Source organism: Barbus barbus, assembly GCF_936440315.1.
Source record: "Barbus barbus genome assembly, chromosome: 35".
In the NCBI taxonomy this organism is placed as follows: domain Eukaryota; kingdom Metazoa; phylum Chordata; class Actinopteri; order Cypriniformes; family Cyprinidae; genus Barbus; species Barbus barbus.
The window spans coordinates 11799522-11921417 of NC_136763.1; the positions used below are offsets into that span (position 1 = coordinate 11799522).

Genomic DNA, 121896 nt, shown 5'->3' on the forward strand with positions numbered 1-121896 from the left:
CTGTACTTGACCTTTTGTCCAATAATCTAATGTCTCAGATGAAATGAAATCAATTCCAGGCTTACCTTGATGCTGTCTGAAGATAAACATTAAAGCGGCAGGACTAAAACACTAGGGCCCAAAGACACAGCTCAGGTCTGCTGTTATGTGAGGCAACAGTGTTTGCCATCCTAATCACATTTCTTGAGGTTTCATCTTGATTCATAAAATGTTATTAGCTAAATTTTCTGTGATATAATGTGCACATGGGTAGTTGACTAATAAAAATTGGACTGTGTCTTATGGTGTGACAGCAAAAATATAGAAAAGTTTTTTGACCGTAGGCACGTTGCCACAGGTAATCACAGCATGCCGATATACAGCCATATCGCACTCCTATAAGTGTGATATTGCATTTATACAACAGTTTGACGGCACGAGTGTGTAAATACAGAATAAATAACAACCCCACAAACCCTCTTTTGTACAGAACTAATTCCTTCCGCCACGGATTCAAATCTGAAGTTGACAGTTTAACAGCTGAACCCAAGCCCTTGTTACTAATTCGAAAATGACACTTTAGAACTAATAACGAAGTAACGTTGAGTAGGGCTGCTTGATTATGGCAAAGATCATAATCACGATCATTTTGGCCAGTATTGTAATCACGATTATTTTGGCCAGTATTGTAATCACGATTATTTTGGCCAGTATTGTAATCACGATTATTTAACACACGTATTTTCATTCTCAACTGATTATGTTCACTTAAGATATAACTGGCGAGGGTTTACGTGAATAATCACCAAGCGCCGCATTTTGACACATTGAGATTTGAGGACTCGTTTTTCCTTGTTTTACCTGTCTTTGTTCCTGGTTTTCCATATTTGGTCATTTTCCTGTGTTCCCTGATTAGTTAATTCTGTTCCACCTGTGTCTGATTATCTTGTTGGTTTCCTATTATTTAAGCCCTGTGTTCCCCTGAGTTCCTTTGTCCTGTATTATCTTGAGTTGATGTGTTTGTGGTTGTTAGTCCTCCTGTTTATTCTCCTGTCTATTGAGTTTAAGTTTGAATTAAAGACTGTTGATTTGGCTCCTGCATCGTGCACTTATCTACAGCCGCATTGTTAAATTATTAATGAAAAACTTTTTGCATTTAGATCAGAGTTGAGCAGGAGGAATTGACAATGACAAGTGGGAGGACAAAAAATAAATTTGCACTCAATTTATTTTAGTGCTGTCAAATGATTAATCGCGATTTATCGCATCCAAAATAAGTTTTTGTTTACATAAAACATGTATATGTGCTGTGTATATTTATTAAGTATATATAAATACACAAATACACATACGGTGGCCGAGAGAGCTCAACGTGCTGCAAATAGAAAAAAACTCCTGCAAATTAAGAAAACAACTTCGTCAATTTGACAACACACGCACTGCAAATGCTCACAACACAACCAAAAAAAGAAACACGCTTTTTTATTTGGTTGTGTTGTAAGCATTTGCAGTGCGTTTCTTTATTTGTTTGTGTCGTGAGCATTTGCAGCACCTGTGGTCAAATTGATGAAGATGTTTTCTTGATTTGCTGGTGCTTTGTCTATTTGCATGTGTTTTCTGAAGTTGCAGCGCGTTGAGCTCTCTCGGCCACCATACAAACATGCGTGTATATAATTCAGAAAAATATGTTATGTTTATGTATTAAATATATTTATTTATAATATCAATTATATGAATATAAATCTAGACATGTAAATATTTTCAAAATATATACTGTATGTGTGTGTATTTATATACATAATAAATATACAGAGAACACACACATATATTATGCAAAAGAAAACTTATTTTGTATGCAATTAATCGTTTGAAAGCACTAATTTATATCAAGAATTAGGACAAATGGTTTGCTCCTTTTCTGACTAACTAGATATAAAAAACCCGTGGCAAGTTAAAACATTTTTTTTTTTATTATATTTTGGTGCAACATCTGTTTGTAAATCAGACCTACATCTTCCAGTTGATAAAATAATGAGATCGGTGTCAGCACAACCTCCACCCGTACAGGTTTGCTGCTCTGTCTGCGGTATGTCATTATATTGGATTGACAGCGACAAGCTTGATACTATAATTCACACACATGCTCAGCGTTTCTCCTATTGATTCAACTGATCATCCCTCACTTTCCACCTCTCCATTCTGCACAGATTCAGCTGTCAAACCGAGAGGGGAGTCAGTGAATGGGTCCCAAGAATGAGGATGGGTCGGTGCATGGTTCCCACTCGCTGGTAAAAGTGACAGGATGTGTTTAACTATCTATTTTAATTAAAGCCTATGGCCCCATCTCCCCATGAATGTAAATGCAGAACTCTTCAGGCTGCTTTGTTTGGTGAATTTCATTCCACCAGAATTCAAATCTATAAAACTTGCTTTGAAAAATATACCAGAGCCAGTCTGGTATGATGATCAGATGTTTTGATATTTGCATTATCGCCGTGACCAGCATGACAGCCCTGATCTCGAACTTTCTTGACTGTTCCTCAGAGGCCATGACATTTTCAGGAAGACTAGTTACCTTTTGGTTTTCTTGACTTTCAAAGAAAGGCCATAGCAAATGAAATCTTTAATCTATATGGCAACATTTGGGTGATTCTACATTCTAAATTCTGTGTCATTATTGCATTTGTCTTGTCAAGCAATTCATCAATTTGCTTGAAGTTACAGGAGATCTTTGCACCAGAAGCTTGGCATATAATCTCATGTTGGTTCTTGCTGCCTCTGTTTATTAGATCCCATAATCATCGAGGGTTGAGTGACATACAGTAATGCTGAGATATGAAATGTTATGGGAATTTTTCTGTCACAAATGACACATCAGTAATTTTTTCCCTCCCACTGCAGTCTCCTCACAAGGTGTTTCCGGAATGCGAGTTGATCATGCAATAAATAAGGCGTAAAATGCTATAAATCATGTAACACGCTAATATTTTTGGTGGCCCCAAGATTGATCACTTCTGGGAACAGGGAGGCTGCACTGAATCAGTCTTGCATGAACCAGAAGTGAAGGGAGGGTGATCATCACAAATATCCTTCGAGATACACACAAAGCAATTGACATTTATCATTAGTGACCGGCCCTTACAAGAGCAATAAATGATCTTCACATCGATATATTCTGCATTGGCTGCTTTTGATAAATGAGACAGTATGGGACAAAAAGGCTAAGGTGTAGATGTAGAACGTCTTGGTGCATTGTTATATAGACTGACATTTATATTTGTAGCTTATGTTCTCAGATTAACAGAAGCACAGAGGTGGCTAATTTCTGAGTTAGGGTGAGGAAAGCAAGTGCTAGACCTGCAGAGCTGCTCAGCATTTTTTTTGCTGTGCCCTCAGGGTCTGATTAGAATGCTGAGCCATACAAAGTCTGCAGACAGAGGGGAGCAAGGTGACTAAGACCGCTGGCAGTGTTACTCCCTCATTCCCATAGATTCTAGAGGAAATGGAAATCGTTTTAAAGGTGCTGTGAGTGATTTTAGCCATTTGGCTAATTCCCGCCTGAGTTAGACCACACTTGTCCTCACAACCACATATCCTTTATCTAAAACCCCACTCACAAACATCACCAAATCGGATGGCAGCAACTGACTTGTTTGTGCTGTTTACAGAGTCTAAAGCTTTCTCAGAATTATTTTTTACAGTTAGAAATTAGTATGGAAGCCGGTTTCCGCTATATTATAGAACAATAAAAAAGGTAATAGTGACTTTTTATCTCATAATTCAGACTTTTCTCATTAATATAAGTTTATATCTCTAAGAATTCAACAGATTTGGGGGATTTTTTTCTCTCAGAATTCTGAGTTTACATCTTGGAATGTTTTGACAGATTTGTAAGAAGAAAACTCAGAATTGTGAAATTAAGAAAAACATCATATGTATGTGTGTGTGCGTGTATGTATGTATGTGTGTGTATATATATATATATATATATATATATATATATGTATATGTTATATTTTATTTTTGATCAGCACAAGCTGTTTATCCTCATTGCAATTGAACGGTTAATGTAGTCTTGATTATATTTTTGTATAGTTTTATTAGTGGTCTTTTAAAGATGAGGGTTTGTTCATGGTGTCATTTCTATTTGTATATACAGTATATATATTTATATATATTACACTTGCAGAAATTGCACTTGCATAAATCAGAATCAGAATTAGCTTTATTGCCAGGTATGTTTGCACATACAAGGAATTTGTTTTAGTGACAGTAGCTCCACAGTGCGACAGAATGACAGTGACAGGACACAGATAATAAAAAAAATAATGTACAAATATACAAAATGGACAATATACAAAATAGCACAAACACAATATACAAAATAGACAATTCAGTATGTACAGGTATTTTAGGTGCAAATTTGAAATGTAATAAGTATGTGTGTTAAAAAATAAAAATAAAGTATGATAGTGTTGTGTGTTTCATGTTTATTGTTAAGAGTTCAAATGTTCATGAGATGGATTGCCTGTGGGAAGAAACTGTTCCTGTGTCTGGCCGTTCTGGTGCTCAGAGCTCTGTAGCGTCGACCAGACAGCAACAGTTAAAAGAGGGAGTGTGCTGGATGTGAGGGGTCCAGAGTGATTTTGTCAGCCCTTTTGCTCACTCTGGATAAGTACAGTTCTTGGAGAGTAGGGAGGGTTGTACCAGTGATTCGCTCAGGAGTCCAGACTACCCTCCGTAGTCTTCTGAGGTCAGATTTGGTAGCTGAACCAGACAGTTATTGAAGTGCAGAGGATGATTCAATGATGGCGGAGTAGAACTGTTTCAGCAGCTCCTGTGGCAGGTTGAACTTCCTCAGCTGGCAAAGGAAGTACAACCTCTGCTGGGCCTTTTTGACAATAGAATCAATGTGAATGTCCCACTTCAGGTCCTGAGAGATAGTGCTGCCCAGGAACCTGAATGACTCCACTGTTTTTACAGTGCTGTTCATGATGGTGAGTGGGGGGAGTGCAGGGGGCTTTCTCCTGAAGTCCACGATCATCTCCACAGTTTTGAGCGTGTTGAGCTCCAGGTTGTTAAGACTCCACCAGACAGCCAGCTCCTTAACCTACTGTCTGTAAGCAGACTCGTCACCGTCCTGGATGAGGCAGATCATTGTGGTGTTGTCTGCAACCTTCAGGAGTTTGACAGAGGGGTCTTTAGATTTGCAGTCGTTGGTGTAGAGGGAGAAGAGCAGTGGGGAGAGAACACAGCCCTGAGGATCTCCAGTGCTGATGGTGCAGGTGTTGGATGAGAATTTTCCCAGCCTCACTAGCTGTTGCCTGTCTGTCAGGAAGCTGTTGATCCACTGACAGACAGAGGTGGGGACGGAGAGCTGAGTTAGTTTGGGCAGGAGGAGGTTTGGAATGATAGTGTTAAAGGCCGAGCTGAAGTCCACAAACAGGATCCTCACATAAGTCCCTGGTCTGTTCAGGTGTTGCAGTATGTAATGCAGTCCCATGTTGACTACATCATCCACAGACCTGTTTGCTCTGTAGGCAAATTGCAGGGGGTCCAGTAAGGGTCCAGTGATGTCCTTCAGATAAGCCAAAACCAGTCTTTCAAATGACTTCATGACCACAGATGTTATAGCCACAGGTCTGTAGTCGTTAAGTCCTGTTATCTTGGGTTTCTTTGGGACTGGGATGATGGTGGAGCGTTTGAAGCATGAGAGGCCTTCACACAGCTTCAGTGATCTGTTGAAGATCTGTGTGAAGATGGGGGCCAGCTGGTCAGCACAGGATTTCAGACAGGCTGGTGTTACACCGTCTGGGCCTGGAGTCTTCCTTCTCTTGTTCTTTTTGAAGACCTGGCGCACATCATCTTCTCTTATCTGCAGTGCAGGTGTGGGGGAGAGGGGGGTTGCAGGAGGTGTGAATGGTGTTTTTTCAAACCTGCAGTAGAACTCATTCAGATCATCTGCCAGTTGTTGATTCTCCACAGTGCTGGGGGATGGTGTCTTGTAATTGGTGATGTCTTTCAGACCTTTCCACACTGAAGTTGTGTCTCTGGAAGAGAATTGGATCCTTAGCTTATCGGAATAATTCCTCCTTGCCACTCGGATCTCCTTTTCCAGTGTGTATTTGGCCTGTTTATACAAGACTCTGTCCCCATTCCTGTAAGCATCTTCTTTGGCCTGACGGAGCTGAGTTTTGCAGTGAACCATGGTTTGTCATTGTTATAAGTTAGATGAGTCCTGATAGGAATGCAAATATCCTCAAAGAAACTGATATAAGATGTTACAGTCTCTGTGAGCTCGTCCAGATCGTTTTCGGCAGCTTCAAAAACACTCCAATCAGTAAGGTCGAGACAGGCTTGTAAAACCCGCTCTCATTAGTCTTAGTCTATCTCTTTACAGTCCTTAATACATGTTTTGTTGATTTCAGTTTCTGCCTGTAGGTCGGAATAAGATGAATCAAACAGTGATCAGACAGTCCTAAAGCTTGTTCTGTGTCTGTGATCTGATCAGCGAGTTTCTGTAAAGCTGAGCTCACGTGCGCTTGCGGTGGAATGTAGACACTCACGAGAATGAACGAGCAGAACTTCCGCGGCGAGTAGAAAGGTTTACAGTTGATGAAAAGCGTTTCTAGATCAGAACAGGACATCTTCTTTAACACTATTACATCTGTACACCATCTTTCATTGATGTAGAAGCATGTCCTGCCGCTGCGCGATTTCCCCATTGATTCCGCGTCGCGATCTGCTCTGATCAGCGTGAAGTTAGGCAGATGTAAAGCGCTGTCCGGAATGGCGTCATTCAGCCAGGTATGACAACAGCGCTGTAGCTCCGCCGACTACTATATTCAGCAAAACATCCGAATAATCGAAAACTGGTTGGAGATTTTGTGGTGTGTTCTGCTGAATGTTCAGCAGCACTGATCGTGTTTGACAAAAAACAGGAAAAACTAACAAAAACACTAAAACAACTGGAGAGCCAAGCACAATGGCTGCCATTCGCGGCGCCATCTTATTACACTTCATAAATGAAAATATACACCTGTTATATTTTGAAAAGTGCATTGTTCAAATTGGACAGTAGTGGTCCTTAGCATTAGGAAAATTTGAAAAACCCCTGTAACACTGCTCATTTCACAAGCAAACAGGGCTTTTCTTAAAGACGGACACAATTGACCATTTAATTAGAGTTGAGAAAAGAGTGGAAAATATTCATGGGAAAATTTGTTTTCCTCTAAAACACTTTGTTAACATCATAACTTGACCTCAGGGAAAAAAATGTAATGAAATGAAAAATGTATGCTCTGTCAGACAACTTGATGCACTTGACTTAATGACTTCACTAGAAGTGACACCGTGAGGTGAATGTCCTTGCTCAAGTGTCATTCAAAGTGTCTGAATGGAGTTGTTTTTTCTCCTTTTGAGGCTCAGGTTCTTTGAGTTTCATCCAGCATGTTTTTAGCTCGAGTCTATAGACATTCTAGTGACTACTGACACTAGGCAGCATTTCTTTAGACATGCCTTGCAGTATTATGTAAGTAATAAAGCCTTCAGCCGCCCTCTCCCTTGCCTCCGTGTTAGAGCACACTGAGCCAGTCTCTTTGAGCAAGGTCTGTAATTGCATCCGCTCAAAGAGTGAGGAAATCAATTAGACATCACAGGCGGTGCTAAGGGGGGCAGCACTGACATGCACCGTCTGTGTCAACACCGTCACATTCCTCCTCCACGCCTCGTGCCGCCATGTGCCACACATCACTCGCTGTCTGTGTTAAACGGCAGCGTCCGTAGGGCTTCAAGCCAGTGATTGGTGGGAGGGAGCCACAACAAAGAGACCAAAACACAATCCTGATCCATGGAGTTATGACAACGTGTCCTCCCTCTAGGGCCTGGTGAGGGTATAATAAGAGCAGAAGGCCAGTAGGGGGCAGGGGAGAGAGGCAATGTGATGTTGAAGAGGAGAGAATACAGCAAAAAAGAATTAAGGCTGCAGCACTGGGCTACTCCCCCAGTTTTACTCACAGCTGCAGATCCACATTAGCTTTAGCTGCATTGCAGCCTTTTCCAGGTACACATGAATTACCTCATTGTGCTCCTAGTGCAAAAGCTGCAGGGAGTTTTTATGTGCTACCAAGCATATAAAAGCTGTTGTTATAGTCAATATAGAGAACAATATTATAAGAATGATAAATACAATACTATTTTTACAGTGGTTGCAAGGCACAGGATTGAACTTCTCTAAAATTCTGTTTAGGGATTTGTTGGGATCTTATCTATCTGTCTGTCTGTCGGTTTGTTGTTATATTGTTCTGTCATTCTATCTATCTGTATTGTTCTACAGTATCCATCACATCCATCCATTACATTTATATGACTCCTTGTTTTCAACTGGTGCACAACCCTGATGTTACATTTTCTACTTTGGGCTTGATGTCGTATTTAGGTAATGAATTCTTGTTGGTCTTCTTGCATATCCGTTTGCATAGTGAATTGCAATTGTATTTTATTATTTTTTAAATATTTTTACACTTAGTTTGTCATGTGTTGATTTTCCCGAAAAACAAGTCCACTAAGTGTCATGACAATAGAATCTAAAGCAGCATTTAATTTATACAGAATTGAAGCCTTAAGCCTGAGTTACCTAAAACTATAACACAATTATTTGCTTCCCTGCAAGCAATGGCATTTCCTTCAGGAAATGCAAATCTAGTTTAACTGCATCAAACTCAATTTTCTTTTCCTATGAACTCTGTCCTAATGCAGTGCTCGCAGTAGTCACATGTCATGCACTCCAGCCCTTTCAACTCATTGATCTTTTCGTACGCGTCGTTTGCTGTGAGCACAATTGAGCGGTAATGGGGCTATTTATTCACATGCCTAAATCGGAAAAGCAATACGTTTCAGAGGTAATGATTAGATCATCATTGCAATGGGGGACATGAACGTTCTCATTTCTCTAAATCATTATCCACAATCCCCCTTGAACACACACATTCCATTCATGCCCCGTTCGCCACCCCTACCGCTGCTTGCAAAACAATCTCATCGCTTCATAATCAAAATCACATTATTCAAGTTTCTGAATGTCGCAGCGGCCACAGGGCAAACAAGAAATCAAACAGATTTTGAACCATAAATGAGTTTTATTCATGCTCGCACTGCCCCCAAGCAACAGTATTAAAAGTTTTGAAAGCCCATCCTTTTCAATCCATTCGCTCTTTGTTAAAAAAAAAAACTTTTCATGTGTTAAGAACGAACCAAATAAGAGCGTTGAGACCTGCTTGTTTAAGTGTCTGTCAGAAAAAGGCAATTACTTGCAGCAGAGGCAGTAATAGCCATCTCTTCTTGCTTAGACCTGACAGTGAGAGGATAATGCCGACGACTCCATCATCTTTAAATTTCCCTATAGCCACCATAGCGTCATTATACTGTACCAGTCACCTGCATCTCATCTCCGGCTAAAGCCCGGTCATCGTCTGATTACATTTAAGTGGCGTGCCACAAATTCAAGCTAGACAGAAAGTTCTTGCTTACGTTTCCAAACATTTTAGCATTTTGACATGGATTCGCTTTTGATTTAATGGCTTGGCCCCTTCAAAGTCAAGCTAGCCAACAGGTTCAAGGTAGAGAAAACATTTCTTTCTTGTCACTCCTTTCCAAATCTCCCAGCCAAGTCTTATCGTAATCCCCATCGGAGCCCTCAGCATCTCAGCACCGCAACTCAGAGCGTGTGTTATCGCGGATGGAGTAATGGCACCGCTGTGTGAGGGTATTAGGCCACTATCTAGAACGCTGGTGGAAGTGGGAACTAGCACAGGAGTTGAACGTGGGAGCGGATGGTTCTATTGGATGGGCTTTGGCGAGGTATGGATTGTTATCTTGCTGTCAGACTCCCAGTTCTTATCTAAGTCAACATAGCCTGGCTTCATTTACGCTGGATTTATCTGTGTTTGAGCTGAAGTTGCCTTGCTCGGACATAGGGGGCTATACAATGCATCAATGGGTTTGTGATGTTGTTTGCTTGTGATATGGATCAGTTCCCTGCTGAAAAGAGCATAACTGATCACCAGTGTATGTTGTGTTTTGGTTGCTGGTGTGTTGAATCCCTACCATATTATTGCCTAGCCAGATTTTTTTTTCTTTTAGTTATTTTCCTTTATTACGATAGGACAGTGTAGAGCTGACAGGAAGCGAAGTGGGAGAGGGGGTGGGCGGGATCAGGAAAGGTCTTTGAGCCGGGATTCGTATTGGGGACCCCCATAGTGTAATGATGCTGTATGTCAGCGAACATATCACCACTGACCCTATCCAGACTTTTGACTTTTTGCTTAATATGTAGTCCTTGCAGCTTGTTTTGGCTTAGAATTACTCACGTAGACAGATGACATGAAAATGACAACAAAAATGGATTGTCATGGAAAAAGACACAGCAGTGTCAGTCCACAACTGGCTAGAGAGAATGCATTAGTAAAAATAGCATGAATATGTGTAGACTTTCTAATCAAATTTTATGTTGTCAGAAAGTTTTGAAAGTTTGAGGTCTATAATTTTATTTTATTTAATTTTTTGTAAAGAAGTCCCTTATGTAACCATAATCTTACATCAAAAATATTGTAAAAACAGTAATATTGTGAAATAATTTTTGCAATTTAAAATAATTATATTGAATTAATATATTTTTAAAGATTTTTATTTTTGGCGTTAATTGCCTTTTTGATGATAGGACATTTACATTTACATAAATGTCTCCCACTTGGACAGTGTAGAGGAGACCGGAAGTGAAGTGGGAGAGAGAGAGGAGGTGGGATCGGGAAAGGGTGGGACGCTCGTAATGCATTGGTGTCATATGTTGGCGCACTGCCCACTAGGCTATTGGCGTCAATGAATTAATATGTTTTAAAATGTAATTTATTCCATTGAAGACTGGAGAAATGGCTGCTGAAAATTTATCAGTGTCACATAATTCTTCATAAATCATTCTAAAATTCAGATTTTCTGCTCAAGAAACATTTACAGGTGCATCTAAGAAAATTCGAATATCATGAAAAAGTTTATTTTCTTTTGTACGTCATTTCAAAAGTTTTTTTGTTTTGTTTTAATTTTGATGATTAGAGCACAGCTCATGAAAGTCAAAAATCTATTATCTCAAAATATTCGAATATTTACATTTTGTGTTTCAATAAATGACCATCCCTACAGTATAAATTCCAGGTATCTTTAGTTCTTTGAAACCACAGTAATGGGGAAGACTGCTGACTTGACAATGGTCCAGAAGACAATCATTCACACCCTCCACAAAGGTAAGTCACAGAAGGTCATTACTGAAAGGTCTGGCTGTTCACAGAGTGCTGTATCAAAGCATATTAAATGCAAAGTTGACTGGAAGGAAGAAATTGAGTGGCAAAAGCTTGAGAATACTATCAAGCAAAGCCGATGCACACACTTGGGAGAGCTTCACAAGGAGTGGACTGAAGCTGGAGTCAGTGCATCAAGAGTCACCACGCTCAGACGTTTTCAGGAAAAGGGCTACCAAGCCACTTCTGAAACAGAAACAACGTCAGAAGCATCTTACCTGGGCTAAGGAGAAAAAGAACTGGACTGTTGCTCAGTGGTCCAAAGTCCTCTTTTCGGATAAAAGTAAATTTTGCATTTCATTTGGAAATCAAGGTCTGGAGTCAGGAGGAAGACTGGAGAGGCACAGAATCCAAGCTGCTTGAAGTTCAGTGTGAAGTTTCTGAAGTCAGTGATGATTTGGGGGCCGTGATGTCTGCTGATTGGTCCATTGTGTTACCTCCTTACCTGTATAAAAGACACCTGTCCACAGAAGCAATCAATCAATCAGATTCCAAACTCTCCAACATGGCCAAGACCAAAGAGTTGTCCAAGGATGTCAGGGACAAGATTGTAGACCTACGCAAGGCTGGAATAGGCTACAAGACCATCGCCAAGCAGCTTGGTGAGAAGGTGACAACAGTTGGTGCGAGTATTCACAAATGGAATAAACACAAAATAACTGTCAGTCTCCCTCGGTCTAGGACTCCATGCAAGATCTCACCTCGTGGAGTTTCAGTGATCATGAGAACGGTGAGGAATTACACGGAAGGATCTTGTCAATGATCTCAAGGCAGCTGGGACCATAGTCACCAAGAAAACAATTGGTAACACTACGCCGTGAAGGACTGAAATCCTGCAGTGCCCGCAAAGTTCCCCTGCTCAAGAGAGCACATGTACAGGCCCATCTGAAGTTTGCCAATGAACATCTGAATGATTCAGAGGAGAACTGGGTGAAAGTGTTGTGGTCAGATGAGACCAAAATTGAGCTCTTTGTCATCAACTCAACTCGCCGTGTTTGGAGGAGGAGGAATGCTGCCTATGGCCCCAAGAACACCATCCCCACCGTCAAACATGGAGGTGGAAACATTATGCTTTGGGGTTGTTTTTCTGCTAAGGGGACAGGACAACTACACCTCATCAAAGGGATTATGGACGGGGCCATGTACCGTCAGGGGCAGTGCATTGAAGCCACCCAGGGCATTGAAAATGGGTCATGGATGGGTATTCCAGCATGACAATGACCCAAAACACACGGCCAAGGCAACAAAGGAGCGGCTCAAGAAGAAGAACATTAAGGTCCTGGAGTGGCCTAGCCAGTCTCCAGACCTTAATCCCATAGAAAATCTGTGGAGGGAGCTGAAGGTTCGAGTTGCCAAAATTCAGCCTCAAAACCTCAGGAGAGGATCTGCAAAGAGGAGTGGGACAAAATCCCTCCTGAGATGTGTGAAAACCTGGTGGCCAACTACAAGAAATGTCTGACCTCTGTGATTGCCAACAAGGGTTTTGCCACCAAGTACTAAGTCATCTATCTATCTATCTATCTATCTATCTATCTATCTATCTATCTATCTATCTATCATGTAAGATTTGTGAGTAAACTACATTTGCAGCCACTCAAATCTGGCAAACTTTGCCAGTTCCCTGAGATTCCGTAAGGTTCGGAACTGGCAGTTTTCTGCTATCGCTTGCCAGCTTGTGTGCTATGTGGGCATGCTATTCTTGCCAGGTCTCATAACTAACTGAACTAGCATGACCTTGTTAGATCATGTTAGTTTCATCAACTGGTTTTGCTGGTGAACATCTTTGCTATAATTGTAAACTAGTTAGATCAGCCCAGGAAAATTTATATACATTTGACTGTATTGCAAAGATCCTTGTTCTCAGTGTTCACAAATTTCATTTATTATACAAGTTTATATGTTTTCTTTTTCGTTGCCTGGGAGATGAACTTGTTTATTTCCATGTTAATGTGGAGTGTTAACGGTTATAACAGCAGCAGAGAAGCAGCGGTTTAATGAGAAACAGCATGTTTCTTTCCCTGTGAGGCTATACATGTGTTGTGGGAGGTGTATGCTTGACTGGGTTTTGGGCCTAATTATTTGCACCTTAACTCTCCGACTCTGTTCTTTTATAATTTACACATCTTTTCAGCTTTCACAGGAGTTCTTTGGAGACCAGATCTTGCCCTGTTGCTGCCTATTAATAATGATGGATGTAGTAACTTGTTTGACTGATAAGTGGCAGGAGAGGGGGCTGCGACAGGGCTGTGCCAGGCCCTCGGGCTCTGTCATTGTTCTATATTTGATATTTTAGCAGTCAGCGCATTCATTCAGCCCAATAAGAGATGAAGAATGAGGGGCTGGCTTCCGCCTGCCGCCCCTGGCGCTGCTCTCCGTCAATGCCCCTCTGTCCCTTACAGTGATTGGGCCACCAAACCAAAGGCCAACCGCAGCGTTCTGCCAGTCTCTCTCACACACTCGCACTCACACTCACACACACACACACACAAACAAACGTGCTCCTGCACATGCACACACAGAAATATGTACTCTCATCTGCACAGTTATGACATTTACACACTCTCCCACAATGCACTAGCCTTATTATTTAGAGGTTTCGGTTCATTTTACTAAACACAGAGAGTTTCTTCTGCATGAGCAGGGAATGTGTCTCTGTAATTACAGTTTAAGTGACTGCCATTCTTATATGAGTGATTGGCTGCACAACTTGCAATTTTAGAAACTTTTTAAAGGCTTCAGAGACCTAGTTGCCAGAAACTGTTTTGAAATTACAAATGTTTCAGTACAAACGTCCTGGTGCATTCTTCTCGTGATTATTGTGGAATATGGGCTGAATTTACTGACTTCTCTCACATTTCTATAACTTATGTGTAAAATGTACCTTTTTTGTTTTGCCTATATAGATATATGGGAGCCCTTTTCCACCAAGGTAATTCTGAGATAATGTTTAAAATAAAGAAATAGAAATAAAAAGATACAGAGTCACATTGTGAGATATAAAGTTACAGTTGTCTTTTTATTTGTTTAAATTAGATTCTAGATACACTAGTTTAAAAGTTTGGGTCAGTAAGATTTAAAAAAAATATTCAGCAAGAATGCATTACATTGATCAAAAGTGACAGTTTTACATTGAGTTACAAATTATATTTTAAATAAAGTTTGTTCTTTTGAGGTTGTATTGCGGATTTCACAAAAATATTAAGCAGAACAACTGTTTTCAACATTAATAATAATAAGAGATGTTTCTTGAGATGCAGATTAGCATATTAGCATTTCTGATGGATTGTGGAGTAGCCGAAAATTCAGCTTTGCCATCTCAGGAATAAATTACATATTTAAATATATTAAAATATATTTATTTTGAATTGTAATAATATTTTACAATGTTACTGTTTTTACTATTTGTTTTTCAAACGCAACTTTGGTGAGCATAAAAGCATTCTTTAAAAACATTAAACAGTTACTGACCCTACCTTTGAACGGTACGGTTTAATATCATTATCTTTGATATGAACTACTTTTGGGAAGTTGATGTCCTGTGGAATGAGGTTTGTAGTACATCAGCTTTTTGTCTATTCTTTCATACTACTTTGTCGATTTGAACATTGTAACTGCAGTTAAAATTAAGATAAAATGATGTTTAAAAACGGTGAAAAAATAATCATGATGTTGGGAAAAAAGCTTTCATGCCAACTACCCATCAGTATACTGTATATCAGTTCTTAAATGGTCATTGATATTGTTCGTTCAGTTCTTCTTTCTCCCAAAAACAACAAATCTTCATCATCCGGACACCCACCCTGTAGGACAGAGTAAGGAAAGTACATAAGCTTAGCCTGTTCTTCATCAACAAGCTCAAGTCCTAACTCAGGAAATGATATTGCTCTTTTCTGTGGTTTTAGACACCCTGCTAGCACATAAATTCAGTGTTGTAAGAGTAGTCTGTGGGAAGAGCCCTTGACCTCACACATGCCCATGATCTCTCTGTACTCGGCCCTCTCACGCCCCCTCACACACACATTGACTCATGTGTGGAAACAGAGTTGGCAGTCGAAGGATTTTCACACAGCACCCTGATAAGAGCCTCATAAAAAGTTGGCTGTGCTCGCCAAACTCTCCTGCTCTCTTTGAGAACAAAACAGCAAATATTCCAGTTTACCTGGCACGAGTCGATATTCAATTAACCAGACCAGCCTCTTGTCGTGGCCGTTTATCAATACCTTGTTTTAAGTGCACTTGCTTAATCACATGCTATTCAAGGCTGCAACTAAACGAACGAATGAATAACAACTATTTGGAAAGTTTTTCAATAGAGAAGTAGACATACCAAGAGAGGAAATGCTGTTGTGTCCTCTCAGGGGATGTGCCAGCACTGAATAATCACTTGATGCCAGGTTATTATAGTTCAATTAGTTAGATTAGCCTGTCCTTACAACTTAGCTTTCATTCTGTAATAAGTTTAGGTTTTTATGTATTCTTCAGTTGGTTTGTTCTTCAGTTGGTTTAATCGTTTTGGATTTTTAGGGCTGCCAAGGTTAACATGCAATCTAAGAAAAAATCTTATGTTTGTTTGAAATTCCCATCTGGATTTGTAACGTAATATATGAATTGTGAATTTAATTAGCACTGAATTATAGCTGAAATATCATACACAAGCTGAACACACCGACATTTATGCATTCGTCTAATGACATTAGTAATGAGAGAAATGGAATATGGGGAAAACAGGTGATAATGTTTATAGTATATGACTTCAGCCTGATTCAGACGGTAATGTTTCTCATGGGGACGTAAGCTATTTTCAATTTTTACAGGGATTATTCTGTGAATTTATTGCCATCCAAATCCAGAATGCCGTGTTTTTCTCCCACCACCTGCGTAAAAAGTCATGGCCGAATCACCTACTGTTTTTTAACAAACACCAAGGTCGTGTGGTAATTTAATTGCCATCCAAATCCACATCTCGGAGTTTACAAGAGGGGATCAATTCAAAATTCACTGTTAAAGTCCTGTTTTACCACTGCCGAACATCGTTTGGTAACTGTTGCACTTTGCTGTAATTAGGGGTTCAAGCGCGTAGCGTACCCTATTGTAATTGTTAGAATGGTCACGGATCAGTGATCTCTATGTAAAACTGATCGTGCAGACCAAACCGTAAGTCATAGAGGCTACGTTCACACTGTCAGTTTTTGGGATTGACCACTGCATTTTCTTTATGGGTGTGAGTCTCGAAATGTCCTGTTCACACAGCAGCTTACATTTGCATTCGGAATTCTGTCTGAACGTGCAATGGGAGTCAAGCCCGTATTCCTTACCAGTAACCATAGAGACAGAGACCAAAGTAAAATCAAAGATGGCGACGTCCATAAGAGTGGAGCATTTGAGTCACACACAGAACACAAAACTATCAGGAGCGGCTCGGGTGGAAAACTGACGGGATCTAAAACTTCAGATGACACGCTGTTACTGTAAGTTACCGAAAACACATAACACACAGTAGACATGCGTTTGTGCGGTATGCATGACGTGACAGACAACTAGTTGTCTAGTCTTGTTCCGTTCGCACAGCACGTGTATTCCGAAAATGCGGTTGTGAGTCCTGAAAATGTACAGGTGTGACTTCGGTTACAGAATGCGGTTTTCATGCCCGTAAATAACCGAACTGTGTGTGAACGTAACCGTTTTAAGGACTCAAATACAGGATTGACAACCGTATTCTGCTGCTGTGTGAACGTGGCCAGTGCCTTGAAACTTGAAGGGATGGTAGTACTCACACCACCTACAACGTGACCAAGGCTCACCCCAAATCGGCCTGATGGGGGCGCTACAGCGATCAAAAGGATAAAATTGCTTATAACTCCTAAACCATCAGCCGCAGGCTCACGTGTCTTATATTATTGGAATCCTTGGAACCCACAAAAATAAATAAGAAAAAATTTAAATAAATAAAATACAAGAGAGATTAATAATAACAGTTATTCACTCTGTTATTTTTCAATGTTTCAAGTGATGCAGGTGCCCCCCCCCCCTGTACGTATTTTAAATTTAAAAAAGCATTAATTTTTAAATAATGTTTAATGCAATTATTTGGTAGTTTGATGTGGAATGGGGATTATTACTGAAATGCTGTAAAGTACAAGAACATTATTTCATAACTGCTCCACCACAGCGAGTGGGAGCTGTTAAGAACAATAAGAAAAGCACTAAATATTATGGCAGCAACAGGTATGCAATAAATCTTTAAAATATGTATTATATTATAGGCCTACAATTACATACATAAATATAAACTAAACAGTTTTATGTTTACCTTATAAATAATACATGTAAATAAGAGGTTGTATTAATTTATTTCTGCTAATCTCCACATTTTTAATGGCATTCATCATTTTGAGAGATAAAGTGCAAGACCAAACCACTCCAAATATAGTTTGTCTATTTTCCTATTTTTAAACAGATTTACATAATAAATAGGATATTATTAAATAGGAATTTATTCCAAGCATATGACATTTTATTTACAGCAGACAATTATGTGACTGACGACGTGAGCAGTGCATTCCCAGGTTTGTAGGATCACAGAACACGCTTCATACCATGAATAAATTGCCAGCCAAATGAGTTTTATCACTGAGGTGCCATGTAAATTTATTTTTATAGACATCCACATAAGAAACAATTACCATCCGAATAAGGCTTTTTACATCATTAAGAAGCTAAATGTAGTCCTAGTTCTCTGAACTTATGCAAAAATATCCAGTTTGTAGCTCATACCACTCACACACAGCGTTCACCCTGACAGCCCCAGTTCACCCTGAGTCCAGTTGAACTGCTGCACTAATGACTCTCAGAGCTGTGTGGATATTCCTGTGAACATTCTCTCCTTTATGATACTCATGGGTGTCAATTCCTCGGGAGTCCAATCTCATAAAATGTGTTGTAATGGTGGTTAAAATTGTAGCTTAGTGCCGAGACTTTCACATGGGTCTTTTTCTATACATTTCTGTCCTTTTTATGTTCAGTGCTATATAGTCTTATCGTGTTTAATTTACATGTTTAATGTCACATGTTTGTGGCCAACGGTTTAGACATTAATGGCTGTGTGTTGAGTTATTTTGACAGGACAGCAAATTTACACTGTTATACAAGCTGTACACTCACTACTTTACATTGTAGCAAAGTGTCATTTCTTCAGTGTTGTCACATGAAAAGATATAATAAAATATTTACAAAAATGTGAGGGATGTACTCACTTCTGTGAGACTGTGTACGTACACACACACACACACACCTTGCTAGTACCGGGTTGGACCCCCTTTTGCCTTCAGAAGTGCCTTAATTCTTCGTGGCATAGATTCAACAAGGTGTTGGAAACATTCCTCAGAGATTTTGGTCCATATTGACATGATAGCATCACGCAGTTGCTGCAGATTTGTCGGCTGCACATCCATGATGCGAATCTCCCGTTCCACCACATCCCAAAGGTGCTCTATTGGATTGAGATCTGGTGACTGTGGAGGCCATTTGAGTAAAGTGAACTCATTGTCATGTTCAACAAACCAGTCTGAGATGATTTGAGCTTTGTGACATGGTGCATTATCCTGCTGGATCAGAAGATGGGTACACTGTAGTCATAAAGGGATGGACATGGTCAGCAACAATACTCAGGTTGGCTGTGGCGTTTAAACGATGCTCAATTGGTACTAAGTGGCCCAAAGTGTGCCAAGAAAATATCCCCCACATCATTACACCACCACCACCAGCCTGAACCGTTGAGACAAGGCAGGATGGATCCATGCTTTCATGTTCTTTACACCAAATTCTGACCCTACCATCTGAATGTCGCAGCAGAAATCGAGACTCATCAGATCAGGCAACGTTTTTCCAATCTTCTATTGTCCAATTTTGGTGAGCCTGTGCGAATTGTAGCCTCCGTTTCCTGTTCTTAGCTGACAGGAGGAGCACCCGGTGTGGTCTTCTGCTGCTGTAGCCCATCTGCTTCAGGGTTCGACGTGTTGTGCGTTCAGAGATGGTATTCTGCATACCTTGGTTGTAACGAGTGGTTATTTGAGTTACTGTTGCCTTTCTATCATCTCTAACCAGTTTGCCCATTCTCCTCTGACATCAACAAGGCATTTTCGTCCACACAACTGCCGCTCACAGGATATTTTCTTTTTTTCGGACCATTCTCTGTAAACCCTAGAGATGGTTGTGCATGAAAATCCCAGTAGATCAGCAGTTTTTTAAATACTCAGACCAGCCCGTCTGGTGCCAACAACCATTCCAGGTTCAAAGTCACTTAACTCCCCTTTCTTCTCCATTCTGATGCTCGGTTTGAACTTCAGCAAGTCGTCTTCACCACATCTAGATGCCTAAATGCATTGAGTTGCTGCTATGTGATCGGCTGATTAGCAATTTGTGTTACCAAGCAATTGAACAGGTGTACCTAATAAAGTGGCCGGTGAGTGTGTGTGTATATATATATATATTAGGGGTGGAACGGTTCGCGGAAAAAAAATCGAACATTATAGTTCTCAATTTCCACACGTGGTTCGGCACGCGCTAGGACCGCGGTTACACTTAAATTTGACAACGCATCTGCAATGTGGTTTGTTAGAAGTAACACGTAAAAAAAAAAAAAACCGGGTTCGGCTAATGTATGTTTACAACAACAGCGATGAGGGAAAAAAAAAAAAAGTGGACAAACCATTCACTCTTGTTCAATGCGAGTGCCTTATGCTGGAACATAAGCATTTATTCTGTCATCGCCCGGGTGCTGATAGCGCGCGCGCACGCACGCACAGGTGAGACCTGAAAAGCACACGTTGATATCTGTGTTTAAACTAAACTCATGTAAGCTTTGCCAGTTGAAATATTTAAGAGCCAGAGGATGCGAGGTCGCGCACGCAGAAGATTTGTGCGTGCGCTCATCAGAAGCGCGCAAACCCGCGCCTCAGAACGCACGTAAATATTAAGCTCTCTGAAGTATTGTGTTTGAATGGACAAATTCACACAAAAATGGTCAAAATGCCTGTCTTGGTAAGTATCCTATAGCAGACATAGCCGGCTGAACGTACAGTATCAGTACACTGGATCAGTGCATTCTCTTAAAGTGACAGCACTTTCTTAATATTAATCAAACAGCAACAACAAAGAAATCAGTCACTGCTCTTGATTGAATCGCTTTTGCAACTTTAATAAAGATTAATCTTTAATTTATACAGTCAAATACGCAATGCTGTTTTACATTTTGATTACTTTATTCAATTTCTGTACCTAAAAACTAATGCTATATACCAGGGCTGTCCAAACTCGGTCCTGGAGGGCCAGTGTCCTGCAGAATTTAGCTCCAACTTCCCTCAACACACCTGCATGGAAGTGTCTAGTATGCCTAGTAAGAGCTTGATTAGCTGCTTCAGGTGTGTTTAATTAGGGTTGAAGCTAAACTCTGCAGGACACAGACTACCGAGTTTGGACAGCCCTGCTATAGACCTACCTGAAAAAACCCTGAAAATCACTGTTTATTTTATTTGTATCTTTACTCTATTGTGTGTGTGTGTGTGTATATATATATATTATTATTTTTTTTTTTTTTTTATTATTTAGAGATTGGGTGTTCTTGCCAATCAGAGCTGTCATTAAGTTATTTTACTTTTTGTTAGCAGATGTACATTACACTGACTGGATAACCATCATATTATAACCATCATAAAAAGAAACTGATGCAAAAGTGCGTAGCATTTTTGTAAATCAAACTTCTTTGCATTAGCAGTTCTGAGCGTTTTCTTAAAGAATTTAAGCAGCATGAATGCACTGTTGACTGCAGAGCTGACTCTGTTTGGCAAGCGGCCTATGCATATTATTGGCAAAAGGCAGGTGACAACAGCAAAGCCTGGGGAAAGGCCTTGTTGTAAACGCCATAGAACAACTGTTAGCTGTCCAGTTCCTGCCCTTTGTCTTTTCCCACTGACATTTCAGCATTGTTCACTCCGGGTCCTTTGTGCGGCCTGGTGTGCTCCAGTCAATGGAGGTGACTTTTAATAGGACTAAGATCTTTTCTCTGTCTTCTGCAGAATGGAAAATCCACAGAATATGAAACGCACTGGACTAGATTTTTTCAAACATGCTTCTTTTTCTTTCTCTCACCACCACTCCTTCTCGTTCTTTCTAACTCTCTCTCTCTCTCTCTCTCTCTCTCTCTCTCTCTCTCTCTCTCTCTCTCTCTTTCTTTTGAGCGACTATAGTGGTTTCGGGGCTAGTATTTGAAAACAAAGCACAGCCTTTTTCAGCTGCAGTCTGAATCTCATCATGAATGGTGTTAGCACCGTAGATGTGGTGCTCTTTCCAGCTCATTTCTGATGGACATCAATCAGTTTGGAACCTGCTAAAAAACTTTGCAACTTTCACATCTGAGCCATCTCTCAATCATGAGTGAGATGGATGCAAATGAAAATCCACAGACAGTAAAAACTTAGTTTGTTGTCATCTGTCGCATTTTATGCTTGTTTTTAGTGTGGATTCCTCTGTTGTGCCTAATTCATTTCTAGCATTGCTTGCTGTGAATACCAATGAGGATGTTTCTCAGTCAGAGCCGTGAAATGATAGGTGTTCACAATTTTTGGTGTGATGGTTCACCAGATTTGCTTCTCTCACTCACACCCCATCAATTTTCTCTAGGAATTGAGTGATTTTGCTCATTTCAGCAAATGTTTTGCTTGGGGAATGTAAAAGCCACTCCGATAAGAGCTGGTGTTGATTATAGTCATAAGCAGGGGTTAAATTCACCTGGAATGATGTTCTGCCACCCTTGATTCAAAATAGATGATTGGCAGTCAATCCGATTCACTTAGTATGTGCATACACCAGTCAAGTTTCTGTTGGTCTCCGCACATGCATTTGGTCTTCATTTAGTGAGTAAAATAAAGCTTTGATTTTGCTTTACCAGCTAATAGGTGATACAGGCATTCATCTGTTGGCTCTTTTCAGTTTAAAATGAAAGACCCATGAAATAGATCAATGACAACATATCAGCATAGCCAATGGGTTTTAGTTCATTAATCAATTTAGCCATTTCTAATCAAAGGCTGGCATTTTATTGAACATAAATTATTATTATTGAATCAATATAATGTGTAGCTTGCATACAGTGTTTTGGGTAAATAATTTTTACATTTTATTGTTATTTTTATTATTCTTACTATTATTTTCCCCAGTTGATGCATTAATTGATATAATAAAGATCTTGAATGCAGTGTAATTTACTTTGGATAAAAGCATCGCCCAAATGCATAAATAGTTTTTTACTTTTTATTTCATTATTACTTTTATTATTGTTACTCCAGTTTATACATGAATTGATGAAATGTAGACCATGAATGGAATTTAACTCACTTTAGATAAAAGCATCTGCCAAACACATTTTTTTTCTTTTTATTGTATTATTATTTTACCCCATTTAATGCATGAATTGATATAATGTAGACTTTGAATGCAATGAAAGTCATTTTGGATATAAGCGTAGATTTTATTTAATGCTTTACATTCATATTTTTTTTTAAAAATCTGTTATTTTTCTTTCTTTCTTTCTTGTATTTATCAATGCATGGATTGATTTAAATTGAACATTTGGATAATCTGTCAAATGCATAATTAAAAAAATTATTACATGTTATTGTTCCCCCTCTTCATGTTCAAAAGGCTAAATATTTGGGATAGATGATGCTGCATTTAAGGTTACGGATGACCTCAAGGTTTGTCAAAAAGTAATAGACCAGCTTCTCACTGAACAGCATGGGATCTTCTTTGATTCCCATACCTAAAGGACATAAGACTTTTCAATCTATTGCATAAGACTTCTGGGAAAGGTTAGAGGGCTTTTCAAAATCAGCCCAAACTTTTGACCCTGCGAGGAGATTGATTGCTTTCAGTGTAATTCTCTTCACTTCCTGTGTGCAGGGGGCCGGACTAATAGCTGTCCCTCGTGTCCAGTGCCGAGGTCTGCCCGGTTCCTCTCCCTCTGAGTTGAGTCGACCCACCCCCATCCGCAACCTCAAGAGTGGGGGAGCGTTTCCCAGGGACAAAAGAATGAATATGTAATGAAAAGAAAGGGAAAGGGGTGGGAGCGTGTTTGTCCAAGAGAATAGATGTATCCAGCTTGACAAGTGTATGTCGAGGGATCAAGGAAGTGCAAAAAGTGCTTATTTATTTTCCACCATAGCCACATAAGAACAGTTACTTTCTCATCGCAAACTGCTCTGATCGAGGAGGCTCTCTGAGGCAAAGCCTGCAGTTCACAGAGTTTCAGAAACATCGCACTGTAGCTCCCTCCCTCGCTCCCCCAGAAATCTGGTGCACATGGTATGTTCCGTTTAAAAAAAGAGCATGTCATTTCTCAATGCACTGTTCTCTCTGGTAGCAGCTGCTGGGAGCGTGATTTTTCAGCAGGAACTCTCTCTCACTCCTCTACCTGCTGTTTCGTTTGTCCGTTACGTTCTTTCACACGCTCAGCTGTCTTTCACACACTAACAGAAGACAGGTAGTGATTAGGTCTTTTCTGCTGGGATAAGGAGGAGGGGAGTCAGACTTGGGATTTTGTTTCCCTCTTCTCCAGCGTGTGTTTTGTATTTATGGTCTAAACTGTGGCAGCCGAGGAGGGTTAAAGGGGGACCCGTGGCTTGTTGTACCCCCTGACAAAGCCCTTGACACCATGCGCCTCTGTGTGGATTTGCTTCTCAGGGCAAAATCCTGAAAATGATGGAAGACAACAAGCAGCTGGCTCAGCGGATCGATGGGGCCATCCAGTCGGCCAGCCAGGAGGTGACCAACCTGCGCTCCGAGCTCTCCGCGACCAGCCGCAGACTGGCCGAGTTGGGGGCGTGCAACCCTGTCGGCTTGGAGAACAACCAGCAGAACCACCATCACCACCTCCACGGTAAGACGTGTATCAAGTTTTGCTTCGGTGTTTGGTCAGTTCAACTTGTTACTGTGGAGAAATAGTTATTTTTAAGGGGTTTGTGGGTTGGAATGAGCTTTTGTTGAGAGAAGAAAGTAAGGAGGGGAGGACGGGGGCAGCTGATCCCGTTCTTCACTGCCTCGTCCCGTTTCCCGGGTAGCCAATGGGACTGATTTCCATTGCAGCTGTGACATATCAGGCGGAGAGTGGCCAGAGAGAGAAGAAAAATGAAAGCTGGCATCGGGTTCAGTTGTTGTCATAACTCCACTCTCTGACTGATTCACAGGGAATAACATGAAACACGTGGTTCAGTTCTGATACTAAAACCTAGTTTAAGGTAAAGTGTGTCTTTTTTATGATGTTAAAACACTTTTTATCCTATCTTCTATAGCTTTAAGACAGCTATTAAGACAGGCTTTTTGTAGAATGATTTATCCAAAAAAATTACTTTTTTGACCATCCTGACAAGCCCAACATAGCAATACTGACTTAACCAATGGCATGAGTTTGGGGCAATACTGCCTGTTTGTCGACCAGTAGCAGACAGGATAGTGTTTAACACTACTAGTTTTTGGTACCACAGAAAATTCTCTTTTAAACTAGTGGTAACTGCCATTTTACAATGTGTAGCCATGTTAAAGAAATAGTTTACTCCAAAAATGAAACAGACACATTTCTCAAAATATCTTCTTTTATGTTCCACAGAAATAAAAAACTACATGTGGTTGTGTAAATGATGAAAATTATTTTTTAGGGGTGAGCTATCCCTTTAAGTTGAGATGACTATCATTAAAAGCACTTGATGACATCAGATGATCCGTGTTTGTCAAAAACTTTACAGCAACACAGTTTAACTAATAAACAGTATTTCTTTTTAAGATTTATTAATCTTAGTTTTATCACGTCAAGTTATATAAATCAAAATACATGACTGTTTTTGAAATGTTTTTTAAAGTGCTCAACAAGACTGCATTTATTAGATTAAAAATACATTAAAAACAGTAATATTGTGAAATAATATTATAATTTAAATTTACTGTTCAAATGTATTTTAAAATGTAACACACATTCCTTACACATCTGAATTTTCAGCAGTCATTACTTCAGTGTCACATGATCCTTCAGAAATCAAGAAGCATTTCCTCTAATTATCAATGTTAAAAACAATTGGCCTGCTTAATATTTTTGTAAAACCCGTGATGCTGATTTTTTTTCTGGATTATTTGATGAATATATAGTTCAGAAGGACAGCTCTGAAATTAGAATTAGATATATTTAGTCATTTTATAAATGTGTTTACTGTCACTTTTAATAAGTTAATGCATCACTGCTAAATATAAGTAATAATTTTTTTCAAAGTTTTCACTAAAATTTATTCATAATGAACAATAGTATATTCATAACAGTCACCTAGATTAATAACGGTGCTTGTTGTATAACTTTTGTTCAATGTTACCAAATGCATTAACTAATTTAACTATTGTAAAATGTTATTGTACAGCAGGGGTCGGCAAGTAAGTTAGGCATTGGGCCAAAAAAATAATAATTCCCCTCTAGATGGTGGGCCAGAACATAGTCAAAGGATAATTTAAGATATTAATTGATGACAAATGCAACCAGAATTGCCTGTGACAGACTGTTCCAGTGTATTTTGTAACTGGTAGTGAGCTGTTACTCTGTGTAAAAACCTGCGACAGTCATTAACAAAAAGCCACATTTGGTGTGGCGGTGTCCGATCAGAGTATGTGAGCGGAGTGGAGCATCAACAATTTCCCCTCCTGCGCTCCGAGCATTTAATAATCACTCCGCTCCCGCGCCACGCCGCACTCACTGATATCAGAAGCACCGCTCCGCATATAAAGTATTTCAGTAGGCTTTGTTTGAAATATCACAGTTCTATGGTTTCCGCCACCTGAGTAAAAAATAAAAAAAGGTTATTTATAGACTTTTTAACTCGCAATTCTGAGAAAAAAAGTCAGCTGTCAGCTGAAAATATTCAGAAGATACAAATAAATTCCTTGAGAAATATAACTTCCCGCTCATGTCCACTGCAGTCATCATAGCCTTCACATTCTTTCTGATTTGAGTGATCCTTTTCTATCTAACTAGCTAAATGTGTTTAACGTGAATTCTTGCTAAATATGCAGTTATATTACGGCCGGGTCATTGGCATGAATTGGAGCGGTGGTGGAGCGCTCTTGGAGCGAGTGAAAACCATGACGCTCCGACTTAAAAAAAAAAAAAAATCCGCTCCTCACTCAAAAATCACACCACTCCACTCTCACTCCACTCACATAGCCTACTCTGATTGTGAGTAACTGTTGCTGTCATGACAGATCTATTTCACAACCAGCCGCTATCAAAATAATCTGGCTATGGGCGCAGGCCAGATATTATTGCTGGCGGGCCACTTTTGGCCCCGCCTGTTGCCAACCACTGTTGTAAAGTGTCACATATCATTGTGTGTTATGTGACTCATCTTTTTTTTTTTGCTTGCCATCTCAACTTTCACTCCATGTTCTCTCTGAAACGGAAGTTAGGTGTGGTGAGATCCGTCCGGTTCTGTTGCAGAGATTTCATAGCCCAAGGCAGTTTTTTATTCCGGTTAGAGGTCGTGTTAAGCAGTTTGGACAGTGTCTGGGTGTGCGGGGTGAGGACCAACGTATTGATATTGTGTCAGGTTGATGATGTTATAGGGGTTACAGCATGCAGGGCAGCCCAGCGGTGGTCGGCCATCCCCCCGGTGGTCTTCTGCAGGCTGAGACTCTTTCAGACGGAGAGCGAGCAAGAGTGATAGACAGTGTTTGAACAGGTGTCATTAGCAGGACCCTTCTAAATGAATGAGATTGTATGAACAGCACTACTCCCCCTCTCTCTGTTTTTTCACATGGGTTTAAGGCATCTTACTGCAGTGAACCCACATTCCTCTTTACCAGAGCACTGATGTAATGCTTCTCCCTCTCTCTCGGCCCCCCTCAGTTGCTCTCTCTCTTTCTCTCTCTCAGTCAGGTGACTGTTTACATGGGAGAGCTGGAGGCTGAGCAGGCAGAATGTAATCAGATACACATTCCTCTGTCCTGCTGTATGAGGGAGTTGCTCTCGTAGTTTAAACACAAAGCCGCCCCCCTCCCGTTTCAAAAAACAGCATTCCTCTAATCAGGGTTCCGGGTTCATTTGTGTTCTGCTCACATCCTTCCGTCGTTATCGAGCAAAGGGCTAAGGCCACGAAAAGTCATGTTTGGTATAGGGCTGGATTTGAATTGGGTTCAATTTTGAAAAATTTTTTTTTTTGTCTACATTTTTCTACTATTCTGACCTTTTACAAGCCACACAACCATTTATTGCCACTAATAACTTTTTTCACTTGGTTACAAACACACAAAATGTTTACCCCGTGTTGCAGGCGGACTCGCTCTGAATATAAACTTGAAAGCAGGCCGGGGTTTAATGAGCTATGACAGCCTAATGGAGAGATGTGGCATCCAGTTGTGCTCTGGCTCTCCTCCATCTTCAGATGACAAGTAAAGTTTGTGTGATGACAGGATCTGAAGGCGAAAACTAGATTGATCTGAAGAATATGGCAGTTTACCACCACAATGTTGTGAGTATAGTATTATTATACGAGTATGCATTATTTATATGTATTATTATAGTAATAGTCCAGAAGCTTCAAGAACTGTGTTGTTATTGGGTGGGGGGGTATCATTTTATTTTACATTATGAATAGTATGCTTTTAAAAAAAATCTTAATAATAATAATATTACTTTTTACAGTATTATATAGTATCGTATATTAATGATAAATTAAATACATTGCTGTGACCATCCAGTTGGATTGTTTGCTAAGCTAATGGCTCACTTCTCAAAAAACAGTACAATTTGTGGTATAATTGGCATGGTGCAGGACAAATTATGCTGCAAAGTTTGATAATTAGACTTGTTTAAATCCCTAACCCGCAGTATGAGTGATTTAAATGATCATAGTTTTCTTTTACTTTAGTGAGCGCCACTAACAAGGCAAAAATTAAATCATTTTTAGTACAGGGATGTGATTAGGCTTATCAGATTGAGATTGAAGTTCAGACTCATCTGCAACCAATTATCTTAAGAATTTCAACAGATAAGAGCATCAGATGATATTTAGAAGGAATTGCATATGTGAACATGTAGTTGCACATGTAACCCAAACTGTATAGTCAGTCACCCTTTAAAAAATAGACCCAGAATTACCTTAATGTGGTATTTACTCAAACTTGTCGTTTTTGCATTTCTTAATTAAATTTTGAATTCCTTTTTATTTTATTTATTTACAAATGATCATAACATTACAATTTGGATAAAACTGAAGAACTTCAGAGTGTCTTTGGTTTCAGCAGAACTTAATTTGAGATGATACATTGCAGATGATACAACATGCAAACTGCTTCAGTAAAAGAACATCTGACCTTTTATACAAGGAGCTCACATGCTCAGTGTCACAAATGCAGAATGTTAACTATTTAGTATTAATTTTGTTCTAACTTTTTAGTTTTAACATCAACAGATGGCAATGTTCTGTTTATTATAAGCGCCACTACAGTTTTGTTAACTGACGGTTTAAATGCTCAGGCTGTCTAAAGTCAGGTAGATTGTAATCAGGCAGTAATATTTTTGTATCGTTCATAAGCTGAAAGTGATTCCAACAATAATATTTCTCTGCTGGGATCGGTATATCTGAGTTGTGGATTTGGACTTGAATGATTATTAAAATTGTATGGTTATACAGTAGTTATCATCTTCGGTGTGAATGGCCCTTAAGATCAACCACTGTTCTGAAGTGGAGAGCTTTCATCTTATCTGCACTGCCTTCTGCATATTATAAATATTTTCTCCCTAGTCAAGGGCAGATACGTCAATCATATCAGGCTTTGCATAATTCAGAGCCATATGGATGCTGTCTTTGCATTTTCATACAGTTTTCATACAATTTGCTTGTTCAAACAGTTTATTGGCAATAGTATGTTAAACTTTGGTTCATAAATGAATGGACTGTATTTCCATAATCAGATACACATTAAGTCTCAGGAGGGAAAAATAAATGTACACACACTATAAATTTGCCGATCTTTTAAAATGGAAACAGTTCTCAAAAAATCAATACTGCTAAGGCATAATACATTATTCACAATTCCAGCTGGTTGGTGCTCAGGTGTCAAATCTACATGAAAAAGTGAGGTATCACACTACAAAGTTCACTTCCTTGCTTGGTGAGTTCAAACAGATTACGCCTCTAAATGCAAGCGATCGAATGCGAAAAGTGTGAAAATGAAAAGTAGGCCTAGCAGAGCTCTTTCGCTCATCTCATGCTGAGAGAGTCGAGCCTCTGCGTCCCTAGAGATGAACACTTACACGACAAATGAGAAAAAAGTCTAATGCAATGACATCTGCACACTCTTGACTGCCTGATGGGAAGTCTGAGGTTGCAAATTGGTCAAGTCACCATACAGATTAAGTAATGCTTGAAATGTGCGATCTCAATGCCATATCATGCCAAACGAGCAGAATCACACCTAGCGTCTGAGACAGAATGATGATGGGAGGTAGTGAAAGGATGTAAAAAATATCATAATAGAGGTCCTGACTTCTGTATCGGCAAATGCAACCATAGTGAACCTTTAAGACAGTAAACCACACTTAAAAAAAAAAAAAAAAGAGTAAGCAAGATGGAGAGTGGGGGAGATGGGGTTAAGGTTGATGTGTTTACAGAAGAGAAAACATGCTAGCAAATCAATGGGCCATTTCTCTGTGACTGACAGACAGTAATAGTGCGAATGGGCCCCTGGCATTACTTCTGGCATGAGAGAGCTGCATGTCTCGTTGGCAGCTGTGGCTGTGAAGTCTGATGGTCCATAGACAAGAACAAGCAGTAAGCAAGATCATCAGAGAAGTCAAGCCAAACAAATCCTCAATGTGGTCTTAATCAGATGTAGTAACTGGCACTTTATTTATTTATTGCTTATTGACAGATAGAAATTGCATTTTGAGCCTCTAGGTTATATAATCTGATTTTGTGTGCGTATGTGTGTGTGTGTATTTTATATATATATATATATTATTACAAACTGAGATTATACACAACTGCTCAGAAGTTGGAGTCTGTAAGATTTTTTAAAGAAATTAATACTTTTATTCAGCAAGAATGTATTAAATTTATTAAAAAAAGTGATAGTAAAGATATAAATGCTGTTCGTTTGAAATTTCTATTCATCAAAGAATCCTGGAAAAATGTATCACGGTTTCCACAAAATTAAGCACAACAGTTTAACAACAATGATAATAAAAAAAAGTTTCTTGAGCACCAGATTTTTATCTTCCTGTCTGGACAGTTTTTTGGCCTGAATCAGCTGCTATGTGAACCAAACCTTATGCTGTTTAGTCAAAGGTCTGGCTATGTGATGTTAACTTCACTTAAGATAGACTAAATGAGCTGTGAGTAGATCTGAACATGTCAACCAGTCCGTCTTACCTATAAAAACAATAACAGTTTTTTCCTTAATGAGCTGTGCTGAAGAGAGTAACACTCATAATTGTAATTCCTCTGCCAGGTTGACACAAAGCAATGCTACATGATAATACTAAATTTAAACTGATAAAACAGATTGTGACAAGCCATTAAAGTAAAATTAGATGAGGCCGTTGGTAGCATCAGCGGCAGTAGCCGGAGGCTGTAGGCAGGGTGTTAAGGAGCCTGCGGTGGAGCTTATGGCTTTGCAGTGCCCTTGTGATTCATGCCAACACTAGTGGGACTCATGCAAGCCAGCATGCTAAACCCCCCACGACCCTGAGAGAGTGATAAGCTGAGAGAAATGCGATGGAGTGAACTCAATAAAGCGCCCACAGACGGAGGTGATGTTTTAAATTGCTTTTAAATCAGCCTTTGGGAGGTGTTGCGCCTCACTGATTTCGTGGGATTTTATTTTGTCTGAAACGTGGATGAATTTTTGAGGATTTGTTGAAAAGGTTAAGTAACGCTTGCTGGGGGTTTGGAACCCAGGGTGTTTTTTTTACCTATAGTTTTCTTGTCAGTTTTCTCTTGTTGGTTGTTACATATGTCCCTTTTTCACAGACAAGGTGCCGGTGCTGGTTGATGTTTCCACCTCTGAAAGGATGGTTCTGGGCCACCGCCGCACCAAAGTCTATATCCACATTTTGACCAATGCATCTTTTTCTGTCATTTGTGAATACTGAATAAAGATTTTTAGAGAGAGAGAGAGAGATGAGAGATTTGATTCACAAAGAGCATTTTCTTGCCAAAATGTTTTTAGAGAATATCTAGTTTTCAACAATGATAGTAAGAGATGTTACTTGAGCACAAAATCAGCATATTAGAATGATTTCTGAAGGATCATATGACACTGCAGACTGATAACTTTATTACAGAAAAAAACATTTTAAATTATATTCAAATAGAAAACAAGTATCTTAAATGGTAATAATAATTTTCAGTCTTACTGTTTTACTGTATATTTACTGTAAATAATTTTGTTGACAATAACCAACTTTTTACAGACCCAAAACTTTTAGTGGATGTCTCAAAAGATGTACATCTAGTGCATATTTACACAGGAAAACAATTAAAAAGCAGTGTAGTGGCACACAAGAACATCTGTGCAAATTGGCCCCTTAGTTCTTCACTCTCAAGTCACATGAAATGATGGTTCTGAGAGAGCGTCATAGATCTCCAGAGATGAGAACCAGCACCATGTCCATGGAAAAGAGGTAATATTAGCGTAATACTTTGCTCTGGTTAGCTGCACCAGTGCACTTGAGACGGATAGTACAGCTTTGTTTTCAAAGAAGAGGGAGTATTTCTTTCTCCTTATTCCCCCCATGGGATCTCCCAGTTTTCCGGTCTGCTCCCAGAGAGTGGGGAAAGCGTTCAGAGAGCCCCTTCTCCATTTCTCTCACCCCTCCCGTTTTTTCCTTCCCCTCCCGTCTCTAAACCGCAAGCGTGGCCTCCCTGAACCACGCCCTGTCTGTGACCAATGCAGCGTGAGGTGAACTGTGTCCAAACAATAGCCTCGAGGCAGGCCCTCACCGCAGGGGATGGGCAAATAACCCAGAAAACACGCGCACACACATTCTTCTCTGGAGACTTTATTACCAGCCATGAGTTTAGGCACATTCTGAGAAGGACAAATTCAGTTTGCCCTTTCGGAGGATTAGTTATAGATCACGCCCCCAAATATCTCCCCAATCTACACACACTGTACTTCTCCCAGAAGCAAAACCCTTCCAGGAATTACTAATTGGCCATTTTAGTGGTTAAATTGGTCTAGAATAAAGCATTCCTTGTGGGGATGCGACCTTGATTAACCTTAGCTGTTCAAGGGAATTTTAGAAAATACCGTTTTTTTTTTTTTTTTTGCTAGTCTCTGGTAGTTAATTTTTTTGGCGGGCTGTCACCAAGATTGAAAACGGGTTAAATTTTGACGGAACATTTTATGAGCAGTTGCTGAAAACTAGAGGTTATGCGGCAATTAATCATTATTTGTCAATCTGATGGACAGGACTGTAAAATGTTCATCTGTGTCGATCTTTACCAGTCATATTTAGTCTAAATTCCTCTGATATTGTACTGAAGTATGCCATTCCATTTGCTTACACAGATTAGCTACAGTATTAGCATTCTTAATTTTGTAGTCTTGATGTAGCCACTGTTAAAATTCTTGTGCAAATTGTCTCTTAATTTAGTAAGTAACTTAACTACTTACGTAGGGTATGTTGTTATTATTAAGGCTAAATTATTAAGATTGTCTTTTGTCCAAGTTTAAACTATATCAATCAACAATGTGAAAATTAATTTGAAAATGCAAACCATTGCATCGGTTTTACTTTTATTCGAAATTACAGAATTTTTATTCCAAGGCCATGCATTTTCCTTTCCATCTTTTCCATATTATATTTTATTTTATTTTAGTTTATTATTTCTAAAAACTAATTTTTATTTGGGGATAGAAATAAATTATTCATTAACGTTAAAGATGAAATGTGAAATTTCCATGTCATTAGCTTCATCTAATCTAAAAATAAGAATTGTTTTCAAACGAGTTTCCCAGGCAGTCTTCTACTGGCCATTACACAGATAGTGCTATGCCAGATTCACAACATTGGTTGAGCCAATGTTACTTACTAGTAGGGTTAGTCGGAATGCTTAAACAATTTAAAGTTTACACTTTGCAGGAAATCAGGCTACAAATGACTTATAACTGTCTCTGCTAATTAACGTGCAATAAATGTCACACATCACCTTTAAATGATGAATATGTCCAGGTAATGCGTCCCCTGTTGGGAACCCTGTTCAAATCTAATCATGTTTTGATAGTCTGCAGAGATTTTCCTGACTTTCACGTTGGAGCCGATAGTAGCAGGTGTTAATACAGACAGCTCTGTCAATCATCTGAAGGCTCTCCACCCTTCCTTGGGAGACTGCCCATCTCTGCAGCAGGTGACAACATCGCTGCTGGAATTGGCAGCAGATGCCCTGTCCTCCACGCTAGTCAAATGCAGAGGAAACTGGCCACAAATTTGCTCTCTTGTGGTGAACGCTTCACAGCAGTGGCCAAAGTGAAAACAAAACTAAAGAAATTATGATTTTTACTCTGCCTGAATGGTGTCATATTTTCCGTATATATAGCAGAGACAAGGTTTCGCTTAAATGGAGAGCGAGGAGTAGGCGGCGAATGCCATTTCACAAAATCTCTCTTTGACTTGATGTGACCCGTCTCTCGGTTTATTCTTCGGCTTGGTCATCTCTCAGCCACGGGTGTCTTGTGAGAGACATAATTCTTTATCTAAAGAGTGAATGATTGGCGAGGCAGAGCGCAGGGCCCTGTTTCATGCTCCTGTGCCGCACTGGCTGCAGGCCCTTCCCTTCTCCTCTCCTCATCTCTTCTCTTTCCTCCTTCCCTGGTTCCTTTTCTTCAATGCCTGCTGCGCGCTGTCTGTCTCTCAGCCTCCCTTGCTAGGCCCTCTCATCATAACACAATAATCTGTGACATGCCACATATTTTCTCAGCAGACCATAGTTACAGGGCTGGGGCTCAGGAAATGAGACATTATGCATCCTTCAAGTCGTTTATATCGCTTTGCGGGAACCTGAGGGTTATGAAGACCATATGTTAGCCACTGTAAGTTTCGTCCTATGTACTGGCAATTGAAATAGTGCTTCCTGTGCCCGCTTCGGATGGATATGTTGGATGTCTCATCCATCCTGATGCACATCTGGGAGTGAGATTTCCCACCGGGACTGCAGACTTGGAAGGGGGAATGCTGCTCAAGTGTGCAGGTGGGAGTTATGAAGAGATAAGAGAGGGTTTAAAAAGTTTTGGGCTTTTGACAACAGTATTATTTTAAAATGTAGTCATAATGTAGTTCAGGCAAATAATTTATTCCAATTTTAATTTTGAAAAGAACATTTTACTTGACTTGCAAAATCAAAGCAAATATAAAATAAAGGCCTTTAACACTAGCTTGCTCTATTCTTTTTATGTTCTATCGGTTTTCTTTTTATTTATTATATAATAATAAAAAAGACCTTGCTACGTGTACTGCGTGATCAGTCCCCGACTTGTGTCTAGGTAGCTTATGAAGTCCACAGATTGCCCCTTTTTATCCACAGCCATCTTGATGCTTTCTCCGCGGCATCCATGATGTTGCTGAAGATGAAATGACTGGCCGACAAATCCTCGGCAGCCAACCTCAATGGGGAGGCAGTGGGTCTTCCATCCCCTGTTACGGCATGCACCTGCCAACTCCTCATACTTGGCCCTCTTCCATTCAAATGCCTCTTCCATCCGGTCTTCTCAGGGCACAGTCAATTCCAGTAAAACCACCTGCCTTGATGATTCAGAAAATAGGACCATATCAGGCCTAATTGTGGTCGTGGCGATGGTTTCTGGGAATCTGAGCTGCCTTCCCAGGTCGACCTTTAGCTGCTAGTCATGAGCTGTTGCTAGAAGTCCCCCTGCTGAGTTCCTGCTCCCTTGTGGTTTCTCTCCCACCTTAACAAATGTGATTATGTGCTGTGATGGCTGCTGGTGCTCGCTGAGAGAGATTCCGGTGCTGATGGTTCCAGCAATTACCCTTAGCACCTAGTCATGGCATCACTGATAACGTCCCTCTCCCAGCGCCTTAGTGCAGCAGCTTAGTATGTGCTCCAGGGATCCTATTTTTTGGCACAGGAGACATGCAGGGGTGTCTTTCAGGCCCCATGAGAAGAGGTTGGTTGGACTAGGGAGTACATCGTAGGCTAATTGGATAAGGAACTGGATCTGGTATGGCACCGCTTTCCACAATTCAATCCACGAGATCTTTCGGTCCATTACTTGTTCCCATCGAGTCCACGCCCCTTGTTGTCGCATCCCCACCATCCTACTGATGCGTCTTTCCTCCACCCCTGCTTGGATTTCTTCCTGGACCAGTTGACGTCTTTCCTTTCCCCGGGCCTTATCATACCGAGGTTTCTGGTAAGCCCTGCACGTCCTGACGCCACTGTCCCCACCAGCACACTGTGCCGTAGCCGTGCTTCAGCCTGATCGACTGCCTCCTGGGCCCTCCACTTGCCACCCATCCTCACCTCGATGCCAGCTGAGGAAACTTTGGTGTCATTGGATTCTCTGTACAGCAGTACTTCTCTTGCTCGGGAAACCATGAACTCCTCCGACAGGCCACTGAAGGGGAGTTGTAGCTTGTTCTTCCTTCCGTATAGGGCTATGCTGGTGATACTGCACGGCAGACCCAACCATCTACGTAGAAAGTGGCTGATCTTCCTCTCAAAGCCCTCGATATTGGTTAGGGGGACGTCGTAGACCAGCAGTGGCCAGAGGAGTCGCGGCAGAATGCCATGCTGGTAAATCCAGGCTTTGAACTTTCCTGGCAGCCCTGACTTGTCCACTGCAACAATCCAGGTGTGCAACTCCTTCCCAGTTTCCTGGAGTGTGGCTGTATTCCTAAGTGTGCTGTTGAATACTTTTCCCAGGCTCTTAACTGGCTTCTCGGTGATTGATGGAATTTGCATTCCTCCGAGGGAGAAACGGAACTTATCGGTTACGTTTCCCTTCCTCACCACAAGGGATCGGGACTTGGCTGGCTTAAAGTCCTTCCGGGCCCAACTGATGAGGCGTTCGCACACCTGACCGGGTAAGTGGGCCTCTGCATTCCACCTCTGCTGACTTAACTAGCATATTCATAGCTAAGGCGAACAAGATCACTGAGATTGTGCACCCTGTAATTATTCCTTTCTCCAGCCTATGAAATGCAGATGTTATTGATCCAGAGGTGACTCTCAAATTAAAGCAGCTATAATGGTTCAAAATGAGGTCCCTGATTTTATCTGGAACATGATGTCGGATCAGTGAGGTTTCCACCAGCTTGTGCGGGATTGACCCGTAAGCGTTGGCAAGGTCGAACCACAGCACTGTCAGGTCCCCATCACCTTCTCGAGCCTCCCGGATTAACTGGGTGATAACTCCTGTGTGCTCCATATAGCCTGGCACTTTCGGGAATGTAATATAAATGTAAATATTCAAACATTTTTTATTTTTTTCGATGTTCTGACTAGCACTGGTGCATTCACATCATTTAGTGCGTAACCAAGATGTAATATTACATTTATGATTTTGTGATTAATCTCATGTTATTGACTGATTAAATTATTTAAACCACTAATCTCTCGTATTCTTTAATGGACTAATATCTTGCATATTTTCTCATATTTCATTGCCAATAAGTTTTAATTAAAAATTGCTTAATTATCAGCTCTAGTAAAAAAGTATTATATTTAAAATACATTTATTTCTTACCAAGTTCAAATCTATTATCATATTTACTTGAGACTTGCAGATATAAAAGCTATAATTAAACTTTATTTGGAGTTCTACTTGTGCACAGTGAACATTTCTTAATATTAAGCCTAAAAAGTGTTTTAATGTCACTATTGATGAGCATTGTATGATCTTTGAATAATATCTTATTTAAAGTGTACCTGAAGTATACTTGCAATGGTTCTACTTTAGCACAATCAAATGTACTTTAGTATATCTTTACTTGGACTTCAGCACTATTTCCGCACAATTAAAGTGCATTTAGTACAAATTAGTTGTTCCAGTTTAGCAGACTTTAAGTACATATACCAGTTTAGTAAACCAAAAGTACAATTGCAGGGTATTTGTATTTTTTTATATAGTATACTTAGCATGAAATAAATGTATTTCAAATATTGAAACATACATTTTAGTATATTAACTTTATGTAAATTTTTAGTAAAGGTTACAGCTTCCAAAAAACCTTTACTTAGCAAACATTTCAAGTCGCAATGTAACGAAAGTGGCAAAAGATCTTTTTCCTCCTTATTGTGATGTACATCCGAGTAAAACGGAAGGGGTTTAAGTGACTGAGAGATTGAAATTCAGCTGCATTCACCACCAGAGAGAAGTCAGTTTAAGTTGACATTTTGAGTTAGTATTACAAGGTAACAAAATAAGGGGGGAAAAACAAGTATGAATGAGTCATTCACAATAAGATCGCTAACATGCATTTAGATAATAGATTTTCCATTTGATTCTGACTTTAATCAGTAATTTCCAATGCTGTGGACAGATTGATATGCTCTTTCTTTGTAGGGTCAATGTGGTCTGACGTCACCTCTAAGCCATCATCTGTGATGTTGAAACATCTGGCCAGGGTTTGACCAAGAACTACTTGTGGGAAGGAATGTTATTGCTTCTTCTCGAAATGAACAGGGAGTAGCAAAGGGTTTCTAGTTCCACCAGAGCACCATTTGGCTGTATAAGCACACATAAATACTGAATACTTTTTTTCCTCACCACTCCCTTTCTCTTTTCTTGTATAGGAGGTGGAGATAATGATTCCAGTTTGGGAATCAATCTCCCATTTCATTTTTCTTCCTGCACAAATCCAACATTGAGTTTTCACTTTCAATCAACCAAATCTTGCTCAGGTCCAGACTTCAAATGACTGTGTAACTTTGTGTGGAAGTTTAAGAATGCTTGAGCACTCATTTGAAAAGTCCCAGCTCATCCCATTAAAACGCCTCATTGCTTTATCTGCGAGCAGAGACCTTCCTCTGGCAGTATGTATGCATTCAGTGACAGGCTCTGACAGATTGAAATGAAAAACTGGTTCACAGAGCTAGTTCATTTACTAGACACAAAATGTAAAGTGTAAACTGTAATACCTGGAGAAGAGCTATCCATTAGAATTCTCATTCATCTCAAAGGCAGTTGTGCAGTTAGTGCAGGATCTCATTGAAGAGAGTGATTTAGAATCAGTCATCTTTGCTCATGTGACCACGAAAGTTGCTTCTTTTGTAGTCAGTGAGCAACATTTACCTGAAAGGGCATGATAACCAGCCAAACTGTGTATTATTGCTAATTAAAACCATATTTCTGTGGAGGAGATTCTTTGGGTCTCCAAGAAAAGAAACTTTTTCCCCCTGATTAGTGGGGTAAAAACGCACTCAATATGAAATGTGATGGACATTTTACAGATCTAATTTGTTTCCAAAAGATGCTCCAAGCATGCTTGAGATGATCACGGCAAATAGTGTCTGTCTCTTCCTCTCTCAGAAGATGATTATGCTGAAATTAAGGTCCTCAGTTTGTTCAGCTGTCATATAATTTCCATTGCTCTGAGGCACGGCTGCATGATAACCAGCAAAAAATAAATAGCTTGAGTAAGATATTAAAACCAGACTTGATTTTGGTTTTATCACATTATCATACTCTATTTTCACCTTGTTTCAGTGGACAACTTGATTAGATAATTGCTAGTATTATATTGTTCTCCAAGCTGCCACATGCTTACCATATGCTATATGATGAGACCTCCTGGCACTGACAGTCGTAAAAAAAAAAAAAGACACCTCTGAACTTTATTTTAGGTTTAGCAGTCTTGTGCTCAGCTCCATAATGAAGGTCTTGTTCACATGTTGCCATTTCTGCCCTTAATAAATTACTCTGCCTTAATCTCCAGCCAAAGTTAAGCCTGCCCTCCAGATAGCAGTTCCTTCTCTTGAGCCCACCATTTCATTTTCCTTCACCATCTTGTCTTAATAAATTGGCTTTCCTCACCATATATTGTGGCTCTTCAGAAATGGTGAGATCCTTCTCCTTTATTCTTGGAAAGGAAACAATGAAATTCTTTCATTCACCATTTTGACTGGCTTTCGTTTGAAACATTTTTCCATGAGCTTCATAATTAACCACGGCTAGTCTGTCAGCTGTGGATTCTGCTGTGGGATGTTGTCCGAAACCCAACTCTTTTTTGCTCCACCTCAAGAGCCCTGCTCAATACCTCTGCCAGTAGAAGGGTTGTGGGCGTCCAACTTTAGCTGGTGGTTGAGGGATCTGGAAAGCTTGTGCTTCAGCAGAATATGAGGATGAAGAATTACCTTGTGCGGTAGGAGTAAAGAATTATCAGTTACTTTTAGCTCAGAGCTAAAGAATCACACAAGGTAGTCTTTCAAACTCTCGTTTTATTTTAGTGCATTAAAACAACCCTTTCTGAATGAGTAAACAAACAATTCAGAAACAAAACCGTCCATCAAACGAATACTGTAATGTGAGGAGCACTTTCAGTGGGAAAGAAATGGTTACATTTACCTTAAAAGACCAACTGCAGTAGAGAAAAAAGACATTATTTCCACCATTTTTCCTGCATGTGCCATACTGGTGACTTGCAGCCTCGAGGCAGAGAAAGACTTTAGCAGAAGTTCATGTGAAATTTTTGTAGTTACTGTATAAGGACTGGAAACATTACTACTGTAGCTGACATTAAATGGTTAGTGGTTCGAGTCTGTGTGCATGCATATAGTCTGATAATGGCCAAACTCTTCAGTCCTTTTTATGTGCTGCTTCCCCTTTTTATTTTGTTTATTCGCTCTTTTTGCTGTCATTTTCTGCCAATACCGTTTCTATTGTACCCCAAGCCACAACATAAAGTGTTCAATTCAAATGCATTACGCATGTTCCTTGCTGCTGTTTTTATTTGCCTGCTTCATATGCAAAATGTTCAATTCTAGGGTCTCAGGCTTGCTTGGTTTTCTTGAATATGTGCCTAAAAAAATCTCCACTCTGGTGTTTCTGATTGTCAATAATCACACGATGTCTGTTACATAAAACTCTTAGCGTACCCTCTGTTTTCTGAGTTTGCATGAGCAAAAAACATTATTTTAAATCGTAATATTTCCCCTATATTACCGTTTTTACAGGTTTTTTTTATCAAATAAGTGCAGCGCAGGTGAGCATAAGATCTGTATAGTTCAATTAAAACCTGCAATACTCCACGTATTTTACTGCAGTCATGGTTACTTTATGAGCATAATCATATTAGCATAATCACAGTTCTCTGTTTACATGCGCGCCAATGTTATTATAGTACTACCTTAATCTTCTTAAATGTAGCCAATCTTGAGGACAATAGAGTATAAAATTAGCATTTAGGTCACTGTAGCATTGCACTTCATAAGAAATACAATAGTGATCACGCAAAATTCTTCAGCTAGCTAAAGTCATTATCTCTCGTGGTTGTTACATAATGGTCCTAAACTTGTTGCGTGCATGTACTGTCTGTTTGCAGTTATTTTGCTGAAAGGATTGATGTTGCTCTTGACTCTCTATCAGCTGTGAATACACAATACACTGATGTACAGGTCCTGCTGACAGGTAAAAGCATTGCTCTCACACTGGCGGGGAGCAGAAAAGCAGGGGACTTCACACGTTTGAAACAAGTGTGAAATGGAGTGTGGCACCTCTCACAGTTGTCTTTTTCAACAGTTCCCACCAGGTTGCTGGCAGTGCAGGCGCATGTCTCTTTGTTTCAGACCACAATGGAAACAAACTCAGCCCTCGTGTCAATCTGCAAAGCTTGACCTTTTCCAGTTGATCAGTCCAATCACCACATCCTGCATGTTCTCCTTAATTCACCGCCTCGGTCCAGATGGGGAAACACAGGTTTATGCCGCTTTCCATACTGGCAGTATAGATAAAAGAAAACAACCACCATCTGGACACTAAACAGATTGTAATTGCCAGTTACTGTGTTCTGTTTCATTTCATAAATGCTCTTTTCAATCTGTGATGCTTCTCCTGCTTGCAGAATTTGTTGCTGGTCTTATTGGTTATTGCTGTCCTTGATTAGAGAGTTATTTTAACATCCAGCATTGTTGTGGCCATTTAAGAAAATGTATTTTTTGTTAATATTTATGTTTAAATATTATTTGTCTGTGTTTTGTAAACATCTTAAAGGGTGTGGTAATGAATTGGACGGCAATACACCGGGAGAAATGGAGTGGGTCTTTAATGAGGTCTTTATTACCTTTCTGGGCCTTGAACATGGTAGTTGCGTTGCTGTCTATGGAGGGTATGAAAATTCTCGGATTTCAGCAAAAATATCTTAATTTGTGTTCCGAAGATGAACGAAGGTCTTACAGGTTTGGAACGACATGAGGGTGAGTAATTAATGACAGAATTTTCATTTTTGGGTGAACTATACCTACTATAAAGTACAGTTCACACAAAAATGAAAAAAACTCATTTACTCATTCTCAAGTAGATTGTTTTCATTTAAATTTTTATTTACTGTTATTTTTTGTTTAGTTTTCAATTTGTATAATTTAATGTCTAATGGCAGCACAATCTAGTGTTATTGCTATAATGGCATTTTCATGTGGTCATTTGTATTTTAATTTAGTTCATTTTGGAGTCATGGTAATGTAGCCTACGGTTTCAGTTTTTTAGTCCTTTTGTCTTTTTTGGAGCTTGACGGACAGTCAGTACAACAGTTGTATAGCAAGAGCTACAAAATGTTTTTTTTTTTTTTATCTACTTATATTCTGTGGAAAAACAACAGCACATGGGTTTGGAATGATATGAGGTTGACAAAACAATGACAGAGTTTAAATTTTTTGGTGAACTCCCCCTTTAAATAAATATTTATAGTGCATATTTATTCAATTATATGATTAGTTGCCAGTGTGACATTAGAATAGCAAGCCGTTCATTTTCATTCTGAAGTAAGCATACAGTATATACATTTAAAGTGGCTTTTATAGACACTATGTGTAACAGAATGCAAGACTTCTCACTCCCAATATGGTTGTTTAGTTTAGGAAGAGGTAAGACAAGGCGGTCTTCCTCCACCACTGCAGTGGGATTTCACTGCATATTTTTAGCAAGCCTCTGCTCTTCTTTAAAAGTGCAAGGGAAAATTTATAAAGGGTCTTCTAATTTTTTCATGTCTCCTTTAACACTATAGTGCAGTATTTACACAGTGTGAGAAAGACCTTATACATTCTCTACAAATGTCTATTTTAAAATTACTAAGCAACGCTGTTCTACACTCTTGTTCTTTGGATTCTGTCACTATGGGCCTTACTTACAAGTCCCATGAGGAACAGAATTATTGTTTGTGGAATCTCTGCGTTAATGGCTGATGAAAGCAAACTGGCAGGCCGCTGATGATGGCCGTGAGTTAGTACACATTGAAAGCAATCCAGGACTGAACAACAGGGGGCTTTTGGAAAGTGAATTCGCAGTTTATCAGCACAAATGTGTAATTACAGGTCCTATTTAAATCTGTTAATTCATTCTGTTATTTTTTATTTGTTTATTTATTTATTTTTTGGGCTCAGTTGTTTCTTTATTTCCATTTTCACATTTAAGAGGCCAGCCGAGTTGTTCAAAGTTATTTCGAGCCACAGATGGTATTTGTTCTGTTTGATGGGAAAATATTCTTGGCTGTGGGCCATCTTCCTTTCTGGCAACACGGAGGGAAGCAGGTATATGGTATTGTCAGAACAGGAAGGAGCGGATGTGAAAGGCCAAGAATATCCAGGAAGGTAATTATCGGTTGCACTGGACAGTCACGCGTCTCATTTGAAGTTAAATGAGTTTATGGTTTGCAAAAATTCAGTTAATGTCTTCCATTTTAAACCACAGTTTAAACATTAACTCAGCAAAATAGTTGTTTATATAGATTGTTTTTTTTTTTTGCTGACTTGTTCCACTGTCTAAGGTGTAATATGAAGCACTGTACTGTATTTTGTTATGAATGAAATGCTAAGTCATTTAAGCTTGCAAATGAACTCCAAATGCTTGTATTGTAAGCAGATTTCCGCCTGTGTGCCCTGGAAAGGAAAAGTTATGAATGGAAGGATCAACCCCGAATACATCCAGCACATATGCTTCACACATGATGAATTGGGTGGAGAGGAGTCTTTAATGGTCAGAGGCAGGGAATGAGCCCATGGTAATATGCTGTTAGGCTTTAATTGCTTTGAAGCGGCAGACTGACAGGGGACTCTCCATCATGATGTATTAGGATGAAGAGCCAGGTGGCAGGTGTTAGCAGGGACAGTTAATTACTTTCTTATTGTTCTTGCACTTGAGTTGTATTTTCCATGAATTTGAGATTAAGTTTGCTAACTTTTTGGATTTAGCCATTATAGTTACAGCAGCACTGAAACACTTGATCTTTCACTCGCTGTAATTCTCACTTTTGCAGTCTAAACACACCCACCAAACTTTTAATGTCAAGCCAGTTATGGATAACTAAACATTCTCTCTCTCTCTCTCTCTCTCTCTCTCTATATATATATATATAGATACAGTATATACTCTTTTTGTTCATATAATGAAAGTAAAAGGGACCTCAAACAACACTTATTTTCATTGTAGGGAGTCTTTACATGTGAAATGAGCAGCAGCTCTGATTGCTGACCAGACTGTTGCATTGTGGAATTCTGTGACTGTCCTGCCTCCCTCACAGACTCATAGTATTCCCAAGCCATGCCTCCTGGAGCCCTGGGGCAGCTCCTGACAGGTGGAGCTGCAGTGTTGGTTGAGCTAGGACAGGTCCAGGGCGTGGAAGGCCAAAAGCTGGGGAGGATTACTGGAAATTTTACTGCTTGATTTGAGATCATCTCAGCGACCCAAGTGGGAAGAAGCCCATCTGGACTCCATTAAGCCCTACTGCAGTGGAATGACACGGACACACTGTGCCAGACTGAGAGTTTTATGTGTGCCCTTGAATTACTAAGTCTCTCACTTCTTTTATACCTCTCTTTGCTTTCTTATTCTGTCACTGAAACTTATATCCCATTTTTATGAACACACAGCTGAGCTAGCATTTAGTACAGGCTAGCATAAAACATTATGCATCTCAGCGACTAATGACTGGCAGTCCCAATAATATTGCTGACATTGTGACAGGCGCCATTGACCGTCCTCTGTGGTCAGCAGCCAGCCACTTCCTAGTAAAACCCTATAGCCATTTTTCAAAATACCTCTTCTGCAAGCTCTTCATTTATCCAGAACCATAAAGGTACTTTCTAATCTAAAAAATCATTTGTTGAAGTGAGTTAAAGAGACATGCCCAAACCTAAACACGACTTAAAATAAATTATATAAATATAATATAATAAAAATAAAAAGTGCAGTTTCCAGACCTGGAAAAGTCATGTGAATTAATAAAATGAATATACATTTTTCTAGTTATGTCATTTTCTATTTAAATATGAAATTATTTTATTGTTTATTAATGCTTATTAATCCTTCATTAATCTTTCAAATTAAGGTTTAATGTGTGTATGGAAACTTTCAGTAATTTTCAGTAAACATTCAAATAAATTAAAATTAAATTAGAGACATCTTAATTCAGAACAGAAATGTAGTATGAACTTATTAAATATTTTTATTATAAATTGTAAATTGTGTTCTTCAGTACAATGAAAAAAGGCTTCTTCTATTGTTTCTATCAATTTTGTTTCAGCTTTTGTGTTACTCGTGATAATTATTGAATTTGTCTGCTAATACTGTTGGCTTCAGTATAATAAATTGCTTAATAATTTTCTTATTTGTAATTCACTTTTTATATAAGTGTGTGCTAATTGATCAAATGTAATTGTCCTAATTACCCCAGACATCAGTGGACCTCCAGGCCAGGACTGAAGGCATCCTTAAAGGATTAGTTCACTTTCAGAATTGTTATTTTGCCATGTCCTATGTCATCCAAGACCGAACACGATCCCAGCCGAGGAATTAGAGTCTTATCTAGCAAACCTATCGGCCATTTTCTTAAAAAAATAAATATATACTTTTTTGACCATAACTGCTCATTTTGCTCTAGCTCAACCTCGCGCATTACGTTATCAAGTTGGAAAGGTTACGTGACGTAGGCGGAAGTACCGACCCAGTGTTTACAAAGCAAACATGCAAAGAAAGTCAAACACCCTTTACAAAAAAGGTGAAACAATGACGTCGGACAATTTTGAAGTTGGAGGAGAAAATGAGATGGAGTCTTTCGCCTTACCTTACCTTTTTGAACTGAAGTACACAGATGAATAACTAACCTTGAGTGATTTTTCCAACATGATTACATAATGCGTGAAGACGCGTGCGCGCTCATTGCAGAGCTAGTGCAAGACTAGCTTGTAGTTAAAAAAAGTGTATAATTTTTATTTTTTTTAATGACTGATTGTTTTGCAAGATAAGACCATTATTCCTCAGCTGGGATTATGTAGAGCCTTTTGAAGCTGCATTGAAACTGCACTTTGGACCTTCAACTCGTTTGCCACCATTGAAGTCCATTATATGGCGAAAAAACTTAATTTCTTTTAAACTGAAGAAAGAAAGACATGAACATCTTGGATGACACAGGGGTGAGTAAATTATCGGTAAACTTTTATTCTGGTAGTAAACTAATCCTTTAAGTTCATGCAGATGTGGCACTATAATGCCCTCCTTACTCAAAGCTGAATACAATTAGAAGTATTCTGTAGTAATCCACAGAAACACAAGTGAGTACACAGAAATATTGAAGCTGCGTCACTGAGCCCACTAATTACTGATATGTTTGGATGTGGTGTTCATGTAGATGCCGTTTTCTCTAATCGAGATATCAAAGCCACTCTGTCAAGGCTAATTTTAGATCAGTCACGCTTTAGCTATGGTATTTCAAAGCAATTACTTGCATATATATCACATATTTGTGACATTGCTGCATAGTAAGTGGTTGTGATTAAAGTATCATGGGAGGTTTCAGTAAGACAAAGACAGTGAGAGAGAAACTAACCATCTGCTGTGCAGCCCACTTCCTGGACAGGGCAAGAAAGTGTTACAGTGAGTAAAGGGGGATGGGGAGGGCTGCACCAGCTGCTGGAGAAGCACTGGATGGGTCAATAAGACTGAGAGTGTGCCACAACGACCGGCAGCCTTAGTTAGGTTAGGTAAAGTTACACCGGGATGGAGAGGGCGAATTTGGCGTCTCCTTGGTTCTGGATGGAAGACAACATGTGCTGGCCTGGCTGTGTGCCCTGGGACATGGATGAGGAAGATCTAGTGCAAGGTAAACTGTATTAATATGCTCCCATCGTTCAGACAGTCCTTTAAGAACAGCAAAGAATGTTAGCATTAGCATCAAGCAGAGACTATAATCCACTGGCTTTCGTCCACCAGATGTGCATTGTCCCACTTACTACTGTGGAATTTGTCTGCGATTAATGTTTTAGCTGGTGCAGGGTCTGTTTTGTATGTCAAGAGACGGTGCTGTAGTTAGTAGAAGGCTGCCCATTTTTACCTCACAGGTTTCAGGACATCATTTGAAACTGAGCTCAGCAGAATCAGGGCATCTGACACCAGAGGTTCTCGCATACTAGGGCTGGTGAAAAGACAGAATCGCTTTGGATGTCACTTTTATAGCACAGGGGTTGGAAACCTTAGACGTTTCAAAAATGAGCAAAATCTTTATTTTATTTAAATTTATTATTTATTTTTTTATTTAATTTTTTTTTTTGCAATTGCCGCGATCCTTCATTTTCACACAGCCTTTTTTTTTTTTGTATTTGGTTATGAGCTAAATGAGAAGCCAAATAGAAACCTTCAATATGCGTGATTCAAGATTTTTATTTTATAGATTTTTTTTTTGCAGTTAAAGTAATCCTTCCTCACTATCACACAAAATTTCTTTTAGTTATGAGCTAAAGGAAAAGCCAACGTATGTGTCAAAATGAGCAAGCTCATTTATTGAATTGAATTGAATTTTTATTTTTAATTTAATTTAGTTTTATTAAATTTTTGCAATTGCAGTAATCTTTTCCTCATTGTCACACTTCAACTGAACTGTTCATTGTTGACCATCTCTCATTGGACAAGTTAACTGGTTTCCGTTGGCTTACAACGTGCCACGTGCACACACATTTTTCAATGCATTTTCTCTCAGAAAAGGAGGTGTTACCGCGAGTAATGATTTATGTGGATTTCTAAAGAATAGCAAGAAGACATTGGGTATACTGTATACACCCATCATGCATAGTTCTTTACATTCCACACAGAAAACAACAATGCTTAAAATTTCATCATGAAGGCAAGAGATTCACTCTTTTTATCACTCAAAGAGATACAGTACAACAAACATGACAACTGCAATGCAAAGAAAAAGTGAAAATAGTAAACAATGAGGCGATAATTTACATGATTTATGCATGCTTTTTCTAGAAAACTGCAGAAATCACAAAATGCTTATTTTTACATTTACATTTATCTGACGCTTTTATCCAAAGCGACTTACAATTGCTATATATGTCAGAGGTCGCACGCCTCTGGAGCAACTAGGGGGTTAAGTGTCTTGCTCAGGGACACATTGGTGTCTCACAGTGGATTCGAACCCGGGTCTCTCACACCAAAGGCATGTGTCTTATCCACTGCGCCATCACCACCCCGTGTTGCATATGTTGGATGAGGTTTATGTGTATGCCTGGTTGAAGAGTTTGATTCATTATGTGTGAATAACAATGAGTAAAAGTGATTCAGATGATTAACCGTGATTAAAACCTCTGCTGAAGTCTGTTACACTGTAATGGTCTATAGAGACGTCTGACCTTTAAAATACTGTTTTCTGTAAAACCCTGTAAAAGTGTCTGATATAATGCCATAATCTTTACCACTGAAAAGGGTTTTCTAAATTAATGGCCTTGATTTGTTCAAACAATGATACACAATCTTTAACTGAAAAACTGAAGATGTGAATGAGAAGTTTACAAAAACACAAAATAGCACATCTGAGACTTAGTTACAGAGATTATCTACACAATAAAGTTTTACTGAAATCTATGTTTAGCAGTTCATTCTGAATTAATTGGTGGATAACATTTGTGGATAAGGAGGAAAAATTGAGGTTTGAGGACTATCGGTACTGTGATGCTTCGCAAGCAGTGTAATTATGTGAGTTTCTCCCACCTATAATTAATTGTCTTTTGTCTTCATCTTCATTCCATCTTTTTAAGAACTGTGGAATACATACCCCCACTTTATCCCCAGACACTTTCATGTGCAAAGGGGATTCAGATTTAAGCTTGTTTTTTTTTTTTATATAACCGTTGCTTAGCAACTAAAATGGTATTCTGTGAGCGAGTAAAGTGCCATTAGACATAACGCAGTCCCTCATGTGGATATGCTATATTATAAGAAAATATTTATCTTCAAGGCGTGTGTTATGACATCAGACTCATTCCTATCATTTTTTTCTGCATGCCTGCATCCCGCTAGTTTATCTTGTCCATCCCACAGCCGTGTTGACATATCAGTGCTGCTCATTCTTTCCTTAATAGGGCTAATAATATCTGTTTTCTTTTGAGTTCAATTTGATAAATGTAAGGTAGCTTAATGGGCATATTTTGACTATTAAATAATGGAAAAGCCATGTGAAGTTATGCTAGAAATGTAAAGCAAGGCCACAACTGTTACACTAAATGGTCCTTTTAATGGAGACACATAACAGGTCGCTTAACTCATTTTACAGAGTTTCCAAAGGTTTCATTTGAGTGGAATGACATTTAATTTTACACTTGATATAGATAAAATAAGAGACGTTTGGTGAAGAATTTTTCAGTTATGAAATTAGAACAGTTTTCTGTCCTTCTACCAAATTTGCATTTGACCTTTTGAGAAACTATTTACATAATGTATTGTGAACATAGAGCGAGTGTGTTTTCGATTGTGCATTTTAGAGGGCACATTGATTATAAGCCTTTAATGAGAGGTATTTTCGGCCACTTGCATGGATATTCGTCTTCCATTCGAGTCTCGCCAGCTGCTCTGAACGTCTCTTGAGGCTGTTTTGGTTATAGTCTTGCTTAAATAAAATCAATGCTGAGGTCTCCATAATTAGGATTCCTGGGCTGTTAATTAAACACCGCTCAAGAGGAGAGCGTGTTTTGGAACGCCTCTCAAGCTCCCCATCAGGGACATGGAGGTGCCGCCAGGGAGAGATACTCCTCTGCCCTAAATACATAGCAAAACTTGCCTCATTTCACCTGTGTTGCAAGTGATTTTTGTTTAAATGGCTCCTTTATTAAAATTATTTACAAGAGCAAGGACATTTTTGTGAATTTCTCTGAGCATATATTAATTGACCTGTCCTTTTGTGAAAGGATTAGTTCTCCCCATTGGAAAAGAAATTCAGAATGCTTGAGGCACCATAAAACTATTTTGTTTGACGAGCTTAAAAGTCCTTTTTCACTTATAATCTCCAGTCAGATGTTAACCATCGCAACCAGATTAGAGTTGAACTTGTGATATGCTTTATGAATTGGATAAAGTAATTAATTGAAAAGATTTGACTCAAAAAATGATTCCTTGCTGAATTGGGCATTGCCACTTCTCTCCCAAACATTGATGAACTTGCTAGACTCGATACAGAGGGTTTTCTTGTAATGTGTTTTCTATTTTAATTAAATTCTGTAGTGGTTCATTTGTCCCTCGTGCCAAGAACTGACAAGATTTACAACAATCTGTCACAGTAAGCTTCATCTACTCCTCAGCAATCTTTTCCTTACTCTTACTTTCTTGCTAGTGGCTCATATGGTGGTATGTCGCATCGTTCTCTTTTCCATTATGGTGAATCACATCACTTTGTTGGCTCTGGTGAGCCTGACATTGATGCACACTGGCCCATTTCACTGCCTGCAGTCTCACTGGATTTTATTTAGCGAGTACCCTGTGCAATGCCACCCACATCACTGGAAATCCTTCCAGAGTTCCTCCTTCTAAGGAAATTCTAGTCGTCACCCAATAAGCTTGTTAATTAGAGCCTGTAAAGTGTAAAGTCAGGTAGAATAGAGCGCAATGGAGAACACCTACTTTTTTCACAGTTTTACTTACACAAGTATTTTCCCATTAATTTTCTACATAAAGAAAAAAAATATTTATTTAACACTTCCAAGAACTACTACACAACATTACAAACTTTAATTTAAAGCAAAAATTAAATGACTGTACTAAAATGATTTTGAATCCGTGAACTGCTCATCTCATTGTAAAAGTAATCTATTTAAAAACAATGTGGCAAAATATAGAACTATTGACTTATAGTTATTGATTTTAAACCAATTATAACATTAAAAAATATTTGAATTATTATTTAAGTATATAGCAATCTGAGATGAATCGCAACATTACAAACATTACTAACATTGATTTAAGGCAAAAATTAAATGACATTTTATTTTGAATCACTGAACTGCTTATCATGAATTGGTAATTCCCTTCCCAGGGTTATGGATAGTTTAAAGGGATAGTTCACCCAAAATTTATAATTCTGTCATCATTTACTCACCCTCAGGTTATTTCAACCCAAGTTTCTTTTTTTCTGTTCAACACAAAAGAAGATATTTTGAAGAATATGGGTAGCCATATGGGTCGATGGTCCATATTGACTTCCATTGTATGGAAAAAGTACCATCAACGCCAATGGGGGACCATCAACTTTTTTTTCTTTTCTTTTTCAAAATGTCGTTTGTGTTGAACAGAAAAAATAAACTTATACAGGGTTGAATCAACTTGAAGGTGAGTAAATGATGACAGGATTTTCGTTTTTGGGTGAACTATTCCTTTAAAATATATAGAAAATTAGGAAAAATATAACTGGGTAGGGGAGGAAAAACAGAAGTGGGTAAGAGGTAGACGTGTCAGTCTGCTAGGACATAGACATAGATGCTGACACACAGTAAGCTCTTCCTCGACTACAGCTGGTAATGAGGACAGATCAATCACGCTGTCCACCACTAAGCCAGTCGGCTATTGTCTGTACTTAACATTAATCACATAGAGGTCGAGTGTGGGCATGCATTATTGAAACGGTTGGATTGTTGGTTCGTTTATGGAGGCATTAATTTGGAACGAAACTTTCAAATATGTCTATGAGGACACCTACACTGATAGCCAGTCTCAGTTTTCAAGCTAATGAGATGCCCATTTGTCATTGTGATTGCTCAGATTTCTCTAGCGTTGTCTGTGGAATCAGATATTAGACTTGTGTCTGAGGGGCAGATAAGCCCAGCAACTCGTTACCACTAGTTGGAAATCTGAATCAAACACAACTCAGATTAGCAAATTGTTTATACTGCAAGGCAAGCATTAATTGAGCAATTTATTATAATCATGCCGCAGTTGGGGTCAGAAAGTCAGTCATAGACGGACCCCTAATTGCTCAGACTAAGAGCGTGCAAAAAAAGATGAATAGCCTGTCTGCTCTGTGTCCTCATCCGGGGTCAAAGTGGTCACAGAGTGTGCTCGGAATTTAGCGCTCCTCACACACATTTTCTCTCAACTTTCCTATTCTCAAACATGACCTTGTGATTTTGTCTAAAATTAGCGTAACCATGTGTTTGGTGATCCTTGTACAGTTTTTGCACATGAAAGGGAACGTCCTCTGTTTTAATTGGCTTGAACATGCATATTAATCTCTAATATGTGGAAAGGCTGCCATTAACTAACAATAATTCAGCTTCTACTTTAGTGGAAGTTGGTCCTCCTACCTGTCTGATGCATAAGTAGAAGCCAAAGGCCCTGTCGGTGCAAACTTCATAGGCTAATTAATGTCACCAGATATCAGGCCGTTAATTACAGGCTTCATTAGATCAGTGGGAGTGGATTCTCTGAGAACTATTTTGTATGCCTGACATATGTGCCATTTGGTTTCACTTGGCTGTTTTATCATTGGCTTTACATCCTTCAGCATTTCCCTGCAAAAAAAATCTTAATCTTGTTTTTCAGTAAAAATATGCAAACTTTTGAACAGGATGCATTTACTTTAGAAGCAATAGCCATTCAAAATGTTGGGGTCAGTTTTCAACCTTGATAATAAGAAATGTTTCTTGTGTCTCCAAATCAGGAAATTAAAATGATCATCATTTACTCACCCTCTTGAGCACAAAATAATATTTTTTCTGAATACTGTAATGGACATCAGTGGAGTCCAAAACAACAACAAAACGTTTGCAAAATCTTTTCTGTTTCACAGAAGAAAGTCAGTCATAGAGGTTTGGAACAACATGAGTGTGTGTATAATTTTTGTGTGAAATTTCCCTTTTAAAGATGTTTTTACTGGAAAACAAGACAAAATACTGATTAGGAAAATGATTTTTTTCTATGCTGCTGAAATTGCAAAGCCATGTAATGCCACACACATCACAGTGCGAATTTTGTCTGTAGTCTTGCAAAAATAATTGAAAGCATTACTCCAATGGCCAATATCCCTTAGAGTCTGCCAGTAGTTCTGATTCATAAGCAAGTTTGTCGTAGTATAGTTTCCTTCCTGCTGTAAATTTATGTATCGCTGCTGGCTTGTTTTGGTGGCAGACAGATTGGTATAAGCATCTGTGTGAGTTATTTGTTTGCGCTCCATTTTTGGTCACAAGAAAAAGGCTGAGTTGTGAAAAAAAAAATGTTCTATTTTTTTTTTTTTTTTTTACCTTGTCACTATGAATAATGTGACATGTTTGCAGTACTGAATGAATCACATTGGGTAGCATAAAATGATTTAATTAATTACCATCCATAAATTAATTTGCCGTTTTCACTTGTGCTCAAAAATTCATCACATAGCTGACACTCAAAAAAGCCTTAAGACTTAATATGGAACGACACTAATAAAATAAACTGTGACAGCCCCTCAGAATTAGCACTAGAGATATTAATAACGTCATATATGATCTATCTATCTCAGCCGTAATTATTTGTTTACATGCCGTATTATAATAACCCTTGTCTATTAGCATAGGAATTGCTCCAGAGATCCAGGTCTAAATGCTGAGGACTTCTGCGGGCATGATTTATTCATTAGGAATCTTTCCAGGGTCTCGACTGCATCGATCGGCACTTTCATCGCTTCGCCCTGAACTCACACTCGTCGTCTCCTCGTGCTGCAGCAGTGACGCAGTCTCGATATGCCACTGTTGTATTCCCCCCACGTCTCATATCCAGATATCGATCAGGGGCCAATATGTTACTTTCATTTCCCCCTACGCCTGTTGCAGCCGGAGGAAATGCCTAATGTCATCAAAGCACTCCATTAACTTGAAAAGAGGAGGAGGAGTTGGAGAGACCCCATCCCGGCAGACGGCTATCAACACAAGGCCTGAAGCCAACACTTCCGCTCATACCGCAGATGCCATCGCCACACTTTCTAATGAGACACTGGAGAAAAAAGTGTGATGTCTTTCTGTTTTTCACAATAGCTCACTAGATTCAGTTTGAGTGTGAGTGTACTTAAAGAAATAGTTCTCCCAAAAATGAAAAATTTCTGAAAATTTACTCACCCTCAGGCCATCCAAGATGTAAATGAGATGTCTATTCATCAGAACGGATTTGGAAAAATTTAGCATTACATCCCTTGTTCCTCTGCAGTGAATGGTGCCTTCAGAATGAGAGTTCAAACAGCTGATAAAAACATCACAAAAATCCACAAGTAATCCACACAGTCCATCAGTTAACATCTAAGCTGCGTGTTTGACGTTTTTCGCTTCAGACTGTGGCTTCCATCTGAAATATCCTCTATCCATAATATTACTTTCTCCAGTGAAAAAGTCACCTCGTCTGAATCAGGAGAGAAATATTCACAGATGAAGCATCATTTACAAAAGCGAAACCCATCTAAAACAGTTCTAAACAAATATGTTGATGGATTTTGATGTGAAAAACAACAGAAGGACTTTTTCACTGGAGGAAGTATTATAATGGATTATAGATCTCTATTTTGGCTAGAAGTTAAAACAGTTAAGCAGAAGTTTTAAAGTTAAAACAACTAATGGGGGACTTGTTTCTTACAAAGACGTAGCTTTTTGCTTCACGAGACGGACTAAAGTCGTGTGGATTATTGTGAGGTTTTAATTTGCTTTTTTTTTTTTTAGAACTGTTCAGATGAAAAAAAAAAAACTTCTGCATCTTGGATGACCTGAGGGTGAGTACATTTTCAGCAAATTTTTCATTTTGGTTGAACAGTTCCTTCAAAAGAATACACATTGCATGTAGACAAAGAGTGGTTTTTGCAACGGCTAACCGAGTGGTCAAAAACAACAGGTTTGGTATTCAACTGATACAACACTAACAAAACAACGCTGACATTAGCGCTGGCATTTTAGCAGACACGCACACTCATGTCTAGTATCTGACCAGCCCTTTAATCTGACAAAACAACAAGCTGAAATACAACTTAAGTATATTGCACAATTGGGCTGTTTATGTTACACTTATTTGTCTTTGCTGACAGGCTTTGTTGTGAATAGAGGTATATAAATATGTATTGCCATGATCACCTTTACCTGCCATACAATAGCAAAGGACAGACCACTTTTAATGTATAATTCAGAAAGCTAGCCTGTTCTAGGCATAGATCAGTAACACTATGTAAGCCTGAGCAGATAAGTCACTAATGGTTCTCAAACCTGTGAAGCTTTTCTCATATGTACAACTGTCAGCAGGGGCTCTGATCAATAATTCAAATGTAGTGAATCAGATGTCTCTCTCTGGAGAGCTGCTGTGTCCTCCCAGGTGTGCTTTAATTTTTCAGACTATTGTTTTTAGTCCTGCTTTTCACGCTCTGGTCGATTTGAGCCTCCACTCTGTGGGGATTGATGTATGGAGAAGATACTGTACATTCCACTTTCCATAAGTTGCAGGCGGTTCAAAATCTAATTACTCTGGTTTCTAATGAAGCGTCAGTGCTTTTGTGGCAAGACGTATTGCTTTAGAAGCAAAGTTTAGCACTTTTATTGCAAATATCTGTGCCGGCATATTCAGGCAGCATATTTCAAGTACTCAAAAAAGATTGATCATGGTAACATTCATTGTGTGATTCATTTTTTTGGTGGTGTTGTTTTTAACATGTAACAAGGTGAAATTTTAGTTTCTGTCTGTCTGTTGTTCAGTCAGTTGATCGTACTATATATCTTTCATTTTCTCTCTCTGTAAAACTTTCAAAACCTCAAATAAGGCTTTGTCAAGGCCAACATTCAAACTTTGCCTTGACAGGATCCAGAAAAAATAGTGCAGCATCCCCTTGCCAATTGGAATATATACATACAAATGACCAAAATGCACATCCTTAATTGGCAGCTTGCCCAGGCTCACAGACCATTGAGTAAAGCCAATGGGAACCCGTCATAGTGAAGCCTGGGTCCCATATTGGGTCCCTTACCACCCGGTCAGCTGGACTGGAAGTCTGTGGCGGACCTGGTGATAAGCCAGTATGTGTGACAAGGAAACTAATATGATGTACGGACCTGAGGGAGACAGGTCACCTAAGCATCTGCCATTCTCCAAATGTCCCTTCACTCCACAAGAATATTAAAAAGCATCTGGATGAGCAAGGGATCATTTCCTCCTTTTCTGTTCCCATCAATATTTTTGAACCTTTTATAAAGTTCTCTATTACTCATTGCAAAGTGCCTCTGCACTGGTTGTGTGAATGTGTTTGAAAGGCTTGTTTTTGTGCCATTATGTCTGCTGGATTTCTTTCAGACAGATTTTGTAGCTTTAATCTTTGATGTAAATCCAACCTTATCTCATCGGCGTGCTCAGCAAAGCTCCCAAAGTCAAAGAGATGAGGGCCTGGTATAGCTGTGATTGGAAATCTCCATCAGATGAACATCTCTTAAACCTGGTATTAAGATTTGATTCTGATCTTATCTTATCTGATCTGAAGTGCTCAGGTGGATGGATCACCATTCTGCCAAGATCACTTGTGAATAAATTTCACAACTACATGAAAGATGTTTGTGTTTAAAAAAAAAAAAATGAAAACCCTAGTTTTAGCGTAATATTTATAATCCCTTTAGACCATTTGTATTTGAGAATTTAGCAGATGGTTTTATAAAAAATTGACTTGCCAAATGCATAATGCATTTAATGCATTCCCTGGGAACCAAACCCATGACCTTGGCATTGCTCTACTGTTTGAGCTACAGTACTGCTAGGAATAGTACATTCATCCTCATTCAGTATCAAGTGATTTCATGGCACTCTCAATAATGAATGTAGGAAGGACCATTGTTGAGTTAACGAGAAGGTGCGCATTGTTTTGCAACCTCGATTTTTCATTCCACTGGATGACTGAAATGTAATTAAATATGTGAACGACTAAGATGTCAATCAAAGCAGATTAAGGCACAATGGCTTTCACGTATCTGCATTTCTGCTGTCTTTGCTGTTTTTTGTGTTTATGTACAACTTACAAACCCTAATCATTGGACAGTGGACTGTGACACTGATTATCGCCCAGATTTCCTGCACTTGACATTCAGTGAAAGTGGATTCGGTTTGGCCTTGAGTGTAAATGACTTGAATGTAAAAGGCTGTCCTCACAGGCATTGGGACTTACAAAGATGCATCTCGAGTGCACTGAGATAAATCTTTGAGCATCAGTGCAATAGAAAGATGAGAAGACAGTCTATTTAGGAATAATAATGAAATGCAAAGCAAGAGGCAACCAAATGGGAAGAGTAAGACGATTCATCAGATGTTGGCTATCTCACATTTCATTACCGAGATGCCAGTCATTCCCTCTCTGCTAATACACATACTGACAGCTGTAAGCTTTGGATACCCAAAGGGCAGAGTAGGCACTCTTCTTTTTTCTCAAAGAGAGGAGCTTGTGCTGAATAACATTAATAAATCACTCTGTCACCGCCAGCTGATACCTACTGCATAAAATTTCATCGGCAGATGCAGAAAAGCCTGTTTTGCTCAATTAAACACAAAGGACAGAGGTCACCAATTAGCAAACTAGCAGTCCAGATCCAGACCCATGAGTGGTTCCAGTGGGCTAGGAATCATTTATCATAAATTAATTTCATTAAAATTCACATGGAGAAACAGCATCTGAAGTAGAATGTATGTTTGATGTTATTTGCTTTTGTTTGTTCATTTGCCATACTTGTTGATAAAGCTTCTTCGGAGAAATTGTAAAAATAGCTACATTTGAATAAAATGTATTATTTAAAATTCTGTAATAGACAAAAGACTTTTTTCCACAATTTATGATTATTTCATTCTTTCAGAATGTTATGGCTGCTAACCTGAACATTGAATGAATATGACTGAAATTCACTTATTTAATTTCTTAGCTCTACAGCATATTGACTCTTGAAAGTGTAAGTTATGTTTTGGTTGTGAAAAACACTTTCAAGCTTAATTGTAATTGTTCAGAATGTCAAAGTGCACTTGAGAAATCAAACTCAATTTATAGGATTGTGTCCCAAATCTAGCGGCTAGCTGTATAAGGTGAACCCAGTATTTGTTTTGACGCCTATTTCTACAACACTCGTCTATCCTTCAGTGGCAGGTGGAATTGAAATGTCAAACCCCTGTGACCTTTCATCAAGATCCCCGTGTGGGTTTCTGACCCTTAAAGAGCAGCTTGGATCATTAGTATCCAGCTAAGCCCTCTGTAACATTTAGATTTCCCTGCACACCCAGTCAATCCCTTCTGAGTTAGCAATCATTCAGATCTGCAGGAATATCTACCCTGCGCTGTGTATTGGACTGTAAAGGCCTGAGAAGCACTTACCTGTAACTATATAAATTTATCCTTAGGAACCTGCAACAAATCATAGCTGTTGCTTTTAAAATGTTTTCATGTGAAAACATTACTTCAAAGAGCACTATTTTTTTAGTTTACCTCAGGCTTTATTCGTTTTCTCCAATGGACTGTAATTTCTCCACTACTCACAATCCCCTTAATTATAGACTAGTTTTGAGTGTACTGTGCTGTTGACTCTTTTCTGATTCTAAACACATACCTCTAGTTTCTAATCCAAAAGTCTCCTCGGAGTGCTTAGATGTTTCTCCGAAGTATGTTTAGGGTTAAAACATTACCAGTTTTCCTGTTTACTCTGTGTGATAATCCAGCAGTTTTTAGACAGTTGTCTGGGACCCCTAAGATCCTTAGGGGACCTGCTAGATGTCTGTAGAAAATATGAAAGGAAAAATAACGGTTGTACAAAAACACATTTTTAAAATTGTCAAATTTAACTTGTTTAATTTGTGTTGAATTAGTTTTTCCCATGCCACAGTCTCAGTTCTTGGTGAATGGAGGAACTCAAAGCTGTGTGGAGTATGGTGGAGGTATAGAGATGTGGTAGGTCATTTTCAAAAGTCTAAGATCAAGAAAACCTCTGAAGGAATACCGGTGTCTTGTGTTGTTTTAGACTAGTTCTCTGTCTCCCACTGCTTATTAAAGACTCAAATTTGAGCATTTACAGTGGATATTACAGAAAGCAGTCTATTGAAATATTTATCGTCACAGCTGACCTCACATGAAGCGATCGTGTGTTCAAAGAGGTTTTTCCCTCGCATTATTCCGACACGCCTCGTCACTCCTAACATTCCACATGGAATTGTCTGTTTGCTCTTTATTCTGTTCATCAGGAATGAGAGGTATTCTCTAAAAGAGACAATGAGAAATAAGACCGCATATACTATTTAAACCCTATGAGCAAAAACAAGTTCTCCAGTCCTTCCAAACCCACTTGACTGATAGAGTAATACTATATCATTATTGCATATTCGCCACAAGGCAGTTGTTGCAAGAAATTCAATTTGCTTAAACTCATGAAGGCAACTATTTATCAGATATTATGATGATTGACCCAAGCCCAAAGTATTTCAGAGTGCCATTGATGTCTTTGGATATCTCGAAACTGCCTACAAAGCATTTTTCCATGAATAGAACTGCAATGGCCTTCTGCGGCAAAGTGGCTCTTTGAATCATCGCCCGCAGCATTGTCTTTTGACAGCCATTGTCATTCAAATGGTTGTGCACTTCATTTAGTGATACTTTGGCACCTTTGAAAGTGAGTTATCAGTTCATTATCATGATAATGCTTCTTTAATACAGTTTATTTGACTGATCCATCATCACCTACACAAAAGAATAGGAGTGAGTAATGAGTTTCCAAGACTTTTGCAATAGTGCGAGTCTGATATAGGCGAAGGATGAATAGAGTGCAGGGTGAAGCTGAGGTGGAGTCCCCCTTCATTCCTTGGAGATTTTTTTTCTTTTCATAAAATTTTGTTGAATAGATACAGTATCTTGGCATCCGGAGCGGTGCATTTTGTGTTCTTTACAAAGGATATAATCATAACCAGCAGCAATGGCATATTGGTATTTATTTATGCTCCTCAAGAGAAAAATGCTACACTTGAACATGCCATCATACACTATAATCAAACTTGTAAAGTGCATTTTTCAAGTTCAAGAGGTGTATACAGTACGTGCAAGCTAGTTTTCACTGATCATTTGGATGCAGTTGACAAAGAAAATCTTATCTTTTAGTTTGGGTATCAAACTATTTTATTGGGGTATTTATGATTGATCAGCAACAAAACGGTTTTGAGCTGATATTAGTGACTTTAACAGTTTCAGTCAATATTAGATATTTAAATGTTTATGCTATTTTTTTCTGGAGGATGCTGCACAGTTTCTACATTTACATTGCCTTTAGATTCAACTCACTTAAAATTAATCTTAAAATACTCCTGATGGTGCTTACAGTAACTTTTTAGTGTATTTTTACTTATTTATTTTTTATTATAATTATTTATTTTATTATTTTATTTTTTTAATGCTATGGAATTTTAATTTTGGCTATAACATCACAATAATTATCGATTTATCATTTTTGCCCAGAATTTTATTTTTTATTTTAATATAATTTTTTTGTATTTTGACCATATCATCACAATAATTATTGTCTTCTACCATATTTATTAATTCATTCATTAATTCATTAATTCATTCATTCATTCAAAAATTATTAATTACAATAATTATCTTGTCTTCTACCAGATTGATTGATCGGTTGATTGATTTGTTAGTTATTTTGCAACTTTAATTTTGGCCATAGCCAATCAATAATTACGGGCCTATAATTTTCATCAGAATTTTTAAATTGTATCTCAATTAAAATTAGTCGGAATAAGTAGAGTGATTATGAAAATAATTATATTTTTCCTTAACAGACATGTAGCTAATGCTAACGGAAGACTCAGCTAATAATCATTTTCCATTCTCACTATAATGTTTAGCATAGTCAGGCTTGGACTTGGGAAGGGGAAACTGATCCTTGACCAGCAGTTAATGCTACATACTGTATAAGATTGCTGCAAATTCTGTAAACAGCTCTGAAAAGCAGTAATCTTCTGCTTATTGCTTTTGGGATTCTTCCCACCCCCTGCTTCGTCTGTCTGTGCCTGTTTCATGCTGCTTAATTGCTGACCTTTGTATTCCATCTGCCCCTTGTGTGCGTCGCATCATGGTGCTGTTTAATGATCTGAGAACAGACACTGGCCTTTTACGCTGATCCAGAACTGATTCCCCACCCAAATCCTAATCTCGGCTGTCGTTAAAGAAACTGGCAAATCACGTCTCATACCTGCTGACAATTCTCACGTCAATTTCCATTAGTGTTCCAATTCATCGCAACAACAGTTCATCACACTGTCATTTCAAACAATATTGTGCTACATTGTTAACTGGTTAGTGCTCTCGCTGGTGAACCTTGTAAAACTTTGCTGGTGAAGTACAGTCTTTTCAATGAATCGATGTCACTGATTCCCTCCGCTGCTTTTTATCTGTCTATGATGGAAGTGGCCGGTTTCTGATGAGGCGGAGAGTGTGTTTGTGGAAAGCCTCTGCTCTGGACAGTGGATTGTTTCAGGCTGACAGTATTCACACACACACACACAGTGTGGCAGTCAATCACACAGGCCTTGAAGCATCATCTCAGGCTTAATGTGCAGTGAATGCAGTGGCTATTGATTTCCTCTGTTGTCCGTGACTATAAATACCGATTAATAAACAACATTTTTCCAGCCGTTGGCAACATCCTGTCCACTGGGACAGAACTCGGACTGAATTTCTGAGGGTTGAGAGAGATGATGGAGACTGGGCTTGAGCTTTTGATCACTTGCACCCATCAGGACACTGAACACGGGCCCAAAGGATCTCATGTGTCATATTAATGGTATTCCGGTCAGTCACAAACCAGACAGGAAGTAGACTGGTACGGAAGTAGAATTTATGTGTAGTGGTCCAAAATGTTTTGGAGTCGGAACATATGTATAGATATATAATTAAAGGTAGTAATTAAAGTATGTATAATTAAATAAATACTGATATTCAGAAAGGGTGCATTAAATTGATTAAAAGACAATAAAGACATTTATAATGTTTCAAAAGATTTCTATTTCAAATGCTGTTCTTTTGAACTTTGTTCAACATTGATAACAAAAAAGAAATTCATCAAATCAGCATGTTAGAAGGATTCCAGAAGAATCATGTGACACTGAAAACTGGAATAGTGGCTTCTGAAAATAAAGAAAAGTAAGGAAAATAAAATGCATCAACATAGACAACAGTTGTTTTAAGTCTAATAATAGCTCACAGTATTATTTGATCAAATAAATGCAGCCTTGGTGAGCCTAAGAGGCTTCAAAAACATTTAAAAAATCTTACCAGCCCCAAATATATATATATATGGTAGAGCTGCTGTGTTCAATTTAGTACTTTTACAGTTACACTATTTTACATAGCCTCTTGGGACATTTTGTTAGATTAGATTTACATTTTTTTCTGCTTGGGGAAAAGTATATCACCTGTGCATTCCCCCCCCCCCCCCTTTTTTTTTTGCAGTTTTCAGCTCAAGATTACATTTGCCCACTTTGTTTCTCTAAGGATTAGTTTATCACGCGTAGGTGACGCTCATTCGCCCATTCACACACTAAAATTAGATTTGTAATATTAACTCTAAATTTACTCGTAGTAAAATTAATTAGCTTGTTTTCCCTAAATCTAGCCTTAAGGATTTCACTGTTGCAGACCAAACATGAAGACTTTCTAAAATGGTAGCATGAAGGATTTTTAAGCTTCTGAACCCACACAATATCCTTCTGTACTCCATCAATGCCAAAAAACAAAACTCTCTCCATTGGAGGGCCCAGCTTTCAGGCTGCCTTAAGCTTTTCTCCTTCCACAAGTTTTTCCGACCCTTCTCCCTTTTACCACAACTCCTAATCGCAGAGAAGATTGTTTCGATTCATCAATGCCATCTGCGGCATAGCCATACTAATGATACTCTGTAACTGCTGGGTAATGCATCTAAGTGAGAAAAGCTTTTTTTGTACTGTCAGCATTCCTCCACGCTGAATTTGGATGAGGTCCACTTGTTCGTGTTTGTGTCTGAGACACATCAAGTGGGCATGTTCTGAGAGTACAGCAACTATAATGTTTCATTCATGTCTTTTAATGAGAAATAGCACTTTCATTATTAAATATAGGTCAGAAACAGATCATTTCAACAGCAATTTGAAATTTGATTTACAGTATTGATTTATAATATTGACCATATTGATATTTTCTCTAGCCTTAAGGATCTACACCTCTGATCATGAAATCTAAATTGATATTATTAAAAAGTTGTTACAGTTCAATTGCAGCCTCTTAGTTTAAATTTACGAATGCAGACAGGAATGCAAAACCCTAAATGTTTTTATTTATTTAGTGTGGAAAACTTGGTATTCAGCATTAATAAATCTGAAACCACACTGGCACTAATGCACATTTAATTGGCTTTCTCCGAATTAAATGTTCACAAGTGCCAGTGTGTGGATATGCTGTGGTGAATACTTAATGTAGTAAGGAGGATAAAATTAAGAACAATTGCTATTTTCTTTGCTTTCAATAAAAGTTTATGTGAGTTTTAAGCCATTAACCAGTGTACAATATTTGCATAAGCCTTGCATAAAGCATTTTAAAAGGATTTTTAAATGATATTGCTGTTTGCTTGTTTCAATGACACAATGCATAGACTGGAATAGGTGCAAAGAATTAGCAATTTTTTTATATATTAAAGCATCTAGACCCACCTTTATGCAAGAACTGTTTTTATATTTATTCTTTTATTATGACTTTTCTCATGGTCCTTTTTACTCCTCTATGCACTTAGCGATGATTAATAATGCAGTGTGTTTTCTCGTTAACTAGTGGCTTCAACAGAGAAGCAAAGACTGTCACGTCCGTAATGGAATGCAAAAGGAGTTTAGCATCAGCAAACAGCTGAAGAAGGGGATAATTGCAGCTTTAGTTTTATCCAAACAAACCAGGCCTATACAATTAATCCATCTTCTTGCTCACGATTATCTTAAAGTTCATTTAAATGCCTAGCGCACAACCAGAAACGGACTGTGACATCATCAGGCACAAGCCCCTCCCCCTCCACAGAGGTATTTTGAGCTAGGTCAGCATGTGACTGGTCAAGATTTCTTGAGTGATAGATTGTGTTGACAGGTATTGCATTAATACATTAATAAGGAAGTGCTGGGGCTCCTAGAGACGCACCGATTGACAATATGCTGCCTCCAAGTCTGGCCAAGTTGACCTCTTGCCCACCTAGGAAAAATCGACCTCTCTGTGTGTATGTGTGGATTTTGGCTGTCGCCAGAGAGACAGAAGTGAGCGCTAGGGGCCTGGCTATTTGTCAGCAGTATTCATAGCAATGCTCCCAGCAGACAGAGCATTTGTCTGTAATTGTCTATTAGTTGCATATATATTCATTCCTGCTAAAAAAAAGAAACATGTTGAAACCAGTTTAAGATGGTCTCTCAGCCTGGCCATGCTGGTATTTAACTAGTTTTGCTGGGCTGATAAATGCCCAAAGCCCTTATGGTATGTCTTCATTATTTTCATAACCTTTGACCTAATATAAGGGTTATATCTAGAACAGAGGAGGCCAGCGTACTGTTGCACATGATCCTCTGAACACTCCAGACTGTATTATTTCACTTTAGCTGATATGTTTATGTTTGGCTGCTTTTGTGGTACTAATGTGATAGGAAAGGGCAGAAAAATAGATTTTATCTTAATGATCCTGTATTCAACCAGAATTATTGCTGGGGTAAGCAGTCTTGATATTCAGAAATGTCTGGAATGTGTTAAAGTTTAATGATAATGGGTCTCTAAATTGTCCAAAGGCAACGTGAGGATGGCACTTTGGTGGTATAAAAGGGAAAAATTAACTCTATAAAGCCTCGTTCTAAATAGTCCTTTTATTTGGTCTTAGTGACAGAAATATTTCAGAAATGAATGATCTCAGCAGGGTTGGGTGCAGAGTGCCTCCAACAGATTCAGTAAATATCTCTCAAATGAGTCAGTCCTGAGGGGATTAGCAAGTTGAATCTGAGGAAATAGGAAAAGACTGATGTGATTTTGGGTTGGACATGCAGTCTATCAATTTATCAATGGGTTGTATTGTATTGTCCATAAAACACAAAAAGAACACAACTTAACAAATAAAAAATAAAATTATATTCTAAAATTATATACATATAAAATTTAATACAATTTTATTTTGTTTTTACATGGAACGTAAACCTTAGACATTACTTGGAATCTGAAGACAGAAAAACCTATTGATTGGACAGTCCTTGTATCTCTAACAGACTCATTTTTCATTCACATCAAATTAAATATAGCATCTGTGGATGATTTCCACATCTGCCAGCATGTGCTCAAAGGTTAATGCCAAAGAGAAATAGCTTGTATTCTATGTCCAGGGACTCTTTCATTGTTAGGAGAAATTTCCCAAACTTAGAGACTGAAAGGAAGATCTATAATATTACTCAAGATGATCAAATACAGAGTAATTCAGTCTGAACACAGTTCCATAAAGTAATACAGAGACGTATTATATACTAATAGAAGAGCATTAGGTTAGGGGTCAGTAAATCCACTTTAGTCTTCATTTAAACAGGTAGCTATTATAGTAATGATTGGTTCATTCTCTCCATTTATTTAACAGCCTCTGTTCACCAAAAATAATTAAGCCTGGAATAATGTGCTTATTATGTATAATCTTATATGCACAATTACTCATGCACAAATACCATTATTTGATTTTTTAACTTGGAAAGTTTTTCAACAAACTGTCTATTTCAATGTCATTAATATGCATTAAGTCTTTCATCTGGATCTGTCATGCCATTAGTAACCCAGCAAAGCACAGATTTGTGAAGGGCTCTCTTAGATACAGGGCATTTTCAATCCATAATGAAGGGTTTTAATCATTACCTTGTAACCAAAAGTGTCTGCAGAACTGCGCAGACATAAAAAGCAGAAATATGATTTCAGTCATTCATCACCATAGACCCACTCCTAAAAATGATGCCATGACACAACAGGGATATTATTGACTCAGCCTGGCTGAAAACATATTTCTTTATGGACCCCTCTTAGCTACGGGGTTCCCATATTTTAAGAACTTTTACTTTTCGAGTCTGTTTTAATTCTGTTTTTATTTACTTTTTTAAAAACTGTATTATTTTCCATTGCATTTTAGACATGTAAATCAATTTTAAAATTCCTGATATTTTCAGGTTTTCCAAGATTGTAGGGACCCTCAATCTCAGGGGTCTTTAACAGTCAGTCTTGCAACCACTAGGGGGTCTGTAAGGGTTACAACAATTTTTGTTAGATCCCAAACAAAATTTTGAGGGAAAAAAAAGAAAAATTGGGGTTGGATCTAGATTCATTCATTCATTCATTCACACAAATAGTATTTTAAAAATAATAATAATCATAATAACATTAATGATAAATATCGGATTGAGTATAAGGTGTTGCTGTACGTTTTTAAAGCTGTCCATGATATGGCCCCAGAATATATTAAGAACCTGATTCATATGAACTCTTGTAGAGCTCAAAGATCATTCAACTGCTGACTGCTCTCAATTCCGAAAACTCGTCTGAAAACTAAAGGGGATCGTGCATTTTCGGTTGCTGGCCCAAGACTGTGGAATACTCTTCCACCTGACATTAGATCTGCACCCTCAGTTGATGTTTTTAAAATCTCGCGTTAAAATATAACTGTTTTCTATGACTTTTAATAGCTGATTTTTGTATTATGTAACTTGTTTTAATTGTTTTTCTGTTATTGTTGATTACTATTGTAGTTTTGTTGTGTTGCTGTACAGTCCTTTGGTCTACTTTGTAGTAGAAAGGGCTTTATAAATAAAGTAGACTTGAGACTAACAACAACTAATGAAATAGCTCACAATCAATATTTTTTAAAACTTGTTATTAATGTAATCTTTTATTCTGTTATTTTATTATCTTATGTCCATTTCTGTTTATTTTAGTTTTGTTCATTTCTGTTCTATTTTGTTTTATTCTTTTTTGTTAATTAGTTTTGTTCTGTTTGTTCTATTCATTTCTGTTGTTTTGTTGTTCTGTTTAGTTCATTTCTGTTTTGTTTTATACATTTTTGCAAATGATAAATTTATATTTACATTTAATCATTTAGCAGATGACTTACAAATGAGAACAATAGAAGCAATCACACTAACAAAAGTGCTACGATATGTAAGTGGTGTTAAGTTTAATGGATAGTCTAACGCATTACAAGGGTTTTTATATTAATTTTTTTAGGCAAGGCAAGGCAAGTTTATTTATATAGCACATTTCATACACAGTGGTAATTCAAAGTGCTTTACATAAAAGAAAGTGAAATAGACATTAAAAGCAATAAAAACATGGAAATAAAAATAATAAAAACAAAGAATTTTAAAATGATATAGAAAATGATTTAAAATAAATTTAAAGAAAATGATTATACATAAAATGTATTGCAGTCAGTTGGGACATATAGCACAGTGCTCATTCAACAAATGCACAGTTAAACAGATGAGTTTTGAGTCTTGATTTAAATGTGGCTAATGTTTTAGCACATCTGATCTCTTCTGGAAGCTGGTTCCAACTGCGGGCCGCATAATAGCTAAAAGCAGACTCCCCTTGTTTTGTGTGAACCCTTGGTATTTCTAACTGACTCGATCCTAATGATCTGAGTGGTCTGTTTGGTTTATATTCAGTGAGCATATCAGCAATATATTTAGGTCCTAGGCCATTGAGTGACTTATAAACGAGTAAAAGTACTTTAAAATCAATCCTAAATGTAACTGGAAGCCAGTGTAAGGACCTGAGGACTGGTGTGATATGCTCAGATTTTCTGGTTCTAGTCAGAATCCTGGCAGCAGCGTTCTGGATGAGCTGCAGTTGTCTAATGGTCTTCTTGGGAAGGCCGGTGAGGAGACCATTACAGTAATCCACCCTGCTGGTGATAAAGGCATGAACAAGTTTCTCCAAGTCTTGATTGGAAACAAAACATCTAATTCGTGCAATATTTTTGAGGTGATAGTATGCTGATTTAGTTATTGCTTTGACATGACTACTGAAACTAAGGTCTGTCTCCAGAATCACTCCAAGATTTCTGACTTGATTTTTAGTTGTTTGACCCCTAGAGTCAAGGTATGCATTCACCTTGAGAACTTCATCTTTGTTTCCAAATGCAATGATTTCAGTTTTCTCCTTGTTTAACTGAAGAAAGTTCTGGCACATCCAACTGTTAATTTCATCAATGCATTGGCAGAGGGAGTCAATGGGGCTGTAGTCATTTGGAGATAAGGCTAGGTAAATCTGGGTATCATCAGCATAGCTGTGATAGGCAATTTGGTTCTTCCTCATTATCTGACTTAGTGGGAGCATATACAGGTTAAACAAGAGCGGTGCAAGAATTGAGCCTTGTGGGACTCCACATGTCATGGCCGTCCACTTAGACTTATGCTCTCCTATACTCACATAATAACCTCTCCCTTCTAAGTATGATCTGAACCATTTGAGTGCCATCCCAGAAAGCCCGACCCAGTTTTCCAGTCTCTCTAAAAGTATGTTATGATCGACAGTGTCAAACGCAGCACTAAGATCTAGTAGTACCAGCACTGATATTTTGCCAGAATCAGAATTGACGCGAATATCATTTATTATCTTAACGAGTGCTGTCTCTGTGCTGTGATGTGCTCGGAAACCAGATTGAAAATTGTCCAGGTATCCATTTGACTTTAAGTAGTTGTTCAGCTGATTAGAAACTACCTTTTCAATTATCTTACCTATGAAAGGAAGATTTGATATGGGTCTATAGTTGCTCAACATGGTGTTATCAAGATTGCGCTTTTTCAGAAGGGGCTTAACAACTGCAGTTTTAAGGGAGTTTGGAAAAGTCCCAGAAAGAAGTGAGGCGTTCACCACTTCTAAGAGATCAGCTTCTAAACAGTTAAGCACATTTTTGAAAAAGGATGTGGGAAGTGTGTCAAGATAGCAGGTTGAAGATTTAAGGTGCTGTACTATTTCTTCCAAAATTTTGTTATCAATTTCTTTAAAAACACACATAGTCACTTCTTTTTGAAATTGCGGTCGAATCTGTGTGACCTCTGCATAACTTGAGGATGTGCCAATCTCCTTTCTGATATTATTGATCTTCTCAGAAAAGAAGGAAGCAAACTCATTGCATTTGCTGTCGGAGAGCATTTCACTGGGAATCTGACTTGGGGGGTTTGTCAGTCTCTCAACAGTCGCAAAAAGAGTGCGGGTGCTGTTTAAGTTACTGTTTATAAGGTTTGAAAAGAAAGTCTGTCTAGCTGTGGCTAGTTCCACATTGAAAGCTTGAAGGCTGTCTTTATAGATGCTATAGTGAATTTCAAGTTTCGTCTTCTGCCACATCCGCTCAGCTTTTCTGCATTGTCTTTTCATGCTCTGAACTGCTGTTGATTTTCTCCAAATTGATTTCTGTTTCCCCGTCTTCTTGCTGACCTTTATCGGGGCAATATCATCAATAACATTCTTAATTTTTGAGTTAAAAGACTCCAGGAGAAGATCAACAGAGTCTGCAGAAATGCTTGGTGTTAATGATATTGCCTCCATAAATAGCGCACTAGTGTTGTCGTTAATGCATCTCTTTCTGATAGAGACAGATCTAGATTCAGTGGTGACCGAGATCGATATATCAAAGAAAATACAGAAGTGATCAGATAGTGCTACATCCTTAATTACAATGGATGAGATGTTTAGACCTCTACTGATGAGTAAATCTAGAGTGTGTCCACGATTGTGTGTTGGTCCGTGCACATGCTGACTCAGGTCAAAAGTGTTTAAAACAGTTATAATTTCTTTTGTAGTTTTGATTTCTGCATTATCTATGTGAATATTAAAATCCCCTGCAATAGCAAAACAGTCAAACTCTGAGGAAATCATTGATAACAGTTCAGTGAAATCATCAACAAAGGCTGGAGAATATTTTGGAGGCCTGTAAATAATGATAAACAGGGTGTGTGGAGCACCTTTCAGCACAATACCTATGTATTCAAAAGATGAATATTGACCAAATGACATTTGCTTGCACTGATAAACATCTTTAAACAGAGCAGCTACACCTCCACCTCTCCTAACAGTCCTGCAGACACTTATAAAATTAAAGTTAGGAGGGGCTGTTTCAGTGAGGACTGTTGAACTGCAGCCGTCTTCTAACCATGTTTCATTTAAAAACATAAAATCCAGGTTGTTTGTGGTTATTAAATCGTTGATCAGAAATGATTTATTTTTAAGTGAGCGAATGTTTAAAAATGCTAACTTGATGGAATTACATTTTGTCTCTACAGCAATCTTAGATTGATGCATTATAGGCCGCAGGTTAGATGGGTCAGCCGTACGGCTTGAGAAGGCCTTAGACTTTCTATTGCTTAATAAAACAGAAATAGAGGAGGCTACAGGCACACTGGGTTCCCGCTTGTTCTGTAAACATATAATAAATTTTATAATAAATTAAAAAGAATAAAAAGTAGAATAGAAATAGAATTGAGAGAGCTAGTGTTAGTTAATTTATTATTATTATTATTATTATTATTATTATTATTATTATTATTATATAATAAATGAAAAGAAAACATGTAGACAGAATAGAAATGTTAGTGTTAGAGGGTCGAGATTTTTTTATATAAAATAAATAATAATAATAAAATGAAAGTTTTATACTATACATAAGATGGGGTCTCTTTGTCATCTTCTTATGTACTGGCGGTCATTAGTCTGAAGGACTGCTATAGCTGATAAAATGCACTGTGGAATGAGGGAGAAAAAGAGGAATTTATAGTGTAACACATCCAAGAACAGAATAAGTCACATTAGGTGCTGTGTAAGTGATAGCAGGTAACAGGAGCAGATACAGAGATAGAGTGGAAAAGGGCACTTGAAGAGACTTCAATTAGCAGCATCAGTTCAGGTGTGCAGCCGGCCGTGAAGCCTGAGCCATGGGAGGGAGGGGAAGAAAGAACAGGCAGTGCTGAGGTGGTATCTGTTAAAGGGAATGGCGAAGGATGAACGCTGTCTGACATAATTATGTGGAAAATGACAAGCACCATTTCATATCTCCTGTCAAAACCTGTGATAATTGACATGCAATGCACACAATTCCTCACGGAAGTGACATACCGGTACACTCCACGTCGGCGTCAGGTGATGCAAGGTGCGTGATATGACACGAGCCATTTATTTATGATGCTCGTATTGAAAGATTGATACGCCGGCCTTGTTCCATTTTCACAGGTACACTGAAATCCCTTGTGGCTTCAGAGAAACCCACAGGGTCTACGTTACCGCGCAATGGAAAATGATTGATGGTGGTTGTAAATCTCAGCACTTTTTTCGTTCTCATCAAACGAACATTGTTAGCTTTCCTCTTCCCTTTCAGATCTGAGGAAAAATCATGATTCAGTGTGTTGTTCTTGTACTGTACATGAAATTGCTACCTGTCACTTTCAATGCACATTGATTACGGCAGCAGCGTGGGCCATGGACAGAGTGATTATTTGTCTTTAAAAGCCATTCAGTGGATGTGGCGCTTTTGCGTGGTGCGTGTCACTGTTTCAGAGTTAATTACAGATGAGCAGTAATAGCTGTGAGATGCTCGGTGAGTCATGAACCAGAGACGCAGCGACACACACCGCACGCTTTTGTCGTAGGAGGCCTGCACTTTGCCACCCTCGGCCACTTACAAAGGCGAAAATGTCAAACCTCGCTGTTAGCTTGGACCTGTTAAAACGAACGAGCTTGGAGAAGCATAGCGATCAAATCTTTTGTGTTTCTGTCTCGCAGATCCTTTGCTCCACCACCGGCAGAAGGCAGTTGTTTCTGATCTCACTTTCCAGACAGGCATGTCAAGCTTGATGGACTTTGGAACTCCAGATTCTTCACTTGACAAAGGTGAGATCTCCAAATATGCATTAGCGCAATGTTACAGTGCTTATTTTCCACAGGCTGTGAACACGCAGGTAATTCATCACAACGCTGAAAGGCAAATAAAACACAACCATTGTCCTTTTGGATTTTCAGCCCCCCCGGCTTATGTGGTTGTGAGGAGAAATATGTATGCGGCTAAGAAATGCACTTCTACAAATTGCGAGAGAGTCATCTTCCGAGAAAACAATAAAGCTTTGTCTGATTCGTGTAATGTCACTCGCTGCAGGGAGGCGTCATTATGAAGTGTATTGATCAAACTGGGAATTGAACAGAATCTCTAAGTCTTATTCTAGACATCCCATTTTCCACACATAATGACGCCTGTTACTCTCTATTGCCTTTCCTCCAGAGTGCTGTCCTCCTAAATCATAATCTTTATGTCTTTATCAAAGCCAACATCACAAAGAAGCCAAACTACCCTCGTAGGATGATAGAGGGTCTTCATTTGAACCAGTACCGGGAATAATTTTCAACTTCACTCAGGCTGATGGTGAACACTGCATGCTAATGCATTGACGACACCCGTGGCATGTGTTAGCATGTGCTTTATACTAGCATACACCACACTAATAATATACATACTCGTTTGTATTAGTTTGTGCAGTCTGTCCTGCTCTTTTTCTACTCTTATGTTCATTTCTGTTTTATTCTGTTTTCTTGTTTTGTTCTGCTGTTCATTTCTGTTCTGTGCATTTCAGTTTTGTTCTGTTCATTTCTACTATTGTTTTCCACTATATTGTTTAATTCTGTTCATTTCTGATCAGCTCTATCCTTTTAGTTTTCTTCTGTTTTGTTGTTTTATTCTGTTTATTTCTGTTCTTTTCATTTCTATTTTATGTTGTTATTTCTGTCTTTTCTATTAATTTGTTATTTTGGTAAAGCTTTTGATTACAACCCGCAAAGAACTACGTAAGTATACTGGATTAACAGTGTTCGTTTCTGTAATTACCTATAAAGAACGTGTGTGTAGGTATAAGGGAACAATCTGTTACGTTTGGGTAATAAGGGGGTAACAACCAGATTTGCAACCTGCAAAGAACTGTGTAAGTAAACTGAAGTTACAGCATCATTTTTGTAATTATAGTGTTCCTCCGTGTAGGTATAGGGGAATAATATGGCGACGTTTGGGGAATAAAGGGATAAAAACCTGTAAAATTACAAATCATTTATACTGTAAGTATTTTGAAACTAAGGGGTAAATATTCTAATATTACGTGGTATGACCTAAACGATAATCTTGTGTTTGGGAGTGATTTAAAAAGAAAATATACTTTTATATTGGTATTTTATTATAGGCCTAACCATTCTATTATTAAAGGAACATGATGGAGATTACTGAACAACAAAACTGGACATCTAGTTAAATGAGTTAATGAGCTTCAGCTATGATTTATTATTCACAAGTCAGCTTACCTTAAGAAAGCATATTCGTCGATCTCAGCAACTTCCCAACACCACTATCACCAAATAACTTTTCCTGATATACCATCAAGGTTCAATGCAGCTTAAAACAAGCTTACCTCTTTCCAGCTGTTCACAGAAAAAAAAAATACATGATACAACATTTGTATTTCAGTGGATGTATACTGTAAAAAAAAAAAGAGGGTTTAATTGGCCATCAAACAGTTAAATTAAAACTAGTGCAATATTTTTCTCTGTAATTACTGTGCAAATATACACTTGTTCTGGGTTTAAGCCCAACTTGTCCCTCCCTTATTCCATGTAGTTACAGTGTAAATACAACATTTGCGGGCTGTAAATTAAAGTGGTGCTTGACCCCCCTTATTCCATGTAGTTACAGGGTAAGTGGCTACAACAAATTGCTCTAAAACTATTATTTATACAGTAGGTCATACATTATATTTCAGGTAACATATCAATAAACATGGTGACTGTTTTATTTAATTCAAATATTTATTTGAAATTTGGGTTTTAAAATTAAAATCACACACAAAATGATAACAGTAACAACACAGGCAACAGATAATAAAATATACAAATTTATTACACCAGCAACTCCATACTTATACAACTTATATAGTTAAACCAAATTCTTTTGATAGCTTGTTTAAGAACAAATTTAAGATTCTGTTCAATTTGTTCATCTTTTTCACCCACTGACGAAGTTAAACTATTATGGCCAAACCATCACGTCAATAAACACACAGTAATAAACACTGAAAGTCAAGAACTATAGCAAACTGACAGGATTTTACCGTCTTTGATTTTACCGTTTTGATCCACGTCCTCAAGCACTATTTTGACTAGTTCACAGCTCCTGGTTTCAATCGCCGTCAATGTTGTGAGAACATACTCGGACAAAACCCTCCAGTTTTAAAGGAACACATTCCTGTCAGTTTCCAAAAATCTCTCTCCTCTTCGCTTCGATTAGTTTTCTTGTATTTTCGCCACATATTCCTGTCAAGAGCGCCGCAGACACGATTAGACTCGTCTCAAGTGCCATTCAAGCTGTTTCCAGTTCCCACATTCACTGGTCCAGTTTTAAACGAACAGACTCCAGACAGTTTCAAAATTGTCCCTCGTCTGCACTTTTCATTTATTTTCCCATTTTCCACACGTTTCCATCTTAAGCACTGCAGACACGGATTTCGACGCACACAGAACCGTTCGCGTTTACCTCCACATTCCTAACCAGGGTTGCCAGGTTTTCACAACAAAACCTGCCCAATTCCTACTCAAAACTAGCCCAATTGCGTTTCGAGGGGGGTTCCCCAGTAAAAATTCCCTGGGAAAACCGTGGACTTGGCAACACTGTTCCTAACTCAGGACTGTTGGGTTATTTATTACTGATATCAACCCAAATTGGGTCAAATCAAGTCAGCTTCCTAACCCAACAGTCTCAACCAATCGTTTGGATTGAAACAATAACCCAGCATGTTAAAAAAGAAGGCCTACACAGTGTATGTTTTTGCTAAATCGTTTGCAAATATAAGATTGTTGTATAGCCTACATACAAAGTAATATTAGAATAGGTACCCCTTAGTTTCAAAATACTTACAGTAGAAATGTTATTTCTATTACCCCTTTATTCAACAAACCGCACATATTATTCCCTTATACCTACACGAGGTACTGAATAGGTACACTATAATTACAAAAAAAGTTACACTGTAAATTCTGTTTACTAACGCAGTATGTTGCGGGTTGTAATCTAATTCATTACCGTTATTTTCTGTTCTGTTTTCTGTTCCGTTCATGTCTGAATTGTTCATTTTTATTTTTATCTCTTATTTGTTTTGATTTTGTTTTGTTCTATTCCTTTCTGTTTTTGTTTTGTTCTACTTCGTTCTTGTCTTTTTCATTCTTTTGTTTTACTCCATTCAGTTATTTTTTGTTTTATTGTGTTGTGTTCTGTTTATTTTATTCAATTTAATTCTGTTTTGTCTCGCTCATTTGTTCTATTCTATTCTAATAAAAATACCAAAATGATGTTATTGTATTATTGTTATTAGGCATGTACCATAGTAATACTGTGCTGTTTTGTACTGATATTTTGACTTGTAGTGACCCATAAGCTGGCCAGGCTGTTTAATCAGCCCGTATTTGGTCATTTTGAGATAATTGGCTGATGTGGCTGCCTGCTGCGCAACTCTTTTAGATTTTTGAGTATGTCTCATTTGACAATATTTTACCATTCATACCATAGTGTATGTCAGCATATCACGGTATTTTCTGATGCCATCACTTTACGATGATGCTGTCACAGGAACGTTCTGTTCTATCTGTTCTTTCTCTTTCTCTCCTGTTTTTTAAATCTTTTTTTCTGTTTGTTTTCTGTTCCCTTGCATTGTTCGTTTCACCCTTTGTGAAAGACATTATTGATGTTGTGCTTGCTGTTAGTGCTTCATTATTCTCAGCCGAGCCTTAAATTGTTTTGAAAGATAACGCTCGGTCTGCCAGGCAACTGTATCTATGCAGCTGAGAAATAAAAGGAAGCAGGCAGCCGTATTAGAGATGCTTTAATGTACTAAATTCATTACTTTTCAGCCTCATGTGCCCATACAAGCTCACTTATGTGCAGCACCCCTCGGAAAACAACAACTCAACAAATACTCTCCAGCTGAGCTTTCCCTACTGAACACGTGTACATTTAATCAACACACAAGAGCTCTTGGGTCCATCCTGTCTAATATTAAGGCGGTCACTTCATTACACAAACAGCATATGCTTCAAAGTATCACATTTGAGTTGTTTGTGTTTGAACTGGTCATTTTTTTTCCATGAGGCACTCTGAACTCAGCACCAGCATCCTGGTCTTTAAGAGAGAGTGATAAAAGGAGAGATGAGTCAGTGTTAAGACCCTGAGAGCCCTTGAGTGTTTCTGCCTGGCTGTGTTTGAGACTGCCACTTGCTGTAGGTTGAAGCCGGTGCACTGTGATGGAGAGTGGGCCCCTATCTGCCGGTGGCTCCATTAGTTCCATGAGAAAGAGGACACTCATCTAGCCCTTTATCTGACAATACGTCCCACAGATCCCTGCTGCAAAGAATTATGGGATGTGGAGGGAGAAAGATGGTGGACAAAAGTGGATATACTTTTAGTCCAAGAAAGAGCAAGTTTGTGGGGTTTATAAGGGTCACAGTGATTGACATGCCTTAAAAAGATAGTTCAGTCATCATTTACTCTCTCTCGTTATTCCAAATTAGTTTGAGTTTCTTTCTTAAATGAAAGGTAAAGTGAATGAAATAAAGTGAATAGCTCAAAAAAAAAAAAAAAAAAAAAAAAAAAAAAAAAAATATATATATATATATATATATATATATATATATATATATATATACATATACATATAAATATTAATACATTACAGTATATGCTGTATACACACACATAATACACACACACACACATATACAGTGTATATGCACATATATACATACACATATAGTCAATTTTTTTATTTTGTAGTTCATTTACAGTATCAGTTTAATCTATTAATAGGTTTGTTATTTGTCATTTTTAGCTAATTTTGAATAAATGTTGTGTAAAATATGTTCAACTTTAGCAGAATATCATGGATGTTCAATTTCTATACAAAGGAAGGGAGAAGCTCAGAAAATTACAAGGGGATCTATATTTACTATAGATCCCTTTTTACGTTATTTTATATTCTATATTTTAATTTTCTCCGTTTTATGAATTAATGGGTTTGATAATAGATACATTTTTTTAGCTAATTTTGTATGACAATTAAAATGATTTTAAAAATATCATAAACGGACCATAGAAATAGACCATATGATTTTATTTGATAGTTTTTACTTATGTTGTGCTTTTAATTGTAATATTTAGCTTATTTTAAATAAGTGAATATCACTTAAAAATGAAAGAAAAAAAACATCATAAAACTACTTGTATACTATATGATAATTTGTGTAAATTCAAGTGGTATGAACTACTTTCATGGTTCTATAAAATCTTTTTGTGCTCAACAGTCTTTGTCCCCATTAACTTTGATTAAATGACAGAGAATACAATTAATAAGAGTTTGAGTAAGTAAATGATGACAGAATTTTCATTTTTGGGTGAACTGTTCCTTTAAAATGAAGAGAACAGTCAGTCTGTGTCTTGTTTCCACCATTAGATGGAGCTGCGGTGCCTCTGAAGAGAGACTCACCTGCCCTCTCACCTGATCAGAAAAGCTGTTTGTCTCCTCCCCCGTCTTATGAATGCGCCTGTTCAAACACGGCTGGGAAAAGCAGTGCCATTTCCCTTTTGAACTCTCTGAAACTTCTAGGCCAGGAGGAGTGTGGGTGTGTGTGTGTTTGTGCAACAGAGAGCAAGAACAGGTAGGAAGGGCGTAGAGGGGGTGGGGAACTTTAGAAAACGCCCAAAAGAAACTCCCAGAACAAGTGTACGGGCTCAGAGAGGAAGCCGGCTCAAACTTGTTTATACTCACTCGGGAACACCTCCCTAGTAACCTGTCAAGGAGGAGTGAAACGTGTACCTGTGTGTGAGTGTGTGGGAGGTCAAGTTGAATTTTCTTGCTATGAGAAGAAGCACCGGCGCTGACAGTGGAGCCCGCTGGAGCCGGCACTGTGGGGGGCATGAAATCTGAAAAAGAGGAGGGCAGACCAGGTGAGTGTTTGTGTGTGTGTACGTGAGTCTAAGACAGAAAACACAGGCATGACGCACCCCTGAATCATATAACCAGCTGACGAGGCATGTAAATCTGACGATGCACAGAGGCTCTTCACGTGTACCAGCAGGTGTTTGGTGACCTGTATCAGTGATTCCCAAACAAGAGGTTTGCTTTATTAAACCTTTTGTTTAAGATATTCACTTCCTTTTTGAAGAAATCCAGTAGGCCATAATATAAAATGAAAAAGATCACATTTCATGTTTTGTGTGTTATGGACTTGCTGATGAGGCAAATTATTCTAAAAAGGTTGGGAAACGCTGAACTATATTCCATACTGCTTTGATGGATGACCAACTTTTAGACTCTTTGATGAGTCAAACACATACAAGGCATGTACTTGTCTTTAATTTCATGCAATCTTGAGTAATACTATGATTTACCATGTGTGACGTGTAGCTCTTACCCAGTAATCAGCTGTAATTACGTTAGTGACACATATGTTGTTTGTGAGATCATACGAGATGGTGGTCATACAGAGGCATCATGCTGTCTGTTTATGTGAGGGATATTTGCGCATCCCTTAATCTGACCAATAATCTGTCACAATAATCTTTGAATGTATGAAAATGTATGAGTGATCGAGTGAGATGGATGTATGAGCAGTGAAATGAAAAGAAAAACATGTTTCGTTTTCAACTTTTTAAACGTTGTATTTACCTTTTATTGTAAAATTGGAAACATTTCTTGGACATTTCCCAAGCTTGTTGTTAATCCCTTGTTTCGGTCTGTTGTGAGATTTTAGAATCTTTACAATCCTCTCTCATTGGTTCACTCACGAAACAATTAAAGCTAATCCTGAATCAGCCCCCGTTTGTTCGTCTGTAGTGGCTATAGTAATAATCCCTGTGTCTTCTCCACACCCCACTAAATCAACACTGTGAGACTGATCTTTACACTCTTTATTCAAAGTTTAACAACAGACCGAGCAGGAATTTATGGATCATATTTAAGCACTTTATAGTTGCCATCGGCAAAACAGGAGGAATGTGAATCACGCGCACAGTAGTTTACTCAACGTTACACTGCACATACTGTGAATTCACTCCCTTGAAGATAATTATATAGGTGATTCATGAAGTCAGGTTTCATCTGAAGCCGCTCAGCTGTGTACTCTTGAATGCTTGGTTTATTGTGAACACACTTCCTGAAACGCTTGTTTGATTCATTGGAATTTCAGCGTTTGATCTTGGTGGTATGACAGTGCAGCTTGTGCCTTTGAAAGTTTTTAGGGTAGGGTAGGATTGTTTTTGACTGACTGAATGATTGAATGTTGTTATTGTGTTCTTCCTTAACCTTGCCTCAGGACACTTCCACCATTGCTCTTTGAGATCAGTTAACATTAGTCAAGGACATTGCTGCTGGTCTGTTGTTAAGAACGGTTTCTAACGTGCTGGTATTATGTTGCTTGTGTATGGTTTTTGTAACTATAGGACTGGACAACATATATTTATGCATTTGTGTGTTATGTAGGGTCTTAAGAGGTGAGATTTATATTGCATTTATTTACATAACTAACTTTACAGTTATAAATAGCAGTGTTTACCTATACACTAGCGCTCAAATGTTGGGGGTTGAAAGTGTCTCATGTTCAACATGAATGCAAATATTTAATAAAAAATACAGTCAAAAAGGGCTATAGTAAAAGTTTTCTATTTTAATGTTTTAAAATGTCATTTATTCCTGTAAGGACAAAGCTGAATTTTCAGCATTATTACTCCAGTCTTCAGTCACATGATCCTTCAGAAATCATTCTGATATGCTGATTTTCTTAGTATTATCAATGTTGAAAACAGTTCTGCTGCTTAATATTTTTATGCAAACCTTGATTATTATTTTTTTTGTCCATTTATTCTTTTATCAAGTTCAAAAGAACAGCATTTATTTAAATAGAAAACTTTAAACACTATACGTGTCTTTACTGTCAGTTTTGATCAATTTATGCATACTTGCTCAATAAGTATTTAATTTCTATCACAAATCTTAGACTTTTGAAACTTTTGAAAGGTAGTGTGTATTTCATAAATCATTTTGATATTTTTTGCATGATGATGCAAATAAAATATTATTTAAATGGGTAGACCGAACAGATTCCCAGAACTGAATCGCTCCATCAACTCTAATGACATTTTTAAGTGGAAATCAGAGACTTGTGTCTTATTACTACTGTTAAGAATAAAGACTTTTTTTAATCTAATGGCCAAATAAAAAGTGCATCACAATGCATCATTTTATTTTATGATTATTATTTAGTTTGTTTCTATTTACGTTTTAGATATTATAATTTATGTTTATCTGCACTTTACATTTCAGCCAGAAGTGCATCTGTGTGTCTTTTTATTTCATTATTTACAAACAGACATACAGGTGCACCTGCTAGTGCCTGTGTGTGCTCATAGTCTAATGTTTTTTGAGAATATTGTGCCTCCGGTGCCAACAGGGCTTGGCATAACCTTTGCGGCTCACTGATCTACTTGGTGCCAGTGGTTTCACTCCAAATAGATGAAGATAATGAGTTTGACCCTCCAAGCCCCTGCTGCCAGATGGTTCTGTCAAGCTCTGCCCTTCTCTCCCACCCCAAAGTACAAACTACAAGTTCACACTACAGCTCACGGACAAGTTTCATGCAGCCAAAACCCTCTCTGGAGCACCCACGCTGACAGATGCTACAATATGTTGCATTCCGTCACCCCAGCCAAGTCCACTGGGATTTTGAAGTGAGACGCTTCACTTAAGTGTTTGCGTTATGTAACAGAGCAAATGATACATCCTGGACAAAATTGTGCAGTCGGAGACAACTGTCCAACAGGATTTGCTGCTGACAGAACAAAGTGCTTTTATTCCAGTATCAGAGAGAAGCATATGCTTGAGTAAGAGGTGAACAAAAACAACAAAGTAACAGAGTTTTGAATATTTGAATTCGAGCCCTTATTGCTTTACTGTCGCTGGTGGGCCAAGTTCCCAAACATGAATTAGGCATCATTGGCATGTAATTGTGTGCAGGCACATGTAAATATATATTATTGGAAAGTTCAGAACAATCGGTTTATTTGCAGCCAACCCCCCCCCAAAAAAAGTATTTATTTATTTTTCCATTTTCTGAAATGCTATTTTGTATTGCAAAAGGTAAAGGAAAATTTGTTTCCTCCTAATTTTAATTATTCATTATCAAAAACCATAGCACTATAATACAGATTATTAGTAATTGGTTTATTTTGTGTTTGTGTTTCTTTTATTATTATTATTATGAGTTTATACGTATAGGGACATGATATTCTCTTATTTCGCATAAAAATTATAACACAATGTATTTGTATATATTTGGAATAATATTTCCATTTTTAAAAAGTCTCTTATGCTCACCAAGGATGCATTTATTTGGTCAAAAATGCAGTAAAAAATTTAAATATTTAATATAATTACAATTATATTACATGTTAAATGTTATCTATGATGGCAAAGCTGACTTTTCAGCATCAGTACTCCGGTCTTCAGTGTCACATGATCCTATAGAAATCATTCTAATATGCTGATTTGGTTAGTAGTAGTCAAGTCAAGTCAAGTCAAAGTTTATTTCTATAGCACGTTTAAAAGCAACAGAGTTACACCAAAGTGCTGTACAACAAATACAATACAGCAATAAAATAAAAAATAAATAAAAAAAAAACAGAGCCTTAAGCAGGCAGAACAAATAAGATTTAAGACATTTGTAGTATTAATAAGTTCCAAAGCTGATAGATTACGGTGTGTGTCTATGTGTGTGCGCGTTTTGGCCAGGCACTTCTGCTGCCCATCCGCTGCCTTGGCCTAATCTGTCCTTAATGAAAGTATGAATCAATTACCACTATCTCCAGTTGGCATGGGCAGGCTGAACTTGCTTGCAATTTAAACGCAGAGCAATTAATTCAGCACAGCTGTTGCCCTCAGATATCCCTACACAGAGGACTAGAAACACACACACTCACACTCACAAGTCTTCTCACTTTTTGCCATCATGCAAGCAAAATTTAATATGATTCTGCGCAGATGCCATGCAACACATGTGCTCTAAATCGTCTCTTCATCTCAAAAGTGTGCTATACACAAGCCACATTTTCTCAACAAATGGTGCACAAGTGTCACCCACAATCTCTCTGCATAGAGACTTGTAATGTGTTTTAATGCATGTATTTTGGTGCTGGCTCAAGTAGCTTTATCGTAGTACAGCAGCCCGCACCTCCTACTGTACCTTTTATTAATACTTCTGTGACAGCTCTGATTTGGAAATGTCATTTTGACGTGGGTGATATTTTTTGATATAAGCTCTTGTGTAGGTCTTAAAAGAAATGCTGATGTTGATTTTCTTCGCCTATATGGGGCAGCATATTTGGGTCAGGCTGCGGTTTTATGTGGAGTACGCAAATATTTCATCCGGATTAATAAAACTGTCTTAGAATTATGTATTTCATTTGATGTATTCAGTTGTTCCAAGGAGCAATCCAATCCAAATCCAAAACCGAGCTGATATTTAGCGCTTCTGACAGGCTTCTCTTCAGAGACAGTGTTTTGCAGTTATGGCTTGGCTCACTGTTTACAATTCCATTTACATTTATTCATTTAGCAGATGCTATTATTCAAAACAACTTACAAATGAGGAGAACTAAGGAGACCGAATCACTAAGGGCCATAAAGCAAAGTTTTCGAATTTGCTCTGGAAAGAACAAAAGTGAGAACTAGTGCTGAGAAACAGGGAGATCCTATGAAACAACAGAAAGATAATAGCAGTGTGTTTTGTTTTAAGAGTAAAGTTGTCAAGAATATTTGTGTTTTAGTTATAAATATCAAGTAAATGGTGAGGGTTAGTGCTGGTGTTGCTGCCATGATATTAACCAGAAAAAGGTAGATTGTGAAACTAGTTAGCCAGCATGGTCGTTTGGGAGAAGCTGGTTAACTATGGATAGATACAGATGATTTTTATGCTTATGTGTCTGATAACTAATCAAGAACTGGTTATTGTTATTAGGGCCCAAGCCAGTAAGGCGCAGGGCCCTATTGTTCTTCTAAGGATTATTATTTTTTTTTTTTTTTTTTTTTTTTATTTCAATCATCCGGGCACTTTTGGGGGCCTTAACGTGCCCGAAAACTCTTGAAAATCGGCACGCACATTGGAACCTGCGGCCATTAGGACGCCGCTGAGGCTGGGACCCGGGCGTGGCACAGGGGCTCTACGGCGCCCCCTGGAAAATTGTCAGAAAGCTTGATGTATAGCTCACACATACTTGCACGTATTCATATGAAACTCGGTACACATATAGAACTCATTGAGCTGAACAACTTTCACGCTGCATGTCTTAGGCTCCGCCCAACAGGAAGTCGGCTATTCAGGGCTGTTTAAAAAGCGCATGCTCTGGAATTTGATATACTCCTCTGAGGATTTCCATATGATTGCCACCAAACTCGGTGAACATGATCTCAAGACATTGGGGACGCTAAATTGCGAAGATATTTTTGATATGTCGAACGGTTTGCCCGTGGCGAAGCGATGAAGTTATGGCGAAAAATGAGACCCAGGAAATGCCTAATAACGTCAACATACATTGTATGATGTAGATCAAACTCCAGTGGTTTGTTCGTTGTATGATGCCGATCGGATAGATGTGACTATTATGACTGAAAGTTATAGCGCCACCAACTGGCTGCAGGAAGTGTGTCGTTTTCAAAATGATTTGAATTCAGCATCTTATTTTTACTCGATTTGCTTCAAACTTCACCAGAATAATGTCAAAACACGGCCGATGTAAAACTGTGAAGGGAATATTGATATCTAAAATTATGTTGCCATGGCAACGTGTCAAAGTTGAAAATTCGTTTCTGGTGATTTTGAGGCAGATAACATGTTTAAAATGTCATGAAACTCAACACACATATCCATTTTAATGATAGTTAGACACTGGAAAAAGCTCATAAACGGGCGTGGAAGAGGCACTCTATAGCGCCACCTTTTGTCAAAAATGGGGGGGTTAGTTTTAGCTACAGACACCAAACTCAGTACATAAATTGTACTTATTAATCCGGACAACTTTCTAATTTACAGTCATTAGCTACGACCAACAGGACGTCGGCTATATTTATTTTAATGTGGGTTTTTTTTTAAAACGGGCTGTAAACAAATTCATACTCCTCCAAACAGAAACACGGAAATCACACCAAACATTTTTTCTCATGATGCCAAAATACTGAAGATGCTAAATTGCGGACGGATTTAGGATATCTTGAACGATGATTTAATGGCAATTTATTAAAGTTACAGTAAAAAATTGATTTTTTTTTTTTTTTTTTATCTTTTAAGAGCAGCTTCCAAACACTTCATAAAAAATTACATACACAGAACAATACAGTCTGAGGATATGTGATTAATTTCATGAATTTACAATACACTATGCAGAGGAGAAAATTTAAAAACTATCAGACAGTTGTTACAATGCTTCTATGAGTGAGAGATCCCTGCCAGCCTGCAGCTGAGTGAGGGGTGGGGGTGGGGTGGGGTGTGAGTGACTGTGTGGATTGAGGAGCTGGGTGAGAGAGAGAAAGAGAGAGAGGGTCTGTTTTTTTTAAATCTTTAAAAAATGCTTATAAAGCATTAAAGGTTTTCATAACACTTTATAATTAAGTCTCATTTGTTAACAGTAGGGAATGCATTAATTAACATGAACTAACAATGAAAAATATAATTTTTTACAGCATGTTAATTCTTCATTGATAGTATGAACTTACAATGAACTAACAATGAACAAAATATTTTTAATGTTAGAAAAATAGTCATGTTCAAAAGAGAAACTTTAAAATTTAATAATATATTAACACATTTTGGAATTAATATTGATCAACATTAAATGGAATATAATTATGAATGATTATATATATATAATGATAGCTACAGACACCAAACTTGGTACATAAATTGTTCACATTAAGCCGGACAACTTTCTAATTTACAGACATTAGCTACGACCAACAGGAAGTCGGCTTTTTTTTTTATGTGTTTTTTTTTTTCAAAACGGGCTGTAAACAAATTCATACACCTCCAAGCAGAAACCACAAATTCACACCAAACACAGAACAAGACAGTCTGAGGATATGCGATTAATTCCATGAATTTACAGTACACTATGGCGAGAAGAGAATTTTTAAACTTATCAGAGTTCTCCTGTCTCTGTGCTTCTAATGTGTGCGGTAGGTGACTGGGTGAGTGACTGACTGTGTGAGTTCAGTGAGTGTGGAGGGGGAGAGAGAGAGAGAGAGAGAGAGAGAGAGTCTGTTTAAACTTCTCAATAAAATCCTTAAAAAATGCTTAAAGCATTAAAGGTTTTGATAACACTTTATAATTGAGTCTCATTTGTTAACAGTAGGGAATGCATTAATTAACATGAACTAACAATGAAAAATATATTTTTTAAAGCATGTTAATTCTTCATTGATAGTATGAACTTACAACGAACTAACAATGAACAAAATATTTTTAATATTAGAAAAATAGTCATGTTCAAAAGATAAAACTTTAAAATTTAATATATTAACACATTTTGGAATTGATTTTAAACATTAAAACATTGATTTCAACATTAAATGGTATATATTTATTAATGATGTAAATTAACAACAGTTAAATAATGTTGTTTTTTAACATTGGTTAATTCACAAATAACATTAAATATTAACAATATATTTTTTACTTTATTCATTTGTGTTAGAAAAAAATATTCATTTTAGTTAATGGAAAAATAAATCATTAAAAAATGCTTATAAATCATTAAAACCTTTGGTAACTATAATAATTTCTCATTTGTTAGCATTAGTAAATGCATTAACTAACATCAACTACCAATGAAAAATATATTTTCATAGAATTTAAAGTTTTATATGTTGTTCTGTGTGTGTGTGTTTCACAGAGTTGATGGTTTGGATTAACCCTTTAATTGCCGTATCCCTTAAAACCAAACTGCCAGAGGGTTACTGTGATGCTTGTGCTCGCTGGGCACCGTTTTATCGATGCCACCGGGGTGGCGTATGCTGACGGCTTGGGCCCGTCATCGCTGCTCGCAGCTATATTTTCTGTTTTATTTTTGCTTTTTTATAACCTGAAAGTCATTAGACTACAACAACGCAAATAATATCCATTATGAATTTAATAAAAATTATGTAACTTAAAATACTATGTTTTAATCACTGTAGTAACATGGCTTTATACTTGTTAGCATAAATAAATGTCAGAAATAAAAAATAAATATTTGTATGAGATTGCTAAATATATCTGATAAATGATATCACAGTCATACGACGGGAAAGATAAAATTTTGATTAAACATTATGAGGGCACATGAACTTGTGCATGGATAATAAATACTGCAGTATTCCAAAATAAAATTTTAAAAAACAAATGTCTGTTTTGATTTCATGTAAGCTAGCTAATAAGCCCAGCGGGGACACCAACATCCAAAATACAACAAAAGCTGGTCTTTTCACCACAGCTGTTTCTTAGTACAATGTAAAATGTTATTTTAATTAACCTTTCAAATGCATTTAGTGTTTTTGCATGCAGAGCAGCTCTGTGATTGACAGGAGGTCAGAGAGGCTGCGTGGCTGGATTCAGTGCTATCAAAGCGGGATAAGAGTATCACTCTCTGCCTCTCTCGACCTCTGCTCTCCTCTCAAGCCACAAATGAGAGCCGTGATTTGTGCTTCTGTAATTTGGTTCTCAGCCTAAGAGGCATTAGCAGCATGATCCATCAGATGAAGAGTGGCCCTCATCATCAAGGCACCAACCTCTGAGGTCTCCCGCTGCAGCCCACGAAATCACGTTCTTTGCCTGTGAATTATATCCATAATCATCCGAGTCGAACGGCTCACTAGGAAGCCAGTTATCGGTCTGCAGGGACGTATACGTGCCAATAGCTGCCCTGCTTAAAGCGTGTGCGATCTATTGCACACTTTGCCGTGAAGACCATTAATCTTTGCGTATAGCATATTAGTGTGTCTCTATAGATCAACTCTTTGCACCACGTTCATGTTTTTTAGTGTTTAAACATTTAAATCAAAGATACATTTACTTGAAAAACTAAATTGTTAAGATAAGAAGACTTCAGAGAGTTTTATATTGTGCTTCTTTCTCTTATACAGTTCTCATTGTGAGCATAAATATAACAAAATTGAGTGTGGTTCATGCTTGAAGTAAGAAAACAAGCCTAATTATTCTGAAAACAAGACTTATTGTCTTGTACAATTTTGCGGCAATCTTGTTTTAAGGATATTTTACTAGAAAACTAAACAAGATCCTGATTGAAGAAATATTCTTGTGGCATAATGCTAATTTAAAAAAAAATCAAAAATTAACCTCATTTTCTGTAGAAAATGTAAAAAGCAAAGTTGCATTACAGCACTTTATAATGAAAGTAAATCTTTGGGTCCAAAAATGTGAAGCCTATAATTCTATATTTTAAGAACTTCCATTTATTCTTCTATTAAAATTTGAGCGCTGAAGCTGTTTAAATTATTTTAGGTTATGTTGTCATGGCAACAAAGTTGTAAAATTGGATATAACTTTACTCAATTGTCAGCAGTTTTAGTTTTCAGACTAAAATCACATGCATGTTGTTATAGAGCTATACTATTAAATCAGATAATAGTTCTCATTTTCAGATAGGCCCCATTAATTTTCACTATAAGTGCATCACTATAATCCTTTTTTTTATATATTTGTTTAATAAAAGATTGGCAAATGGGATTAATTATTGTTTCTGTCAATTAAGTGCTGTCAATTGAGCTAAACCTGCACTGAACCCAAAATATTCCTTTTAGAAAAGTAGATTTTTTTTAAATTATGAAGAATAAAGACCTTACAGACTGACTTGTAACATCTGAAGCCAGATTTCCCATTGGTTTTAAAGCACGTAATATCCTCAAAAAGATTTACATTTACTGTAACTGTTTTTGCTGTGAACTTGTGCTCCTAAGGATAAAATGTAAAAAAAAAAAGAGGTGAAAAAGAACATATGTGATGAAACATTCCTTTGCATTGATCATAATATGTCAAAGGAAAAATCCAAAATCAAAGAGAGCCTTAAGAACGAGATTGAATAGTGTGGAATCAGAATAATCCACTTTAATGATATTCTCTTTTGTGTTTGATCGGTTCACCTTCTCTAACTCACACAGGCTCGGAGCGAGAGGTTTTTTGAACTCTCCACAGCATGCTGCTCGCTCATGTTAATCAATGATTAAAACCACTGCGGCTCACAGTGAAATCCCCTGCTGCTTCATGGTCATGGACTCTCCCCAAAAAACTCCCAAAATGTAACCTCGAGGTTTAGAGCTCTTAGACCGTAATATCGTAGCCAGTATCAAAGCTAATTTGGGAAAGCATTGTGGGAAAATGCCACAGACACTGTGCCCCGTCTAGAGGAAATGCTTTACATTTTTAATAATAGATTATTTGGATTTATAGTCGCAGCAAATCCTCAGTTGATTCATGTTTAATCCGTGGTATTAAATGTTTATGTAGTACATTGTTTAATGAGTAAAACCTTTGTTTTTGACAAACTGTGGATCTTTTTTATTCAGTAGGCTTTTTGCATGCAAAATGCATTGCGTTATAAATGGCCCTTTAATATCTGGATCATTCCATGAATCCAGCCACCCCTTGAGATTTGGAAAGTGTGCCAGAGCCTGGAGACACCTGCAACCTCTCCATCATTGACCTTATGTGGTCTAATCTGGGTTAGAAGTCTTTTAGGGCCATCGGGACCCCAGAACTTCATGTAAAGATGCACTTTGTTTTTAGAGAACCAACTCAATGATTGATTTCTGTGCTACAAATAATGCATAGTTTTTCCTCTTCTGCTAGGCTATTTTCTATAAAATCCTTTTAAGGACATTTTGTAGAGTTGCCTAAGGACCCAGTTACATTTACAGGTTGTTTGGGAGATTCATGGAGGTGGTTATACATCAGAACTTGTCTACAGATCCGTTGAAACATGTATTCTGGAGTTCAGCCCTTTACAAAATGCTTTATCACAAAATTGCAGAACCGCCAGCCAAAAACTGTCAGATAAAGACAATCTATGCAGTAGAAAATATTGCTGCCGCTGCAAAGTTTATATAGCTGGTTATTGTCATCTTTTTATGTGGCACCAGACAGCAGCGTCAATGTGATTGAGATTTTACTAGCCTATTAAATCATTTTCCTTTTTATGAGTGTGATGGAATTAAAGTTGAACAAGTATGTGGTGCTTCGCATCGACCTACTTGATTCTAGTTTGAAAAGCAGACTTGATGATTGAAAAATTAAATCCAGAAAATAAAGTTTAGTAGTACAGCTGAAAAACTGAGTTGTATTGTGCTGTCTACTGACTCGTCCATAACTGCTTCTTGACTTAGCTTAGTTTTTCTTCAATTTATCTTCACACTGAGGCTGCAAAGCAAAGAAGTGCACGGTTAGTTTGGCTCTTGAAATGATAAGTGAGAAGGAGACATGATGCCAGTGCGAATCGATTGAACAGTGCATTTTGGGGAATTAGGGGCCTGATTGCTTTTGTGTATATCAGCCTCAGTTCTTAGAGCATAAAAAGACCCAAAGACACTTTCTCCTTTCATGAAGTTCTGATGAGATTTCTCACAATCCTGTGAGTGTAGATTCATCAGCCTCTTCAAATAGACATTATGAACTCATATTTCAACTTGGTTCTGACTAAAAGCTGGCATTTGGATGCCTGATAATAAATACTCTCTGAAATACTTAATTCTGATTGATCGATTCAGCAATCAGATGTTTCCTAATATTCTTTATCATTCATGTCAATGCTGTGCATCAGTCCGTTCATCTGGGTAACTAAAACCACTGCTACTTCTATGTCTTGTATCACACCATAGACTCGCTTCCTTTTTTATTAAAAAAAAAAGAACGCTATTTTTCATCCTAGTTATCATAGTGAAAAATACCTCTAAGGACCTATGTAACTTTTTTCTGTTTCGGTAATTCTAGTACTTACTTATTACAGTTAATTTTATTATACTTTATCATTTTCATTTATTTTTTACATTTTAATAACCAAAGACAATTTTTAATAGTTTTGGTTAACAATAACAACTATGAGTAATGGACATTTAGATAATACACTGGTACTATAAAATAATTTCACTCAAATCAGTGTTTTGGTTATCTCACACAAGTTTATTGAAGCTGTATTGTTTGTTTTGGTTGTAATGTGCCTGTATTTCCTTTTGCAAATGGACATTCCTTGTCAAAATGTGCAGTTTCCCAGATCGCAGTAGGAAACATCGATTTGTTTTTATTCTGATATTTGTCTCTGACGCAACCTTTGACTTCTTTCTGAACCTCTTTTATATTCTCAAGAAGTGTTGTGGTCTGCTCATTTGTTTGTATCTTGGGACCACTAAGAATAAATAAAACTAAACAGAATTGTTTGTATATTTCAGCATCTCAGAGATCACTGTTGATCCAATCAATGGCTAGTATGTTGTTTGTTGTTGAGAGAACCTTTTTTATCCCATTATTTTTGAATTTTCAGAGATTGACTCTGGTGTGTGTTTGCTGCAAAATGTTTAACATGAAGGATTTTTATAATTTTTATGATTCATACATGTGTAATTTTATGATTCATACTCTTTGCATTCTCAGCCCAAGAGTTTGGCACAGACCAGCAGAACTGCTGTTAGAGCACAGCAACTACATAATTCTCATACAAATACTAATAGTAAGCCAAAGCTCTGTGTTTGTGCTGGTGCTTAAAGCAGGACAACAGCTGGACCCACTGCCCCAAATAAGTCTCCACTGAGTTAAACAAATGAATAAGTGGCTTTGGTCTCCAACGCGACAGCATGAAAGATGACACTTACCAGGAATAGGAGCTTCCTGTGCCATGTTGAAACCCAGTTGCTTGCCTCTCCCTGGTAGTGAGCACTGACCAATGGGTTGTCCCCGTCTCTGTCTTATCAGCAGTGCTGCAGACGCTCACATTGTCAACGGCTTGCTGAAGAAATGCCTCGAGCACCTGGTGCTATCTCTACTCGTGGCCGGCCCCTCTCTGTCTCACACGTTAAGAGTGGGATCGCTTCCAAACATCTGCTATTGAATTGCGACACTAGTGGTTTAAGTGATTTAATTGTCAGTTTTATCTGGAAGTGCTTTCATCGAGTGTTCTCATGTCACATTAAAGTGGAGATGAGGTACCAGTGGTTCCTGCACTCACACGGAGTCAACTGGCACATGCACCCTGCGATTAAATACAACTTATAAAATAATTACATCTTTGATTAATAAACTACTCTGTTAAATTACATAAAAATATATACACACTATTAAAATATTTAAGGGCTGTTGATTTTACACATTAATTTGGTGTGATTAATTTTGGAAAAAACATGTTTTTTATTAATGATTTGTTTTTTAATAAATTTTATAGTTGCTTTATTATTTATTAATAATTTATATATATATAAAATTTGTTTTTATTTTTAGAAAAAAAAACATGTATATTATTACGAGGACTAAAACATCTTAAAGGGATAGTTCACCCAAAAAAAGAAAATTCTGTCATTAATTACTCACCTTCATGTCATTTCAAACCTATAACCTATATGCTGAAATCCGAGAGCTTTCTGACCCTGCATAGACTGCAACTACCATGTTCGAGGCCCAGACAGGTAGTAAAAGACATTGTTAAAATAGTCCATGTGACATCAGTAGTTCAACCGTAACGTTATTAAGATATAAGGATCATTTTTGTGTGAAAATACACACTCTTCCGTCATGGTACTCTCATGAATGGTGGTGGAGACTGACCTGGAAGAGAAGAATTTGTTGAATAAACTTATTTTTGTTGTCTTCGTGCACAAATATTATTTCTTGTAGCTTCACAAAATTAAGGTTGAACCACTGATGTCACATGGATTATTTTAACGATGTCCTTTACCTTTCTAGGCCTTGAATGTGGTAGTTGCATTGCTGCCTATGCAGGAAAGTTCTTAGATTTTCATCAAAAATATCTTGTGTTCCGAAGATGAAAAAGGTCTTAATGGTTTTGGAACAACATGAGGGTGAGTAATTAATGACAGAATGTTCTTTTTTGGGTGAACTACAGTAACCCTTTAAAATTATAGAATTAACTGCCACTTTGTTCAGAAGTGTTTTTTGTTGTGTCTTATGCACCCAGGACTGCAACTGCCACTCAAAAGCAGAATGAAAAAAGACCCAATACAAAACCATGACATGCCTGGTGGGATGAATTCTACATTACCGTGTTGCACTCCAAGCAAAATACCTCATTAATTGTATTGATTGCTCTTGATAAGTCCTGTAGATTTATTTTATTCCAGCCAAACCTTCATTGTCCAGGCTGCAGCGTGGGTGCATTATAGTTTACCGTTAATTGAATTCTATTACTTGATAAGCTCCCTTGTTTCCCTTGAAAAAGATTGATGTCGCAGCTGTTGCCTGGTAATGCAGAGTACATTGAGCAAAGGCTTAGGTTTAATTTATTCACTTACTGAGCGTATATCAGCAGAAGCAGAGCGCACCTGACTGGCAGCTCCACTAATTCGGCTTACTTTCGCGACTCGATGATGTTCTGTGAATTTCCACCACATTAGAGGGACAAGACTTGAAATGAAATGTTGACAACAGAAAGTCGCCACATGAGCGACTTGAAAGTCCTTCAATCAGCTTTGCTCTGGTTTATAGGCACTCTCTGTGCAGGGTTGAGATATGGGCTGTTTTTTTTTTTTTTGTCATTCAAAGCAATGTAAGCAACACTCTTCCGCTCATTAAAAAAGGCTCTGGAACATTTTTGTCCTCTCAGCCTCCCGTCTCTCAATGCCTTAACGGTTTTCCTTGTGTATTTGTTGATATATTGCCAATTACCGCTGTTTAGCTTTAAGTGGGCCTGTGTCCCGCTCTTGTTGCTGTGGTTTCGCTCTCATTCCTAATGTGTCTGTTCTCTAACTCCCTTGACTCTTGATGAAAGAGCCTTGAAAATGGCATAGAAATTGTCTCTCACCCCCTCCAGATCTGAATGCTGCTTTTTTAGTATGTGATCTGCTTCTCTGTGATTAAAAAGGGATGAAAGATTGCATTGCTTAAGAGAGAGAAATAAAAACAATGAAATATCTTAACAGCCACTCTTTGTTTGTCATAATTATGCTGTTTCCTCTTAGCCTGCTGGCCACATGGAAAAAATTATATGTAGCATCAAAACAGAAGACTTGCTGAGAGCTACTTGTTACTAAGTGATTTCTTTATCTCCGTCTCTCTGGATTTCTCCTGCAGTATTGCTGAGGGAGGAGGTGGCTCAGTTGCAGGAGGAGGTGCATCTTCTCAGGCAGATGAAGGACATGTTGAGTAAAGACCTGGAGGACTCGCACGGTGGCTGCTCGGCCGACACGCTCTCTGCCGCTGAGCTCAAGGTGCAGCTGGGGGAGAAGGAGCAGGAGCTGGAACGTGCCAAGGAGGCCTTACAAGGTCTGAACCCCAATCACAAAGCCAATATTGCAGGATTACCAGAGAAATCCCCCCTGTGTGCTGTTCAAGCGCTTCACTCTCCCTAGACACATCAATACTGCCCGAGTTTACTCAAAATCATTGTTTCAGTAATAGAGATTGGTCACGGTGGGCATCCAACTGTCTAACTAGTCGATAAGTGAGGTTGACAAGTTTACAAGAAAGAAAGAAAGAAAATACGGCTGGACGATCTGACCTAAAATCGAAATAACTGAACATATTACCTTGATTAAAATTAATGAACGATTATTCTATTTATGTATTTATTTGCCCTCATACACGTAGTATGTTTTTAAGGGGAAAGTCAGGGTTGCCAATTTGGGCTGCTGCCACGGTTTATATTTAGTCAGTTTTTTAATTAAAGTGATCCCCCTTAGCACGATTTTGACGGAAGGGGAAAACTCCCAAGGGGAAAAAAAGGCGATTGGGTAGTTTTGGTAATTTTGAATAGCAATCGGGCTTGTTTTCTTCACGGATCTGGCAATCCTTGTGAAAGTATTAACAGAATTGACAAAAAACAATGTGGGAAAATTACGTGGTTAGAGGTTCTGAATTTCAGTTACTTCGATTAATCGTCCAGCTCTAATAGAAAATGTAATATGTATTTATGAAATCTTAAAATAATCAAACATATTATAAAACTAACAATAATAATAAAATGTATGATTATAAAATTACATAGTATGTTTTTAATATTTCTATATAAAGCGTAGTATAAAGCTGTTTGTCAAGAGGATGGAAAACAGTTTAAAGATTAAAGAAATGCCATCAAAAGAGACCTTTCAAGTATGTGTATTTCAGTTGAGAACGTAATGCCTTTTCTGTCACCAGATACTTTAATGTGTGTATCTTATCTGCTATCTGTTTATCTGTTGTGTAATGCTCTTTTAGTGTTTTTAGACTTGTATAAACAGAGGACATAAGCACTGGAAGAAAGAGTTGGGTTTTGATATATAACGTTATTCGTTCAGAAGTGTGTCTTATCAGTGCGTTCCTGCAGTGCGAGCTGGAGGTGCTTTCAGAATGAAGAGTGAAGGGAGGGTTTTTGAAAAGTGGTTTATGACAGCAGTAAACTCAAGTGCTGCTGACGTATAAAAGTGTCATGGCAACTATTTTGTTTTAGCTGTAAAGTGACGATAAATTTTTATGCTCTCAAAAGTGTGGAGCACTATGTTTGTTTTTTATTCAGCAGGGATGCATTAAGATGATAAAAAGAAAACATTTATATATAATTTTCTTCTTATTCAGTATATTAGAATGATTGTTGAGTTATAAAATGAATGCAGCTAGCATAACACTCAATAATTTACTCAGTGGAAATGTTTGTTCATATTAAAATCATCCCAGACTTTTGGTATTATGACAATACTAAGCACAGTTTAAGACATTGTTGAGCTCCTCGGAATCACACGAGATGACACCCTAGACTTCCTAGTAATCTAGATAACCTGCATTTTTCTCAGGAGAACAGTCTACATTTACTCTCCATTTAATCTCCTTTTGTAAAATGTTTCACCTGAAACGTGTTGGTGCTGTCTTAAAAAAATGTTTTGTTTAATTTTTTGTTAACTAATGTATTGACATTAACTAATGTATTAAGTTTTCAATGTTTTTAAATAGATAACTTTAGCCAGTCAGATGGTTAATTCTTTTGTCTCAAGGCTAGAGTTGCATTAACAGAACCGCAGCTGTCAATATCTACAGCAAACCATAGCATCATATTTGAGTCTGTACATGTCTCAGATATCACAGTGTTGACCAAAGTATCTAAAAGGAATCACATCAAAATATTATCTAATGGTTCTTCAACACTTCTAAAAGAGATCTCCTGTACATTGAACACCCTGCATTCAGTTTTGACACACTTTACACTAGGTCAAGTGTGTTACTTGACACTTAGTCATTTAGTCTGTAATGTAACACCTGTAGTACCTAAACAGGAATTGGAAGCAACCTGCCAGTCTATTAAAAATATTCCACACACGACAGACTGCGTCAAACAAAAAAACTGCAAACTAAACCGGATGTGGCTTATTTTGGCCCTTGTGGAGTAAAGAGAAGATGGGTTAGAGAGGGAGAAGTGATGGGTGGCAGGGTGCATGTGTGCTCATGAATGTCAATTGATAAGTCTCGAATGATAGTGGAAAAACGGGTTTGACTGTGGAATGAGGAGCCTTCTTCAGTTTGAGGGGGAAAGAGACAGTTGCCTCAAGTAAAATAAATGATTTACTTTGTACAAGCTGCAAGAGAACAGACCTGCACACTCTTAAATGAAATGTTAATAAAAGATATTGAATTGTTATGAGGTGTTACGCCTCACTCTTCCTCGCAAATTAAACCCTTGAAACTGAATGCATTTGTGTTTACGGTTAATTATTTTATAACAAACAACACAAATGTCTTTTTTCCGTGTGGGATGTTTATAGTGGAGCATGGTGCCCCTTGGAGGCTGTTTTGAGCAGTGCACTGCACTATTATTAAGTACAGTTTTTATTTATGCTAGTGATGATAATAATAAAACAAAACACTTAAATTCAACAATAAAGAATGCCTATTTTTAAGTAAGACTATTTTTTGTACACACACACACGCACACACACAGGGTAATCCATCTTTTTGTATTTCTACAGCTCTTATCTGACACACAGGGGGTCAGAGGACAACCGCAGATGCTTGTCATTCAAGGGCACAAAGCCTGTATTCGTGTTGCAGCCAAACTGCAAAAATGATGAAATATAAATGTTACGATCTAGGAAATACTCAGATATTTATATACTTGTAAGATGTACTAAAAAAAGAGAACGTTTTTACTGCATTTATGAATATGATTGTGCATGTTTGTGTGTAGCTATGAAGGGTGATCGGAAGCGATTGAAGGCAGAAAAGGCTGACTTGGTGAACCAGATGCAGCAGCTGTACACCACACTGGAGAGCCGAGAAGAGCAGCTCCGAGACTTCATCAGAAACTATGACCAGCACAGAAAGGTGAGGTGCATAACCTGTGCATCAAATTCACCACTGACACTTCAGTTCATTATACGCTTTATGTGCATCTTCTGACATAATCTTTCAAAAATGAAACCGTGCTATAATTATTATTTAATCTTTTTCTCTTTGTTCAGGGTTACACCAGATTTACAAAGAACAATTAATTTAACACTGGCTGATATGATCTTTTGTCAGGAGTGTCACTCTTAATTAAATGTAATGAAAAAGCAATGATTTTATCTTGATTGGGGCGGCCCAAGTATTTTATCAAATTCTCTTGTGTTTTTATATTGTGGTAGCACCCACCACAGACATAAAAAGTAGTATTTTCTTTATGTAAATGATTAAATAAAATTGTATACATTTACGTTTTATTTCAAATATACTATTTATCATATATCTTTGCTTGTATTATTTATTTTTGTTTGTTGCTTTTATCACTTGTTCAACAGTTGTTTAATAAGTAAAATAATTTTTATACTTTTTTTTCTTTTCTTTTTTTTTTAGCATAATGCATTTAGTTGTGTGTGCAAGATATAGGTAAACATTAATTCAACAGAATGTTGACAGATCCACATTGAGCGTGTATGAATGTTGCATGTGTATAACGGAAATGTGTGCTGTCCCTGCAGGAGAGTGAGGATGCAGTAAAGGCTCTGGCTAAAGAGAAGGACATGCTGGAGAGAGAGAAATGGGACTTGCGCCGGCAGACCAAAGAGGCCACAGAACAAGCCAGCGTCCTGCGCTCCCAGATAGACATGAAGGAGAACAGAATCAAAGAGCTGGAGGCAGAGCTCACAATGGTGAGATAGCATCTCTCTTCATCCGTCTCTCTCACAGACGTACACTTCCACTTCCCACAATGCCATAAACACTTACACCTCTTATTTAGTCTCAACTCATTCTCTACTGGCGGTTTGCATCTCTTATCAATTGAGGCTCTCAAATTACGTCTCAGTAGCTGAGACTGAAGCTATATCAGACTCTAAATTCATCAGTTAAGATCCAAAGATGGATCATGGAACCCCAGCTGCATTGTGCAATTTTACATTTTTCTGGATTGGTAGTACGATGTGTAAACAGCCATATGGACTCATGCAGTCACACAAAAATCCCCATGAAGAGGCACATGGCTGTCAACAGTGCAGTAATAGCATCATTACTCACTTCGTGTGCGTAATCTGTTGTGCCCCACCAGTACACACACACACACACTCTCAAGAGTACTAATGATTCCACTCCCACTGAGATTTTGAAATCCACTGTTTTTCACCCCGAGCGATCTGAGGGGTTAGATGTTTTATAAGTTTAAAACTATTAGGAAATATTTAACAGTACTCTATATATATATATATATATATATATATATAAAGAGTTTAGATGCAAAAGCCTCTAAGTGCAGTTTGAAATTTTGTTCTAAAATGAGCATTTTTATCAGGCTCCTATGTTTGTGTTCAGTTATTTCACTTTAAGGGCGATGAAAAGAACCTTTTTTTAATCAACTGTTTTCTATTTGTATACATTTCAAACTGTAATGTATTCCTGTGATGGCAAAGCTGTATTTTCACCTGAATAAATATTACTTATTATTATCCATCTAGAAAACAGCTGTGCTGCTTAATATTTTTGTGGAAACAGTGATGTTTTTTTTTTTCAGTGTTTTTAAAGCACTTTATTTGACCTTCCGAAAGTAGATGCATTTAGGAATCATTAAGATTACTTACAACAGAACAGCACAAGCCAAATGTTATCACAACGCATTTTATGGACGACCGTTTCGTGAACCTAGGAGAGGAGGTAATTCTTACTTTGCTATGACAATCTGGCGCTTCCGAATCAGCGACTGTATGTTATGGGTGGTGGTGATGGCGCAGTGGATAAGACACATGCCTTTGGTGTGAGAGACCCGGGTTCGAATCCACTGTGAGACACCAATGTGTCCCTGAGCAAGACACTTAACCCCTAGTTGCTCCAGAGGCGTGCGACTTCTGACATATATAGCAACGGTAAGTCGCTTTGGATAAAAGCATCAGCTAAATGAATAAATGTAAATGGAATGGCGTTACATTTCCAACTCGTGCTTGCGGTGTTCGGCTAATCACAATGCACTGTGCCAGTTGGCCAATCAGATTAGACTGCGCTTGTTGGAAGGAGGGACTTGTTTGAGAGAGGCGGGGCATAGAGGACCTACAATAATGTACAGTATTTGAAAAAGAATGTGTTTTTTGAACATTAAAGCATGTCAACATATTCTGTTTCACCAAATACACAAAGGTTGCGAGTTCGAGTCTCAGGTCCAGCAGGAATTGTAGGTGGGGGGAGTGAATGTCCCCCCACCTCTCTCTCCTCTCTCCTCCACCTCTGGGGGGGGGGAATGTCCCCCCCCCCCAGCGCTCTCTCCACCCTCAATACCACGACTGAGGTGCCCTTGAGCAAGGCACCGAACCCACAACTGCTCCCCGGGCACCGCAGCATAAATGGCTGCCCACTGCTCTGGGTGTGTGTTCATGGTGTGTGTGTGTTCATTGCTGTGTGTGTGCACTTTGAATGGGTAAATGCAGAGCACTAATTCCGAGTATGGGTCACCATACTTGGCCACATGTCACGTCACTTTCAAATAATGATAGTTAAAAAAGCATCATATAAACCCTTTAATAGAAAATACATTTATTACAAAATATTTATTTAAAATAGATTTTTTTAAACCTACACAATTTTAGACCCAACTTGTGATTATGGTTCTTGTAATTACACCTGCAATACGGTGTGTTTGTTGTTTTTGTACCCCAGGCAAAGCAGTCTCTGGCCACCCTCACTAAGGACGTGCCAAAGCGTCACTCTCTGGCAATGCCATCGGAGCCGGTGGTGAACGGCAGTCAGGAGTGGGTGATGCAAGCAGACCTTCCCCTCACTGCAGCAATCAGACAGAGTCAACAGACCCTGTACCATTCACACCCCGCCGACAGGCAAGGTACTGGCCTAAACAACCGCATGCTCGGATACACCAAATGTCTTTTTTTAGCCCACTCACACACCTGTCTCCTGCCACCGCAGCTGCTTTGAGGATCAGCCCCTGTCACTCCCGCCAACCCTCCGTCATCTCTGACGCCTCGGCTGCCGACGGCGACCGCTCATCCACCCCGAGCGACATCAACTCTCCCCGCCACAGGACTCACTCCCTCTGCAATGTAAGAGCTGCCTGGCACCCCCGACCAAGTAATCAGCCTTCCCAACTTGTTTTTATCTCCACCTTCACTCTTCTCAAATATTCAGTCCCTGCGCTGCTCATTAGCATGGCTTCAGGGGCCCGTTTGGTCTTGATGGTAGTTAATGCAGATAAATCAAAAGAGAGAATTTGTACCTGTGAGAATTAGCTGTGCTCCACAAGCCTGAACCGAGTATGTTTTGCACATTTGGCATGTAGAAGCCAATGTTAATTAAGTATTAAACATGTTAATTTATATACTAGTATATATATATTTTTTCTATTTAGCTTTAATTTGGTTTTCATTTTTAGTTTTTGTAATATTAGTACTTCAACTTAAACTTATTTCAGTTAGTAGCCAGAACTAAATTTCTGCTTATGTGTTTTAAGTTAAAAATTTCAATCCAGTATTTATATATTTTTTCAGCTTTATTTCAATTAGTGAAAACAATTTTAAATAGCTTTAATTTTTTATTTTTTACCTTTTAATTTGAGATTTTTTAATAGTTTTTGTACCAAAATGTTTTAATACAACGGTCTTACATCATGAGGCATAAGAGGCTTTGCTATGCTGGCTAAAGGGCAGCTTTTTGGGCACAATTTACAGTGGATTGGTCAGTTGTTGTGACCAATCATCATAAAGGACACACTATCCATTTTATAATAGTAAATATGGGTTCTTAGAAGAGAAAAACAAAAGACCTATGCTGGTTTGCAGATTTTAGCTGGTCTTCCAGATTGGTTGTTGTGGTCTGTTGACTGGTTTTATGGGGATTTTGGGTATACTTTTCAACTACTCAGGCTGGAAGACCAGCTTAAATCAGCCAGGACCAGCAAATTTACTGGTGGCATCTTGTTAACAATCCTGGGCAGCTATAGAAACACCAAAATCTACAATGTCAAGATTAACGTTTCAATAGCATATTTTAAGTCAACAATGAAATCTCACAACAATGGTATTATAAATGTTGCCAAATCAAAAATGGGATCGGAACAACTGTTTGTAGATTGTGAGTGTAAAATCTCATAATCCAGGATGAGAGAGTGTGAATAAACCAAATTTGGAGTGTGTGGACCCCTGAAGCAATGCTGATGAGGGAGTGCAGATATTCCTGAGATTCCTGATGAAACCACATGACTGACCTGCCCCCATATGTCCACCATTACTTTTCTCTTCTCTCTTCTCCTTCCTCTCTCGCTGTCTCTGTTTCTGCCTTTTCTTGTTCTTGCTTCAGTCCATGGAGGACCTCGAGGACCAGAAGCGTAAGAAGAAGAAGGAGAAGATGAGTCTCGGCTCACTTTCTCGAGTGTTTGCCCGGGGAAAATCGCAACGCAAGTCCTTGGATCCGGGCCTGTTTGATGGTACTTCCACCCCTGATTACTATATAGAGGAGGATGCTGACTGGTGATAGTGCTATTGTGTGAGTGTTTAGATGTGTGTGTGCGGAACGTACGCCTGGATTTGTATGAGTTAACGTGTGTGTGAGCGTGCGTAAGTGTCTGTGTGCCTTCAAATGTATTCCCCATGAAAAATACAGGAAAGAGGAAGAACTGCTGCCTCCTTGAAATGTACATAATGACACTTAAAAACATCTGTGTAAATTAAATATATATTTATATATGTATGCATATGTACATATGTTTACATTCATATAAATATATACATGGGATAATTTGCGTGTGAATATGTTTATGCTGTTATTATGCTTTATTTGTGGTAATATATGTCTCTTTTTTTATAAACTGAAAACTTGAATTACTGCTGAGCATTTGTAAATAGATACTCTTGTGCACCTTGTGTTTGCTGATGTCTTCATGACAGTGGAATGCTTCTTTTTCATGACTGCTACTACCATGAACCCAGAGCTCCAGGCTGTCTTCATACACCATAGCATGAGGTCCATCTGAAAGATTTAAAGGTGCACTCAGTAATTTTTGCCCTAATCAAAACATTTGAAACAAAGAGATGAGACAAAAATGTTAACATGACATGATCGCATGAGATATGAGCCTTATAACAGCTATTTAACTGTACATGGAGCAGGTCACTGCAGGGGGACCGGCTAATATCGCTCATTTTATTTAGGTAATCTACTATATACCTATTATCACTAAACTTCACACTATTCTTGCTGAAACTGACATTTCTACATAACAGCCTTTATACAATGTGTGATGATGCATCCACGCAACTAGATGGCCGCCAATGCAACTTTAACAAAAAATTACTGAGTGCACTTTTAATGTTTAACATTACGATCTACTCGGCTACATCCAGATACGATGGGTTTTTTTTTTGTGTAAATGTTTGCTTTAGCGGTTCACCTCAGTAATCTAATCACTGAGGAACATCTGCATAAAGGTGGGGTCACATTGGCGCAATTCGGCGAGATTTCGCGGGCAAATCACTGTCAGAAAAAACGGCTTTCTTTTGGCCGTGTTAAATTTGCGTGACCAGTTTTTACCCTCACACAAAACCCCTGACACAGATTCCTATTGAAATCACTTGATCTTCCCCGCAAAATCGTGTCAAGCAATTGTAAATGTGACCGCACCTTAACAGGTGAATTTTGTACGGTTACCTCAGAGTTACATTCAGACAGATGCCAAACCAGGATAATGATCATTTGAAAGCAAAAATTTTATTATGTATTATGTTTTCTTGCAAGGCTGCACCAAGGATCCTTTTATTCTTGGCAAATGTGAATTGAAAACCTCCCTAAATCTATACTTTATTGTTGAATGGAATCATATTTTAGGCAGTTTTGGTTCAATTATGATGACAGAGTAATTCAGTTATAATTGGACTGAAGTTACAGTATGTCTCAGACTGGCCTGGTCATTTTTGCGTGGTCCAATGTGACTGCCCCTTTTTGCTAAAAGACATGTAGCATTATTTATTAGACTGTTTCCATTTAAAAGGAATTATGCTATATTTTGAAGTGATACCGGGGAAGTTTGTTTCCACATACTGTAGATTATGTACACACAAATCTGGACTATACTTAAACCAGGTGCTGACCTTACATCAGTAAAGTGCCAAAGGGTTATAGTGCAGCTTGCAGTACATAAGAAAATACATAGGAATATATATATTTTTCCTGCTTTCTCAAGTGTGCAAATAGAATGTCTGTAAGAACTCATAACACATCCTGCTTCCATAACATTATTTCCCATTAATGTTAAACCCAATGATGTCATGACTCTTGTCTTACTGACATATCACATATTTCTTTCCGTTTCAAGCCTTCCTTTGCATCTTGGTGGCACTGATTTTTTTCTTTCTTTTTTTTTTTTCCATCTCTTAAATTAAACTGAACTTCATTCCTCATGTCATTTTAATGAGTTTATGTTGTAAAGTTTGTAAAGTAGATTATGTCAGATATAAGATTAAGTCTATTAAAGAACTTTATTTAAAGATTAGAAAAGAGGTCATTTCAATGAAACCAGACTATCTTTGAATTTACAGACTTGATGAGGAGGTTTTAACATTCTGGAGATTTAAAGAGAAAAAAAAAACTATTAAAATAAAACTTATTTTAAAATAAAAACACATAACCCAACATTCATGTGCCTTTCTTCTTGACCCTGTGTGTTTGTTTGTGTGCGAGTTGTCATGTAATGGTTTCCTCTTAACCCTCTTGTTCAGGGGTTGCCGTGGTTTGGGGTGACCCCACTCTACTCTTCATTTGTAATTACCCGCCATCTGTGTTAACACGTGTCCTAACATTGTTTGACCTCAGTGGATGAGAATGCCCCAAACTCACTACATTCATAACTCATATGAATATGTCAACTGGAACAAGTCTATCATGTGCACCCCTATCCAAAACATGAGCACGGTCATGTGCACCTCTACCCGAAACATCATCTCATGACCAACTGATGTTGATTTCATTTAGTTTAAGGGTCTATTTAAAAATGCTACACATTTATTGAGGGGTATATATCATTAAAAGTATATATGTAGGCCTTCTTGGTGAGGATTTTCTATTTACAGCCGCGTGAAGGACGCTGGAGAGCTTTGCTACAGTAAATTCAGAGTGTTTTTCCTTCTCATTACTTGAAATGGAAACAGATTGTGATCTCCATTAAAATACCTTGTTCCATAAAGCCAGTGGATACTCTCAGATGTCTCGAACAAGGTCAAGGCTCTCTCTTTGCTTAGACGAGTACCGATTTCCTCTAAAGGTTTGAAATAGGTGTCCGATGCCCATCAGATAATGAATTTTATAGAGGTAATTTTTTCAGCTAATTAAAATCTGATGAAACCTAAAGAGAAGAATGATTCAGTCTGAACCCTCAGGGTGACTTCAATCTTGTTTTATACCTGCCAGGACACATTTTTGGCGTTAGGGGGGCTATATTAGACACCAAATAATCGAAATAATTAGCTATACATCTAATTCATACAGATTCGACTGAAAGTCAAGCACCTTAAGAATGGAATTCACTGCAACTGCATTAGCTCAGAGTTTATAGGGCGCTACCTGCTGGTATGAACATGAAACTACATGAGTGGATTATGCAAATTTCATAAAATCCGATGACTGGTGTGGTGGTGTAATGGTATGTGTAATATATAATAAATTACAATATATTATAGGGAACGTCTCTAATCAAATTTGTATGATTTTAAGCTTAAACAAATAGTTTACTAGTAAATAGTTTGCTAGTAAATTTCAGAAATAATAGCAAAGAAATTACAGTATTAAACATTCTCCAATCATTTTTACTTAAAACCTGTTTTTACAGTGTAGTCAATACACTCTGTATCACAAAAAGGACTGCGATAGAAAACAATGCTGTAAAATGTTGTAGTTAGTAGATTTTCATAAAAAGTAAGTAAATTCAATGTCAGCTTCACACAGCAAGGGGGAGGAGGTCAAGTGGTTTTGTTGTGAAAGTCTGAGGTAGTAAATGTGGAAGTGGTTTTGCTTCAGAGGGTGTCTGGGTTATATGAGGATAGATAAGGCCTGTCGATGTTAACCGCAGGCCTTATCACATCCACTGGTTCTTGCTTGAAAGCAATGATTCATTTAAGAAGCATTTTAAGAGCAGAAATACTGACATGAAACAGGAGGATATGGAGGTGGGTGCTTTTCCTGACAGCAATAAACAAGCTTTCATGAGCAGAATGGATAAGGAAATTTTGTTTTGCTCTCAACCCCTCTGAACCCCTTAAACTTGACCCCACCCCACCCCCCTCCCCTATTCCTGCCCTTCCTGACCAATCCAGACTCAGACAGTCTTTCCAGCCAGAACCATCCCAGCCTATCAGACGGAGAGGAGCAGCTGGAGCGGCTACAGCAGGCGGAGCTTACACGCAGCAAGCCCATGTCTCTGTGGAAGGCGGTCACTGTGCAGGCCTGGTTGGAGGTTGTCATGGCAATGCCCATGTACATCCGTGCCTGTTCTGAGAATGTCAAGAGTGGAAAGGTAAATGCTTTTTTTTTTTTTTTTTTTTTTTGTCTATGCTTACCTTGTTTATCGTGCCTTTTTTCAGCCCTTTTTAAAGCAAGGTACTACATGCAAAACCTTTTTTTCATGCACTGCTCAATTTTGAGATTGGACAGAAGACATAAAAATACATATTTAAGAGTTTATTTTATTACACCTTTTCTATTTGGGTCTGTAGATTTCCATTACATTTTGTTTCCTTCCTGTTAACACTATTTTCTGGTTTTTAGAGTGTTAAAATCCAAATGATGACATCTAAAATCCCTTCTGTAAAAACCAATAACTCTAATATGTCAACAAAATGAAACCTGGCTTTATCCAGGATTCAGATTTCTGTTCTGGAAATGTATGCAAATCAGTGCTAATTTAATTAGATAATGCATTATTTGTATATTTAAACAACATTTCAGAAAACTTCTAATACAAAACAATTGTCGTAATGTACTGTGATTAATCTGTAGTGATTCACCTGTGGTGTCTAAACACAACTAACAAGCCATATACAAACTTCTCCTGGATTAAGTGACATTCGAAGATAACATTTTCAGTTCTGTGGCTGCTAATTAGTACTTTATCTTAACATCCAACAAATATTTACTTCTCTGATGCTACCAACGAGCCCTGACGTTAACCTAGTTACTGATTATTACTCCGTTTAACCGGAATACTTTGTGACATTTACTCGTCTGTGGGTGATAATGTCACAGCAAGCTGCTTCCTGTTGCAGGTGTTGCTGGGGTTGACCGATGAGGATCTGGAGCTGGGTTTGGGCATCAACAGCCCAATGCACTGCAGGAAGCTCCGTCTAGCTATTGAGGACTACAGAGAAGCAGAGAATGGACGGGGGTGAGCAGGCATACCTATGCACAAGCATACAGGTGGCGCACATTACACTGCATTGGCACTGATTTTGTGCTACATTTGTGTCCCTCAGACTTTCCAAAGCTGCTGATATGGATCATCTCTGGGTGTCTAAGACCTGGCTGAGTGATGTCGGGCTTCCTCAGTACTCCCAGGTCTTCCACAACCAGTTAGTGGATGGCAGAGTACTGAACTCTATCACACGGAGAGACCTGGAGGCCATCTTTAACGTCACCAACAAGTTCCATGTTACCAGCATTCTGTCAGCCATTCAGCTCCTGCAAATGCTCAACTTTGACAAAGAGGCAAGAATTTTTGTCACATTCACTCTGTAGTGAAGTATAAAATGTTGTTGGTGATATTGTAAAATATCATAAATTCTCTGCAGAATATTCAGGCACGTCGCGCTCAGTGTGAAAATCGAGATCTGGATCCAGTGGTCTGGACCAGCCAACGTGTCATTAAATGGATCAGGGACATTGATCTTAAGGTAATACAAAGTTTATACGAGAGGTCTCTATTGCTAACAAAGGTAGCATTTATTTGATCGAAAATATTAAAAATAAATGAATTATATGCAAAGCTGAATTTTCAACAGCCATTACAACAACCCCAAACTTGTGTCTGAGGAATATCAGTGTTCCCAATACATATTTGGATACTTACACCATTTTTAACAATGCATAATTGTATAAATATATCTGATAAAATGTCTAATCTGTTGAAATAATTGTCTTTTATGCAGGAGTATGCTGACAGCCTTCAGAACAGTGGCATCCACGGTGCAGTGATGGTTCTAGATCCGACCTTCAGTGCAGACACCATGGCCAAGGCTCTAGACATCCCCAGCAATAAACACATGATCCATCGTCATCTATACGAGGAAATGAAAGTGCTTCTCAACCCCGCAAGGTGTGTGAAGCTTCATTTCAGTATAGTCATAGGGACTATTTTATAGTCCAGTAGTCTATAACAATCTAAATTGCAAGTGATAGTTATTAGAGCAATAGTCATCATCCTTAAAACGGACTTTTCAAAATCCTTTGCTGTTCTACCGCTCATTTCAAAGAGAAATTTACATGGTACTTCGGAATACTCGATTCTGATTGGTCAATCGCGCCATCCAGCAATTGCTGTAGTAGAGCAACACTATATCAGTCCGCTCGTCCAAAATAGACATATTTTTGGTAGCACAATCTGATAGGCAGCATGTTTCGTCAATACACCTGGCGCTACTTTCACATCACTGGTGTTTGTACGTGTTGTCAATTTATAATATTGTATCTCAAGAATTCATCTTTGCTACAGTTGTAATATTTTTAAGCGCTTTTGGGACACAATGTATGAGCGATTAGTCACAAAGAACATTTGCTTTTGAACATCAAAAGCCTTTTTATGCAAAACAAAGATTTTGTTGTGTAATAATAAAATATAAAATTATAGGTAAATTTTATTTACTCAAATGTAGATATGTTAAAGTTGTTACAAGTTGTCACATTTAAAAATGGTTTGATTTTTTCAATAAAAATAATGCCTTAAACTCTATATATTTATTAAAATATATTAAAATATATACTTATTAACAGCCTTCTATTATTTACTTTAATTTGTTTTAATTTGCTTTTGTTTATAATAAATCATTACATTTCAACTCAAATCAGTTTTTCAAATGCTTGTATTTATTTAGTAAGTTATGATCACTTTGCTGAACAATAGCTGCATTGATTTAACTAGTGTGACTGTGTAGGCCTATTTCTGTTCAGAACTAACCAGGCTCAGGACTACAGGAAAGAGGGGACTCCTACACATTCTCCTGTCTCAAACTGCCGCAAAACTGAGGAAGGATTTTCTCCTAGGCAAAAAGTTGGCAAGGTATGGGCTGTCTTGTTATTGACGCAAAACTAAATCAAGGCAAATGGTGGACTTTGTCTGTGCGCCTATCTGTTATTGTTAATTATCTGTAAAAGGATAAATAAACTTTCTGTCGTTCCTCAGAGCCCTTTGAGATTCAATCCACTGGTCACTGTTGGGAGAGATTTGACTTTTCAAGGCGGCTGTGGATCACCACCCAGAGAAGAGCGCATCAAGATCCTGCAGAGGACCAAGGGCAGTCCCATGCACGGTTACTCAAGCATAGAAATCACTAATGTCTGAGGGCAACGGTCTGTGTTTGCCTTGGATGAACTAGGAAGGATGAGCCTCCTCGAACCTCTAAATGGACCAAATAAGCTCAATTATTTGTAAAAGAGATTTGAGAATTGACCATTTGCACTTTAGAGAATTTTGTATTGGCAACAAATCACAACTGAGCACTTAATTAAAATTTTATAGACATGCTGCAGTAAAAAGGAAATATTTTGTTACTAACATAAATACATAGATGAACTTGTCCCGATTCCCGTAAAATTCCAGTCAGAACTGTAGGTATGCAGCTAAAATCAATACCACATGTTCAGATGTCCATTCCCTACATCAAGGTCATCACAACACTGTGCTTGTTTAAAGTTACGGGAAATGGTGGAACGAGGAATAGCGATGTGAATTTATAGTGAAAACACTTAGAATGCCACAGTGAAGTCTTTTCTTTGTTTTAATACATCTGTTGACATCCGCTAAGATGTTTGTGTTTTCAGAGTCTCATTTGCATATAAAATTGAAAGCAACCACCACTTTAGTAGCAATGTAGTGTGGGTAATAGATTAGTCTCATAAGGATTACTCCAGTTTAATTGAAAAGAGTTTTCCCGCATAATATTTATAAAAAAAAAACTTTAGGGGAATTAAAGAAAAAAACTTTTTTCTCTTCTATTCCCTGTTTGTGATTTTTAACATCTCTGTCTTTCCATGCATGCAGTTCAATTAGTTCAATGGAATATATTTGTATATTAATGCATTGTATAGTGACTATCAATCACAATAAGGAAATGAAAGCATGATCTGGTTGGAAAGCCTTTAATCTTCTTTTAACGGAGTCAGAGAATTATTTTCTGTCATAATCAGTGTTCCTAGAAGAGTGTATGAAAGGTAAAATGCAGTATGCAATCTACAAGCCAATGCAGCACATGCACTGCACATTCTATAGCTGTGTTATCCCACTTGGAGCCACGGGGCAAGGAGAGCAAAACAAGTTTAGCAGCTCAGCATGCAACAGCATTGGCTTTTTATGCAAACAGCTCCTGTCATTGGGTCCACACAGATTAGATAACACGAATTGATTAACGATTGTGTTTCATAAATTCAGCCAATCATTATTTTCAGATCTTGTTCAAGATCTGGTTAGGAATGGCAACTATGAATCACAGATTTCCTGCTGGGTTTGACTCAGATTGTCTATTGATAGACAGTTTGTTGTCAGTTGCATAGTGCTAGGAGATGCACAGCTCAAGAATATAGCAGTAATGGTGCATTTTTAAGGTGGGTTTTGTAATCACTAATCATTTTATATCACTGTATCTTGTGGCATTAGTGAAATTGTACTTTTGAGAAACATTTGTATATAGATTCATACCATGTGTCACTGACACAATAAAGCTCTACGTATATGTATTTGAGTGTTGCTGTGTGTTTGTTTATCAGGTTGGTTTTATATATTATGCACTGCTGTTCATAAGTTTAGGGTTGGTAAGATTTTAAGAAATTAATACTTTATTTTAACGAATTAGCCTATAAGAAATGATTTTTTTTTTAACAAGAATGCATTAACTTGATCAGGCATGACAGACGAAAACATCTGCATTACAGAAGATCTAGTACAGTTCAATCTAGTAATCAAAGAATCCTAAAAAAGCATCAAAGTTTCCACAAAAATAGTAAGCAGCACAACACTGAAACAACTTTGTTACCATTGATAAAATCATACGTGAGCTGAAACCTAGAGTAGGCCTAATGACTGCTGAAAATTCAGCTTTGCCATCACTGGATTAAATTACATTAAATTAGAAAGCAGTTATTTTAAATGGTAAGAATGCTGTTTTTCACAATATTACTGTTTATATTTAATCAAATAGGTGAGCCTCAGAGACTTGGCGTTATTTACACAGCTAAAACGTTTCACATTTCAATTTAAGTTTGAATAGATCTTTTATTCTGAGAGAAAAAAATAACTTTAGAGCGTTTCAACTGACTGTGAAATGTATGTTTTAGAACAAAATTGGGAAGGATTTAGGAATTTTACATGCAGACCTTAATCTACTGATAAATCGAAACTGCTATTGCAAAAACTTTTAGGTATTTCCCAAGAAAACGTTTTTTTCCGGGTTGTAGGACCACGAACAGCTGTTTCATTTCTCTACGAAGAGCGACTCGCTTTAGGACCAAGCGTCGTACTGAACTCTTACGAGGGATAGCACTCGACTTGATTTTGAACAAAGTTCCTGTCTCTGTTGAAGCCCATAAGTTGTCGAAACAGACTGAGTGGGACTGGAGTTAGAGTATTCATACCGTTTTCCCTTCTTTAAACGAAGGAAGGGAACCTGAGGACGCTCGTTTCACCTACGGCTGGGAGCGACACCTGTCTCAGGTACTTTCATGACAAGGTGCGAAGGGCGTTGAACCGTCGCGGAACTTAGTTTAGGCCGTATTTTTTGTCACATGTTTGTCGTTATTCTGCATCGTTAAGATGTTTGCCTTCACTCACAGAACACCAGAGAGCCTCAAGGATGCCACTGTTACAAAATTCCGTTTACTAGCCTATTGTTTCAAATAGTTTAAAAATATAGTGAATGACAGTCAGAATCTTCCTCGTGATATTAGTTTCATGTCAGTAAGATGACATTCATGCATCAATCATTTATATTTTAGTCCATATTTGTTTGTAAACTGTCCCTCAATCTTCACATCTGATGTCATCGTTGTTGTTTTGTTTTTTGTTTTTGAGTTTAACAAATATAATATTGTCGCGAGTTTTCCTTTTTAATCTTTAAAACCTAATTTTAAGCAAAATTATGAAGGTCATTAATTTTACCAGGATGTTTTGTACTGTAAACAATGACGCTGAAAAACTGTAGAAATATGATCTGCTAGGGTTGCCCTTATAAAGCTTTACCAAGCTAACCGGCGAATTTCCAAGGTTACTAGGCTACTTATTGTTAAAGATGAATCATCATAAATAATTATGCCATCTCGTCCAAACAGTGTAAGAAGCTTACAGAATTAGTGTTTTTTTTTCATTTTTTCATTTGGCTTCCACAGTAACAATAGTAGTATCCAGTTTACATTGAAATGCATGAAAATGGAACACAAAACACAACATATGTAAATAATTTTAAATAATTAAACGGCACCATAGCTCATTAATGTCAAAAATAAATAAATTAAAAATACTCATCATCACTCTCATGCTAAAAGATTGATTTCTAACTTCATGTGTCACTTGCTCCATCGGTTTCCATAATTGTTTTTGAGTGTTTGAGGTTTTTGGTTTGAATCTTTGTAATTCACTTCAAGGCCACAAACCTAATTTCCCTAAAATAGATTGCTTGGTTTTATAATTTGATATGGAGGGAGTTTATCAAGAATTAAGGCTCTCAGGACATACTTCAGTCACACGATTAAATGTTAAGTTCCTCTAATCACTTCTATTTATTATTATTATTTATTATAGCAATTGGAGTGATTGGCCTTGTTTTTACCCACAGTTACAACCCAATTGTATTGCAACTAGGGCTGGGCGATAAAACGATAACGATATGTATCGCGATAGACACGTGAACGATATCAATAAAAAATATGTTCGATAAAACGTTCGATATTTTTTATTCTTCGTCGGAAGAAAACAAAGGTTGCGAATCAAGTTTGTTGCATTAACAAAGGCACTCGCTCTCTGGTAACCTAGCAACGTAGGGAGTGACACGCTAACAGCCAATCATGTAACAGTATCAGTTTGGTTGCGCCATATCGTTGTCTCGTGTCTAAGTGCGCACGCTGAGACACGTCTGCAGCCAGACCTGGCTAGTCTGCTGGATTCCTCTTCATAAGCAGAAAATTAGTGCCGCAGCGAGCGAGGAAATTGTAAATAAAAGAGAAAGTCAGCTTGCCAGTAGGGCTGGGTATTGAGTTCGATACTTTTTAGGCACCGACCGAATTGCCTCGATACCACCGAGTATCGAAAAACGTCTTGTCGTTCGGTACCAAATTTCGATACCTAAGGGGTTAATCTCATCACCATCAGTGAGCCAATAAGCCTGCAGCACTAGATATGTTTGACTAGAAACGGCGACGTGCAGATTGATCAGTGTTTGACCTCCACGAGAGCACTTCGAAAGCGTACGGAGCAGTCCGCTCTTTAAATCGCGCGGTTTGTTTATTATACACAGACTGAAGCACGCGTGACGCTCGCGGTCATTTCAGCGTCTGACGCCTCACTAGATGAGGACATGAACAACATCTCCAGACCTGCTCTGAAAGTCACTTCATGAGCATTTTACCTTTTGATTCGAGTAAAACTAACTCATTTCATATACACACAGAACTGTAAAGGTATTCCAGGCAGCCCGTCAAAATAAAAGTTCGGTTTTAATATTAACGGTATTAATATTGTTCAGCAGACAGTACATACTGCTACTATTAAAATTATTAAAACTTTTTTTTTTAGTAATGATCACACAACAGTTATTCCATGTTTTAATTTTAATAGTAACCCCCCTTTGTTTGCCAAAATAAATAAACTTTGATTTTCAATAATTTAAAGATAAATTAAATGTTTATGTCTTCATTTGAAAACCAGATACAGAACACAGAATTTCTGAGGAAAAATAAAACATTTCATAAGGCTATTTTAAGAATAAATTTAAATAAACTAAGTTGTTTTTATGCATTCAAATAATTAGACATACTACACCAGAATTTAATAAAAATAAAACATATGGTGAAAGAAAATAAAACATCCACTTATGAAAGTGGATGAAGATTTTAAATTTCTTGAAGTCTTTAACAACCTAGAAATGATGATTCTGTCTGAGCTATGTGTTTTAAAATGAACATGCACTAATGTAAACGTAGCCTAACAGATGTGTAAACTGAAAACAATTTGAACTTTATTAAAATTATTTATTTATTTATTGTGTTGGATATGTTTTGTTCCTTTGTGCAGTGGCTCAGGAGATGAGGCTTTGAGTCTGTATAAATATCAACAAGCTAAAAAAAATAGTTTTTTGAGATAATGTAATCTTATTAAAACTGATTTTATAAAACTGGTATCGAAAAAAGTACCGTTCAGGAACCGGTATCGAACTCAAGGTATCGGTATCGATACCCAGCCCTACTTGCCAGTATGGCAGTTTTTTGGATATTATAAGTCTGACCGTAGTCAGACCAAATGTCGTCTGCAAATTATGCAAGACCGTCGTCCCCGCCAAGACTGGTAATACCACAAACTTGATGTACCACCTTAAAAGCAATATCAATAATTATCGATATCGACCGATATGAAACACTGATATCGTGATACAGTTTTCAGCCATATCGCCCAGCCCTAATTGCAACTAGTTCATTTTAATGAGCTGTTGTGTGACGATTCTGCTTTGTATTCTGTTAGAATAAGTTCAGATAAGGTCATGGGGCATTTAGTGATCTGTGGTTCTGTGTCTGTTTACTTCAGGACACGGGCAAGTGTTAATCTGTGTATTTGGACAGGCCTTCCTGGTCTTTTGTCATATTTCCCTATTTGATGTTTCTTTTGTTTTGACCTGAATTGAATGTTCTTTGCTCTCATGGACTCCTTTGTAGACATGTCACGTACCCAAATCTGCATGTCGTTAATATATTGCATTCATTTAAGATGAGAATTGTGCAAAAAAAAAAGTATCACAGCATCTCTTTCTTGAGGATGAATTGTAAAAAAATCCCTTTGAACTAGACTCCTCCTGCCAGTCTTGAGAAACAAATCAGGCTTTTACAATTAGCGTGCACATTTTGCAGTGCTAGTCATGTCTTGTTCTGTGAAAAACCTGTTTTGTTAGTGAACCCTAAACGTAAGACTTTCTCAGACTAAACACACTTTCTTTCTACACAGACAATTGCTCTCTTTCTTTCTCGTTTTCCTATCTTTCCATTCCTCTCAAAATATGAATAACAGGATTCATTATTTTTTACTTCAAGCTGCTTGTTGTAAATCGAAATGTGAACATTATAAAACACATTTGACCATTCACTATCCCCCCTCAAATAAATGACACCCACAAGCGGATGAGTCATCCTGAAAGGTCCCACAAAGCCTGCAATTGTGATTTCTTTTTTTAGTGCTCTACCTGAACACATAAAGTAAAAAAAAAACACTCAAAATGTCACCTTACGATAACCTTGCAGTCACCTAACATTTCACATTCACAAAGTATAATTTACATGTTGTAACAGCCAAATATTTTAAGAGAATGTCTTGTATAAATATACTAAAATTGTAAGCATTTTGCAAGGATAAAACAGGAAATTTGGTTTTGCTAATAGATGGGGCTGTTTGCCCTGTTTTGATGTGAATTTAAAGTAGCTTTTATCTAAAATGATACCCCTTCCCCGTTTTCATTCTGAGCACAGTGAAGTGCCTACATTCACAAGTGAACAATGCTGTGTTGTTATGGAAACAGTTAGTGTACGGCAGCAGCCTAACCTCTGTACACTGGACCCTTTTAAGGTAGTTTTTTATTTTTTTTTAAGTGCATGTAACCAGTGTCTTAAACTTTTTCAAGGACATTCTTTGGAAGATTTTGTTGATGTTATGGAGTGAGTATGAATGTGGGAAAGATGTGGGAAAGAATGTGTTTGTAAATATCAATAATGCACTTATTTTATCACATTGAAATCGTCCCTGTATGATGTATGTAATGATGCTGTCATCTGAGGAGTTCAGAAATCATAATTTAGATTTTTGGCTGAAATTTCATATGTGCGTTTCTCTTTTATCACATCCTGACAAAAACAAGAAGCTTTTTTGTGCTTGTGGAATAAAATGAAGATCAGTAAATGTTCACCAGGTGTGTAATTGATGCCTTATCTGTGTTTTATTATTTTCATACTGCCACATGCACAGAATGATGGGAAACATCTTGTTGCACAAGCCTTGTTGACTCATAAACCTCCTAAATGAGTTGCACTCTACTTTCAGCCAGGTTTTATGGTTTTTCATCAGCAGTGCGCAAAAAAATCGCTATACTTCCATTTATATCATATGTAATTGTCAATATTGTTTTAAAAGACTAAGAAAAATGGTTGACTTTTATCATTGTAATTTTGTTTAAAGGGATCATGAAATGGAGAATCAAAATGTTCTTGATATTTACTCATATAACAGGTTACTCTATGATAAAAACACACTTTAAAAACTTCCCAGTTTCAAATATGAATTACTCTTGACCACCAGACAGAAATCTGTCTTTTCTTTGGAAGACTGGCTTATGGCATTGAAATTACGAGGTAAATAAGAGTCTGACAACACAAACGGTACTGAATTTTTATTAAGAGTTTTACCAAGTTTTATAATGTCCTTACATGGTAATCCTTTCCATGACATTGTAAATGCTTCTATTTGACCTCTATAGTGGCATTGTGCCAAAAGGATTGTTTTTTGCTCTAGTGAGCTGAAACACAGAAACCCTTTTCTTCTGATACTTGGGCCCCATTCCCAGGAAGTTTTTCCTCCTCATTGAGATGTTTATAATGTTTCTCTTTTTCTTTTTTTTGCTTTTATGTTACAGTTCTACTCTCATCTTCCACATTTGGACCACCCTTCCAGGGTAAGTGTGTGTTTGGGAGTAGTGAAGAGGAGATTTTACAGCTATGTGCTACAGTGGGCAGCCTCTGTGTTCAGGAAACAGGCATCCACGCACCAACAGAGACGCCAGTAGCTCAGGCTCCCAGTATGCTCTCTGTGCACTGGGGGTGGGCCTGGTGGCACTCGGTGTTGTCATGATCGTGTGGAGCATAGTTCCTTCTGAAACACAGTTGAACAATGCTACAACCACGAACGACGGAAGCAGTGATGGAGGGAAGACATCATCTGTTGCATTTGTGCTGGTTGGATCTGGTGTTGCCATGTTGCTCCTTGCTATGTGTCTCGGTGTGAGGAACTGGAAGCGAAGGAGACAACAGGAAACTACAGGTGTAGGCGGTGCTGATTATGTGGATCGTGTCCGTAGAGATCAGGATGAGGAGTGAGTACTGCTCTATACTCATTAGACTTTCTTTGTTAACTTTAATGTCAGATAAATGCTTTTGCTTTTTTAGCTTTCTATGCATCAAAGAATCATGAAAAATGTATCAGGTTTCATAGAAATATTAAGCAGCAGAGCACAACAGTTTTTAACAATGAAATGTTACGCCCCTTACCATGTTGTGGTGCTGTGTCCCAGCGTGACAAGACTAAAACAATAAAACCCATTATAAACGAGACATTTGTTGCATTCAGTGAGGACATAATTGTGAACATTACTGATTATAATGACTCATACGGGCTTTTGTCGCACCACTCCACGTAAACATAACACCATGTCTGCATTTGTGATTGTAGAAACGCCAAACAAGCACTACTCTACACTGCTCAAAACATATCGAAACGTACTCACAGGCTATGTGAGTCAGAAGCACCAGACTGTCCTTGCAACGTTGGAATTGCCCCACTTTATAGTGTTCACAGCCATTCATAGTGTTCACATTGTAGGCTATTCCTCTCCCAGAATCAGGAAACAGTCCTGCATAAAATGCGCTGCACACACACAAATATTTGCATTGTACTGTTCTGGAACAGTGTTGTAAATACAACTTAACCACTGATTTTTAGTTGTGTACTCATTTGGAAGGCCAAACAAAGTAGTTTCGCTTTCACAAGGAAACACACAGCGTCTCCATGACATGGCGGTGACAACAACAATACTACAGCGAGAATAAAAGTTATGCCTTTTTTCATTGCGTATACATTTGGGCGGTGTTATGCAAATGTTCCCACAGCGTGACGTAGATGTGGGGGCGTGTTTAAATGAGCTGTTTTAGGAGGGCGTGGACAAGTCTTAACTTTCATAAAGAATATCTCTTTGGGTTTGAGACTTTAATCTTTGTAACTTTACAGATCTTATATTTGCACAAACAGCTTGTAACACTCCAAAGACAAAGGAAAACATAAAATCGCATCATATGACCCCTTTAAAATATATTAAAATAGAAATAAAATAAATAAATGCAGCCTTGGGTTGATTCTTTGAGAAACATTTTTAAGAAAAGTACAGTTCACAAAATTTTTCACCAGGTATTTGTGTGAGAGAATTTTATTTATTTTTTTTCTTTCATATTTGTATTAATTTATCAGTATTGTGTTGTGTGTGTGTGTGTGTGTGTGTGTGTGTATATATGGGTGATTCTATACACACACATGCATATACACTATATATATATATATATATATATATATATAATACACACACACACACACTCACTGGCCACTTTATTAGATACACCAGCTAGTACCCCTTTTGCCTTCAGAAGTGCCTTAATTCTTCGTGGCATAGATTCAACAAGGTGTTGGAAACATTCCTCAGAGATTTTGGTCCATATTGACATGATAGCATCACGCAGTTGCTGCAGATTTGTCGGCTGCACATCCATGATGCGAATCTCCCTTTCCACCACATCCCAAAGGTGCTCTGTTGGATTGAGATCTGGTGACTGTGGAGGCCATTTGAGTAAAGTGAACTCATTGTCATGTTCAAGAAACCAGTCCGAGATGATTTGAGCTTTGTGACATGGTGCATTATCCTGCTGGAAGTAGCCATCAGAAGATAGTCATAAAGGGATGGACATGGTCAGCAACAATCCTCAGGTTGGCTGTGGCGTTTAAACGATGCTCAATTGGTACTAAGGGGCCCAAAGTGTGCCAAGAAAATATCCCCCACACCATTACACCACCACCACCAGCCTGAACCGTTGAGACAAGGCAGGATGGATCCATGCTTTCATGTTCTTTACACCAAATTCTGACCCTTCCATCTGAATGTCGCAACAGAAATCGAGACTCATCAGACCAGGCAACGTTTTTTCTCATCAGACCAATCTTCTAGTTTTTGAAATACTCCGACCAACCCGTCTGGCATCAACAACCATTCCACGTTCAAAGTCACTTAACTCCCCTTTCTTCACCATTCTGATGCTCGGTTTGAACTTCAGCAAGTCGTCTTCACATCTAGATGCTTAAATGCATTGAGTTGCTTCCATTTGATTTGCTGATTAGCAATGTGTTACCAAGCAATTGAACAGGTGTACCTAATAAAGTGGCCGGTGAGTGTATATATAATTGGAGATAAATTTGGCATTTCAGAAAGTTAAGAAGAAAAACTGTTCACTAACAGAAATACTTTCCAGTATCTTACTGAAAACATATAAAATTTTAATAATGTAGTGCTTGCCAAACACAAATTACTTTGTTGTTTTTTCACTTAATGAAAAAAACAGATGTCTTTATGGTATTGTTTGTCAACTCTGTTTTGGACAAATTAGTCAATGTGCAGAAATAACAATAAATCATAACTGGGAAAATCCTTCTTGTTTCATTAGACAAACAGTCCTTACATTCCAACACTTGAAACTGAGATAATATTTCACCTGTGTATACCTTAAAAATAAAAAAATACCTATGTCTTCACAGAACTGGCCACTTGGAGCAAGTATTTTTAATCTGAAAATGTATTATATACAATATCCAGTAAAAAAAATAAATATTGTTGAAATATTATAAAGGTGCAACAATATCGCAATAATGTTTGAGATTTTGTAAACAGCAATTTTTTGTGTGTGAAAATAGTTCATAAACAGAGTTGCCCCTTTAAGTAACAGAATTGTTAAGTAACAGAATTGACAGAATTATCCGGTGGACTGTCAATTATGTTACACTATTGTCAGCATTGTTATTCTACCTTGGTAACAGAGTTTGATGGTAACAGAATTGACAATTTTATTTTTGCCAAAAACTCCACTTGCTGGCATAAATGTTAAGAGTGCATGACATTAATGAAAACATGATTAAAAGACCTTTTAAATAACCCAATGTGTGATTAGTAATAAGTTCTGTTTTCCTTTTGATACTGTGGTAACAGAGTTGATGTTCTACAAAATAACTCTTGGTAAAAGAACTTTTTAGATTAAAATATTTTCTCAGAGAGACAACACATACTTTTCAGTGCTTCAGATCTTATCAGTGAGGGAAAGTTACATCATTTCCTGTATCTTACACAGTTGTGGGAGATAATTCCACCAATTTAAAGGGAAAATATGGTACAGTAACAGACTTGACAAGATTTATGGACACTTTTTTTTAAGAAAAAAAGTTCATTTTAAATAATTTAATGCTGTAGAATTAAGTAAGTGACCATTTAGGGCTTTTATAAATAAAATGAACAAAATGTTACCAAAAGAAAAGTACTATAAAATATTTTGATTGCACATTGATACATGATGGAAAAAAAACATTGTGATTTTCAGCTATTTAAGACACTTTTTAAATAAATTATGGACTGTAACATCTTGTAATTCATAACACTGAGTAAAAAATTATTAAAATAATAAAAAAAATATAACCATTTGAAAAAAAGCTGAATAAAATGACTTCGGACACCAAATGTACCCGCAATTATAGAATCACCTATATATATATATATATATATATATATTTTACATTTACACACACACACTCAATATTGAGAAATTAATTCAAATTTGCAATTTTTTTTTTAAATATCTCTAAAAACATATATCTTGATATATAATATCTCATGCATCTCTAGTTTTGTTCAGATCCATCTAGATGAAGCATATTGACCAAATATTATGTTTACCTGCATGCGACTCATGTCATAATTTCTCTGTAATATTAGGTCAACTGATGAACCAGCGCCCAGCTTTGATGTTCCTACCTATGAGGAAGCGGTCACCAGCGGACGGTACCCTGTTCGGCAGAGCAACTTGCGACAGAGTTACCAGCTGCCCTCGTATGAGGATCTGATTGGTGCTGTTGAAAACGAAGGTCAGCAGCCTAGAGAAGGTAATGGCCAGGAGGCCCCTCAGCCAGCTCCTGGCCCCAGACCTCAGCCTGCAGCACCCGCTCGCAGCAGCAGCAGGGCCAGTCGCATCCTCAGACCTCTCCGAGTGCGCAGGATTAAGTCAGAGAAGCTCCACATGAAGGATATTCGTTTGAATATCCAAAATCCTAGACAGAGCGGGGTGGTGACCATCGAACCACTGACCCCACCACCACAGTATGAGGACAAGCCCCCTCAACTACCCACAGAAGCAGTCTAATGATTTTAATCACTGGATTTTGTTGAGTGTTTGCATCTGTGGGTTGTTTGAAAAATGTTGACTCATCTGTGCAAAAGTGGAAAGTTTTAGTGAGAGCTATAAATGTCTCAAAATCTGCCAAATTATGAAATAGGATACGTTCATGTGTGCTGTCAGTTTATGGACAAAACACTAAAGCCTACTTGAATGTTTTTAACAAACTTTTTTTTATATTTGAAGAATGGATTAAAGTAATGTATTTTAAAACTGTTTGTGTACGGATATGAATGCCACAGCCAGGGCGTCTCTTGAGAGCGCCCGAGAGATTTACTTCACCGTTTACTTCCAAAGAACTACATTGTGCATCGAAAACAAATATATTCTTATTAAAGAATAACTTACAGCTTAAGAATCCTATCAAACTTTTGTTGCCAAATGCTAATTTCTGTTTTTGAAAATAACTTTTTAGTAAAAAAAAAATAATAATTTACTTTTATAAATGTTATTCTCACATTTTTTTAATGTCAATCTGAATATCCAGTTTTTCAGCTCCATTTTTTTTATTCTGAATATATTGTACATTTGAACCAGATAGTGTGCTGTTGCAGCCATAAAATGAAGGGATACAAAATTAACTTATACAGTAGAAGATTTAATTCTCACTAATTTACTTAACTAGTTTATTCAGTGCCACTCCAATTAATCCAATTAATAATGTAATTAATATTTCAGTGTGTGTTTAACAATGTGTCACTGTTCTGTTTGCAGTTAACTTTGTATTTTTTAAAAATGTATTGCTCATTGCATTTTAAGGGTGCGAAATTAAAATTTATTGAAATAGAATGGAATTAAAAGTATTCTTAAAACTCATAGGAAAATTTAGTATAATGATGTTAGAACAAGTTCTGCATTAATATAAAATTTTAATAAGTGATATAAAAACAAGGTTCTTGATAGCAAACCATAATGCACCTTGGGGGACTTTCTTGGGCAACTCAACACTTAATTACTGAAGTGCAAATGAGAATTTTATAAATGGGCTAACTATTCCACCTGCAGTTTGACTGGACAAACAAGCCATCATGCTGCAGCTTGACCGTTTTCAATGACAAAAAATGTTGTTAACATTCTTGTTGACCAAACTGAACAAGGTCCTGTTGATGTCCTTTTGTATGTGAGCTAAATAGCCTTCAGTTTAATTGCCTTTTAATTCAGTTTATTTTATAAAGGTGTGAAATCTTGGAGAAGGGATGGCTTTGTTGTAGATTTACTTTTGACAAAAGGAATTGATACAGGTAATACCAGTAATATTTTAAAGCAGAAAAGCACTGTACGTTATTTATTTCTTGCGGGACATAATAAAATTGTTTAAATCTGTGTTTTTGTTCATCTTTATGGTTTCCCAAGTTGAAAAATAATGTCTGCTGATTTGTAGTGCCACCTAGTGGCTCAGAATCGTACAAACAACATTGAGTTACTTGTTACTGTCAGTGATGACACATTTGGTGCACTTTCCAGCCTAACATTTAACAGCTGTTCTTTGACATACTGTACTGAATAATCATTTAGGCCTTTCAGTGCTTCTCAACTGCCTCTGTGACTAGTCTAGAAGAGTGGATGTGGTACGAAAGTACGTCA

General features: G+C 37.8%; 2 protein-coding genes across 8 annotated transcripts; both read left to right on the plus strand.

Moving 5' to 3' along the window:
• Positions 1-23728: 23728 nt before the first annotated feature.
• kaznb (kazrin, periplakin interacting protein b) lies at positions 23729-109553 on the plus strand. Of its 6 annotated transcripts, none has more exons than XR_013782904.1 (15): positions 23729-24258; positions 71644-71751; positions 93265-93456; positions 96344-96480; positions 97116-97286; positions 99274-99454; positions 99538-99699; positions 100924-101050; positions 104928-105127; positions 105876-105994; positions 106083-106314; positions 106398-106499; positions 106755-106921; positions 107773-107881; positions 108005-108352. XR_013782904.1 is itself a non-coding variant. In XM_079393632.1 (15 exons), exons 1-15 carry the CDS (start codon positions 24078-24080, stop codon positions 108161-108163), a joined length of 2319 nt encoding a protein of 772 aa, XP_079249758.1. In that variant the 5' UTR covers positions 23729-24077; the 3' UTR covers positions 108164-109553. The 6 variants fall into 6 exon arrangements, 5 of the variants coding, with proteins under 5 accessions (XP_079249758.1, XP_079249761.1, XP_079249759.1 ...); XM_079393632.1 differs by having other exon boundaries at positions 99538-99671; positions 108005-109553; XM_079393634.1 differs by lacking the exons at positions 23729-24258; positions 71644-71751; positions 93265-93456; ... (1 more) ...; positions 97116-97286; positions 99274-99454 and having other exon boundaries at positions 99579-99699; positions 108005-109553.
• Positions 109554-110275: 722 nt separating this feature from the next.
• LOC306855168 (transmembrane protein 51-like) lies at positions 110276-121635 on the plus strand. 2 transcript variants are annotated; one of them, XM_079393642.1, is made up of 3 exons: positions 110276-110543; positions 115695-116150; positions 119856-121635. In XM_079393642.1, the coding sequence occupies exons 2-3, from the start codon at positions 115777-115779 to the stop codon at positions 120277-120279; spliced, it is 798 nt and encodes a 265-aa protein (XP_079249768.1). In that variant the 5' UTR covers positions 110276-110543; positions 115695-115776; the 3' UTR covers positions 120280-121635. The 2 variants fall into 2 exon arrangements, with proteins under 2 accessions (XP_079249768.1, XP_079249767.1); XM_079393641.1 differs by having other exon boundaries at positions 110297-110527.
• The last annotated feature ends 261 nt before the right edge of the window (positions 121636-121896 follow it).

Bases quoted from the DNA above. Each gene is read 5' to 3' on its own strand.
- kaznb (XM_079393632.1), top strand. From the start codon at position 24,078: ATGATGGAAGACAACAAGCAGCTGGCTCAGCGGATCGATGGGGCCATC. The intron at 71,752-93,264 runs GTGAGATCTCCA...TTTCTCCTGCAG, and splicing joins AGATTCTTCACTTGACAAAG to TATTGCTGAGGGAGGAGGTG. The intron at 105,995-106,082 runs GTGAGCAGGCAT...TGTGTCCCTCAG, and splicing joins GAAGCAGAGAATGGACGGGG to ACTTTCCAAAGCTGCTGATA.
- LOC306855168 (XM_079393642.1), top strand. From the start codon at position 115,777: ATGTGCTACAGTGGGCAGCCTCTGTGTTCAGGAAACAGGCATCCACGC. The intron at 116,151-119,855 runs GTGAGTACTGCT...CTGTAATATTAG, and splicing joins CGTAGAGATCAGGATGAGGA to GTCAACTGATGAACCAGCGC.